Genomic DNA, 126,898 nt, shown 5'->3' with positions numbered 1-126,898 from the left:
TTATTCCATTAAATGCACTTTAATTTGCATCAGCGGGGGAGCCACAGTCACACATTCAGCCATTCCTCTGATAATAATGATGGAGTTCCTCCTTCCTGACTGTGCACGCTCTCATGATTATTTACTGCAGGAAAATTGCTCTCGTTTCTGCTGCTGTTATCACACGATGGTTTAAAGCTTTAATTAGGATTAATTCAGCCTGAATAAGAGAATTAAATGGAGGGGAGGGGGTGTCGCTTTATTCTGGGTCAGAATGACTAATAATGAACACGTCTGTCCAAGCTGCTGATACGTGACCCTTCAGCCTGTCAACCACTAAACTGCTACAGTCACCCTGCTGCTCGCCTCAGTGGCACCGGGGGGGTTCTTGGATAGATGACAAAGATCTGCACACATGAAGCTGTTATCAGATACGTGTATATTTATACAAGAGTACAAACATCTAATGTCCTCTCAGTGTTTGCACTCAGCAAACAAACAGGACGTTACCCTGAACCAGGACGCCGCTCGCCGTGCAGGCCGCTTTTATTACGGAGCTGTAAACAGCTGGAATGAATGAATTGTATGTAATTGTCATTGTGATTGTAATTATTCAGTCAACATGTTTGTACCAAGTTAGTGTAATTAAATTCATTTAAATTCAGGTTATATTGTTCTTTGGCTCATCAAACGTCAGTCTTACATGAACTAGTCAAATATTTGTCCAATGATAATCTTGTTGAATGAACAAATGTAACTTATGTGTGTAGTACATGTTGTGTTCATATTACATAACGTTCAACAAAAACAGATTTACAACAACCTCCAATACATCCAATCCTGGGGGGCGTAACCCAGAAGTGACACTCAAAAAAAGGAAATCGGTGGTTGTTACATTTACAAAAGTCTGACTTGTCATTTGAGCAAAATCGTTTCATGTTTCTGTGGTGAATCCAATTAAATCCTGATGAGATTCAACACCTTAGTTTGTTCTTCTTCAGATGACCTGATACAGTCTAGGAAGAGCAGTTAGTTGCCTACACTCACGAAATTCACAAGATCACGCGAGATTTCAAACCACAGGACAATCACTGTGGTTATAAGAGGCAGACAACCACACACACCACGTGTGCTGCGGCTGCTGTTGTGGTTTAACCTGAACATGAAGAAAATTCTGCATCAAGCATAGCTTTCCTGCTCGTGTTAGGTTTGGCAGCTCAGTGGCGTGGTGGTGGTCAGCACTGCTCCCTCAGAGAAGAAGGGTTCAAATCCACAATCTGGCCAAGTTTGCAAGGGCTTCTCTCTGGTTCCTCCTCAGTTAAAGGCGTGCAGTTATTAGAGCAACAGCTGACTTTTACCCAAAGGTGTTAATGTGAGTGCAAATAATTGTTCGTCTCTATGACCTGTCCAGGATGCACCCAGCACTCACATTTCCACCATGTAAAGCACGTGACACACATCAGTCGTAGGAGCAGCACCTTTTACTGAACCACATGTGTCTGTGTGATGAAGAGTGTGAGCTAACTTTGAAAACCCCCCCTGAAGACCCTGATGGACTCGGACTCTGAAGACCCTGATGGACCTGCAGCTCCACGTGAGGTTTTTAAAGCGTCCGTCCACAGCACCACAAAGAGAAGAAGGAATCTGAGAGCCGACACCATGAGACCAAAAACCAAGCCGGCCTTCATCCTCGAGCCTCTGCTCGTCTTCACATGTAAGTTCTGTTCTTCACGGGTTCAGTAGAGTGGAAGCTGAACGGGTTTGTGTCATGGCTCACTAAGCACAGTCACACACAGTCACACAGTCACACAGTTACACACAGTACGATATGCAGTGAAACGCTTAGACAGCTGCTCGTGACCTAAAATAAGAGACTAAGAATAGGATAGAAAATAAATATGACAATTAAAATAAAGGGTGAATTTAACGAGGAAAGAATAAAATAAAATATAAAAATTAAAGTTAAAAATAAAATAACTGTACAACAAAATACACAATATAGAAACTATATGAAGAACATATGAAGAAATGCAGAAGAGCAGCTGTACGAGTAACACACGTTCAGCTTTAGTTCAGTGGGTTCCTCCCTGTGCAGTAGCGCTGCAGCTTTAGATAAATGCACCACAGCTGATGAACAGACTTTGTCCCTGTTAGACCTTTAAGAGACAACCTGCCCACACATATCAGGACACTGTGACCAACACAGGGACACACGGATATTTGACCTGCCGGTCGATAGCTGATGTTCTTCTTTCCTCTTGTAGAGGATGGAATCAGCCAGGACAGCTCAGGAGACATCCGCTCACATCTGGATGAATCCAGGTGTGTGCATGCACAGAGAGCAGCAGGTCAGCTGATCGCAGCCTGCACACTAACAACATCTACTGGTCTAGCTGTACCTGAACTGGGACACACCCTTTTGGTGGCTGGATTTACGTACTGCAGGGACACAAACGTGTCCTTAAAATGTCTTTTTGAGCTCAGACTCCACTTTATAATATTCTGTGTGCAGCTGGAAAACTCCACTTGCACTGTGCCCCACAATCTTTATTTGTCACTGGTATTCAGCTAATGAGTAATCCCAAGGTTGCAACATAGCTGGCATCAGTGCTGCCAGACTGCCAACCCCCGCCCGCTCCCTCTGACACGTAGGGTCTTGGGTGGGGGCCACATAGGCCACAGTTGGAGGCCTTTGGCTTTGCTGGCTGTGCAGCCACCCGTCCCTCCTTTTTAATTATTAAAGTAGTACTTACCACATACAGCAGCCTGGGGGACAGGTGCGTTACCCAGAGGTTGGTGGCTGGGGCTCAATTTTACATGCACCTTATACATTTGGGGGGGGGGCACTGTTGACAAGCTGTCAAGTGCTTATGTTGCAACTGTCCCCTAATTTGTAATAGCACTCCAGGTTTCATGCAATCATACTTAATTTAAAAAAAAAATTCTAGATAACATCTTATTTATAGCGTGATCTTGACGTGCATCATTCAAAGCCCTACTTCTGTTGATTCTATTCACTTTATTCACTCACTGTCTTTACTGTTTCGCTAGCTTAGCTTAGCTCGTAGCCGACTCGATAGCACCACGGCTACTTCACCTGTCCCTCCTGCACTTTCCTGCTCATCGTGTCAGATGTTTAGCTACTCCTCGGCCTCCTTTAGCAGTAATGATACTTGTAATAATAGATTAATAAATCAGATTATAGAATAATAATAGATTAGATCATAGAATTGAATCATATCTGTTATTAATCTCTGTCTCTCTTCCACAGCATGTCTTTATCCTGTCTTCCTTATCTCACCCCAACCAATCACAGCAGATGGCCCCACCCCTCCCTGAGCCTGGTTCTGCTGGAGGTTTCTTCCTGTTAAAAGGGAGTTTTTCCTTCCCACTGTCGCCAAAGTGCTTGCTCATAGGGGGTCATATGATTGTTGGGTTTTTCTCTGTATCTATTACTGTACGATCTACTGTACAATATAAAGCGCCTTGAGGCGACTGTTGTTGTGATTTGGCGCTGTATGAATAAAATTGAATTGAATTAATAATGTAGCCCATTTGCAGCTCTGGAGGCCAGGAGACTCGGCTTCGCACCCTTGAAAAGCCCGCAGCTAGCCAGACCCCTGCAGTCGATGCAGCCAAAGGTAGTTCGCTCTTGTTAAAATGTATTTTTATTTCTATCTTTATGTTTTACCCTGAGGAATTTGGGGGGGGGGGGGGGGGGGGGGGGGGGGTCTGCCAATAGACATTATCATGATAATGTACTGGATCTGAAGCTCTCTACAAAAAACATCTCTAAAAATCTTAGTGTTAGGGAAAGTTGTCTCTCTCCTCTGTCTTACTCTCGCTACCTCTAAAGGGCAGACACCACCCTAGGGTGGTTGCCATGGTGATGTGAGAAGTGACGTCTGCACATGGGGGATGTCTGAAACGTGAGCCACATGTCCGACCTAAATGCTTCCCCCCAACTTTTTGACATTGTTTTACCACACACAATAAAAATGATTACTGTTGGGTGTGGCTGAGCCAGAGAGATGGAGCTCCTAATTTGCAATTCCAGGCATTTTGATAATACGTTTTGAAAACGTACAGTTTTAGCAGACCTAAAACAAACTAAAACACAGCAAAGAAACAACTTAAACATAAAAAATCACAAAGAACAACACAGCATCCTCAATGGCACCAGAGAGTAAAACCGTGAAATGTTGAAATAAATTGAATGTAAAACATTACTGGTCGTGTTGTTCACACGTAGCATACATGCTGCTCATAACTGCAAATGCACTTTACACGTTCTTCAGTTTTATTGATACAGCACCAAATCACAACAACAGTCGCCTGAACGCGCTTATATTGTGAGGTAGACCCTGCAATAATACAACAACTAAAAACCCAACAATCATAAGACCCCCTGTTGTGAGGGTATCTGGGTCGAGTGACCCAGTGGGTTTGATTTTGTTTAATTCTGAGACTTTTCTATTATTTAGTTTCTGTATCTCTTGCTCCCTTTAGTATCTCCTGACTTCCAGTCTTAGGTTTTGTTTATATGCCTTCTCTGTGTTCAGTGTTATGTCTTTTTCATGTGTCTGTCTCAGTGTCAGGTTCATGTTGCTGTGTTATGTTTCCTGTTTTATTTTGATAGTTCCTGTCCTGTGTGCAGTGTGTCTTTGCTTGCCTTGTCTCGTTAGGTCTGATTTGTCCCAGCTGTGTTTCCCTCCTGTCTCTCCTCTGTGTATTTAAGCCCTGTGTTTTCCTTGGTCTGTGTTGTAATCTCCTCCAATCTCCTGCATAGTTTATTTGTCTTTTCAGGTTAGTTATTTTGGTGTTAAGCTGCTCTGAGTCCACTTTTCACCTCCTGGAGTCTGCTCTTTGGCTCCACCATTCCTGCCTACTGCACACAGACATGACTGCCTATGAGCAGCACTTTGGCGACAGTGGGAAGGAAAAACTCCCTTTTAACAGGGAGAAACCTCCAGCAGGACCAGGCTCAGGGAGGGGCGGGGCCATCTGCTGTGACTGACTGAGGCTAGAGAAGCCAGGATGAAGACATGCTGTGGAAGAGAGACAGAGGTTAATAACAGATATGATTCAGTGCAGAGAGGTCTGTGAACACATAGGGAGTGAAGAAGAAACACCCAGTGCATCATGGGAGTCCCCCTGGTTTATCCTGGTCAAAAATGACTCCAAGGTTCCTCACAGTGTTACTGGAGGCCAAGGTAATGCCATCCAGAGTAAGAATCTGGTTAGATACCATATTTCTAAGCTTTTCAGGGCCGAGTACAATAACCTCAGTTTGATCTGAATTAAGAAGCAGAAAGTTAGCGGCCATCCAAGTCTTTATGTCTTTAAGACATTCCTGCAGTTTAACTCGTTGGTGTGTGTTATCTGGCTTCATGGACACAGAGCATTTAATGGGATCTAAAGCTGTTCATTTGTTATGCATTAGGTAAAACCCGGACCATAAGTCACCTGGAGCAGTTTTACAAAATTCTGTGAATGTGATGCAGTCCTTCCTCATCATCATCATCATCACGGTCTCTGCTGTAGTCGCTGTGACTGACGATGGCAGCACCAGAGTGTCCTTGATGGCAGCTTAAACAAACCTGAGCGAGATCGATACACAAACAGAGGTTATGAAATCAGACAAAGCCCAGAAACATCTGAACTGTGCGCAGAAAAACCTTTGTGTCCAAACAGTGCAAACAGGCAGGTTTGCCTCTCCTGCAGCTCGTATAAAAGCTGAGTGGGTCAGACTTGGTGTCTGCAGACCATCAGCATTATGAATCTGTGGCTCAGCTTCCATTTCCTGTTTGCAGCGCTGGTTCTCAGCAGCTCGGCTTTGACACCTGAGGAATGCAAACCGCTGGTGACACCGCTGTCTATGGAGGACCCCTCTGTGGTAAGACTCCTCTGGTTGCTGCCTCGGTCTGTGGGGTGGCCTGTAGAGTTCACAGGTGAACGTGGTGCTGAAGTCAGACTGGTTCAGACTGATTTACAGCTTCATCATTAAATAACTGCACCTTAGTGTCCACTACAGGATGGATCAAATACTTTTATTTGCACTTTGACGTAGCTGAGTGAAGCTGGTGGAGAATATTTGGTTTTCACTAACAATGTTTTTTTTCACCTGTCCCATTTGGTTCTTTTGGCATCAGAATTATTGTCTAAAGGCAAAGAAAGATGCCCAACAGATTTACTTTACCAAATGGACCATGCTGTATTGGTCTATTTGATTCACCTTTGCTTTTACTGTTTGTTTTATTTTATTTTCACTTGCTACACACGGGACAGACATGACTGGGGAAAGAAGAGGGAAAGAAAAAGAGCGGGGAAGAGGGACGGGGATAAAAAAAACTAAAACCAACAAAATAAGCAGACAAATAATACAAATATCAATCACCTGGATCACCTGTTGAGAAAGAAAAAAGAGAAAACAAGCAAAGAAAAAGAGAGCAACATAATAAACAACATCATCGCAATGATCTATGTGAATATAACAGTAAATGTGTCTGTGAAGGTTCTCAGTCATCCAGGTCATCGTAGCCAAAGGAGCTTGGAAAGAAAAGCGTCTGGACTTCTTTAAGTTGCTTGAAGACGTTTCACCTTCATCCAAGAAGCTTCTTCAGTTCTAAGGTCAAATGGTGGAGAGTCCCAGATATAAACCCAGTGGGAGTTTCCCCCCACAGAGGGACAAAAGGACCCCTGATGATCCTCTAATCAGGTGATTATCTGGGACTCTCCACCATTTGACCTTAGAACTGAAGAAGCTTCTCGGATGAAGGTAAAACGTCTTCAAGCAACTTAAAGAAGTGCTGAGAACCTTCACAGACACATTTACTGTTATATTCACATAGATCATTGCGATGTTGTTTATTATGTTGCTCTTTTTCTTTGCTTGTTTTCTCTTTTTTCTTTGTCAACAGGTGAGGAATTTTATCCCACAAAAGTTGTGGGATAAAATTGAGGCTCCACAAAAATGGAGCTCAGCATTGTTAATTTCCTGTTTGATCATCCTGAGTGACTGAAGCACATTTGAAACAACAGAAGTCGAGCCTTAAAGCCCCAAAATGTGACGAGTATCAAAAGGCTAAAAGTAAAATCACATAAAATCTCTTCCACTTCCATTATAAGTCAGGGTCGCAGGGAGACTGACGTCTATCTCCATTATAAAGCAAAGCAGGCACACCTGGACAGGTGTCCAGCCTGTGGCTAACACACAGAGAAGTGTGGACGGAGAAAACATGCGAACAGGAAGAACCAGCCAGATCTCCTCTCTGTGAGGACACAGCGCTAACCCCTGTGCAGACAGCGCCCCCTCCTGTGTCTTATTCAGTTATTGTCAGTAATAGTGATCGATTATTATTATTGTTGATTATTGTAGTGGCAATTCCTTTTGTTTGACAAGTCAAACATACCAAAATCAAAAGTCCACAAGCCACTGCTGCACTGAGATATTGTTTTGTACGCAGGCAAAAGAAGTCCATTGTCCAAACTTGAAAACTGCGTTTTGATGGTTTATTTATCCAGTTTGGCAAGCAATAACAAGATCCAATGTTTTTGTTACCTCCTGCTGCTTCTCCTGCGCTGTTAAAAAAAAACCATTGGCCCACCCCAGTGCATGCTGGTCCTATACCAGTTGCTTTATTTATAGAAAACAAAATGGCCCTACAGCTCTTCCTGACCAATTTAACAAATTAACATCAAACAAACTTTGAAACAAAATATTAACCAACAAATAACTTATAAATAAACCCCAAAATATAAATAAACTAACAACAAACTTTAACTAATTTCAAAATAATAAAAAATAAGAACAAATAGCTCCAACACTCCGGCCCCTAATTGTGCATACAATCACAATTACTTTAAAGTCCCAAAAGGAGGAGCTATTCCCTTAAGCAGGTCCTTAATCTTTGCGAATGATCTTCTTCACGATGAGGCTTCCAGTAGCAAAAGAAGTTTTGTCACTGGCCTTTCCAAAACACTGGTCTTTGTTTGTAGTCTCACAGAACGCACCAAGCCTTTTGCATCCTGGTTTACACTTAAGACTTTCGCCATCATCCACGATCCTCTTGGAGCTGTAGCGTCTGCAATTAAAACTACATCTCCAGGTATAAGACATCTTTTAGTCCTCATCCATTTTTGTCTTTCTTGCATCAGAGGTAGGTACTCAGAAAGCCATCTCTTCAAGAACAACTCTGCCATGTACTGTACCTGTTTCCACCTTTTCCTGGCATGCAGATCACTTGGATCAAACAGTCCTGGTGGTAAAACTGGTTTATTTTTCAGCAACAACAAGTGATTGGGTGTCAGTGCTTCAAGATCATTTGAGTCATCTGAAACTCTAGTAATGGGTCTGTCGTTCAATATAGCTTCAACCTCACAGAAGACTGTTTGGAGTCCTTCATCATCCAAAACTTGCTCTTTGAGAACTGAGGCTAAAATACTCTTTATTGAACGAATGAGGCGCTCCCACACACCGCCTTGGTGAGAAGCTGCTGGGATGTTAAAGTTCCATTTCATGCCATCTTGAACAAAAGCCTTTTGAATTTTAGCATGGTCCAGCTCAGTCAAACTTTCTTTCAACTCTCGATTCGCCCCAACAAAATTTGTAGCATTATCAGATCTAATGGTCGAAACTGGGCCTCGTCTACAGATGAACCTCCGCACAGCATTTATACAGGAGTCTGTATCAAGTGTACATGCAATCTCCAGATGTACTGCACGACTGGTGAAACAAGTAAAAAGAACTCCATACCTTTTAAGGAGACTTCGTCCTCTTTTAACACTTATAGGTCCAAAATAGTCCACTCCAACGTTTGTGAATGGAGCTGTGTCTGGCAGGACTCTCTCTTCAGGCAGATCCGCCATCTTTTGTTCAACAAACTTTCCTCTGTTGCGTCTACACGTGATACAACGAGAGATGATTTTCCTGGCAGCAGAATTTGCATTCAATATCCAGTATTTTTGTCTTAGTTTTGACAGCATGTGTGCTCTTCCTGCATGTCCCAACCTTTGATGGATATGGCATAAAATCAGTGTTGACACATGCATATCTTTTGTCAAAATTGCAGGATGCTTTACTTCCATAGGCATGGCTGCTTTATTCAATCGGCCACCCACTCTGAGGATTCCTGCATCCAACACTGGATCAAGTTTGTAAAGACAACTTCCTTTGGAGACTCCTTTGAGGCCATTGCTGATTAAAGCCATTTCCGTTTTAAATTTCTGTTGTTGCGCATATTGAATAATAGCTTGTTCTGCCTTTGCCAAATCTTCTGAAGTCAGATTTCCTTTCTTCAAAGTGGTCTTAAATCTTTCCATTCTTATCTCCACTTCTTTCTGACTTTCCAGATCATTCTTATTCAAACCTGCAGCAAGCAACTCTATCCTCTTCTGCGCCAGCAACACCAAGGCCTCTTTCAGCTTTAAAAGCCAGGCTACAGAGATTTTAAGTTTTGCCCAAGACGAGAAGTAATGGATAAGATAGTTGGTAGGATTTTGCAATTCCTTCACAATGACATTCATTGTCAGGTCCCTTTTGACCTCTGGGTCATCTGCAGAAATTACACTGTACTCCACATCCAGTTTAGGCCATTCCCTTTCTGACTTGTAGAGAAATTCTGGCCCTTTTATCCATCTTCTACATTTGAGAAAATCCCCAGCACTCATGCCTCTGGATGCATCATCTGCAGGATTCTCCTTGGAAGAAACACATCTCCACTGATTCACATCGGTTGCTTCTCGAATGACAGCAATTCTGTTTGCAACAAAAGTATTAAATCTTCTGGTTTCATTGGAGATGTATTTCAGTACTGTTGTACTATCAGTCCAAAAAACTGATTTTTCCAACCTTATCTGCAGCTCTTTTTGCAGAAGCATATTCACTCGAACTGCAAGAACTGCAGCCGTCAATTCCAGCCTGGGAATTGTAGTTTGCTTGAGAGGAGCAACTCTCTAAAGCAACATGCGTGATGTTATTCTTTTCCAACTTTAAATATGACACTGTTCCATAACCATCTTGACTTGCATCGGAAAATGATGAAGTTGTGCCTTATCTGGTCTTCCAAAGCAACTTGGTTTAATGCAACGTTCCACTTTGAACTTTGAAATCAGCTGGAGATCCTCCAGCCAATCACGCCACCGCTGGGAAAGTGAGTGGGGAATAACTTCATCCCACTTCAAATTTTGTCGGCAAAGCTCTTGTAGCAACAGTTTAGCTGGCAGACTGAAGGGAGACAAGATTCCCAAAGGATCATACAGTGAGCTGACCACAGACAAAATGCCCCTTCTGGTTGTTGGACGGTCCTGCAGGGAGGTTCTGAACCGGAACTTGTCTGTTTCTATGCACCACTGTAAACCCAGTGCTCTCTCAACTGGAAGTTGATCTGTGTCCAAATCCAGAGCCTTAATTTCCTTTGCTCTCCTTTCCTCTGGGATTGACATGAGCACTGCGCGACTGTTGCGGATCCATTTTGAAAGCTTAAATCCTCCTTTAGCGCATATATCTGTCAGCCTTTTCACCATGTGCACTGCCTCCTCTTCTGAAGCAACAGATTTCAAACAATCATCCACATAAAAGTTTCTTTTGACTGTATCAACCACTTCAGCTGGAAACTGTTGTGCATTGTCATCTGCAGTTCTCTGTAGAGCATAATTTGCACAGCTTGGTGAAGATACTGCTCCAAACAAATGCACCTTCATCCGGTATTCCTGTGCCGACCTTGTAGTGTCGCCATGTTGCCACCACAGGAAACGGAGAAAGTTGACGTGTTTTTCTGAGACGTGAACTTGGTGAAACATGGAATCAATGTCTGCCATTAATGCAACAACCTCTTGTCTAAATCTGATCAGAACTCCAACCAGTGAGCTTGTGAGATCAGGTCCCTGTAGAAGCTGGCTGTTCAATGATGCTCCTTTATAAGTTGTTCCACAGTCAAATGCAACTCTTAACTTGCCCTTTGTGGGATGATACACTCCGTGATGAGGGATGTACCACACCTTTCCATCGTCTTTGTGCAACTCATCTGCAGACACAAGCTCGGCATATCCTTGTTCAAGCATGTTGTTTACACATTCAGTGTATTCATCCTTATAATGAGCATCCTTTTCAAATCTCCGTCTGAGACTCTGGAGACGCTGCTCCGCGACACAGAGGTTATTTGGCAAGCTGGGACCTTCTCTCCTGAAAGGCAAATCAATGTGATAATGATTTCCAATACGTTTTATTGAACTACTAACAATATCCATGAAACACATATCCTCTCTGGACATTTCAGTCTGCTCCTCTGAGGATCTTTCATTAAAATCATGATTGTACTGTTTAATCAACATTTCTTCAAGACGCTCAACAGAAATCCTATTGGCTGTTACAGCAGTGCAGTTGTTTTTATTTCCACTGTTACTTCCAGTGCGCAGGGGACCATTTATGACCCAGCCAACTTTTGTTTTTACAGCATAAGGTCCACCCTCCACACTGTTTATCACCTTCCATGGCTCTAAAACATTGGAAGCATCAGTGCCTATCAGTAGCTCCACCTCTGCATCAATGTTGTGAAGTTTAACAGGTTTAAGATGAGGCCACTGATCGATGTCACCTTGCTGGGGAATATTGACTGTAGAAACTGGCATGGTCTTTTGAGTCAAAACATCTGGCAATGGCATGAAATCATTTGCTTCCAAACCAGACACTTCCAAACCAGACAGAACTTGTGCACTTACAATCCTATCTTGACTCATTGTTCTCAAAAGGATATTGGTCTTTTTACCTTTTAGATTCAGTCTTTTTGCCAGGGTTTCTGTACAGAATGTACCGGAACTTCCAGAATCCAAAAATGCATAGGTTTGCACGATTTTATTGCTCTTTTGGCTCTTGACTTGAACTGGAACTATAGGAAAAACTGCATCAACTTCATGACCGGCCCCAATATGCCCACATGTCTGAGTGGTTGCAGTTGACAAGGTGACATTAGAGCTTGTCATCTGTTGAGTTTGTTCTGAGGGTGCACCTGGATCTTTTCGCTCTATATGAAGAACCCCTGGGTGCTTTTGGTGACACACATTGCAATCCAAACGACTCCTACAGTCTTTGCTTGTGTGACCAACTTTTAAACAACCAAAACAAATTCCCCTTTCCTTGATAAAAGTCAACTTATCCTGATGCATTTTTGCTTTAAACTGCTTACAATTCTCTAGTAAATGATTGCTGTGTGAACAAAACAAACAACTGTGCAGAACAGTGGGATTTGTTCTGCTTCCAGTTGATTGAGCTTTGACTCCTGGAACTGTACTGACATTAGTGGCAAAACTACTTCCCTTTTTTCTTTGCTTGGTGGAACTTGAAACTTTAAAGCTGCTTCCAGATTGCGAGTCTTGGATGTTGCCAAACACTGGATCTGATGCTACTTTCACCTGTTTTATTATGAAGGCAACCAGATCAGTGAACACTGCTCTGTGACCATTTTGTTCCTGCAGTTCATAGGCAACCACTCTCCATTTTTCCCTCAATTTGTATGGAAGTTTCATAACAATCATTCTCATATTTGAGGGCAAATCCAACTCCTTCATATAAACAACTTGCTGTGTTAGATTCGAACATCCTTGAAGAAAAAGAGAGAATGACTGTAGACCTTTCACATCCTCACTTTTAATAGGTGCCCAAGTCACGATCCTCTCCATATATGCAGAGGCAATTTTATTTTCGTTCCCAAAATGTTCTTCAAGAAGATATTTGGCTGTGGAATAGCCCTGCTCAGGAGGTAAATGCTGACAACTATGCACCAAGTCTTTAGGCTGCCCCCTAGTGAACTGCTCTAAAAAATGCAAACAGTCGCTCCAGTTGTCAGTTTTAGCTTCCACTCCATTTTCAAAGGCATTCATAAATGATCTATACTGCAAAGGGTCTCCATCAAACATAGGGATGTTTCTGGCTGGGAGGACAGAAGATAAATTTTGTTTTACAAGCAAATTAGTGATGTCATTTTGTTTTTGCATAATATTGACAATCTCCTTCGTGCAATTCTCAGTCAAAGTAGGAGACTGAGGCTGTGTTTGCTGCGTCACTTGAGCTGAATCATCCACCTGATGTTGGTTTTGACTTTGTCTAGGTATGATTACTTGTGATTCAGATGCAGAATTTGTACCAGAGTAATCTCTTTTTGCCGGAACAAATGTATCAGCACAAGGATTTAAACTAGGCGCTTCTTGTACGTGCCCTCTTTCAAAATAAGAGTTCATTCCATCAGAACGCTGAGAGCTACAAACTGAGTTTATTTTTAAGACACGGAGCTTTGCATTGGTTGCTGCCAGCTCTGTTTCCAAGGATAATTTCTCCTTTTCTTTTCTCAATTTTTCCTCTTGCGCTTCAATAGAATGTTTTTTCTTTAATGCAGCGAGTCGCTCCATGAGCGCTGCTTTGTCAGCCGCAGCTTTAATGCGTGCGGAAGATGTTGATGACATTCGACTTTGCTGTGACAAGGTTTTTGAAGGTGGCTTTACACTTGAGATATTAGAGACACTGTCTTCAGGATTTATTTCATCCACACTTTCAACAGCTTGATCATTAAGAGCAGTATTATTTTGTTCAGTATACGGCTCGCCTGCTTCCTGCAACCAAACCTTTACTTTGTCCATAAAAACAGAGAATGCTGTCACCTTAGACTGAAAATGTGCGCTTTGCCTTTTCACTTCATCTTCTGGCAGTGGCAAACTTAAAAAGGATTCTTGCAAAGCGTTTGCATCTTGATAGCATTTAATAAACTTCCCGAATTCAGAAGACACTTCCTTAACGTTCTCATGTGAAGTCATTAAAGCGGAAATTTTCCCCATGTACTTAGATGCTTGCTTACACATTGAACTCCGCTTTTCTTGGCATGTCTTTATATACAAATCCAAACCTTTTGGTGTAAATTTGATGCTTCTTTTCTCTGCTTGCATCTGAGTGTCATCCTCTTGTTTACTCTTAATATCCGACATTTTATTGTCCTCTTGGATTATTTCAAACATTATAAAGATGCACAGCACACTGAGAATCCATAGCATAGGAAACAAACATGACATCCATTTACCTGCTGATTGCAGCGTACAAACATTTCCACAGAGGGCGTTGGCATGTTTCAATTAGCGATCCAATTATGCACCAATTAAGTACATCAAAACTCAGTTCATCAGTCTTTGTAGTGAAATAATGTCTTTAAACTCCAATAGCTTCACCGTTTTCCTTTACGGCTTAAAACAATATTATCACTCACCAGTTTTGATGAACGAGTGACATGTTGATCCAGGCCTCAACATCAAATCTGTCGGGAGTACTCACAGATGATCCAGTAAGGCTTTTATTCGAGTTCGACGGTGATCCTTGAAATCCATATATCCAACATATCCATTAATGAAGGATTATTCCTTTGTCCACGGGCAGGTTTTTTACTTTATGTAGTGGCAATTCCTTTTGTTTGACAAGTCAAACATACCAAAATCAAAAGTCCACAAGCCACTGCTGCACTGAGATATTGTTTTGTACGCAGGCAAAAGAAGTCCATTGTCCAAACTTGAAAACTGCGTTTTGATGGTTTATTTATCCAGTTTGGCAAGCAATAACAAGATCCAATGTTTTTGTTACCTCCTGCTGCTTCTCCTGCGCTGGTAAAAAAAAACCATTGGCCCACCCCAGTGCATGCTGGTCCTATACCAGTTGCTTTATTTATAGAAAACAAAATGGCCCTACAGCTCTTCCTGACCAATTTAACAAATTAACATCAAACAAACTTTGAAACAAAATATTAACCAACAAATAACTTATAAATAAACCCCAAAATATAAGTAAACTAACAACAAACTTTAACTAATTTCAAAATAATAAAAAATAAGAACAAATAGCTCCAACAATTATGATTAGTGACTTTTTGACTGGTCAGTGAGATTCAAACAGGGATCTGTCTTCTTCAGGTGTGACAGCTTCCTGTTGGGTCAGGAAGAACAGGATACGAAGCGCTGTCATGTTTTTGGTTTCTTTAATAAAACTCGTAGCAGGCAGCGTGTCAGCTGACTAGGCCACTTCCTTGTCTGTGCAGATGTATGGCAGGGTGAACTTCCTGGTGGGCTACACCAGTAACGACTTCTACAAAGCTATCCTGAACCTGACCGACAGCTCCTGGGTGAACATCAGCGCCTCGCCAGAGCGCTCTGGGGAGGTCGTCATGTTGCAGGAAAACAGGATGTGAGCTCATCACATGCATCAACATCTGTTACCATTAAGCCCATCCATCCTGCACCAGAGGGTAGCAGAGGGCAACTGGGGAGACAGGGCAGCAGACGGTAACAACACAACAGGGGGCAGCAGGGGGCAGCAGGGGGCAGCAGAGGTCAGCAGGGGGCAGCAGGGGGCAGCAGAGGGTAATAAGAGGCAACAGAAGACAACAGAGGGAAGCAAATGGTAACGGGGCATAACAGAGGTCAGCAGGGGGCAGCAGAGGGCAGCAGGGGGCAGCAGAGGGAAGCAAATGGTAACGGGGCATAACAGAGGTCAGCAGGGGGCAGCAGGGGGCAGCAGAGGTCAGCAGGGGGCAGCAGGGGGCAGCAGAGGGTAATAAGAGGCAACAGAAGACAACAGAGGGAAGCAAATGGTAACGGGGCATAACAGGGGTCAGCAGGGGGCAGCAGAGGGCAGCAGGGGGCAGCAGAGGGAAGCAAATGGTAACGGGGCATAACAGAGGTCAGCAGGGGGCAGCAGAGGTCAGCAGGGGGCAGCAGGGGGTAATAAGAGGCAACAGAGGGAAGCAAATGGTAACGGGGCATAACAGAGGGCAGCAGGGGGCAGCAGGGGGCAGCAGAGGTCAGCAGGGGGCAGCAGAGGTCAGCAGGGGGCAGCAGGCAACAGACAGTAACTGAGGGCAGGAGAGTCTCTGAAGTGGGCGTGAGTTTATTCTTTCTCTCTGATGTTCTCAGGAACGGAACCTGCATGATTTCAACGACGAACGTAACCTTTGAAGGAAACACTGCCACGGTGGAAAGTACGCAACCCACTCGGACCTGACACACTACAGAGAAGCTGCAAAGCTTTGATGATTCTTTTTCCTGTTCTGTCTCATTTTAGATTAACTTTTTCATTTGTTTCCAGTAATATTGTTTCTTCCATTATTATATTTTCTGTTCGGTTTATTCAAACAGCTTGATCTTTTTCTGTTCTTTCTTCTATTTAAGGTCATTTTAGGGGATTTTTAGCTGCTTTTTTTTAGATGATTGTACATTTATCCCCAGGTTTTTGTGTCATTTTCAGTTAAACTGTTTGTGTCTGATTTAATTGTGTCTTTAATATTAGATTGTGTATTTGTCTCTTTTGTAAATTGATCTCTGGCATTTTCCTACGTGAGGTTTTCAGTCCTCGAGGTGAAGTTGGACTTCCTGTTTCAGATGAAGATCATGTTGTTATTACATGAAATGTTTCTGTTCCCAGTGGCCAACTCCACGTCTTCGTTCTACTTGCTGCCGAGCTGTGACGGCTGCCTCGTCTTCATGATAAACAGCACGGCTAGAAACACCAAACATCTGCTTAAATTACTGAAGATCGATTTAGATGCCAGCGATGAGATCGCTGCTCATTCCCTTTATCTTCTGGGTAGGATGGAAATTAGCCACAGAAGTTAAAATTCTCATTTCAAATCCAAAGTGTTCATCCGTTTGAGTGTTTTTGTTTGCAGGCAAAGGGTCGACCCTGAAGGAGCCAGAGCTGGAACACTTCAAGCAGCAGGCAACGTGCATGGGCTTCTCCGGAGAGCCACATTACATCTACAACCCAGAGAAAAGTGCTTCACTTTAACTGTTTGCACCAGAATCGGAGAAATCAGTCTGAGGTGAATCAGGTGATGTGACTGTCTGTTTCTCTCTGCAGGTTTCTGTGCTGAAGGTGAAGGTATCAAGGTTCCCCTTTAGAGAAACCACCTACCATCAGAAACCAAGACTTCACCTGAGAAATTAAAGAGGTCAAAAACATAAAAGTGTGTCTGCATCTTTTATTCTGGGCTTTTCAATGTAACATGGTTTAAAACCAAAGGTCTGCAGACTGCGATTACAAACACTGGTTTCTGCAGACGAGCAAACAGAAGCAATCACTGAGGAGCTGTAATCATGGCCTCGGTCTTTCACGGAAGCTATTTTTGGTGAAGCAGCCTTTCCAGGGCTGAGTGACACGTGGTGGGATTACAGTAATGACTCTAATATCGCTAAAAAGCGCAGAATCGCTGCCTTCACAAACCGTTCAAAAGTTATAGTAATTTTAAAAAGTGTTGTAAAACCCTTTGACCAGCAGCGTGTTGGGGGTTAAAGTGTTAAGTAAGGGAATTGCCTGGTTACACCACCATGGTTAAACACAGAGGAAGGTACGAACTCTAACGAGGGTGATGAGATTCATCTTAAACATTAGACCAACGAAGTCATTAAGTGTAATTGGATAATGAGGAAATGACTCAAGGACCATCTTCATGAGGGAGGGACCTAAGGAGGATATCAACCAATCACCTTGCAGTGATGGGAAGGTTACTTTTAAAATGTATTCCACTACAGATTACAGATTACAGATTACATGCCCCAAAATATATTTTGTAATGTATTCCGTTACATTACTCAGTGAGAGTAATGTATCCTGCTCCAACACGTTCTCACTCCCAAAGCGTAACATTTTACGCTAGGTGACAAATCGTCAACATATTTCGTTTTCGGCTACCCACCACGTTCCTAAATGACGACCTCGGAAAAATGAGGAAATATGAGAACCGTATGGACTCAATCTACACATGTTCGCTCTTTTTCTTCAAATTGCTTAGAAACACGCTATTTAACATCATTACAGTCATGGTTAAGGTCAGGAAAAAGGTTATGGTTAGGGCTAGGGATAAGGTTAGGTTTAGGGCTGGAATACAGGGCTGGAACGTCTATTACCGCGGGAGCGTCATTGCACTGGATTTCGCCCAGAACCCTCCACGTACCATAAGAACGCCGAAGGTCTCCTCTCGCGTTCCTCAGGAACGCCCCGGGACGTGACAAAACGTCGGCATGTTACGCCTCAGGAGTGAGAACGGGCGCTATCCTGATTACTTTGGATTACTTAATATATTATCATGCTTTTTACAACTACATGAATGTGATTTATTACTGAAGGTTACTCTCCACACCAACACCAGCTAGATTTAAATCTTAATATAAATGAGTAACAGGTGGACATTAGGTAAGGCTGCACTTTTTGCAGCGATCTCGTGTAGAAAACTATTCCACACCTGTAAAACAGGTCAGCGGCCTGTTGCTAATACGTCGGGTTCGTGTCGGCTCGTAGCTGAAAACTAGCTTTACTTTGTTGTCTGGTTCGACTCGCTCACAGACACATCACGTGTATGTCAGTCCATCCTCCCTGCAGCACGGACTACACTGCCCATCAGGCTGCATGCTTTAAGGCGATGCCTGTAACACTCTGCCTGTTGCCTTCATATTAAATCATTTAAAAAAATATTTCTTCACGTCATTATGAGACACGAGATTGAAACACGGGCATTTGAGCCTCTTAATGCGTGTTTTGTTTGGGTTTCCAACGGCGTGGAATTACCAAACATAGAGAGGGCGTAGCCGAACATATGAAACAGGAAGTACCGCCGTGTAATCCCTTTATTTCAACAAAGTAACTGTATTCTGAATACCACCTTTTTAAACGGTAACTGTAACCGATACAGTTACTCACATTTTGTATTTTAAATACATAACGGCGGCACATGTACTCCGACATTAACACGACTTTACAGTCAGAGGCCGTCAGTGTACGCGGAGGTGGAGGAAATGGTTTCAAATAACACCCGAGACTGTTTTTATTATCAGACTGTTAAAATAAATGAATCTTTCACTGCCTCATTGTTAGAAAGTCGTTCTTTATTCTTTATGGAGACTCAGACTCGTGTCCCTCCACAGCTGTTCTGCAACAGGAATGTAGATTTGAAGTTGAGAAGAATCGAGTTTACACAGACGTGATCATCCTCTTATTCGACCAAATGTCCTGCAAGATTGCAGAGGGATCAGAAGTCTTGTAAACAGCTCCTTAAAACAAGATCCTGACGAGGTCTAACTTGAACCTAACTCACATGAAACTATGATGGAGGACGATAGCATTGCCAAAGCAGCAGCATTCAACTCTGCCAAAATTAAAGAAAGGAAAAAGAATTAGAAGAAGAAGTGAAAGAGCAAAAAACACAGCTCGAAAGAAAAGCCATACAATTGGAAATGAAAGTGGCAGAACAAGAACGATATAAAATGGAAGTTACGACAGAACGGGCTAAGAGGAGGAAACACACGTCCCACACTGGAAGGAGAAAATGGACTGCACTCTGTACATCATCTGGGTCCCGCACCGTTAATCATCCCGACAGACCATCATGCAGTTTACCGGGAGGCGAGCTCTGGCGTTCCATCGAAACAGCATTTGTTAGATGTTAACTAACCTCAGTACTTGTAATTAATCAGGATTTTGTTGTTACACAAACTTCAGGTGTTTAACGCACTTATAAAAGTGTTCGGTGCATTCCTTAAAAACATTACATGTCTTTTCTTCTTAATTTAAGGGATGTAAAGAAAATGAAAGGTTTGTCCTTCAGAAACTATCAGGCAATGAAATATTCATTGTAATAAATCTGACCCCACTCACAATAACAGACACCAACCTTTACAGCCATCGGTAAAGCTCGAGATTCTCTGCACAGGACTGCAGTTCGTTCATGACGTGGCCAATCATATTCCTAAAATAGACAAGAACTTCAAACACATCTGTGAAGATCAAATAACAGTTGCAACACTTTTTAATGTGAGTTGTTTTCAGTGGGTGAGACGAGGAGGCAGAAACAGCAGCGCGGCCACACTGGCCCACCCTGAATAAACACAGTCATCAGCAGCCCTACGAGGCCGCCGTCTCACAGGAAGCAGCGTTCACACAACCTGTCTGCTGCTTTGAGTGAGGGAGGTAAAGATGTGAGGTCCATGTGTGCCAGCACGCTTCTCCCACACTCTGCTGAGGCCACAGGCGCCATGGTGACATCACTAAACACTAGCTTGTCTTAAAGAGACACCGCACTATTGTGACTGTTACATATTGATGCAGTGATTGGACAACTTTGTCCTAACAAAGCCCCGGGTTGGACGGTCCCACGGAAAATTTCTACAAACATTTCTGGGAACACATCGACTTTTACATCGAGTGGTTTTAGAAACCTTTCAGACTTGCACTCTGCCGCCCACAATGAGACGAGGAGTTACCGTCTCTTTGCAGATTTTAACAAAGATTCAGTGGAGCATTGAACACGGTGGTTTTGGAGTTCAATTCAGAAACTTAACTTGTGGCTCGTATCAGAATATCAGCAGTTGTGACAGTGCCTTCAATCAAATAAGCTTCAACTTTATTTGGAGAAATAAACCTCATTGCATGAAAAAAGCCAGTTTAATCAAAGATACAAAGATGGAGGTTTGAAACTGACAGGACCTTAAAAATAAACTGGCTAAAATCCAAACACAGTGATTCATCCTGGTAATTATTTATTCAGTAAAATCAGTGGCCTAAACTTTCTTCTTATCACACACTTTGATGTTAACAAGCTTCCCGTCTATCTGTCAGAATCCCACCAACAAATACTGTCACAGGTCCGTAACACAATATTATGGAATAACAGATATGTTTTATATATCACAGAAAACCCTTGTTTTACAAAGACGTGTTTAAGAGAAATATACACTTTCTAACTGATCTAACGGAGATTAATGCTGACTTATTGGATTATAATCAATTCTGTACTAAACACAATTTAATCTCTCAAAATCAGATTTCACCAAATTACACACAGCACTACCCAAAGACTTACAACCCATAGTGCCACAATTCAAGAGCGTCTCATTCAGACAAGAACTGTAACAACAGCTTGATAAGAAGTTGTCTTACAGGTAAATTATTCCCCAGAAGAAAAAGGAGGAACCACATCCGACACAAATTTGATAAAAAACTAACTCTGAACAGTGTCTCTAAAACTCTCTGTAAAACAAAAGACACACATTTGATGACATTTATAAAGAATTACTCAGACTACGATTTTATACTGATGATACACACCACAGTGAAAGCACAGAGCATCCATGTGTCGCTTGTTGTTTTATAAAAACATTCTTGGTGTTAAGATAACCTTTAGAAGATCATCTTTATTAGTCCCACACGTGAGAAATTTGTTGTGTCACAGCAGAAAGTGGACAGTACAAAGTTACAGTAGCAAAAATTAATAAAAACACTGGAATAGGATAAGAGTAGAATAAAATACTATATAATACGAATAAGATACTATATAAAATAATAAAATATAACGTTGTCAGAAAAAATGGATGAAACCAATGATGTCTTCGGTCCCTCTTACTTTCTCCAGAGATAACATAACATTTGGCCAACTTTTACAAAATAAGAAGGAAGAACTAAGTTAGAATCATCATCATCATCAACTTTATTTATAAAGCACTTTAAAACAACCACAGCTGACACAAAGTGCTGTACATTGGAACTGTAAAATAAAATTACACAAGATATAAGTAAAAACCAAATAAAAGAAGAGTGATATCATTAAATAACTAATTCAATTAAAAGAGAAACTAAGTCTCGCTGAGGTTAAAAGCCAAGGAATAAAAGTGGGTTTTAAGACGTGATTTAAAAGTGGACAGTGAAGGGGCCTCTCTAACGTGCATGGGCAAATTATTCCATAATTTTGGAGCCACAATAGAGAAGGCCCTGTCCCCTCTGAGCTTCCTCCTGGATCTCGGTACCTCCAGGAGCAGCTGGTCAGCTGACCTGAGAGACCGACAGGGTATGTGGGGATGAAGAAACTCAGAGAGGTAAGGCGGGGCAAGACTGTGCAAGAATGTTATTTTAATGTACAAATGTAATGTACAAATGCAGATTTACAAAAACGTCCCTGAGGTTTGTTACTTTCTTAAACAAATTCAAACTATGTAATAATAATAATGGCTTGCATTTATAAAGCGCTTTACAATGCCACTATTCATTCACTCTCACATTCACACACTGGTGGAGGCAGCTACAGTTGTAGCCACAGCTGCCCTGGGGCAGACTGACAGAAGCCAGGCTGCCATACGGCGCCATCGGCCCCTCTGGCCATCACCAGTAAGCGGTAGGTGAAGTGTCTTGCCCAAGGACACAACGACCAAGAGACGGACAGAGCCGGGGATCGAACCGGCAACCTTCAGGTTACAAAATGAGCTTCCCAACACCCTGAATCGTGGATAATTGAAACATAATATATTTACCCTTTGTTGTTTGTTTTTATTTATCTAAAAGGCAGCATTTCACTCAACTTTGCATCTTAGACATGTGCACACATCTATGTCACTGTCAACATTCATTATCTCTGTTTTATGTGGTTATATTGTTACTGTAATCACTCCTTCTGGCAATTCATTGTATCCATTGAATTTATGCAGCTCTAGCTGCCATTTTTGTATATGTACTTGAAATAATAAAAAAATTCTAATAAAACAAAACAGAACACTTCACGTCTGGTTGGTTGGATTGGAGGCGGAGTCAACTGGATAGACTCTCCCTGCCCAGTTTTCGGTCCACCTCGGCTCGATTCGTGAAGCCTGGGTAATGGAGGCGGGGTTTGTACGAAAACAGTCAAAGGTGAGCGCACCGCCCGCCCATGTTACCGTGGTCCACAGATGTAACGCACTCTGTGGAATAAGGTGAGGGAGTGAAGGTGAGACCGGACGTGACGTAACCGAGTAGAAGTTGCTCTGTCAGGAGGGTACGAGGCGAGTTGAAGCTGTGAAAACGTCACATTTTGTTTGTAACGTTTTATTTTCTTCATGTTTCTGATTGGCCGAACCCGACAGCGCGTGCCCGCGGGCTGAGAGGTGAGTGCGCCGCTGTGGCTGTGAATGCTGCCCCGCTCAGAGACCAAAACGGACATAAAGTTAAAAAAGTCTTATCGCGTTTGGCTGTCAGTGCCAGCTAGCTCATGCTAAGCTAACGGGGTGTGTAACATCTGTACGGTTCGTGTTGAAGCGGCTTCCCGCTCCGCTCGGAGTTCCGCTTGTTTGGTTTCTCTGCGTTTCTTTCCGGGCCCTCACGAGCTGCTGCGCGTGAACATTAATGACAATTTTACGACAGAAAAAGTTCACAGCTAGCCAGTTGGCTAACAGGCAGGGTAGGCTGGTGAAGCGGATGTGGACGGACGGTGGGCGGGACTTATGAACCTGGCGGAGAGGAATGTAAACAGGTAGCACGCGCGTTCACCTGTCAGCGTTCTCCGCGGATCCGCGCCGGACCCGGTAAGCTGACCGTTTTTCGGGAGGGGGAAGAGGGCACGGGCCCGGATGTCGGGGTTAACCGGAAGAGCGGGGTTAACCGGCCGCTCCGCAGGACCGGGGTCAGCTGAGGCTGCCACCCGTGTGTGTGCGAGCGTAGGTCACCGCCGGTCACATGGGAAACAACTTTCCTTCACGTCGGTCTTGGGAGTGAAGCAGTCGCCCCCCGAGTACAGGTCACCTGTAAGGCTCGGAGGTGTACAGCAGCGGTCCAGGTGTCGGTCTGCGTTCTCAGCCACACCCCTGCTTCTCTCACGGTCACAGCTGTACCCCACAGCTCGGGTGGAGCTGCTTCCGTTCAAACAGCTGAGGGTGGATGTGCAGGTGTTTATCCGAGTTTACACCTGTGAGGCGCACACAATGTTTCTGTGATGTCACAGATCTGAGAAAAGGAGAAATTAGTGGATGGAGGTGACGCTGCACCGTCACTCGGAATCCATCTTTAAATCAGCGTCATGGCTGCACACAGCTGTGAGCTAACTCCACCACACACACACACACACACACACACACACACACACACACACACACACACACACACACGTGTGTTTGCTGACTTCTTCTTCTGTGTTTCCTCCTCAGGTGTGACTGATGTCAGAGGGCCGTGCTGCGTCTCTTCTCTGCTCACATTTTCTGCAGCCATGGTTGCTCTCAGGTAGACCGGTGTGTCTGTTTTCCAACACCCTTGGCAGGCGGCGGGCAGGTGATCGTTCTCTCGTGACGGTCTCCTGGCGGCCATGTTGGAGCGCCTCCTGCTGTCTTAAAGCCACCCGATGCTGAGGTCGAGTTTCTCTCGTGACCACGTCCGTCTAAGTCATCTCTCTCCACGTGTTGTCATACGGAGTCGTGCCTGTGAAGCCGTCAGCTGATCATGGAGGAGTCCAGGGAGCAGCCTGCCGCCATCGCTGACCTGGAGATGAAATGCGGATCAGAGGAGCCCACTGTCAGCTCACAGACTTTCTCCAAAGAATGCACCTTAAGCGTGACACCAGCGCACCTCAGAGCTGACATCCCCAACACAAGTGGCGGCGCCGCTGACAGTCCTGCGCTCGCCAAGGTCCCAATGGAGGAGGAGGAAGAGGCGACCCCCACGCCGCCAGAATCATCGCCAAGTCCATCATCTGAAAACATGACTCTAACAATCGCCACCACCACAGAGGAACCCACGGAGGCTGGGGCAGGACCAGGTAGAGGAGGAGACATGGGTGAAGGGCGGGGCCTAAGATGCCCAGAGGATCCCTCATGGTGCTTCTATTGTCCGCAGGTCTGGACGTGGAGGAAAGCTCCTCGGTGGCGACAGCGGGTGGCTCAGACGACCAGCTGGAGTCCACGGACTCGGCGTCATTCTCCATCCCCAGCTTGGAGCTGTCGGATGGGGTCGTGACAACAGGAAACTCCCTGGACGTGGAGGACGGCCTGTCGTCGTCGTACTCGGCGCTGGGTGCGGAGGGCTGCTCGCCATCCATCGAGGTCCCAAGTCTGCAGGACGAGGCGGCGCTGGAAGCTGCCGGTGAGGCGTCCATGTTACTGAAACGTCCTCAGCCTGGTGCCTGACTGCACTTCTTCTTCTCTGGGTTTATTTTGGGATGACACCGTTAGTACTCCAGATAAATGTAACTTTGTTGTGTGACTGCAGTTCTCCCCCTCTCCACAGGGGGTGCTGCTGCTCCTCCTGCTGCGGCACCGGAGCCTGGGCCCTCCATGCCAGCGTATTACCTGGTGAAGTGGATCACCTGGAAGGAGAAGAAGACACCCATCATCACCCAGAGTGAGAACGGACCCTGCCCCCTGCTGGCCATCATGAACACGCTGTTCCTGCGCTGGAAGGTGAGAATCACCATCATTTACAGGGCGGAGCGGCAGGTGGATGTTCATCTCCACCCAGCTGCAGCACACAAATCTAAAGACAAGTTGCACTACGCAGGTACACAAACACCTGCCTCAGAACCTTCAGGAAGTCAGAGCAGGTACTTCCTGTTTGCGTCGTCATGGTAACATAAGAACCTGGAGGTGCACATTACGTGTTCCAGCTGTTTGGAAGGGCGGAGCTCAGAGCTTCCAGGTTCCAGTCGGTCTGAGCTCGTTGTTGTCATCGCAGTTTGTCCTCCATTTCTACGCAAACGCTCAGACTTGCGCCGAAGACCGGGAAAGGTTCAAGTCCGATTTCCAGCAGCTGAAAGGCGGCTTTGGTTCCCGGGGAAGCTGGCCTCGTTGGAAGGCATGGGAGAAGCATTTCCTAGTAGTTCAGGTCCTTGAAATTGTTTTTACTGCACAAAAGGACGTGAACGCGATGCTAAAGTTCAAGCACAAGTTCAGCTCTGTGCCCACATCTGCACAGAGAGCATGCTAACGCTAAGCTAGTCAGACCATATGCTAACGCTAAGCCAGCCAAGAACAAGAGTGATGCTAAAGCTCAGTGTATGCAGACCAGAGCCTAGCAGCTAGCGCCTGAACTTCAACAGGTAACTGTCACATCATCCTGGTGCAACATCTGCGAGGAGCTTGTCCTGGTACTGTGACAGCAGGACGTAATAAGAATTTAGCAATTCTGATTCCATTATCAATAGACTCTATACTTATTGATCAGATTCGTTATCGAGTCTCAACAAACAAACATGTGGCCCACAGCATGAAATGAATCTGCATGAAGGTCTTCGATGTGATGATGGTCACTCTCAAAGCGGAGAATTGATAACGAGTCTGATCAGTAAGTATAGATTCTACCGATAATGGATAGTTCCCATGCGCGCTGTCACAGTACCAGGATGAGCTCCTCGAAGATGTTGGGCCGGGCTGTTGTGACAGGTCGCCCCGAAGACGGCGGTGGCGGCATTAAATCACAAAGCCTTTGACTTTTCGTTGGAAGGGTGTGTCTGCGGCGCTGCAGTGCGTGAAGCTCTTGTAAGTGTTCTCCCGTGCTTGGTGGGGTCTACACCTGGACGCATCTAGAATAGTCAATAACACTCACAGCGCCCCCTAGTGGCAACAGGAAGTTAACTGTTAGAACCATGTGGTGCACGTGAATCCGGTGCTGTGGGTTCACCTGTGCTTCGCCCGTGGCGGCCGCTGGCCTCAGGTGGATGTGCAGCTAATGAGACACTTTGGATGAACCGTTATGTGACCGTGGTTTCAGATGTTCCTCTGAGAACCAATCAGAGCACTCTAAAATGATGTAACTGTGTCGTAAACAGCTTTGATCTTTTCTAGTGAGGGACAGAGGAGGAGACACCGGCGCTCACACTTGATAAAGTTTATAAACTGACCTGTAAGTGTGTGTGTGTGTGTGTGCGCGCCGTAGGCCAAGCTTCCGGCCCAGACGGAGGTGGTCACCACCGAGGACCTGATGGCTCACCTGGGTAAGAGCGACTGTGGGTAATGTATCAAACGTATGAAATGAAACGTGCCGGGTAGCATGAGCAGGAGGCGGGGCGCTCGCTCGTAAGCGTGGAGGGTCCACGTTAAGTAGACGATGAGTTCGCTCCTGGCACAGCTGTCGAGAATGAAACTGTCCGCGCAGGTCACATGGTACGCGGTCTGCAACACGCCAGGTTAAACCTGGATTCTCACCTGTGAGTGTTTGAGCTGGTCGGGTCGTGGCTGTCCTACTGACGATGTTCCTGTGTGTGCGTTGTTCAGGAGAGTGCGTGCTGTCCGTCACTCCCAGACAGAAGGCCGACGGCATGGAGCTCAACTTCCAGCAGGTACCAAGGAAGCACACGCACATGCTGGTTCTGGATCTCAGCGTCCCATACGCGCTTTCAATTAGCACGCCGTTTTGGGGAGGAGACCATAACATGGGCGTGTGTGTTTGCAGAACATGAGCGACGCCATGGCGGTCCTCCCGAAGCTGTCTACGGGGCTGGACGTCAACGTGCGTTTCACCGGCGTCACGGACTTTGAATACACGCCCGAGTGCATCGTGTTCGACCTGCTGGACATCCCGCTGTACCACGGCTGGCTGGTCGACCCTCAGGTGAGTGTGTGCGAGCGTAAACGCAGGACCGTCCAGGTCCTTAACGAGGTTTTAACAATGCAGCGGTTTGACCCCCAACTCCTCCGGTCTGCTTGTTGAAGTACTCTTGAGCTCAAACCCCGGAGCTTCTCCCGAACCTGTGAGCTCTGGATAAAATGCTCTGTATGATGAAGCATGTGATTGGCTCGTTCAGCCAATCCCCACGGGTACCGTCAGCTGATTGGCTGCAGATGAAGCAGGAACATTAATAAAATGTTCTGACATTAAATGATCAACACAATAGACAGAAAGATATTAGGATGTTTAGAAAACAGAATATTTATTGAAGGAAAGAAAATATGAACAAATGAAGGAAAGTATTAATAAACATGAATATTAATAAACTGTGTTACGGCCTCAGCTGGGCCTCCTCCTGGAGGTGCCTGTGTGGGCGTGTCCTCGCGTCTTCATGCCTTAGGTGACAGCTGCTTCTATTAGTAACTGAACTAAAAGAGACGGACAGGCCGCTGTCAACATTTAAAGATCAGAACAAAACTCAAGCGTGGGTCAGGAAACTGAAAAGTAAGTCAAAAAGGATTAGTGACCAAACACGGTCCTCTCCACCAAGCAGGAGCAAACAATCACAGAACACAGCTCTCTACCTGCAACCACTAACATGGCTCTCTGGCACCAGAGCTCACCTTCAATACTTTTAATTGCTGAAAGGAGTGAGCTGTTCAAAGGTGGCAGCTGAGGCAGGAGAGACGATAGGACACGCCCACACAGGCAACGCTTGGGCCCCAACAAAAGTGAAGTTATCCAGTAAGAATGAAGGATGTGCGTGACTAATAGTCAGTGTTGTCGGTGCCAGACTTACTAGTTGTTTAAATGTTAATTATTCCCTGATGCTGGTAAAATATCATCTTAAATGTTATGCAGCTACCTGCCACCAGACGGCGCATCGTTGATGACACACCTGTTAATCTCTTTGTTAGAATAAGATCATAGTTACAAACAGCGGTTCTCCGTCAGGTCTGCCGTAGGAGAGTTCAGTCGTTATGAGGGGTTCAGAGCAGAGCCACTAGTCCTCCACAAGGAGGCAGCTAAGGCTGTCGCCTCCTGGGCGTTCCTGCCAGGCATGTCGCACCAGGAAGAGGCCCGGGCTTGGACCAGGGACATGTTGGAGAGATCTCGGCTGGCCTGGGAACGTCTCACGTGTCCCCGGATAAGCTGGGGGTGGCGTGGAGAGGGAGGGCCCTGCTTCCCTGCTGCTGCCCCGACGACCCAACTTCAGATGAGCGGAAAAAAACGGATGTGTAATTTATTGTTTTCTTATTTTTAGACTTGAACTAGGGCTGGGCGATGTGGCCTAAAATTCATATCGCGATATAATTTGAAGCACGTGCGGTAACGATATATATCACGATATATTCTTTTCTTCTGTATAACGTATTTTCCACACTATAAGGACTTAAAATCCTTTAATTTTCTCAAAAATCGAGAGTGTGCCTTATGTATGAATTCTGGTTGTGCTTACTGACCTCGAACCGATTTGGGCAGAAATCTGTTAAAAATGTTTTAATACAACTTTGGTAAGCTGCACTGCTTAATGGATTGTCAGAGCATTACGGCTGCTGTAGTGAGGAGCTTCACGGAGTAATCTGGGTCCTAAACTCCGTCCGTTTCAGGCCCCAAAGTCAAACGAACACTGAGAGTTAAAAACGGTCTAAATTCTTTCATCTTTAATAAAATCATCAGCGTTGCTGCTTTACCAGGTGTAACAATTAAGTTTAACATCCATGAAAACAGAAGTTATTAAATTTAACGGAGTTAGAAGTTAACAGGAAGTTAGCTCGCTAGTTTCCACCTAAACATTTCATACCATGTTCTGACAGAGATTTCTGAAACTAATCCAAACGTACAGCTCTGCTGTCACTTCCAACATAAATGAAGACAGAAACTAAACAGCAGTGACGTTTGCAGGGTTACTGAAGTTGGACTACCTGGTATATAATGTTGTGCTACGTGATTGCTAGCGACACAGCTATGTTAGCATAACATTAGCACAGTGAAGCTGGAGGATGAACGCTAACTTTTTTTCACTGGATAAAAGTTAACGTGAGGGATTCTGGTGGTCAGGGACAAATGCAATCATAGCAGGATGCTGTACACGGACCAAACTTCAGTCAGGAGAACAACTGAGATCATTCATCCACAATACGAGGTTAGTTATTAATATACTGCAACAACATGGGAACAGAGCAGCTGCAGAGAATTCAACATTAATGAATCAATGTTACGGAAGTGGAGGAAGCGCAGTTTTTGGCTTTCCCCATATTTCAAAAGTGCTTCATCTCTTTGCTGTGACTGTCAGCATAATCTGCAGATGATAATGGTTGTAGCCACTGCGATGCTTTCGACCAAAACAGGCGCCGCTTGATGACATCATCAACATGCGCTATCGCGATAGAGCGATATAGTCAAAATCTCTGTCGTTGGCCAAATTTATATCGTTTCTATCGTATATGGTTTATATCACCCACCACCAGTTTGAACTGAAGTGGTTGTCAAGCGTGCGTCATTCATATTGCACAGAACAGTGCGACACTTTTAGTTCAGCGGACGATAATCTGTCATATTTGAGTAACACGTGAACATCTGTTGTAGTAACATGTTTTCATATCATAGTTAACATCAGTGTTTCTCTCCTTCGTTGTCTGGAGTGTAACGTGTAATGTTGATGATGCACAGTGAAGTGGCATGATTGCAGGTTTTTAATGTCCATGTGGGATTTGTATTTTTTGTCACATGGCGTGATCAGACTCTCTGTGGGAGCTGTAGCTCTGTGGCCGCCCACAGGACAGAATGATGTAAAATTCCTGATTGTGTGTTCAGAGTCCAGAGATGGTGGCTGCTGTGGGCAAACTGAGCTACAACCAACTGGTGGAGAAAATCATCGACTACAAACACTCTGCAGAAAGCAGCCGAGTCAGTGAAGGTAACGTGTTTGTGCACAGTACCCAATATGTACACGATGGCCCGAACATAATAATTCTGCACGTCTGTGCCGGGCAGGCCTGGTGGCGGAGCAGTTTCTGGAGTCGACGGCGACTCAGCTGTCGTATCACGGCCTGTGTGAGCTCAACGCGACGGCCAGAGAGGGCGAGATCTCCGTGTTCTTCAGGAACAACCACTTCAGTACCATGATCAAACACAAGGTGGGCTTACACACTGCAGTACCATGACCAGACACAAGGTGGGGCTGTACACACTGCAGTACCATGACCAGACACAAGGTGGGGTTACACACACTGCAGTACCATGATCAGACACAAGGTGGGGTTACACACACTGCAGTACCGTGACCAGACACAAGGTGGGGTTACACACACTGCAGTACCACGATCAGACAAGGTGGGGTTACACACACTGCAGTACCGTGACCAGACACAAGGTGGGGTTGCACACACTGCAGTACCGTGACCAGACACAAGGTGGGGTTACACACACTGCAGTACCGTGACCAGACACAAGGTGGGGTTACACACACTGCAGTACCATGATCAGACACAAGGTGGGGTTACACACACTGCAGTACCATGATCAAACACAAGGTGGGGTTACACACACTGCAGTACCGTGACCAGACACAAGGTGGGGTTACACACACTGCAGTACCGTGACCAGACACAAGGTGGGGTTACACACACTGCAGTACCATGATCAGACACAAGGTGGGGTTACACACACTGCAGTACCGTGATCAAACACAAGGTGGGGTTACACACACTGCAGTACCGTGATCAAACACAAGGTGGGGTTACACACACTGCAGTACCGTGACCAGACACAAGGTGGGGTTACACACACTGCAGTACCGTGACCAGACACAAGGTGGGGTTACACACACTGCAGTACCGTGATCAGACAAGGTGGGGTTACACACACTGCAGTACCATGATCAAACACAAGGTGGGGTTACACACACTGCAGTACCATGATCAGACAAGGTGGGGTTACACACACTGCAGTACCGTGACCAGACACAAGGTGGGGCTGTACACACTGCAGTACCGTGATCAAACACAAGGTGGGGTTACACACACTGCAGTACCATGACCAGACACAAGGTGGGGTTACACACACTGCAGTACCGTGATCAAACACAAGGTGGGGTTACACACACTGCAGTACCGTGACCAGACACAAGGTGGGGTTACACACACTGCAGTACCGTGATCAAACACAAGGTGGGGTTACACACACTGCAGTACCATGACCAGACACAAGGTGGGGCTGTACACACTGCAGTACCGTGATCAAACACAAGGTGGGGTTACACACACTGCAGTACCACGACCAGACACAAGGTGGGGTTACACACACTGCAGTACCATGACCAGACACAAGGTGGGGCTGGTAATGCACTTGTCTCCCTAACCCTTTTTTTTATAACTTTATTTAACAAACAATGTGTACGACATATGAACAGATGAAGTATACAAAACAACAGAACATGAACACAAAAAGCCAGATGTAAAAGAAAAAGGTAACAATTATAAGAATACACGCAAAAATATATTGTTTTGAGAGCCTTTGTGTTGGTGGAGTCTGATATTGATTGTACGTACATTTCCACATCCTTAAAAAAATGACAGAAATATGGTGTTTTGTTAGTAAACTTACATTTGTGGATAAAAAATTTAGCTAAAAGTATTAACAAATTTATCATAAAAAACATTTATCATACTTCTTGGGGAACTTAAAGAAACAGAATAAAACATTTTCCCATCGTAAAGAAAACTCCCTTAAAATATGGACAATAACAAACCTGCTAAATTCCTTCCAGAATCTCTGTGTAAGAGAACAGCACCAAAAAAGATGTGTCACAGTTTCTGGATGATCCCCACAGAAAGTACAATTAATATTTATGTCCCTTTTAAATTTGACCATGTGGTGACTGGCTGGATAACATTTATGTAGAGTTTTAAATGAGACTTCTTTTACCTTATTTACAATCAAATATTTATGGGGGATCATCCAGACTGTCTTCCACTTGATATCTGGAACATATCGGTTCCAATAAGATATTATATATGGGAGAGAGACGATATCTTCTTGGAATAAACTACATATTCTCTTATTGCTGTTACCAAGTTCCTGTGAAAAGCAGATGTTTCCTATTGGTGACTCAGCTGGATCAGGGAGAGTGACTGAGGTAGATATTGAGCTGTCAGTGTTTTTATATAACATTAAAGTCCCTGAGGGTATGGCACCAAGCACCACTGAGAATTCCTGAACACTGATTGGAAAATTATATAGTGCAATAAAGTTGTTGTAAGTAAGTAGTCGTCCCACTTTATTGACCAGCTGAGCCACCAATAGGCTCCCATGTTGGACCCAAGTTTCCAGGAAAAGTGATTTATTTTTAAATAAAATATCTCTGTTGTTCCAGATAAGGTATTTGTGAGGTGAGAAGTTGTGTTTATGAGGGTCCACGCTAAGAGGACCTGCTCATGGAAGGATGAAAGTTTTACAGGGAGTTTCTCAACATTGTAATTACAATTTAAAATAAAATTAAAGCCACCAAAATGAGAGAAAATATGATAAGGTATAAAGTTCCAGATAGAGGTAGGGTTTTTAAGAAAATGTTTAGCCCAATTAATTTTGAAAGTGTTATTTAAAGTAGAGAAGTCTAAGACGTTAAGCCCACCTGATTCGTACTTATTCATCACAACACTTTTCACTTGCCTCCTCTCTCAGGGGCACCTGTACCTGCTGGTCACGGATCAAGGCTTCCTGCAGGAGGAGTCTGTGGTCTGGGAGTCGCTTCATAACGTCGAGGGTGATGGAAACTTCTGCGACTCTGATTTCCGGCTGTGTCATCCTCCTCAGAGAGCTCCACCCACCCCCCACCTGCCACCCAGCGCCCAGGAGCAGCAGCGGCAAATTGACCAGGTGAGCTCACCAGGTAATATCGTTGCCACCGAGCACTTTGGCCCATTAGCACGTCTCTGATGGGTGTTGTTGTGGGTGTCAGGACTACCTTGTGGCAGTGTCCCTGCAGCAGCAGCAGGGCGGGGCCCCGGGGCCCCTCAGTGACCTGGAGTTGGCCCGGCAGCTCCAGCAGGAGGAATATCAGCAACAGCAGCAACTCCAGCAACAGGGTTCAGTGCAGCAGGTAAGCTCACCTGGAGACAAGCCGGCAGACTGTGGGCAGCACTTGTAGGCCACTGCTATCACAGCTTAATCCAAAGTCAGGACAGAACACACTGAATCACTGGTGTGGAGCCTTAAAGGGGGCGTGAAGCTCTGCGCGTGAAGGCTTGTTTACATCACGGAGCCCAGCTCGTCGCTCTGGTAACCACCTGACTCAGGCTCTCCTCCACATTTATAAAGTGTTGTACAAACACAACATCTCAGCGAACAGCCACTTCCTGCTGCAGACACACAGTAAAGTGACAGTAGATCCTGTTTAACATGAACTGACTGCTGCAGTGATCCCTCACACTGATGGTCAGCTGTCCTTTCCTCTGAGGTATCGATCCTGTCACCTGTTAGCTCAGTGTGTTAGCCAACCACGTGATGTCACGCTGCGTACTGACAGGAGAGGGCGCTGTTTTTAAAACTTTCAGCACCCGGCTGAGTTACGTCAGTGTCTGAGAGCAGGTGTCAGTGAGCCTTCATGCACATAGTTTCATGTCCACTTTAAAACACCTGAGTCAGCGTTCAGAAGACGAGTGTGAAATATTACGTGGTTCTCTGACTGCCACGTAAACGTTAGTCATCATGAAAAGGCAAATAAAGATTTTTTATTGATCTCAATAATGTGATAATAACAACCGTGATACGAGGTGGTTACACTGTTACTGTTACGGTGTTCCAGGTCAGAGGTCAGGGGGCACAGCAATCCAGGAGAAGAGACAAGGACTCAGACTGCGTCCTCCTGTAGACTCTTCAGCAACGCCGCCATCATTGTCGTCTGTCACGCCGTCGGACTCCTCTGTGTGTCTGCGGCGGGCGGGTGAGGGGTCACGTTCGATGCCAAACCTCCCAGCTTCCCCTTTGTTTCACAGGTCAAAGGTCTTTAGGACGCGCTCTTCGCCAACGTCTTTATTAACCATTAATATCGGACAGCGATGAAGTGATCAGACGGAGCTGTGGCTGAAACACGACCTGTGACTCTGCAGCTGTTATTTCGCAGCTCCTACTCCTCTGAAGGCTTCCTGAAGTAGAAAGTCTTAAAGGGGAGGAGCTAAAACAAAATGTTTTAGCTCCTCCCCCTTTAACCCAGTGCTTGCTAACCCCGCCTCCTCCTGTGGCTGCGGTTGAAGTTCCTGAAACGAATGGAAACACGATTCCTGCCTCTTTCAAACTCGGACAAATTTCACTTCGTACAAACCAAACGACTGAAAGCTGCTGGCTCTGTGAGGATATGCCCTCTGTGACATCACAAAGATCCCAGACTAGGACAAAATGTTAAGAATGGATGTTCCCTCCAAATCATTGAAAGTAAGATGTAATTAAAGATAAACATCTGAGCGCTGTTGTGCTGTTTGTGTTACTGTACGCTGAAGCTGACGAGCACCTTCAGGCGACTGTTGTTGTAATTTGGCGCCGTGAAAGTTAAACCATGACATCGTGTTCCCACGACGAGGACGGAAAAATGAGGGTGTGTCTGTTTGGCCTGACTGAAGGAGCCGATGTGACGCGGCAGGCCATTATTAACCTCGAATGTGACGCAGCGCTGCTTTAGCTAAAAACGGGTCTTTCACTGGTGTTTCCTGGGACCAGTTTGACCAGAACCTCCTAAATATTCAGTCTGAAGTTGTGAAAGAAAAATAAGATCCTGCGATTCTCCGACTGGTTGTTTGTTTCCCTGCAGATTAAAACGAGGTCATTTGACCAAATTATGACATCAAAGTTTGGATTAAACACGTAAAAAAACATTTTAATATCACTGAGTTCTTTCTTTAAACATTAACCACGACTGATTTAATCACCAATAAATTTGGCTTAAAGGAACAAATGTAAACACGCGTTGAGTTTCATGTCCCACAGATCCATGATTGAGTCACTGGTTTATTTTGTGTGACTCAGTTTTTAAACTTGAACTAAAGTCTTGATATAAAACGTTTACCTGTAAATGATTTCGTGGCCGTCGTTCACAGTGAGTGGACAGACTGGACTGTGCGTCTCCGAGTTCAGACTTGGTGCAGTTTCTTCTTCAGATCAAAGAATTAGGAACTTGTTTAACGCCACAGCAGCGTTCCCGTCATGCCTGTCAGGGTTTTAGGCAAAAAGATGGACGTACCTACTCTGACGCCACCTGCTGGTTAGTGAGATCGTCACTGCAGAACAGCAGTTCACCTCTTTGAAACCAGGCGGGTCCACGTCTCACAGATTTGTTCGTGTCATTAACCACCCATGCAGAGCCTACTCACCTCTACAGGGCCTGAAGTCTTTGCAGCTACAGTTATCGCCATCTGGTGGCCTTCAGATAGAACGCAGGCACTTTCTCTCTGGCTTATTTTTTTCACCTCCATGTTTTTATCGTCTGTGGTATTTTATTTATTAGTTTAGTTTTCTTTGTGACTGATGGCCCGCCGCTCTGTTCAGGCTTTGTTTAATCTGCTGTCCTGTCAGATCGTCAATAAAAACTCTGAATTTGACTTCAGTTTCATGGATTTGTTCACAAACATTAACATGCACATTTTGTTTTTGTTATTGTGGATCACCACAGACAATTTCAAACATTTGAACACCATCGCCTTTACAAATGATTAGTTGGCAAACTGGCTGGTGTTGTACTGTATCTGAGTGCTGCGTTGAGCTAATGCTAATGGACGCCTGTGATCACAGAAAAATCTGAATTGTGACTTTATTTTATTTTCTTACTTTAAAGAGTCTTTCAGATCAGAGGCGTCCAACTCCAGGCCTCGAGGGCCGGTGTCCTGCAGGGTTTCGAGCTCACCCTGGGTCAGCACACCTGGATCACATGATTAGCTCATTGCCACGCTGCTGGAGAACTGCAGGACATGTTGAGGTCATTTAGCCGTTTAAATCATCCATGTTGGATCAAGGACACATCTCCTGCAGGACACCGGCCCTCGAGGCCTGGAGTTGGACGCCTCTGGTGTAGATGTTCGTAAACATAAAATATGAGATGCGAAATTTCAGATTTGACTTTGTTTAAAGTTAATTATGCACCAGTTAGAAAAGTGATTAAAACCAGTATCTTACAGACTGAGAAAGCACACAGTGCAGGTCAGAAGCAGGTTTCAGGTTTATTGAATAAGTTGCCATGCAGTTAGTCAGGACGTGACAGATGGACTCTACATGATGAGAAACAGGGACACGCCTCCAGTCGTCAGCTGGATCTTAACGATTCAACACATTAATGCTCGTCGCTGCAGAGGTGCAGACTTGGGCTACGTTCACACTGCAGGCGAAAGCAAATCCGACTTCTTTGACCCTGTGCGACCCGTATCCGATCATGGTGCGACAGTGGGAACGGCACAAATCCACCTGGGTCACTTTCGTATGTGGTCCTGAATCTGATGCATATCTGATGTTTCAGAAAGCTGCTGTTTGATGGTCAGGTCGCATTAAATCCGTCTTTTAAGTCACTGACACAAGACAGACGCCGATTATCAGCGCTGGAGAAGACATCGCGAACACTTCCATCCAGTGAAACTGTTGGGAACAACATTGGAGAAACGGGAACATTTTATTTGTTCTGTATAATCTGCAGATTCTGCAACTATCCTTTGAAGCACCGCTCCTCTAAAACAGCAACAAGGATCATTATTAGGCCAAATGTAAATAACACAATAACTTTATAACTTGAAGCAAAATCGGGAAACGTAAAGTCTGAAACAGTCAAACAACACTGTTGGTCTGGGTTAGGGTTCACACTAGAGCGCGTTTGCTGTCACATTTTATTTGTAGTGTGAACGAGCAGACAAAAAAACTGATTTGAGCTTTAAGACCCGCAGAGTGAACGTAGCCTGACATTCTGTCGGAGGCGAGGAGCGGCTGCAGGAGAGGGTCAATAACGTTTAAGTGCCCAATCAGTGCACATAAAGTCAACCTCGTGATTCAGTGGCTTCATGGACCCACTGCTCTCATTATTTACACTCATCTTCATATAAAAGTGCTTTTCCACATAATGCGACTTTATATGATTTGGGGTAAATGAATTGTTGATCTCACCCCTCCTCACCCCGTTTCCTCCCGTCTCCTGAGATGATGCTGTTTGTGAATTACCTCAGAAATCACTCAAAGTGTTTTCATATAATGTTTCTTCACACAGTGAAAAGTATCGTTGACCGTGACGTTAGCGTCGCATTTCCCATAGAAACTCCTCAAAAACCAAACACTAACATGGCTGCTGTATGACTCCGTGTTTTAGTAAAACATTAACAACAAAGGATCCTTACAAACGACAGAAACGTTTCATAAATGCACTTCTCACACTGACCGTGTTCAGAGCTGATGACAAAGGCAATGAGGATGTTCAGCGGCAGGGACGAGTCTCAACAATCCGTTCTCCCCACTAGCCTCCGAACTGCAGCTAACGCCATCGTTTGGCTTGACCTTACAGGCGTCTCCACCTTTTCAAACAGCAGTATCACTTCCCAATGACTTTACTTTAAATTTTAAAGAGCTCCTCTGCAGCGCTTACAGACGGGACTTGAAATGTAAATAAATGCAGATGAGCGAGGAGTACTGGAGTGTTGAAGCTTGTCCCTGGAGCGTCAAACCGAGGATATAAAAAGCACTTCTGAGGTCCCAACGTCCCTCCTGTTGCATTGATAAGTTTGTACCTTCTGTACGTCTCAAGGCATCGATTTTCTCACGGGAAACAAACTCGGTTCGTGTACAGATTCACAAATAACGAACGACAAAGAAAGCAAAGAGCGTTTGCTAATCTGGTAAACTTTAGACACAGCTGCACGTAAAACAGTGAGCTAGTTAGCGGACGGTGGCGCTGCGTTCACGACAGAGCTGTGGTTGTCCTTTTACAGTGGTCAGAAACTACAAACACTGGCTTTATTCCAGCAAGACCCAGTTCACTGTCCGCCGGCTCAGCTTCCCCTTTTCACAGTTAAACATTCATTAATAAACAAGAATAAAAACAAAAAAACTGTCATAATGTCCGAGCGTCAGGTGACTATTTTAGCCCCGACCTGATGTTAGCTGATTACCATTCCTGTAGAATAATAATCAAACTGGAAAGATTTTGTGTCTTGCTACCTGCTAATAATCAAGTGCATCTGAGAGTAAACTTACATTTTAATCGTTTTAGAGGAAACTGCCATGACACGTTGTTTCACTGAAATTAGCTCCAGCTATGTAATCAGTTAACTGCTGTATTAGCTTACCGTTTAGCTAGCTGTAAAAATGCTTCATGTTTGATTTCAGTCATACTGGAACTGCAGCTCAAAGCCTCCAGTGAACTGCTGCTGCCCTTAAACAGCGGGGAAAGTTGCTATTTACAGAAATGACAACTGTTAGCTTGCAAACGCTAGAGGCGCGTACTGTAGAAACACACAGGAAGCCGTTTCTATGTGTAAGACGCTGAAATAAAGCCAGTGTTCCAGCATTAGAGCGACAGCAGCAGCGCTAAAGCTAAAACTGCTAGCTTTCGCTCAACAATGAGAACACGTCTGCGTGTAAAAACATTCACGTGTTCAACTGATCGTCACGCTCAGCGTGCACAGAACCGCCTCTTCTGACTGGCCAGCATTAACCAAGGGAATGTATATTGGGGCCAATCAGAGAGGAACACTGCTGAGCTCTTAGTACGTAAATACAGACTCGCATAACAATAACGCGTTTAGTCCAAAGTGATAATAATGAGTATAATTCTCCTGATAAGAACCTTTTGGCTCAGAACGGCCACTTACTGTGCACTGATATTATCACTGTATAATCTCTAGCATGTGCACCGAGCTGACAGAAACACATGAACAACAAAACTTCAGTAACTTGTTTTCAGAAATTGAAATTGGACCTAAAAAGATGTAACAAACATTAAAATAAAAAAACGAAAGTAAATATTTTTTTCACCAGACACTCGTCACATTGATAAAGGTTTAGTATTTTCTTACACTAACAAGACAAAACTATTTTATAAAAGCTCTCAAAGGCAACTTACTGTGTTTTTGTGCTGATGCTAGTTGGTCAAAGGTTTAAACGGAAAGTGCAGTTCATAAGAAAGTGCTGCCCCTCTACAGACTACTGCAAGTCAGCCAATCAGACGAAAGTAGGCTTATAGAGAGACAGCAACCAAAATGGCGAGTTTGTTATCTTGTTACAAAACGTACTTATTTTAGAGAGGAATAAATAAAAAAAGCAAAAAGTTTTAGCCAAGACACTGTCAGGTTAATTGCTAACAAACTGCAATGAGGGAAAAATCAACTTAAGTGTATAATAAACGTATACTCTCTGCTGCTAGTAGTTTAGTGGTTATTAGCTAGTGAGAGAGCATAAACTGCAAAGTATACTACAGCAGTGAAAGAGTAATGTTATTAGGAAATGAGGACAGGACTCATTTATTTCTTTGATTAGCCTTAGCTAGGTATTAATTTTGTTAGCTAGTACAGGAACATTAGCTTAAAAACACATCTCCCCTAGTAATTAAAAAATAATAATGTAGTTTATTATAGTAATGGCCATATTTCTAATAAATATTCTGGACTTTGCTCCTCCACAGTCTGTGAGTAATTCTCCATTAGCATAGCTAGCATGACAGTGACTGTTAAAAACCAAACAGCTGAATAGATATTTGGGAAAGTGGTAAAATAACAGTTTAGGAAAAAGTGAAATACAATGAAATAAAACAGAGGAAAATGGGCAGCAGTGGTCACTGGCTCAGGCTAATGGACGTTCAGGACAAAAGAATTTGAGCTTCCCCAAACCTCGACGCGCTTACAGTTGCTAAAATGTCGGGAAAAGGCTGACGATGAACTGTGAGAAATGTCTGGTGAAAACAGGAATGCTGCTGGAAGATAAAGCGATAATGTGTAAAGGAGCGTGGATACGTCAGCCTTTCTGTGAGCGTGCCGAACGCCGAGTTCACGTTGTGCTTTTTCCTCGTAGCCGTTCTGATTCGGAGAGCAAACTCCTTCCACCTCTGCTGGTGTTCGCGTCCACTCGGACTTCATTTAAACAAGAGAAGGTTCGTGCCGAGCCAGTCAGACGCGTCCTCGGGCTCACCCTCGAGTTTCTGAGGAGTTCTCCTCTGAGTCCATTTTAAACTACGACGTTGGGAGGAAAAAGAGGGCGCCTTCTGGAATCTCAGGCTTACGATTACGAGACTTTTATCTTTGGAAAAGGAGCTTCTGTAATTACAGGATGTTTGCTGGAAAGAACCAAACGCCTTTCTCAGACGTTTTCCTGTCAACAGACGTGGAAACATTGAGCTGTTTTTAGCTGAAGGATGGGTGAAGTAGTGGTGGTTGTGTCTGTAAACGCTCTGCTGCTGGGCAGTTTAGTAGTGATTATGGGCTGGTTAATAAAGTCGACAGCAGTGATGAGTTCACGCGTGTGACGAGCGGCAGGAAGTCGAATCTGCCGTGCCGTCGCTTCGATTAGCTGCAGATTTAAATCCATAAACGATGTGATGAAGTGGTTTCCATCTCTATCGAGTCTTCCAGCAGCCGCCTCGACCCCGATGACGGTGACGAGGCGGCTCCATCGAATCCAATCAGGCGGCGGCGCAGCGAAACATCTGCCGGCTCCGGCCACCGCCGTCGCTCAGTCCAGACGGGTCACATGATGCCGTTGGTGACATACTGGAAGGAGTCGTAGAGTTTGGTGGTGATGGAGCGCACGGACCCGTCCACGAGCTGCTCCACCAGCAGCTGCAGCTGCTCCTCCGTCAGAGACATGTGGAAACGGTCCTTCAGGCCACGGATGGTGCTCGAGCCGTGGAAGCACGGCAGGTGGGAACCTGTGGGGTTAAAACAACTTTGTTAGCAGCTGACTGGCAAACACGTCCTTAAACCCACACCGGTCAATTCGTGCACTCTGGACCTCCGCCCGAGTCGCCGACAGCGCTACGATGTGACGCAGGAATGAGTTTGTTGTTGCAGCTTCACTGCGAGGGTTATAGGGACCAATAAGAGAACTCCTTAACCTTTGTTAGCCGGGCTGCTGTGACGCAGTGCTGGCAGTAATGACTCTGGATAGTATATAATCTCACTGAATAGTGAAATTTGCAAAACCGGCTGTAGGCTGCAGCTGCTAGCTGTCTGCTAGCTTGGCCTCTGCTGCCTGCAGTTAGGTGGAGCGTGACTCAAACTCAAACATGAGTTTTGTTCTGGATAATAAAAAGTTTGGAGTTTTCAGCAGGGACGAACTTTGTGGCCGGACCTGCTCCCCGATGGTGTGAACGTGGATGTGGAACAGAAAGTTTCCCCTACAGACTGAGACTGACTGGACTCGTACTGACAGCTGTAGATACGGGGTTAGGCTTAGACCGCGCGTGTGTGCCGTTCTCAGCTGTAAGAAAGGCGCAATGCTGTTACCTTGCTGCATGATCTCCACGATCTGCAGCACCTTCTCCATGTGCTTCCTGGCTGCGATCAGACCCTGAAGCATCAGCATCTTGTAGTAGTTGAACATATCTCCGTTCAGCCCGCCCATCACCTGAAACAGCAAACACCGGGCATCAGGACAGCCACCATGTTAAACTCCACAGGAAGCTTTTCTTCCACCAAAATAAAAGCTTCTGTCATCAGGAGCCACGAAACCCCAATTCCTAGAGTCCTTCAGCGATCCACGCGTGAATCAAACAGAAATTCATCCAAATCAAAACTAAACCTCTGCAGCGCCCGGCTGAGAAACCACAACCGAGCCGGCTGTGACCGGCGGTGCTGAGGGCTCAATGCTGAACAGGACATGTGGGATCTCCTGCTGCTGACAGCTGTCGGACACCAGAAAGGATCCTCAGCAACTCTGAAGCTCCAAAAACAAAATGAACGATTCATCTACAGGTCAGCAGAGAGCCGGCTTCGAGTGGCTAAAAATCCCATCCAGACGCGCAGCGCAGCCCTCCGTCTGTTCTGGTCTGTTCTCAGTGACAGGTAAATATCAGGAGACTGCACCTGAGCCCAAAATTGTGATCAACCTCTGCCCGGGATCATCCCCCTCCAACACATCCTTAGGCTGTTTCTACTCACGTCCACGAACTCCGAGGTCAGCTTGAAGGCAGACGTCTCGAAGCCGAGGTTGCGAGGAGAGCTGGAGAGGATGAAGCCAAAGTCAATGTGGATGATGTGGCCCTCGGAGTCCAGCAGGATGTTCCCGTTGTGCCTGCGGGGATCAGAGCAGGTGTTACCGAGCGATTCGCATGTAGGATTCTCTACATGCTGCAGAGCTAAGCAAGGAAATTCTTACCTTCTCTACACACAAATAAATCAAATATATACATAAAGTCACACTTTTTAAAAAAGCATAGACAAATAGAGCAAGCACTGTATAGGAAAGGGCTGAGAGTGGTCAGAAAGTAGAGTCTGCAGGATGTCAATGTAGATGTACATGTAGTGTGTGCTGTGGGGGGAGGGGGTGCCTCTTCAGGACCCCGTTGTTATAAGGCGTCCCCTCCGGTGATGGGAAAGCAATCCCACACATGGACCGTGACGCTGTAATGACAGCCTGTAGAGCCTGCTGTCCCGCCCTGGGTGGTGCAGTTCCCATAACACATGATGGAGTTGTCAGAATCTCTCCACCATCATCAAGAGGTGCACGACTGGCAACGCATGACATGTGACGTGATGTATGTATAGGTGGATGTACAGGTGTATAGGTGGATGTATAGGTGGATGTACAGGTGTATAGGTGTATAGATGTATGTATAGGTGGATGTATAGCTCTATAGATGGATGTATAGGTGGATGTATAGGTGTATAGATGGATGTATAGGTGTATAGGTGGATGTATAGGTGTATAAATGGATGTATAACTGTATGGGTGTATAGGTGGATATATAGGTGTATAGATGGATGTATAGGTGGATGTATAGGTGTATAGGTGGATGTATAGGTGTATAGGTGGATGTATAGCTGTATAGGTGGATGTATAGGTGTATAAATGGATGTAGAACTGTATGGGTGTATAGGTGGATGTATAGGTGTATAGATGGATGTATAGGTGTATAAATGGATGTAGAACTGTATGGGTGTATAGGTGGATGTATAGGTGTATAAATGGATGTATAACTGTATGGGTGTATAGGTGGATATATAGGTGTATAGATGGATGTATAGGTGGATGTATAGCTGTATAGGTGGATGTATAGGTGTATAGGTGGATGTATAGCTGTATAGGTGGATGTATAGGTGTATAGATGGATGTATAGGTGCATAGGTGGATGTATAGGTGTATAGGTGTATAAATGGATGTATAACTGTATGGGTGTATAGGTGGATATATAGGTGTATAGATGGATGTATAGGTGGATGTATAGCTGTATAGGTGGATGTATAGGTGTATAGGTGGATGTATAGGTGTATAGGTGGATGTATAGGTGGATGTATAGGTGTATAGGTGGATGTATAGCTGTATAGGTGGATGTATAGGTGTATAAATGGATGTAGAACTGTATGGGTGTATAGGTGGATGTATAGGTGTATAAATGGATGTATAACTGTATGGGTGTATAGGTGGATATATAGGTGTATAGATGGATGTATAGGTGGATGTATAGGTGTATAGGTGGATGTATAGGTGTATAGGTGGATGTATAGCTGTATAGGTGGATGTATAGGTGTATAGATGGATGTATAGGTGTATAAATGGATGTAGAACTGTATGGGTGTATAGGTGGATGCATAGGTGTATAGATGTATTTATAGGTGGATGTATAGGTGTATAGGTGGATGTATAGGTGTATAAATGGATGTATAACTGTATGGGTGTATAGGTGGATGTATAGGTGTATAGATGGATGTATAGGTGGATGTATAGGTGTATAGGTGGATGTATAGGTGTATAAATAGATGTATAACTGTATGGGTGTATAGGTGGATGTATAGGTGTATAGGTGGATGTATAGGTGTATAGATGGATGTATAGGTGTATAGGTGGATGTATAGGTGATGTATAGGTGTATAGGTGATGTATAGGTGTATAGATGGATGTATAGGTGTATAAATGGATATATAACTGTATAGATGGATGTATAGGTGTATAGATGGGTGTATAGGTGGATGTATAGGTGTATAGGTGGATGTATAGGTGTATAGATGGATGTATAACTGTATAGGTGGATAGGTGGATGTATAGGTGTATAGATGGATGTATAGGTGGATGTATAGGTAGATGTATAACCGTATAGGTGGATGTACAGGTGTATAGGTGGATGTACAGGTGGATGTATAGGTGGATGTACAGGTGGATGTACAGGCGTATAGATGGATGTATAGGTGGATGTACAGGTGTATAGATGGATGTATAGGTGGATGTATAGGTGTATAGATGTATAGATGGATGTATAGGTGGATGTACAGGTGTATAGGTGGATGTATAGATGGATGTATAGGTGGATGTACAGGTGTATAGGTGGATGTATAGGTGGATGTATAACTGTATAGGTGTATAGGTGGATGTACAGGTGGATGTACAGGTGTATAGATGGATGTATAGGTGGATGTACAGGTGTATAGATGGATGTATAGGTGGATGTACAGGTGTATAGATGGATGTATAGGTGGATGTACAGGTGTATAGGTGGATGTATAGATGGATGTATAGGTGGATGTACAGGTGTATAGGTGGATGTATAACTGTATAGGTGTATAGGTGGATGTACAGGTGGATGTAGAGAGGGCTGCATTGACAGTCTTCAGTAGAACGGTTCTGATGATATGCAAGCTGCAGGGATGTAAAGGACCTGGAAGGTTTCTTCATGTTTCTTCATTAGATGTTCGGGACTTTCGGGGCTTAGTCCTCGTCAGGACCTTGCCTCTGCTGGTAGAATTGCTCAATGTTGGTTGGTGTTAAGGGTGTTAAAGCAAGCGTGGAGCTCTTTCAGCTCATCTGGTAGTGCACTGTCGCTGGCTGTCACCCTTTTTTGCAGCATTTAATGGGGCAATATTCTCAATGCATGTGCTGAGGTTGCTAGTAATCACTGATGTAAAGTCCTCTGAATCCACAGACCCGTCCTCACTCAAGGCAGCAGTCTCAACCTCATCAGCAGGGATAACGGTCACTGTTTAACTTTTATGAATGTCTCACCTGTCTTTGACCTGCAGCAGGTAGCAGATGAGGCTGTAGCCGGCGCAGCTCTGCACAAAGTTCCTCTGAGCGGTGAGGAAGGCCTCTGTGGTGAAGCTGCCGTGTTCCTGCAGGAAGTAGTCGAGCAGCGACAGCTGACTCTGCTTCCTCACCTGGAGGACACACACACGAAAACTGCGTTTCAGTCTCACAGACAAAGAAAACTAACTTTCCCAGAATCCCCTGCGTACCTGGTGCAGGGAGACGGCGTTGAGGACGGGCTCGATCATCCCGCTGTCTGAAGACATGACGAGGATCTTGTAGGGTTTGATCCACAGAGGAACGCGCTCCTGCTGCCAGATGGACTGACCAAGGAAACAGACTCGGCTTCAACATGGAAGCAGTTTAACCACGTACCGTTGTGTGCATGTGTCTGTACTGCGTCTGTACCTGCAGCTGTCTGAGGACCTGATAGGCCAGCAGCTCCTGCCTCAGATCGTCCCCACACTTCACGATGACCGACAGCAGCCTCCAGGTGTGCAGGTGGCCGTACGGAGACGCCTCTCGGATCCGCCTGAACACAAACGGCGTTAGCGCGAGGAAGACGTTGTGGAGCGTTCGCCTGCTCGGCTTCACAAACCCACCTGACTTTCTCCTCCCAGGGCTCTTTGAGGGCGACGGCCGACGGGTCCTCGGGGTCCCTCCTGAATGCGGTGGGAGTGTGAGCAAGGTTCTCCGATAGCCGCCGTCTGAAAAACAAACGAGGTCGGAGCGTCACGGCAGAACGCACAGCTGAAGATCGAAGCTTCACAGGACTGCTGAGGCCATTTCATCCTCAGAAAGAAGAGTTCCTGAACGTGCTGCTCTTCAGATCTACACTCCTGGACAACAACTCATCATAATTACATCTGCACACCAGGTGGTGTTGGTGTCCTATCAATATGGCAACTACAAAGAAAGCTTCTATGGGAAACTAATAACTAAGAAAAAGGTCGAGTCTCTGTGGGCAGCGAGGAGAACAAACTCCTCCAGATCACTGGCGGGGTCCCTTTATTGCTTTAATTACTTTAAAGACAACTTCAGATCACATTTTGTTGCTGGTAGTTATTTTTGAAGCTTCCTGTGGAGCTCCTTCATAGCTTGAATTTACTGAAACTACAAACACACAATTGTAGTGTGGCGGGTGTGGTCTGTGGCTCAGCTTCTAGGGAGGGGTGGTGCACTGGGTTCAGTGGGCTGCTCCAGAGGCTCCTGTTTGAGCAGCACAAAGGCCTAAAGGGGGAGGAGCTGAGAGCAGAAAGCTGCAAGTGAGCGGGCATCAACAGCAGTGAGACCGCGGCCGCCAACAGCCTGGAAACGCTAAATTGTAAACACGAAGTGCGAGCCATGAAGCGCCGACATGCACGTTGGCGTCGTGCTGGGCAGAACCAACGCTAGCTTGTGTTACACGTAGCTTACCACGGGTAACACGGCGTAATATTTCGTTTGAACTGCCCGCGTTTCTGCTTCTAAGCTCCGCCTGTGGAGGGCAACCCGCTGTTTACCTGATGTCTCCGGCGGCGATGAACACCGGCTCTTTGCTCTCCAGACTCGTGATGCTGTCGACTGAAAACTGACTGATGTTGTCGCTGCTGCTGGTCTGAGCCTCCATCTGCAAACACATGCTTGTTACTGTGCAGACTGACAGAGTACTCAGGGTTTACTGCAGGCCGTACGGCGACGCGTTCACATACCTCCACCTGCAGCTGCCCGATGTCATCGGTGGCCCACGCCTCGTCGTCGTTGTCGTAGTTCGGGACGGTGGAGAAACTTCCCGCTCTGTGCTCCGATGTCATACCGCTGCTGCCGTTAGCTGCGGTGCTGCAGTCCAGGTTCTCTGCGGAGCGGGCCGAGCGTATCCGCGTCTCCGGGATGCGAACGGGAACGGGAGACGTCTCGAAGCTGTCGCAGTCCAACACCTCCACGTAGATGATGTACGGAGCCTAAAGGAGGAGAAGGAGCAGCGGTCAGAGGACATTGGACAGATGTTCTCTGGCACATGTGGTGGCTACAGCGGAGGTCACCTTGTCCTTGGAGTTTAGGACCACGGCCTGCGTGTGCGGGACCCTGCAGACGTGGTGCTGGTGCTCGGCGGTGGGCAGCCACACTCGGGCCGGCAGCTTGTGGTTGAGCAGCGACAGCTCGGAGATCAGACGCTGCGTCTTCTGCTCTTTGGTGGGCAGCGTGGCGAGACGCTTCCCGATGCACAGCAGAGACTTGATGAACTCCCTCTGAGGACGGAGACGCTCGGGCTGCAGACGCACGAAACACGAGTCATCGTTTCTAACCACACACACACACGTTCCCTGATGCTCCGCCCACAGAGGCGTGTGAGCGACTCATCAGTAGCTCGAATGGGCCGTTTAAATCATTTCGTGGTTTTATCTTTATGATGATTGTGGCTCAGCTGCAGGGGAGGGGCGGTGCCAGGGAGGCTGGAGGGACACGATTGGACTGATGAGGTTTCCCTTTATCAGTGATGTCAGAGAGAAGCGTGCAGCTGGCGTGGGCGCAGAGCCAGAAAAGCGAACGCCATGTGTCGGGTTACAGTCCTTACAACGACGGTCAGCTGACTGTAGGTCAGTGAGACCGTTAAAACCAGGATGTCAAAGGTCAGAGAAGACAAACTGCCATCGAACCGTCACAGAGAGAAGCGTGTACTCATTAACACTGAGCATGACACACGTTCAAACGTCAATGCCACCGATGATACCCGCCCCTCCACGCCGTTTCATTACTGATGACACGTCGGTGTGGGAGCTGAATCCTCAGCCCTGAACCACGCAGACTGGGACCATTATGTGAAAGGAGGAAGGGGTGTAAGCGTTGGGAGACGGCGAGTGTGGTGGTACCGCCCAGCTGCACCGAGGCGCGGGGAGTCGGGGAAAAGTGAAGAAACGAGTGAAGTGATTTTATTTTCAGCCATTTTTCACAGCGTGTTTCCTCCCGTGTAGCAGTGAAGCCATAAAAACACTAAATGCTTCCCTGGAAAAGGCTGAAGTTCAGTATCCAAAGTGTGTTTGAATGGCAGAGACGTGTGCATGCAGCTCAGCGTCTGAGCTCAGCGTCTGAGCTCAGCGTGCTGACAGAGTGGCTCAACGTGTGACGACGCTGCATTAAAGGTGAATATTTAAAAGCAGCTGGTGCTCGTTTTCTCTCTGACTGTCAACACTCCTCATCCTCTGCACCCGTGAGGAGGAGGAGGGAGGTTTCTCCGCCTCACTTTGAGTTTCCATCAGACTGATGAAGAGCTCTGCTGCTCTTCCTCTCTCAGTGAAAGGGGTCAACCCCCCAGACTGAAACGTACAGGTGACATCACTCACAAAGGATCAGCTGGGAACTCTGACCTGTAGATGAAGGCTGGGACTTTCTCACTACAGCTTAAATCAGAGCGATGAAGGGCTGCAGCTATCAGTTATTAATCGATCGATTATCCCATTCATTAATAATCAATATTCTCTCTAAAATGCAAACCAATGTTTTAAAGTTTACCTGCAAACAACATCTGTAAAAACAACTAAACATGTTCTTAAATGCAAAACTATAAACTCCCATAAACTGAGGCATGTGTGCTTTCACTGCGTGAGTTTGGGTCGTGGTCACTGCAGAGGCTGTCGGGGGCGTGGCCACTCTGCGCTCATACGCTGCTGCCTAATGCATTTCTATTGTAGCTCTGTTTGCAGGCGAAACGTGGGTAAAACGTTTCCATGGTGACACAAAGCCTCGCATTGAACGGATCATCGGAGCAAAGGACAGATTAGTCGATGAATTGTCGCAACTCTAATGGACACGTCCGCCTCGAGGTCTGCTCGCTCCCATTGGCACCGAAAACGTGAACGTGGGTCAAATCTGTGAAGGGAGGGCCTCCGCAGAGGAGCTGCATGGGTTCAAATGTGACGCTGATTCAGTTCAAGTCAGCGTCACATTGAACAGGTTTAAGTTTATTAGATTGGTCAGTGTTGCTGGTCTAATATAGTACTTTTTGCAAACAGATATAACTTTAGTTTTGTTTCTTTAAACTTGAGTATGAACTTATACAAAATGCAGCAAGATATTTAAAAAAACATTTTATTGATTATAAAATTCGCTATATCGGATTTATATCGGTATCAGCAGATATCCAAATTTATGACATCGGTATCAGATATAAAAAAGTGATATTGTGCATCTCTAGTACCTGTAATACCTACAGCTGCTCTAATCGCTCTAATAGGATATTATGGTCGACAGTATCGAACGCTCCACTGAGGTCTAGCAGGACGAGCACAGAGATGAGTCCACTGTCAGAGGACGAAGATCATTTGTAAGCTTCACTAAAGCTGTTTCTGTGATGAGCTCTGTTGATGATGTAGCTGTTTGGATCTTTGATATGAAAGCATTTGTTTGTGTTTAAGTTGTTTGTTGCTGGTTTTTAGTTTGTTTTTTGTCTGTTTGGAAGCAGACACAGTCTCTATGGAGATGGTTTTGGGGGGTAGCAGGAGGAGAGAAGCTGCAGAGAGGCGTGTAAGACTGCAACTCTGCTTCCTGGTCCCAACTCTGGATACTCATATTTTGGGGGTTTAATAAATTTGTCCATATTTGTAGAAATGAGAGCTGCTCCATCCAAAGTGGGATGGATGCCGTCTCTCCTAACAAGACCAGGTTTCCTCCAGAAGGTTTGCTATTATGTACGACGCCCACGCAGCAGCAGATCTCAGGGCTTATTTGTTGATTATAGTACTGACGTCAGTAACCTTTGACTCTAGAGCAGCGGTGTCCAACTCCAGGGCTCGAGGGCCGGTGTCCTGCAGGTTTTAGATGTGTCCTTGATCCAACACTGCTGTTGACCTCAACATGACGTTCTCCAGAAGCTGGTAATGAACTAATCATGTGATTCAGGTGTGCTGACCCAGGGTGAGATCTGAAACCTGCACCGGCCCTCGAGCCCTGGAGCTGCCCACCCCTGCTCTAGAGGAACAGCTGAGAGAATCTCTGGCTCACCTCTTCGTGGACCGCCTCCACTTTTGGGTTACTGCCAGTCCGTCGGAGACCAGCGCCAGGTCCATTGCTCGCCATGGCGGCATCCGACTTGGATCTCTGGTGGGTCCTCCTGGACGGGGAAACAAACACCTCGGCTTGTCCCTGTCCAGGGCCGAACACGGAAGAGGCCTCGGCGTTGCTGCCATCGTGTCTGTGATGGCGATGGCGGCGGTGAGACGGCGAGGACGCGGGGCTGTCAGATGGAGCAGGGTTGAGCTCGTCGGACAAGATGAGCTTTCGCAGTTTGGTTCCTCTGGAGTGGCGCTGGGTGGAGATGTGCATGTCGGAGGAGTAGGCACCGAGCAGCCAGGCAGAGAGCAGCGAGAAGGTGATGCTGGCGCTGCAGCGGTGGATCTACCGGACACAAACACCTGCGTGAGAACCCCACCGACGCAGCGGGTCGCCGACCCGTTCTCTAGCTAACGTTAGCTGAGCTAGCTTAAACTTAGGGACTCACCAGGTACGGCCGGATGGCGTCGCCCACCTCTGTGTCCATGTGCACGTACATGTTGAGCAGCTGCGGCAGGTAGAAATCGACCTCGCTGTCCGGGAAGCTGAAGAGGCGGTTCCCGATGTACGCCTGCACACCCGGCTCCTTCGACTTGTACAGGTAGGAAATCGCCATGGAGACGTCGAACAGCTTGGACTCGAACAGGCGCAGCAGCCACGACTGCTTTGATGACGACGGTGGCGAGAAAGGTTCTGGCCGAGCCGAAGGACGCGGGTCGGGCTGGGACGGCGTGTCGGTGTCTTCCTCATCTTCCTCTTTGATGGAGCCGGCGTCTGGGCTGATGAGCTGGGTCATGGCGCCGCGCTCTGCCACATCTGCCGGGTGCTGCCGCTGATCGTCCTGCAGCTTGACTTTAAGGAGCACTTCCTGGCACGCCTTCAGCGCCACCTCCGGGTCGATGACTGGAACAGCAGAACAGAGAAATCGATATGGATTAAAACTAGCGGAGGATTACCGCGATGGCGTTACTGTGGCCCCACCCACACCTCGCTCCAGATTCATCCTAAGCAGTGAATATTTTGGACAGTTCATTGGAAAACCGTTTCCTCTCCTTGTTACCTTGCTCGACACCTAGGTCCATCTCCATGGCGTCCTCTGAGATGACGTCCAGCGGAGGACTTGGTCCTCGCTGGTCGCCGCCACCACTCGACGTGCCTCCGCTGCCGATGCCCTCGCTGGCGCTGCTGCTACCGAGGCTGCAGGTGCTGCCGATGCTCCCACTAGGGGAGGAGCTGCGGGGGCTGGCGCTGGGGGAGGAGGCCTGATCCCCGTGGGTGGGCGGAGGCAGCTGCAGCTGAGGGCGAGCGGGACGGTGATGATGATGGTGATGGTGAGTGAGGAAGTCTGAGGAACTCTCAGAGCAGGAGGATGAGGAAGAGGAGGCGCTGGAGGGGGAGGAGGGGCAGGAGAACGTGGTAGGAGAGGAGGACGAGGCGGGGGGAGGGGGTTGTGCAGAGTGGGAAAGGCGGAGCGAGCGCACAGCCGGGGACCCTTCGGCGTCGGCCATTTTGGAAGAGGAGTCCTACAGAGAGACAGAGAGCACGAGTCACATGACACACCTGAGAGGATTCAAGGTCCCCCTACCTGTTCACCCCCCAACACAGATCAGCGAGGACGAGGTCACATGACTCCTCCTGGCTTCAGCTCGTCATACTTCCTGTTTTACAGGAATTCAATTTTATTTATATGGTGTCAAAAAAAAGTCGCCTCAAGGTGAAAAGTTTATATAATTATTTACGCTTGTTGTGCAAACAGCCTGCAGAACGTCATTAATGCAGTCTGAGAAGTAACAAAGTAACAAAGTAACAAACAAACACTGAGAACGACTCAGTGTTTGTTTGTTACTTTGTTACTTGTTACAAACACGAGTCCTGAGATACAGAGATGCTTTCTGTAAACAACCATGTGACTGACAGGTGTCACCTGCTCCTCCCTCTCTCTCTCTCTCTCTCTGGCCCTCCCTCTCTCTCTCTTCCTCTCCCTCTCTCTCCCTCTCTCCCTCCCTCTCTCTCTCTTCCTCTCCCTCTCTCTCCCTCTCTCCCCCCCTCTCTCTCCCTCTCTCCCCCTCTCTCTCCCTCCCTCTCTCCCTCTCCCTCTCTCGCCCTCTCTCTCTCTCTCCCCCCTCTCTCTTCCTCCCCCCCTCTCCCTCTCTCTCGCCCTCTCTCTCCCCCTCTCTCTCACCCCTCTCTCTCCCACTCTCCCCCCCTCTCTCTCTCGCCCTCTCCCTCTCTCTCTCTCTCTCTCTTTCCCCCCCTCTCTTCTTCCCCCCCTCTCTCTCTCCCACTCTCTCTCTCTCCCACTCTCTCCCTCTCTCCCTCGCCCGCTCTCCCTATCTCTCTCTCTCTCTCTCTCTCTCCCTCTCCCCTCTCTCTCCCTCTCTCCCCGGCCCTCCCTCTCTCTCCCTCTCTCCCCCTCTCTCTCCCTCTCTCCCCCCCTCTCTCTCCCTCTCTCCCCCTCTCTCTCTCTCGCCCTCTCTCTCTCTCTCCCCCCTCTCTCTTCCTCCCCCCCTCTCCCTCTCTCTCGCCCTCTCTCTCCCCCCTCTCTCACCTCTCTCTCTCCCTCTCTCGCCCTCTCTCTCTCGCCCTCTCCCTCTCTCTCTCTCTTCCCCCCCTCTCTTCTTCCCCCCCTCTCTCTCTCTCTCTCTCGCCCTCTCTCCCCCTCTCTCTCTCTCTCCCACTCTCTCTCTCTACCTCTCTCCCTATCTCTCTCTCCCTCTCTCTCCCCCACTCTCTCCTTATCTCTCTCTCTCTTCCCCCCTGTCTCTCTCTCCCTCTCTCCCTCTCTCTTGCCCTCTCTCCCCCTCTCTCTCCCTCTCTCTCTCTCTCACGCCCTCTCTCTCTCTCCTACTCTGTTCCTCTCTCTCTCTCTCCCTCTCCCTCTCTCTCTCTCCCTCTCTCTTGCCCTCTCTCTCTCTCTCTCTCTCTCTCACGCCCTCTCTCTCTCTCTCCCGCCCTCCCTCTCTCTCTCACGCCCTCTCTCTCTCCCACTCTGTTCCTCTCTCTCGCCCTCTCCCTCTCTCTCACCCTCTCTCCCTCTCCCTCCTACTCTGTTCCTCTCTCTCTCTCTCTCTCCCTCTCCCTCCCTCTCTCCCCCTCTCTCTCTCTCTCTCCCTCTCCCTCCCTCTCTCCCCCTCTCTCTCCCTCTCCGTGCTGACAATCAAGCCAAACACCAACATCATCAAATATTCAGTTGAAACCAGATATTTACTCTTCAGATAAAAACACTTTTTTAATTGTAACATCAAATCAGACTAAATGTTTATTTTTAGATAAATATAAAAACATATTTGTTAACTTTCAGAGTAAAGAGAGAAACTGTCTGTATTTCTTAATTGTAAATGGCACCAAACTGTATTCAAACTGAGCCACACTGATGGAGCTCCACAGCTCTGTTCCTGGTGTTTTGTTGACATCTCCTGATGTTCCCATGTCACAGAAACAGCCTCTGTGTTTTGCCTTATATGCATCCACAGCTGTGCCACCAGTTTACTCACATGGACTCTACTAACCAATCAGAAGCTTCTTCAGCTCAGAATCGTCTGGAGTTTCTTATTAATGAACAATAAACTTAGTGTATATGTGCTCCTACATTTGATGAAAGTGATAAAAATAGAAGCTCTGTCTCTCTTTATTCTGACATTTAACTCATTCAAAAGATATTTCAATATTTATTTATCCAAAACAAAACAAGTTTAAACTGATGTTTAACAGTAAAAAAGTGTGTGTACTACACAACTATGAATATACTGCTGTGTATTAAAAATGCTCTTCGTTTGCATAGAAATATATTGAAGAACACACAAAGCATAATGTATAAGAAAGAAGCCTCTAATGTCCATCTACACCAGTACATAACTGAAGCCGGTGTCGTGCTTCATTTAGCCGTGTAGGGAAACAACTGAATAGAAGATATGAGACACATGTAAGCTGAGACTCTAAAGAAACAGCGTTGTTGTTGTTCGGCTTTTCATTTCGCCATTTGTTGATTCACTCAAAGACCAAGTAACGTAATATGGGTCAAGTGATCAGTTTGACACCAATCTTTCGTGATTCACCGTCATGTTTACATTATTTGTACAGTACGAATGATTTGCTTTGGTACCTGCTCAAACTTCAGCTCTCCTCTGTCTGCAGAGGCAGGCAGCAGCTTCCCCCCCCTCGCTCACAGGCGTCAGTGCTGTGCTCAGTTGCTTAGTGCCTGAGCTCGGATCATACCAAAATTAGGGGCCATTTATGCTCAGTCCTAAATTCCCACAGTGTGCGCTATGTGCTTTGAATATTGTGTGTAATTTTTGTTGTATACAGTTGTCAGTCAGGCATCTAACTATGAAAAAATTACACTCCTAAAGACCCCGGGCTTCTGAAAAAACAACCACCACCACCCTCGCTCGCCAATGGGCAGATCAACCCTTCAAATATCCTGTAACACTGTTCAATATTGGAGGGTGGCCAGCGCCCCCCTTGGGGACGCACCTGTACAGGGTACTTCAGGTAGACCAAAGATGCTTTAAATCATTAATTACAGACGGGGTCTGTTCACCCTGTCATGTCACATGCCCCGCCCCTTTCTTTGTATTAATGCAGGGCTTCTGTTGTGATTTAAACTGAATTGAAAACAGATGTGATTCTGGGCGGAGCCAGGAGTGACCGAACGCGTGGCCCACTGTGTGGGTTGCTGGCTGTGCGGAGCAGCGTGGGACTGAACAGAGTGGAGACTAAACGTGAAGAGTGAAAGCAGAGCTGAGGAGGTGAAGCTGCAGGAATCAGATGTGTTTGTCAGCTGTCAGGTTCATTTTCACATGATCAGCTGTTCAGTCTGTGCTGCACTCACGCACATTACTTTGTTCTTCTGTGATGTGTTCGCTCTTCTTATGTGCATTTTTTCATTTCCCTGCATTGGTGTGATCTCAGTCACTGAAGAAAGCCCTGAGGGCACTGCTGCTCGGTACTGTGGCCTGTACTCACAGTACTGCAGGTCACGGGTACTTAAATAACACCCTGTTACTGCGGACACGTCACGCACGCTCTCGGCGCACATTAAAGACTCGGTTTGGTTCGGATCGATTAATCGGGCCTCTGATGCAGAACTCGAACTGTGAAGGAGGAGGAGGAGAGCCGCTCCCTCCTGATGAAAACAAACCGGAGGAGGCAGCTTAAGCCCGGAGTCTAACCCGGGCCTGCCGAACCTGCTAACAGCTAACAGCTAACCCGAACAATAACAGAGGCCGAGGCGGAAAAACGAACCGAGGTCAGCAGCACCTACCCGGGTACCGAGGCGCTTTCAGCCCCCTTCAAAGCTCCGACAATCGAACTTCAGTCCGCCCCGGGCTGTCCCGGTACGGTCCGGTTCTTTGATCCGGGTCCCGGTGCCGCGCTTAGTCCAGGATTTTAGGGTCGGTCCATCTGCTCTGGGTTTGTGGCCTGGCTCGGCTCGGCTTGCTTTAAAACTGCGGTGACGCAACATCCGTAAAGACAGAGGCCGTACATAACTATCGGAGCTTCCGGTGGTCTTTACACAATAAAAGCACGTAGGGGAAAAAATAAAAACCAGCTGAAGACATCCGGGCCACTGAGAGGAGGACAACATGGGGGACGGTGTGCTGGGGGATGGCGAGCGGGGAGGGGCGCGTGGATGGTTTGTTTTGGGGGGATGGCGAGTGGGGAGGGGCGCGTGGATGGTTTGTTTTGGGGGGATGGCGAGCAGGGAGGGGCGCGTGGATGGTTTGTTTTGGGGGGATGGCGAGCAGGGAGGGGCGCGTGGATGGTTTGAAACTCGTCGCTTTGCCAACATTAGATGAATTAAGTTATACTTTTATACTTTTCCACTGGATTTTTATCTTTGAGGGGACGACTCGAATGAGGTGGTCGTCTTTGTGTACGGAGCACATGCAGTCGGTCACACCTTCGAGCTGTGGGCCGTCACCAAGCAGTCCTCACGGTGTGGAGCTAACGGACACTTCTCTCACTTTAATGAGAGAAACTACGGTTATTACCTGTGTCTGTGTTAGAAATACTCCGTGACAGAGTAACATGAAACACTCAAACACATGTTCTTGTTTCAGTCCAGGGGTCGATGTGGAGGAAATACCTCCGAGTACACACTGATAACAAACTGGACTGGGTTAAAAACACCACTGCTCTCTACAGGAAGGGCTCTGAGCTCCTTCATGAGTCTGTTGTGGTCAGTGCTGTTCTTTATGCTGTTGCATGCTGGGACAGCAGGCTGAGGCCGCAGATGCCAGCAGACTCAATAAACTGATCGGTAAGGTCAGAGATGCTGTGGGGTTGGAGCTGGACTCCCTTGGGGTGCTGTCGGAAAGGCGGATGTTGTCCAAGATAAGGACGATGCTGGAACCCATCCGCTCCATGACGGCCTGGCCAGTGAGATTACCCATAGTGCACCACCCGACACAGGAACTCATCCCTGCCTGTAGATATTTGTGTACGACTCCTCCATCTAATGCAGAGCACACAGAGCAGCAGTGACAGCCTGTAGTTTGTCCTTTACAGAGAAAATAACAAAGTTTTACAGCTTAGAGTATCATATATATTTGTCTGTAATATTCTGGACATTTATAGTTGAGCTATTTGTATATATGGGAGTTACTTCTAATATTTTGTAACTTTGTAATATTGTCTTATTTAATTTTTTATCATTTATTTCAATTCAATTTTATTTATATAGCGCCAAATCACAACAAAAGTCGCCTCAAGGTGCTTCATAGATACAGAGAAAAACCCAACAATCATATGACCCCCTATGAGCAAGCACTTTGGCGACAGTGGGAAGGAAAAACTCCCTTTTAACAGGAAGAAACCTCCAGCAGAACCAGGCTCAGGGAGGGGCGGGGCCATCTGCTGTGATTGGTTGGGGTGAGAGAAGGAAAACAGGATAAAGACATGCTGTGGAAGAGAGACAGAGGTTAATAACAGATATGATTCAATGCAGAGAGGTCTGTTAATACATAGTGAGCGAGAAGATTTATGCAGTAAAGGATTTCAAAAATAAAATGAATAATTTTGAAGACAGATCAGTGACTACAAATGGGGTCAGAATTCATCATATAAAAATGTCCATTTTGTTTACATGACCTTTATATGATGACTTCTGACCCGATTTGTAGTCACTGATCTGTCTTTCAAAATGATTCATTTTATTTTTGAAATTTGCATTTTGTTAACTTTTTGTCTGTTTTTATTTTATACCTGGTTATCTCTGTGTGAAGCACTTTGTGATCTTTTGTCTAGAAAGGTGCTATATAAATCTAATTTTACTTATTTTAAAGGGGTTATTAAATGTGCGAGCTTGCATTCAGCTGCGTTTCTGACTCACTTCTTTCAACATTCGTTTGTATTCAAGCTTATTTCTCTCTCTCACGTCAAACAGTTTTGAAACAAGTTTCACTTCTGATTTTACAAAAGCTAAAATTCAGCTCTCGTCCTGTCACCACTTTCCTCTGTACTCATGTTTATTAACCACATGTTATGCTCTGTGATAAATAGTAATAAATCACATGTTTTTGAGATTATTCTGAGCCTTCACAGCGGTGATATTTATCAGGATCTGTAAAGACAGCAGCTATACGTGACAATAGCAGCTCCTGCCCCTTAGGTGGGTTCAGGCTCATGAAGCTTTTATTTTGAAGTTAGACCAGCGTCATTTCTGCAAGTAGGTGCTCTGTTTTGGTTCTGTTTCCGGTTGGTCCAAAACTATTTTCTTCCTGTCCTCCCACACAAAAGCCCTTTCATAGTAAAAGCCTCAGGTACTCAGATTGTAAACACACCCCCTGAATGCGCGCTCAGAGCGCCCCCAGCAGGCTGGCAGCGGAACAGCACGGAGCAGAAAGTGGGTCAAAGGTTAAATCAAGAAAATAAAGTCTGCGGGTGAACTTGATGGAACATCTGCAGACCCTAAACATCTGTCGCGGCTGCTTGATTATGAGAGACCATCAGTGAATTATAATCATTATAATATTAATATTATTATAGCATTAACTATATGAGACCACATTGATCAGTTTATCCACCTGCGTGAGATGAATTATTACACGGATGTCACTGTGGTTCAGTCCAGCTGTTAGCGGTAACGGAGCAGGTGGTCACCGGACCGACACGAACTGGTTTACCGAGCGCGCAATCAGCGGATGCGATCAGCGCTTTTTAATGACGCGCTCCCAAAGACGTCCAGACAGTTCACAGCACAGACACAGCCATCAGCACGACTCCAGGGGAAACAGCTTCCTCACGTCACCTGACTGACTGCATTACTTCATGTAGCAGTGAGGAAAAGTGAAGCCCCCGTGTAAGTGAAGGACGTGGAGATTTGTTTCCTGTGGACGTGACGTTCACTGCGTGGCTCGGGACACCCGGTGTTCTGCCAAAAAGCGACCGTCCGTATTTAAAGCGCTAAAAGAATTTGTTGGCCTGTAATATGTGAGATATGTGTCAGGTGTGTCCCTCGTGAACGAGGTCACTTCACCTTGAGCCACAAACAACATTCCTGTCACAACAAGTGTTTTTTGCACTGCGTAAAGAATTCCGTTTTCTGTTTTTCTGACAGAAACAGAAACATTGTGTCGATTTTCAGTCCACTCTGTTTACGGACATTTCCTTCAGTTATGACACGGAAATCCGTTTATTCACTGTTTATTTTTCCGTTAAGAGAAAAACTGAAAGTTCTGTTTATGTGACCATTTACTTTCACTGTAACTTCTTTATAATCTTACATTTCTATACGATTACAACCATTTTCTCAAAATTTGGTAGAAGAAAACTTTTTAAATGAAGCTTTGCTTAGTGCACAACATCCTTACATTTAATGTTAAATGTTCTTTTATCCTCCTCAACTCAGAAACTATATTGAAATATAACGACAGCATCCATCGTGTCATAAAATGACCAAACAGCCAATAAACGAACAAAATAATTCACAATCTTTCAAGTCTGAGGATTTCTATTTGCTTGTGTTCGTGTACACACATGCACACAGTGTTTCCTTCAAACAGGACACCTGACAAACACAAAATGTAACATTTAACAATCTTTGCACATTTGATGATATCCAGAGTACCTTTACGTTAGAATCAGTGCCTTACTTCACCTCAGTGTGGTTTACATCCATGTCTGTCCAATCAGGACACAGTATACACATGTAGTCAGTTATCGCCGCTCACCTTTGATCACTAAATTGTATTTCACTCGCAGGTAACTTCCTTGGTAACGATGAGGAAGTGTGATAGTGCTGCGGTTTGGGCCGTGAAGGGGCCTGGCGACGGCTCTTGGGCCGGGCAGAACCCCCTGTACTAACGAGAAATAAAGGAGCTCTGTGTGGGATTAATCTGAGCTGCTGTTAATTTGTGATTTCTGAGGCTGGTAACTCAGATGACTGTATCCTCAGCAGCAGAGGGGACTCTTGGTCGTCCTTTCCTGGGGCGTCCTCGTGTGAGACAGTTTCATCGTAGTGCTTGATGTTTTGTGCGACTGCACTTTTGGGACACGTTCAAAGGGGCGATCGTGGCCCAAGAGTTGGGAGGTCGCCTTGTAATCGGAAGGTTGCCGGCCTGGCGTCTGTCAGTGCGCCCCAGGGTGGGTGTGGCTACAATGTAGCTGCCATCACCAGTGTGTGGATGTGTGTGTGGATGGGTGGATGACAGGGTGTGTAAAGAGCTTTGGGGTCCTTAGGGACGAGTAAAGCGCTACACAAATACAGAGCATTTTTAGCATTGTTACGGACTGACTGACCTTCAGTTCTTAAAGTAATGATGGACTGTTGTTTCTCTTAGTTGATTGGTTCTAAGTCTAACTGTTGTCAAATAGGGCTGTCAGCTGTGCACCAACCAAGAAATTCGACATACAAACCCTGACAGGCACACCTGTGAAGTGAAACCCTCTCAGGTGATCATCATGAAGCTCACTGAGAGAAGGCCGAGGGTCTACAGTGTGTCAACAAAGCAAAGGATACTTACAGGAGTCTAAAATACAACATATCTGGAGTTATTTATCATGTTTCTTTGTCACATAATTCCACGTATCCTTGTGTCATATATTTAACTTCTTCAGTTTGTATCTACAATGTAGAAAGTAATAAAAACAAGATGTGTCCAAACTTTTGGCTGGCAGTGTAAGTAAAGACGTCATCATCCCTCACAGAATAATCTTTTCAATAACTTCTGTCCTCTGACAGTCAGACTGAAACACAAACCACTGAACAATGTGCAACAATAACCTCTCACCACCTACGCAGCTCAACTCTGAGCCCCTCCCGACTGTCTTACTATTTATATTTCATTCCTGCACAGTTGGTGTGGACCACCCACAACTTCACTGTGAACAATGGCAATTAAGGCTTTTTGATTCTTATGTCTGCGATTGTCACATAGGCAGAAATCAAGCTCTTCTTTTGTGTTTTCACTGATTGTTTTTGATCAGCAACTTTACAAATAACATGAAATAAGTGAGAAGAGAAAGAACACATTTAAAGAAATCATCTTTTAAACCCATTTTAAATACTTCAGGTCTGTTTTAGACTAAATTATAAAATTTTAACAAAAAAAATCTGATTTCAGACTCAAACTAGAAACAATCAGCTGATCATTCAGCGTATCAAGGTTTGTCCCAGAGGATTCAGTTTTTGTGACCCCCTCTTTGACCCTCAGATCCCGTGAGCAGCGAGGGACCCTCGGGAATGCTGAGGGCATTTTCCAAAGATCCGATTAGTCATCAGGAAGTGATTGAATACCTGCTGAAATGAAAGGCGGAGACCGGAGAGTAAGTTAACGTCACGTCTTTATTGCGTCACGTAGGAAAATAGATTCACATTAAAGTTCTGGCTTCTGTCCTCATCACGCTTCACTTTCTCGTCACAACAAACACAAGCGAAGCTGCGTCACGCCGCCTGCTGAGCAGCAGGTTCATCCTCCACCGCTCCCGAAGTAAAGTGCAAAACAAAAAAGCAACAGAAAGGAGAGGGGGCGGAGTTACGGAGAAACAAACATCCAAAAGAGAGACCAGCAGCCACGGGAACACATGCAGAAAACTGATGGCGTTTCTCACGGCAACACCAGGAAGAAGAAAATCTGCACATCAACAAGCTCAACAACCGACAAAGCACGAGGCAGGAAAACAACAGGAAACGCCAACGCCGCTGGTCACAGCTACAGACAAAAACCCGGCCCCCACGCCAGGGTCGCTCCCAACAGTGCCTCGTCATCTCGTCACGTTTTGTCAGTGAAGGTCTCTGACCCGGCGAGGGTCAGTGGTAATCAGCTGTTCACATCTCAGAGGGCTGTGCCTCGCTCTACACATGTACAGCACATACAAACAAGACAGGAAGTGACATCAGAAGGCGCCGTCAGTCTGGCCCCTCGGAGTTGACGCCCTGCTACCCGGATCCCGATCGTTTAATCTTTGATTATCTGACCCGTTTCTGGTTTAGTTTAGAGCACTGCGGCTCCACAGTGAACACCCCCCACAGACAGCTGCAAACCCGGGCTCCCAGTGCAGACTGGGCCAAACTGGGCCATAGCTGCTTTTAACTGGGCCACCCTGCAGTTCTTCTGGGTGTCAGCCCTTCAGGGATCATCAAAGATGAAGCAGGTCCACTTATTCAGATGAACCAAAGCTTCTGGGGTTCGTGGCTTCGTCGTGCTGCTTCACACCTGGTCGTTTGGAGAGCAGGTGTGAAGCAGCTCAGGTCCGCCTCTTTACCCCTCGACTTTCTCTCCCCCTGATTGGCTCTCTCACAATCACCGTTTATCTGAACGCCTTTGGAAACCGACTCTTAGACTCGCGTTCTGAATCACACGTCAGCTCTGCTCAGTTACTCGCGCTGTTAGTCCCAACTTCAGCTCTTTTTGCATCTTTGTCAGGTTTCCCAGTTTGCCCAGTTAACCCAGCAGCTCCTGCACAGGGAACAATCTCTTTGGGTTTCAGTCAGAACTTTTTGATTCCCAAAAGCAACATTTAACATCAGGTCTGCAATAAAGTGATGAGGACAGAGTCAACGGTGACTGGCAGCAGAGCGACTCGTGGGTCAACTCAGCAGCAACTTTGCCCACAGAGGGTTTTTTGTTTTTCTTTCTGGAAGCATCTCGGCCTCAGTCCACCTCAAAGGAAGCAACAGGGACCAGTTCAGGACCAGCAAGCCTTCTCAGTCCTGATAAAATCCCCATTGAGGTCCCAGATCAGCATAAACAGGTCCCGAGAGGTCCAACGTTTCGTCAGACGCTCCCGGAGTAACTCAGCATCAGTTCTCTCTGACAAACGTGATGCGACTGGAAGGACTGCTGTAACCACAGTCCAGGTCAGGTGACTCGCCTGTGGCGGCCGTCAGTTTATCGTACAAACTTCGTCTGAAGTAAACTGAGGCCTTTAGAGAGACTTCTACAAACCGTGAGATGTAACGACTCTGTGCGATTACTTCAGCTCTCACTCGTATTTTCCTCTTTATACTGTTCAACACTTAAACTGAAGCGGCCGTAGTGCGGTCGGCCTCTCGTCAGGTGCAACCACAGACGTTAGTCATAAATAGCTGTGACGTAGTCTCTGAATAACAACAAACTGGTAACACACACGGACTCTGTACACAGTGCAGGAGTCAGTCGGGGCCGCGGCAGTTAACAGGACGCCGAGACGTGCCAGTCGGCCGAGTTTACACCATGCAGTCATATTTACATGCTGGCGCTTAGTGCAGTGCTGCCGTGTGCACCTTCCCATCATGCAACACGTGTGAATTAACAGTCAGGATTTTCGACGTCCCGTTAACTGACCCACAGCTCTCAGAGGACAGAGGGAAGTGAGGACACACGCTTGAACACGCCACATTCACACCTCCAGACGCGAGTACTGACAAACGGGGTTTTTACAAGTCTGAGATCACAGGATGAAGATGGCGAGGACGGCGGCAGTGCCGAGCCTTGCGGGTTTGTAGCACCAATGATGAAGACGACGCCCGCGGGGAGCGAGACGCCGTCTGACAGAAGTGAAGAACAACACTCAGCAATGTGACACTTCCAGAGTCCTCCTGAAGGAACCACAGAAGAAGAGCAGGAACCACTTCCTGCTACAAGTTTAGGGCACTTCCTGTGGCCGAAACCTTTGTTTTGGGTTATTTATTTATTATTAACATCAGCGTCTCGACGTGGTCGTGTCACACTGCTGATCAGGACAGAGCTGCGGTGGCGCTCGCAGGGAGCTGGTTAGTGCAAAGGGTGCGTGGCGTCCTACGGGCTCTAAGTGGGTAAATTCGTCGTACTGCACGTGAGCGTTGGTGGAGGGCGACTTGTGCTTTGCTCCTTGTGCCTGAGCTCAAGCTTCAAACCAACCGTTCGATCCGTAAGGGCCAGATATCGTGCCGCTGCTGCGCTCTGCAGCAGGGGGGTCTACAGCCACGTCGTTAGCATGAAAACAACCACGTGGCTGCCGGAGGAGGGGCATCTTCACCATGAATAACCTGCTGAAGTCGGCAGGTGGTGAAGGTTTCACAGTTCACAAAAAGCACTTTCTAGTTAAACAAACGTGCTAATTGACAGAGAACACATGGAAGCAGGTTTGCTGTGAGTCGTGTGGCCCTGACGAGCACTTTTAGAGTCGGTGACGGACGATTAATAATTTAAATGTAATCAAACAAGCTGAACGAATAAATAAAGTCGCATTCAAACGTTTGGATCAAACGGCTTCTTTTTGGGGGGAACTTGTTTTTCTCTCAAGCACATTTAAAAAAATCACAAACCAACACGATAAAAACACAAGGCTGTTCAGAACAGGGGGGCGGAGCCTGTGCTTCCCCAACGGCGCCTCCTGGAGGCCTACAGGGGAGCAGAGGCTGAGCGCATTAGGAGGTGGTTTCTCAGGTTTAACACACAGAACCTTTACAAGGCTCTGACCCGTAAGTACCAAACCCCGCCTCCTCCTCTGCACGTTTAAGGTGAAGCGAAGCAGCAGACCAACAAATGTTCGGAGGAAGTGCGGCCGCGAGATGTGAGTGTTCATGTGTGCCCCTGACTGGCTGTGACGATCTGGGATCTCCACCAATGAGAAGACGTCAGACGGCGAGGCTTTGTAGCGAGTGAGGTAACAGGGTTAGTGCCCCTCCCTCTGTGAGGATGTGCTGCCCTCGGCTTCCTCTTCCACATTCTTCATCACTGTGGCGGGAGAGGCGGAGCCAGCAGAGGAGGTGGAGGGAGGAGGTGGTGGCGGCAGGCTGACGTGCGGCTGCACCGGCGTCAGCGTGATCTCCACCTCGCCTTGCTCCTCGTGCAGCGTGGGCAGTGGGAGGGCAGGCGGCAGGTGTGCGGTGGGCGGCGTGGTGGCGCTGTTGTTGTTGCTCGGTCGTGGAGCTTTCTGGATGACTTCCACCATCTGGGTGCGCCCTGACGGCGCCAACTCCCAGCCCTGGTTTCCCGGGCTCTGCAGCAGCAGCAGCGGCTTGCTGTGGCGGTCCACCTCCGGAGGGCACTGCACCACCACGCCACGGTGCTCCACTGCCGGCAGCGCTCCCAGAACCATGCCGGGCGGCTCCTGGATCACCAGCTCCAGCACGGGCTGCGAGGAGGCCGACGAAGACGAGGCTTTCTGGATGACGCCACCCGTCACAGAGCTGATGATGGAAGGAGGAGGGGGTGGCGCAGGTGGTAGGGGTGGAGGAGGAAGAGTAGTGGGCGGGGCTGGCAGGGAGTCCTCGGGGCGAGGTTTTCTCGGTCGTCCTCGTTTCCGTTTCACGGGCGTCGTGTTGGTGGGGGTGCTACTACCGACGGCGCTGCCACTGGACACCACCACCTCCAGGGGACGCTTGGCTGCTCCACCTCGAACCTTCTGGACCACAGAGGTGGGGGCTGAGGGGGCATGCTGCTGAGGAGGCGGGGCAACCTTCTCCCTTTCGTAGGACAGACAGCTCTGAGGCAGAATCATCACAGGAATGGGGCCGCCCTGCTGCTGTGGCAGCGTTGCCATCGCGATCACCTTCACCCCGCCACCACTCGTGGCGGCGGTGGCGGTGGGGCCTCCATGTCCAGACACCTCCCCTACACCAGAGGCGTCTTTGGGAGCCAGTGAGGGTGGAGAGGAGCGGACGGTGAGCGTCTTGTCTGGGATGGAGCTGCGAGGGAGGATTCTGGGTAACTGCTTGATGAATGCTTCAACCTGCGGACAGAGAGATGGACGGAGGTCACCGATTGGTCTGACTGAAACAAACACGCCATCCTGACTGTATCTGTGATGTCTGTCTTTTGTTCACCTCACTTACCGCAGGACGTAGAGACGAGGAAGAGCTGGAGGGCGGCGAAGCATCCAGGGAGGAAGGTTTTCCAGACGAAGCCGATTTGTCTCCTGATTGCGATTTCAGCGAGGAAGAGGAGAAAGAGTCTCCGAGATCCTTCTGTGGAAGGAGAGGCAGACAGGAGGAAATTAGCAATGTGATGCGTGGATCGGTGACATCACTACCTGCTGTGAAATTAACCTTCTGATCAGGAGCGCCATCACCATCAGCTCTGGACGCCAAAGGAGTCTTCTTGATGACTTTGTGGGTTTTAGCTGGACCGCCTGCACAGAAAACAGCGCAGTCAGTGACGTGCTGACATCATCATCATCATCATTATGTGAAGGTTTCTCTGTGTGTCAGAGAGTGTTGGTGGGGGGGGTAACACACACACACACAGAAACACACACAGACCTGCCAGCGCGGCGGAGGACACGAGCTCAGCCTGACTACAGCGAGGGTTGACGATGTGCTCCTGGATCAGGTAGCGAGCGATCTCCACCACCGTGTCGAACGAGCGCTTCAGGATCTTTTGCGCCCAGTCACAAATCAGCTCGCACGCCGCCTCTGTCACTTCCTGTTTGTAGGTCTGGACCAGCTCGGTGAGCTCCGCCTGGAGACGAAGAGGAACAAACAGTATTCATCACCAACAAATTGCAAATAAATATGACTGATACTGCAGTACACAGGAGTACTGCAGTACTCAGGAGGACTGCAGTACTCAGGAGGACTGCAGTACACAGGAGTACTGCAGTACTCCTGAGTACTGCAGTACTCAGGAGGACTGCAGTACTCAGGAGGACTGCAGTACACAGGAGGACTGCAGTACACAGGAGGACTGCAGTACTCCTGTGTACTGCAGTACACAGGAGTACTGCAGTACACAGGAGTACTGCAGTACACAGGAGGACTGCACTTTGAGTACCGGGTCATTCTTCAGGTCCAGGTTGGGCAGCAGAGGCATGTTGAGGACCGTCTTCCTCCTGATGCCGCTGTAACAGTACGTTTCGGCGGGTTAAGGAAGCTAAATGTTACTCCTGGCATTCCTGACCTGAGACTGGGTTCAGGTTTTCTTTTATTCTGAAAGGATATTTGGACTGTCCTCGGCCGCCGAGCCGTCTCGCTTTGATGTTGGGAAAAATGTCTCTGATGATCTTCCCAAAGTTGGCGGCGCTCAGAGGACGCTGCTGCAGGTTCTCACAGTACCTCCTGCAGGACAGACGCACAGTCAGGGAAGCATCGGAGCGCCATGGCAACCAGATCTATGTCAAACCACCCTTGTTACAGGGTCACTGTGTGTGTGTGTGTGATTTCTGACTTGTAGGTCTCGTAGACGTCCTGTTTGGGCAGGCAGGTGTCCGAATGCTCCTCCAGGTGACTGCGGATCCAGTTACAGGTGTGGAGCTGGTCGGCCGTGTTAAATGAACTTGAATCGCTGCCGCTGAGAACACAAGATTTACAGAGGTTCACCCTTTCTGACAGGAAAACAGCGAATCACAAACTATCAGGATAAATTTCATTTCTAGAAATATCGACAAATTTATTAAACCCCTCAAAACATGACTATCCAGAGTTGGGACCAGGAAGCAGAGTTGCAGTCTTACACGCCTCTCTGCAGCTTCTCTCCTCCTGCTACCCCCCCAAAAACCCATCTCCATAGAGACTGTCTGCTTCCAAAAAGACAAAAAACAAACTAAAAACCAGCAACAAACAACTTAAACATTTACAAAGAAAGAACAATACAGTATCCACATCTGAACCAAAGAGTAAAACAGTGAAATGTGGATTATTAAATATTAGGTCTCTCTCCTCCAAGTCTCTGTTAGTACATGACTTAATAATTGATCAACAAATTGATTTACTCTGCCTTACAGAAACCTGGTTGCAGCAGGATGATTATGTTAGTTTAAATGAATCAACACCCCCGAGTCATTCTAACTACCAGAAATCTCGAAGCACAGGTCGAGGGGGCGGTGTGGCAGCAATTTTTCACACCAGTCTATTAATTAATGAAAGACCAAGACAGACTTTTAATTCATTTGAAAGCCTGATGCTTAACATTGTCCACCCCAGCTGTGAAACTCAGAAACCAGTCTTACTTGTTATCATCTATCGTCCACCTGGGCCTTACACAGAGTTTCTGTCTGATTTCTCAGACTTTATATCTGATTTAGTTCTGAGCTCAGATAAAATAATTATTGTGGGTGATTTTAACATCCATGTTGATGCTAAAAATGACAGCCTCAACATGGCATTTAATCTGTTGTTAGACTCAATTGGTTTCTCTCAAAATGTAAAAGAACCCACCCACCACTTTAATCACACTCTAGATCTTGTTTTAACATATGGCATAGGAACTGAACATTTAACAGTGTTTCCTGAAAACCCTCTCCTGTCTGATCATTTCTTGATAACATTTACATTTACAATAATTGATTACGCAGCAGTGGAGAGTAGACTTTATCAAAGTAGATGTCTTTCTGAAAGCGCTGTAACTAAGTTTAAGAATATAATCCAGCCACTGTTATCATCGTCAATGCCCTGTACCAACACAGAGCAGAGCAGCTATCTGAACGCTACCCCAACAGAGGTCGATTATCTTGTTAATAATTTCACCTCCTCACTACGTACGACTCTGGATACTGTAGCTCCAGTGAAAACTAAGGTCTCTAATCAGAAGTACCTGACCCCGTGGTATAATTCTCAAACACGTACCCTAAAGCAGATGACTCGTAATCTGGAGAGGAAATGGCGTGTCACAAATTTAGAGGATCATCATTTAGCCTGGAGAAATAGTTTGTTGCTTTATAAGAAAGCCCTCCGCAAAGCCAGAACAGCTTACTACTCATCACTGATTGAAGAAAATAAGAAAAACCCCAGGTTTCTCTTCAGCACTGTAGCCAGGCTGACAAAAAGTCACAGCTCTTTTGAGCCAACCATCCCTTTAACGTTAACTAGTGATGACTTCATGAACTTCTTCACAAATAAAATTTTTATCATTAGAGAAAAAATTACCAATAATCATCCCACAGATGTAATATTATCTACAGCTACTCTTAGTACCATTGATGTTAAGTTAGACTCTTTTTCTCCAATCGATCTTTCTGAGTTAACTTCAATAATTACTTCCTCCAAACCATCAACGTGTCTTTTAGACCCCATTCCTACAAAACTGCTCAAAGAAGTCCTGCCATTGATTAATTCTTCGATCTTATATATGATCAACCTATCTCTAATAATCGGCTATGTACCACAGGCCTTCAAGGTGGCTGTAGTTAAACCTTTACTCAAAAAGCCATCTCTAGACCCAGCAGTCTTAGCTAATTATAGGCCAATCTCCAACCTTCCTTTCATATCAAAAATCCTTGAAAGAGTAGTTGTCACACAGCTAACAGATCATCTGCAGAGGAATGGTTTATTTGAAGAGTTTCAGTCAGGTTTCAGAGCTCATCACAGCACAGAAACAGCTTTAGTGAAGGTTACAAATGATCTTCTTATGGCCTCTGACAGTGGACTCATCTCTGTGCTTGTCCTTCTTGACCTTAGTGCAGCATTCGATACTGTTGACCATAATATCCTGTTAGAGCGATTAGAACATGCTGTAGGTATTACAGGTATTGCACTGCAGTGGTTTGTATCATATCTATCTAATAGACTCCAATTTGTGCATGTAAATGGAGAGTCCTCTTCACACACTGAGGTTAATTATGGAGTTCCACAGGGTTCAGTGCTAGGACCAATTCTGTTTACATTATACATGCTTCCCCTAGGCAGCATCATTAGAAGACATAGCATACATTTTCACTGCTATGCAGATGACACCCAGCTCTATCTGTCCATAAAGCCAGATAACACACACCAATTAGTTAAACTGCAGGAATGTCTTAAAGACATAAAGACTTGGATGGCCACTAACTTTCTGCTTCTTAACTCAGATAAAACTGAGGTCATTGTACTCGGCGCTGAAAAGCTTAGAAATATGGTATCTAACCAGATTCTTACTCTGGATGGCATTACCTTGGCCTCCAGTAACACTGTGAGGAACCTTGGAGTCATTTTTGACCAGGATATGTCCTTCAACGCACATATTAAACAAATATGTAAGACTGCGTTCTTCCATTTGCGCAACCTCTCTAAAATTAGAAATATCCTGTCTCAGAGTGACGCTGAAAAACTAGTTCATGCATTTATTACTTCCAGGCTGGACTACTGCAATTCATTATTATCAGGATGTCCAAAAAACTCACTGAAAAGCCTTCAGTTAATCCAAAATGCTGCAGCAAGAGTACTGACAGGGACTAGAAAGAGAGAGCATATTTCTCCTGTTTTGGCTTCCCTTCATTGGCTTCCTGTTAAATCCAGAATTGAATTCAAAATCCTTCTCCTCACATACAAGGTCTTAAATAATCAGGCCCCATCTTATCTTAATGACCTTGTAGTACCATATCACCCTATTAGAGCACTTCGCTCCCACTCTGCAGGCCTACTTGTTGTTCCTAGAGTATTTAAAAGTAGAATGGGAGGCAGAGCCTTCAGTTTTCAGGCCCCTCTTCTGTGGAACCAGCTTCCAGTTTGGATTCGGGAGACAGACACTATCTCTACTTTTAAGATTAGGCTTAAAACTTTCCTTTTTGCTAAAGCATATAGTTAGGGCTGGACCAGGTGACCCTGAATCCTCCCTTAGTTATGCTGCAATAGATGTAGGCTGCCGGGGGATTCCCATGATGCATTGAGTTTTTCCTTTCCAGTCACCTTTCTCGCTCACTATGTATTAACAGACCTCTCTGTATTGAATCATATCTGTTATTAACCTCTGTCTCTCTTCCACAGCATGTCTTTTATCCTGTCTTCCTTCTCTCACCCCAACCGGTCGCAGCAGATGGCCGCCCCTCCCTGAGCCTGGTTCTGCCGGAGGTTTCTTCCTGTTAAAAGGGAGTTTTTCCTTCCCACTGTCGCCAAAGTGCTTGCTCATAGGGGGTCATATGATTGTTGGGCTTTTCTCTGTATCTATGAAGCGCCTTGAGGCGACATTTGTTGTGATTTGGCGCTATATAAATAAAATTGAATTGAAGTGAATTGAATAAAAACAAAGGAGCCAAACGGAGAAGCAACGTCACCTTTTGTCTCCAGAACTCGGTCCAGAGGGCAGCTGGAGGTACAGGTACAGCTTGTCATTGTCAGAGAAACGCTGAACATCTTGCTGTTGAAAAAAGCCCACAGTGAATGAATCAGACCTAAGGTGAGCACCAAACCAGACTTTAACCTCACATCAAGTTTCTTACCAGGATCTGCTCTACTTTGGTCTGAACGTGTTTCCTGTAAGAGGACAGAGGACACGCTGATCAGATCCATCACCAACACCACACAGGGACGTCAGAGCTGCAGAAATTCTAATCCCCATTTTCACACACAAACACTTCCTGCTTCATTGCCCTCGCTCAGACTTACGAGATGTTGCTCTTCAGTTTCTGCAGCAGCATGCTGGGCTCAGTGTCACCCTCCCCTGTCTCCAGACCGCCCTGGCCCCGCCGGGAGGCCTCGGCCCGTTGGTGACACTGGTCCTCGGACATCAGGACCAACTAACCAATGCTGTGAAACACCATCTGAGAGAGACACACAGGAAAACGCACACTGTAAGGACAAAAGCAGCAACTGAAGCCAGCTTTGTGGATGCTGTCCAGTCTGCCGTCTGCCTGCAGCGAGCTCTTTATTCATTTTTTTAATCTTTGCAGGGTTTGTCTGCAGTTCTCTTCTCAACGAACTCTGCTGTGTGTATTCCAGCCCACTTGTCAACCGATCGAATTATGTCATCCACGCTCAACAATGTGCAGTCGGGATCTTAGAAGACTGACCGCCCCCCCCCAATAATGTACATGGACAGACACATTTAAAACCAGCCTGCCCACCTGCAGTTCCTCTGAAGTTCAGCAGAGGGGCCAGCATAGGGTCAGTCCCCACAGACTCCCATAGCTTTCCAGCAGAACTAACCATGTTTAATAAAATATGATGAGACACTAACTGTGTTCAGGAAACAGTTTAAGAACTAATGTGATCAGCTTTGGCCTAAAAATCAACAATTAGTTACTAGGACATCTCAGGATTCTTTACAGCTGACTGCACGATGATAAACATCTGGAGGCAGCTGTGGCTCTCAATGCAGTTCACAGTCCTGCTGCAGTGTTGGGGTCCAGCGGGCCCTGAGGTATCACTGCTGCCCAGCTTTACTGTACAGGCCTGCGGGGTCCAGAAACCGCCAAACACACCCCTACTCGGACCCCTCTGGGGACTCAGGTTTCACGTCCCATCCATGCAGGCCCTCGATGCTGATCCAGCTAGAACGGTTTAATTTTACCGTCCAGGTTAAAAAAATCTGGATGTAAACAGCTGCAATCAACCCACGTTCCGGGTCATAGCTCTGCGGCGGCTGCGCGGCTGGCAGCCCGACCGCGGGCGGTAACGGAGAGACCAGCGCCGGCTGTGTTACGGCAATCCCCGGAGCGGGGGAGGAGCAGCACGGAGCCCGCTACCGTTATCAGGAGTCGCCGGTGTGGCCGCAGTGTTTACAGCGCCGGTGGTCATGTGCTGCCATTTACAGCGCGCGCGCGCACATACACACACACGAGCCCAGCTGAACATATTACTCCGAAGCTAGCGGGCTAATGCCATCCGCCGCGTTAGCTACCGGAGGCGGCCCAGACTCAGTGGCTGAGTTGTTCTGAACAGATGTCAGAACCGTTTCACGACTGTCACGCGTGCGTGAATCGGCTCCCGGTTAGGATGCCGGTGATGTTCCGGATAACAGACATATACGGGCTACCTGCATGCTAATCATCATAGGGTGGCTCACAAGCTAAGCTAGTAGCTAACTGATAAGCATTAGCTAGTAAGCGCTGAAACAGTCCGTTAAATCGTTTCAGCGCGATCTTTTTCATTTCCAAATAATTCTTGATAATGATACATAAATTCTGTTATTACTGTATGATCCAACAAGCGAAGCCCGCTTCACTATTTATTTTAAAAAAGAAAAAGAAAGTACCTGAGCCAAGATACAGCAAAATTCCCCTTTTCAGATTTTTTTGTGATTGGACGAGTTTGTTATGTCTGCCTGACTACAAACCCAGCGTCTATTCCCATTGGTCAGTTCTCAAAAATCTACCCAGACACCAAAAGCGGGTTTAATCCTATTCGTCGAGTAGAAATGTTTTTAGAACAGGAATTAATTTGATTGGACGCCTTTTCCTGATCTGCCCAGTTACAAAATAGATGAATTCTTCTGTCGAATTCTGCATAGCAACAGCGAAAGCGAAACCAGCTCACACAAAACGTAAAATTGACATGCATGTAGAAATGTTAGGAAGAAGCAGAGAGCTCAGGTTCTCCAGTCTGAAATGATCATTTAATATTAATAAACTGAATTCTCATTAACCACATAAAGGATATGGTTAAATATTATCTCAAATTTCTTAGGGTAAAAAAATCTGTTTTTTGCCTACAAACCCCAAGAATTTTATTGTGGATAAAAGATTAATAAAAAAAAAACACATTAGAATAAAGTCAACCATTCAAATGCCATGCTATGGTAAAACTATGTTGAACAGCTGATGCAAATCAGTGATTCTACTTTTACTGAGGACATATTTAGCTGTTTAATCTTCAAGAAATCAAGGAAAACAGCTCTCTTTATTTTGTCACATGAATTTTCCATCATACAAAAGAGAAAGTACACAGAGTAAACAGGAGCAGACAGGAAGAGAAAGGTTTGTTAGTGATGCTGAAACCCCTGCCTCTCGTCTTCATTCAAACGCGCTGCAGAGAAACATGAACACAAACATTAGTCACATCTACAGATTGCAAATAAAGCTTTGTTCACGCTGCTTACATATGACTGCTCACCCAACCATCCAGGCTGTCATGTTGTAAAGTTTGCAGATGACACAGCTGTGGTTGGTTGCTTCACAAACGATGAGACCGGCTACAGGAAGTAGGTGGAACACTTGGACTGGTGCAGGAAAAACAATCTCTGCTTAAATGACAAGAAGGCGAAGGAGAAGATTGTGGACTTGAGGAGGGGAAGACACACACACACACACACCCCTGCACGTTGGAGGATCTGCAGTCTAAGTAGTACCCAGCTACAAGTACCTGGGTACGTACCTAGATAGCAACCTTACCTGGAAAAACACTTCCAGCCTGATCAGGAAGGCTCACCGGAGGCTCTACTTCCCGAGGCAGATGAGATGTGTGGGAATGGAGAGCTCAGTCCTCATCTCCCTCTACAGATGTGCGGTGGAGAGTGTTCTGTGCTCTGGCATCAACGTGTGGCACAGAAACTGCACTGAGGCAGAGAGGAAAGCTCTACAGAGGGTGGTCGGAGGCAGCCCCCCAACTGTCACAGACATATACACCTCCAGATGCAGGACGAGGGCCACCTGTATAGTGAAGGACCCCACTCACCCAGCACACTCACTTCTTGTCCCCTCAGGCAGGAGGCTGAGGAGCATTAAATGCAAAACCACCAGACTGAGAAACAGCTTCATTCCAGAAGCTGTGAGACTTTCTCAATACATAAATGGACAAGAACTGATATTGTAGCACCTTAACCACTGCTGACACCGTCACTTTATCAGTGCTGGACATCATGGTCATTTGCTGCTGTATCTATACTCCATACTGGTACTCAGGTTGTTTCACTCTATTTATTTGTACAACTTATTATTTGTTATTGTTTCTTTCGCTCCGGGACCGTGTGCACATCATTTCATTCCACCTCATGTAAACGTGATGCGAATGACAATAAAGCATCCTTGAATTCTGCTCATCTGGACGCAACGTTTTCAGTGGGAGAAACGTTTCGTCGCTCATCCAGGTGACTTCTTCGGTCTCAGCTGACTGCAGGTTTCCCCAATCTTATAAACAGGACATTTGCATAATATTGGGGAAACCTGCAGTCAGCTCAGACTAGCTAGCAAGCGCTGAAACAGCCCGTTAAATCGTTTCAGCGCGATCTTTCTCATTTCCAAATAATTCTTGATAATGATACATAAACCCAGCGTCTAGTCCCATTGGTCAGTTCTCAAAAATCTACCCAGACACCAAAAGCAGGTTTAATCCTATTCGTTGAGTAGAAATGTTTTTAGAACAGAAATTAATTTGATTGGACGCCTTTTCCTGGTCTGCCCAGTTACAAAACAGACAAATTTTTCTGTCAAATTCTGCATAGCAACAGCAAAAGTGAAACCAACTCAAACAAAACAAAGTTGACATGCATGTAGAAATGTTAGGAAGAAGCAGGGAGCTCAGGTCCTCCAGTCTGAGCGTTTTATAATAACTGAATTCTCATTAACCACATAGAGGATGTGGTTAAAATATTTACACGATCTCAAATTTCTTAGAGTAAATAATGCTTTTTCCCTACAAACCACAAGAATTTTAATGTGGATAAAAGACTAATTCCAAAAAGTAAAAAAACAAAACCCCCATTAACCTCCTAGGACCTGCGTCCACATATGTGCACATCACATTTTGGGTTATTTAGACCAAAATACTCAATTTTGCTCTACATATCCACTTCCAAGGACATTATACTGCTTGTGTTCTATCAAAACTAAACAAATATCTTCACGTGTGGCTCTCATTTTTCTTAGAAACAAAAATTAGGTTAAAAAAAATCTGGTAATTCTTTGTGTTTACATTCATCGGGTCCCAATCAGCCCAAATTTCAAAGAGAAATTAAAAATGCTGCTGTGGAAGAGTTCGGGTCTGAGGAGGTTAAAATAAATGAAACTCTTTAAATCTGTGGAACAGTTGATATAAATCAGTGATTCTACTTTTACTGAGGACAAATTTAACTGTTTCATCTGAAGATCATCTTCAATAATCTGCAGATGACAAATAAACCAAGGAAAACAGCTCTCTTTATTTCTTACATTTATTTTCCGTCATACAAAAGAGAAAGTACAGAGTAAACTGGAGCAAACAGGAGGAGAAGGTTTGTTAGTGATGCTGAGACCGCTGCCTCTTCTCTTCATTCAAACCCGCTGCAGAGAAACATGAAGAAAAATGTCACATCTACAGATTGTAAATAAAGCTTTGTTTATATCTGATCAACATTTTCATCACAGTGAAGTCAGGTGTTCTGCTATCGACATATCAGTGGTGGTTACTCTCAGAAACAGTTTTTAAACTTGGAGGAAAAATCCCTAACTCTTCCTCGTCTTCTGACCTTTGACCCTACCTGACCATGTGGGCTATGTCCCAGTTGGTTTCAGAAGACAGGGGTCCGAGGATCTCCACGCCCTCTTCAGTGACGATAGCGATCTCGTGCTGAAATGAAACAGAAATGAAATTGTTACTTTCTCTGGACGGCGTCCGGTACACCTGAGTGTGGGCGGCGGTGCGACTTACTCTGTTGTAGGAGCGAGCATCTCTGTAGTACAACACCTTGAGGCACCGCTCCACCAGCTCCCGTGCCTCCTGTTTGGTGATCTCCACCTTGTTCTCCACCACCTCCCTCATCAGAGGCTGCACACAGATTCAACACAGCTTTATTGGCACATGTCCAGCACAAACACTCCATCACTGGTCTCCTGGGTAACGCTTTAATGCCTCGGCCGTTAGTCAGCTGTATGACCACACCTTAAAAACCTTCAGACATGATTAATCTTCTAAAGCCAGCTGAGCGTTACAGCTGAAACTCACCTGAGCCAAGTATGCACCAAAGCCTGTAGCCACTGTAGGAGCCTCATAAGCCACGCCCAGTTTGTCCACATAACCTAGGAAACTGGAGAGAAGGAAGGCGGCAACCTGGTGAGAGAAGAGCTACTTCCCATTTCAGGTTCACCTCTAACAGGTAAACATGCTGAAATGCATCCTGGGAGTTATATACTTCTGTTTTTTAAATAAACCGCCGTTTCCATGAGCACCAAAAACATAAAACAAAGAAACAAAACTGACGTAGAACTAAAAAACAGGCAGTAACAAATACGAATGCAGCGTGACTGGTCTGCCCCCAACCACACCCCCGCCCCAATGAAGTAGGCGGGAAGTCTCACCTCTCCCCGTTGTAGAAGCCGCCGATGACTACGGTATTCCACAGTGGGTTCATGCGGCTGCGGCGGTTGTACATGACGCGGGTGAGCCACGAGTGCACGGCCTTTGGGCTGTAGCTGTGCCCGTCACCTAGCAACTCCTCATCGATACTGACGGGAAACGACACCAGTGAGATGGGAAGGGGGATGTACAAGTGTGTGTATGTGAGTGTGTGCGCGCTTACACCATCTGCTCGATGACCTGTTTCAGGTGTTGGTAGTCGGCGTAGTCACCCGAGGCTCCCAGGATGGTGCTGTTGTTCACCTGTGGAGGAAACGCCAATATTAAAGTTGCTGAAACAAGCAGTCGCTCAACTGACCTCTGCTGGTGGCGGCATCACCTTCATGAGGCGGGAGATGTTCCTGAAGCGAGCCAGAGAGCCATACGAGCCCAGCATGTCTGCGGCGATCACCACCCCGCCAGTGAATTTCACACCAAGTACCGACGTTCCTGTAACCATCGGGTTCCTGTGGAAGGACGGGGCACGGTTACTTTAAACGAGTCCGATGGTGGTGTAATTAGCCTGCGCGATGGAACGTGAAAACCCAGAGGGCAGAGAGCATGTCCCTGACAGGACATCTCAGCTGGCCCTGGAACGCCTCGATGTTCCCCCCAGATGAGCTGGGGCCATTGCCCCGTGGCTCGACTTCAACTAAGCAGAAGAAAATACCTAGATGCTTTACTGCCTCGACATCTTAGATGTAGAACTCTTATTGAAGTGGTTGTCATGAATTTTCGAACAGTGTGCATCGCTACTAATGCACGGCACAACACACAAACAACACGCATGTTTCTTCGTTGTCTGGACTGTGTGTGTGTATAGATATATATATTCTAACACACATGCATTGTGAACTTATATACTTCACATTGCACGATGAAAGGTGTCACACAGTTGAGCAGCATGATTCTGCCTTTGTCCAGTTAATGTTCGTCAATTTTAACTTGCTATCGAAGTGATTCTTATTTTAGACTAGCCTAATCTCTTTCCTCTTTTACTCAGCTAAGAAACTAGTTGCCAGGAACACGCCTACATGCAGCAGAAAATAACTATGCTACCCACAATCCTCTGCTTAAACGTCTGATTGGTGGAGGGCACAGTTACCTTGGAAGTGATAATACACAAACACAGTATGATCTGAACAGAAAGGACTCAGCTAAAGGAGGTCAGAGGTCATTCTCATGGGAGCAGTAGTTCATTCGCCTATAGCCACTCTGATTGGTTAGTTTCTAAAGCATCACTCTGTTGATAAACAGAGCAAATTGCGCCCTGTGGATAACGTGTCTGCTCTCAGTCACCCACCCGTTACCATGGTGACGTAAGCAGACGCACCCCCAGGATGCTGAAAGCTCTGAACGGACAAGCCTGGCTGCGTTTCCCGTAAACCTCCACACTGCAGTGACAGATCACTGACGCCTATCCTCGAGTATTGCTGCCTGGGTCACAATTTTAACCCTGTTAACTCTGAGTGCCCGTCCCAAGATGGCGCTAGTGCCAGCAAACAGCAATAAAGCTGCTCGAGGAACGGGTCCACGGAACTCAACTAAACCTGTTGTTGAAACACGAGAGCTCAGGCGTGACCCGTGGGTCTCCCGTCGGCGCTGACGTTACTCAGCGGAAAGGACGGAGAATACCCAGCCTTTAAATCAGTGTAAGTTAGCTTAGCATTAGCTAGCCTCCTCCATGATGATGCAGCACTCAAACCGAAACCCCGAAACCGGCACCGGGACCGGCCCCGGAGCAGGACCGCGGCTCACTCACAGTGTGTGTCGGACCGGTCCACAAGCTGTGCCCGGCCCGCTACTGCTGCTCCCGGGGAAGGAGTAAAAGTGTCCCGGCTTCGGACCGTCCTCCCACAGACTCAACTTCACTCCACCAGACTCCATGTTAGATACTGCCGGAAGTGACGACAACACCCCTTCTTTTAGGCGATTAGCCGGTTTGATGTCACAGGATGGCGTTTTACCGCCGCCTACTGACGGGAGGAAACAATACAGCGCGTCACTAGTGAACCTGAACTAAAGTCTTAAAATATTCTAAAACCATAAATTTTAACTGGAATAATTTCTTAAAATTATAATAAAAGAAAAAACAATTAAAAAAACAGCCGTTTACTGGTGTTTCCTGTGTTGCTGCCTCATTCTGATTGTGCTGTTGCTGATTTACCTTTAATTTGAAGATAATGAAAAAGAATATCTTTAGCTTATCTCTGCTCTGATTTAATAGCACACAGTGGCAGAAATAAATACTTCAACATCTGTCTTTACCCAAGTCTGAAAAAATGTGAAGTAGATTCAGATTCTAAATGTGAAAAGGAAAATAATTGTGGACGGAGCCAACTTTTGAGATGAAATTCAGAATAATTTAGAAATACTAAACTACAACAAATACAGACTCAAGAGAAAGCTATTTCTGAAGCGCAAAACCTTACTGAGTATAGGAGACGGTGACGAGCCCAGGTTCCAGAGAGGGAGGTTTGCCAGGTTGGTGAGCTGAAGGAGGTGAGATACCTGACCTTTTTTTAAAACTGTAAACATACAAACACGAACATAAAAGGAAAGGAAGGAACAAGAGGTCATGGGATGATTATTAACAAAATCAAGTACAATAGTTACTTTTGCAGTAAAAGTAAAAAATTGTATGATCCAACTGTACAATCTCACCGAGTCTGCTTCAAGAGCCAAACAACAACACCATCATTTTCTTCCTGGGTCCTTTGGAGCCTTATAGCACATGTCATTTGCTCTAATGTATGTAACTGTTTCATAACAAAAATAAATAAAATGCCTGTTAAGGGGCATTTCTGAAGCCAGCACTTTGTGTTGGTGGCTGACATAACTTTCAGAAGGTATTTATCTGTACTGTTCAAGTGATCTGAGACAAGTTTTACCATGTTGTGGAAAAAGAATGACCAGTAGGACAAGCGAGAAAATGCCCTGAGCGGTGCAGTAAAACAATGGGCTCAAACGCCTTCTCCTTCAGGGTCAACCGCAGACTCTGCATGGGCTCCACTGGTGGCTGAAGAGAAGAGTGGGCGGTGTGGGGACGGACAACAGAGGTGAACTAGCAGGTGCCTTATGGGCCTTGTAGTTCTTTTCAGCTTCCCTTTGCCTCAGGCAGTTGTCAATCGTGAAAGTGAGGGAGGTTAATTCCTCAAAAGAAGCAGGTTCACCGGTCTTTCATCTGGTCATTTAGTGCAAAAATACAGCCCACTGTGATGGTACTCATAACCATTCAATGGTCACTGATCAATGATCATGGCAATTTGCATAGAATAATCCTTTAATTGTCCCACAAGGGGAAATTTGGTTGTAACAGTAGCAAAAACACACAAAAAGAACCAGACACAGGTGAGAAACACAACTTTTACATATTTGCATCATGGACAATAGTTACCAAAGCAGAGTCCTGTACAGTTATTAAAATTAAAGTACAGATAAGTGGCAAACAGAGCAGGATACTGAAAGATGTTTAAATAGTTAAGAATATTTATTAGAAAAGTGCAGATTGTGTGATTGTACCTGTGCATTAAAAAGTAAACGTGTAACTTGTAACAGTTAGCGTATATAAACTGAGATAGGTAATGTGCAGCTATAACAGTAGTAGTTGTTCGGTTGATTAGTGCAAGTTACAGCATTGATGTAAACATCTGTGTTTGTTGGGAGCAGCTTTGATTGTACAGTCTGACAGCTGCAGGGAGGAAGGACCTGCAGCTCCTTCATGCATCGAGGATGCAGCAGTCTGTCACTGCAGCAGCTCTGCAGCAACATCTACATGCATGGGGTGGGAGACTCTGTCCATCAGAGATGTTATTTTGGCCAGAGTCCTTCTGTCTCCCACCACCTGAACTGGATCCAGGGTGCATCCCAGAACAGAGCTGGCCTTCCTGATGAGTTTATCCAACCTCTTCCTCTCAGCTGCCGATAAACTGCTGCTCCAACATACAACACTGTAAAAAATGACAGATGCCACCACAGAGTCATAGAAGGTCTTTAAAAGCGCTCCCTGGACTCCAAATGACCTCAGCCGCCTCAGCAGGTAGAGTCTGCTCTGACCCTTCCTGTAAACAGCATCAGTGTTGTGGCTCCAGTTTATTATTCAGGTGAACACCCAGGTACCTATAAGAGTCCACTATCTCAATGTCCACTCCCTGGATGTTCACCGGTGTCAGTTTTTTCTCGGTGCACAGAACTCCTGCACAGAATCTCTCACTTTGTGCCCACTTGGTTTTACGGGTCGGCCAGTGTGACACAGGCTGCTCATTCTGACTGCTTTTATGTCTGAAAGCTGATGAAACCTGATCACATGATAAAGTTGATGTATAATTGTTGAGGTTTTTGTGCTCATGTTTAGTCCTGTGATGACTTCAAGGAATCCTGAACATCTCAAACACGAGTCTGACTGAGAATAAGTCAATGAGCTCAACAAAAATGTTCTCTGTGTCGTTTGTGGATCCTCCACTGGAGCTCCTGCTGAGACCTCCTTCCACATGGAGCTCTGAGGCTGATTCTGGTCACAGGATGGAGGACACACCTCAGAAGTGCTGATGGCTTTATATGGCCTAACGCTTTAACCTGCAGCAGAGCTGTGAGTAAGGTTGCAGGTGTCTCTTTATATTAATAAAATAATGTGTGTGTTAGTCACTGTTGGAGAAATTACTCCTCTGCATTTTCCCATTCACCCAGTGAAGCAGTGTGCAGGGACTTTGCTCAGGGGTTCCTCGGGGGAGTCGTTGAGTGGAGTCGAACCCCCAACCTTCCAACCATGGGGCAACCACTCTACCTACTGAACTAGCCTTGCCCTAAGAGAGAGCGCTGCAGAGATGAATCAACATCAACCATCTTTCAGTGGTGTCAGTCTGAGGCCGGACTCACAGTCTGAAATAACTTTTATCACCTCTGTCAGGGCGGTACGTTACATCGAAAGGATGTTAAGTTCTAGTATCTGTAAGGACAAGAGAGGCATGATAATAATAATAATAATAATAATAATAATAATGGATTGCATTTAGATAGCGCTTTACAATGCCACTATTCATTCACTCTCACATTCACACACTGGTGGAGGCAGCTACAGTGGTAACCACAGCTGCCCTGCAGACTGACAGAAGCCAGGCTGCCATATCGCGCCATCGGCCCCTCTGGCCAACACCAGTATGGACAAAAACAAGACACCCCCCATAAGCTTTAGTTACAATATTATATTTGGTTAACATGTTGTGATTGTTCAAATATGTTACTTTCTTTGGTTGTTGTAAAATAATGTGTGCCCCAATCTCCAATGAGACAGTGCTGTAAGGGCAGTTATTCCTCTGTTACACCGTGTTTTCATTCAGTCAGTCAGGTCGTCAGTTTTCCTCCCTCCACGTTACCTCAGGTTTAAAGTCATGATTCTGTTCAGGGCGTGTTCATGTTCAGAATCATGTTCATGTCACTTTGTCGTCACAGTTGAGCTTTTAGTTGTAGTCCTCTCCCCCTGCTTCATGTTTTTGCAGCCTAATAAACGCTTCGCCTTTTAAACTCAGCGCCGTCTCCTGGCGTGTCTGCACCTGGGTGCTCCTCTCACGCCCACATTTAGACGTTAGGGAGATTGTCACAGTCTGTGGAAGCAGACGATCTCCCTAACTGGTCCGATGTCCTACAGTTGTTTGTGGCGGTAAGCACAGCCCCAACACATATTTCACACTCGACACACTTTATTTCCCGGTTGCTGCTACAACACCCTGGGCTGCAGCTTTTAGCAACACGTACAGAACAACAACAACTCAGGACCCAGTTCATTCTTCGTATACATGATGGAGCGGCGGTGCGTCGGTCTCCCCCGCAGACGTGCCACAAACCAACGCCTGCTTCATGACAGCTAAACACTTTTTATCATGTGGGTCCTGAGAAACAAACATGTTCTGTCGTCTGAAATACTTTAAAAATGGATGACGTTTAAAAACCTTTGAATCCCGTCGTCTCATTTCCTCCTTTCCTTTGTTTGGACTTTTAAAATCTTTCTTTGCTGATTGATACTGAGCGCAGTTCACCGAGAGCACCTGAGGGGGAGCCAGAGATCAGACAGACCGGGGCCCACGATATCTGATCAAAGGAGTCTTTTCTCCATGTTCTTCATCATCAGAGACATGATTGAAATCTGAGGAAGGAGCAGACAGATGGTCAGACAGCAGGAAGAGACGAAAACAACAGAAACAGGAAACCTTCCTCTGACCTCTGACGTGGAGCCTCAGACTCTTCGTCCTCACGACTCGTTCTTCCTCTTTGATGGTGCACGTATACTCGCCACTGTCGAGCACCGTGGGCTCGTGCAGGACCAGACTGAGGTTTCTGTTCTTACGAGGATCTTCGTCCTCCATCTTTGTGCGGCCACGGTACAACCAGGTCTGCTTCTCCAGACAGTTCGAGCCGCTTTGATAGACATGGACAATCATGGGCCACGGCTCATGACGGCTCCACTCCACAGTGGCGTTTTCTGGAGGAGGGATCCAGGTTTTCCAGGGCAGCACAGCATCGACCCCCTCTGACACCTTCACCTGAGGGACTGAAAGGACAGCCAATCAAAGACCAGATCACAGACTGTATATAAAAACATACATATCCACCGTGATGTCACCCAGATGTTTGTTGACTCCATGTTTTGTCATTTTGGAGCCAAAAATGAGCAGAAGTGTTGATAAGAGAACCCGAGGAGTAAAGCCTCGGGGACGTCCTCCACTTTCTATTTTTCTGTGTCCTCCTAAAGCTGCAGGCTACCTGCAGTATCTCTATATGACGCTGACATCATGTCAAATATTCAAGTGTACACACAGATGTACAGGACGTCCAAAGGGGGAAATTATCTGAATTGTTTCTGTGTCAGGCTGTAAACATGTTTCAACATGGGAGTCTAAAGGGACTGCAGGCACAGAGCTTCAGCCCTGGAGGTTCTGACCTTTGACTTCCAGCCTCAGTCGTTTCTCATCCAGCACGACTTTGCCCCTGCAGAGGGTGCAGACGTAGATCCCGCTGTCTCGCCTTCGCGGTCGCCTCAGGGTCAGGCTGAGATCTCCTGATGTCAGCGGGTCCTCCACCATCTCTGTACGCTCCATGTATGTCGCGCCTGGTTTGCTTTCGCCGTTTGAGTACTCATGAACTGTGACCAGTTTGAAGCCAAGCCTGGAGCGCCTCCACACCACTGTAGCACCGACTGGCAGGTTAGGTGTGGTTTTAAATTGCAGGTGAACAGACTCCGCCCCTTCATCCACCTCTGTGGTGGAGACTGAGAAGAACCAAAACATTAAATATGGAAGCTGAACCTAAACCACAACATACACAGAACGTGAAACAAATGGAAAGCTTACCCATCTTAAAATAATACCAGAAATATGCCACAAAACCTCCGCCAGCAACCAGACCGATGGCCATGATGCTCAGGAAAGCCGTGGCCCAGGTGGGAAACGGTCCTGTTGGTCAAAGAGGCACGAATGTGAGCGCGTGAACCGCCTCCCTCCCTCTCACCCGCGTCCCCTTCACTCACTTTTGACGTGCTGCAGGGCTACTTTCTGCCTCAGCATGTCCGTGCCCGTGTTGACGGTGCAGACGTAGTGGCCGTTGTCTCGCTCTGACGGGTACTTCAGGGTCAGACTCAGGTCTCCCGTTTTCAGCGAGTCCTCGTGCATGCGCGTGCGTCCACAGAAGAATTCGTCCTGTTTCTTCGGCAGCTCTGCGCTGCTGTTCGGGAACACGTGGACAATCATGGGGATGGGCTGGGAGCGGCTCCACTCCACGGCGGTGTCGGCAGGCAGCGGAGATGTCGTTTGGCAGGGCAGTCGGATGAACTCGGACCCTTCTGTCACCTCCACCTCCAACATGCCAACTGAGAGGGTAAAAGAAAAGGTTAGTGTGAGGGGACGTCGGCCTTTTTCAAACGACTTCATCACAAACTATCATTACGTCCATGAGTTAGTTCAACATTTAGTTTAGTTTTGTCAGCACAGATTTAACCAGCTGCTCCACGTTGTTATTCTTGGAGCCTAGAGCAGCTTTGCTTGAGAGCATCAAGATCATCCTTCTTTATCTGATCCCAGCTGAGAAAAACGTGGCTCCTGATCTGCAGCGTCCTGCTGAGCTGTATTCGTACAAATCACACCAACAGCTGCCTGAAGCAGCTTTACATCGTGAGGCCCTACAACGACACAACTCTTCATACTTGTTCTCGAGGACCGAACAATTAAAAGTTTGTGTCATCCTGGTGGGCGGGGCTTCTGTGTGCTACAGTGACCATATGTTAAATGGACAGGTTGTCATGTGCTTTCTGTCTAACGTTCACACTGTGATGATGCTGGGTCACTGTCATCAACTCTTTGATTGGTCCTGTTGACCTGCTCCTCTGAGGTAAAGCAGAGGTCTGTGGTGTGTTAAAGCTTACGTGCCTGAGCTACTTTGACTTCAAAGAGAGTGCTGACCTTTGACCTGGAGCTCTACGTCGGTCAGCTTCAGCACGTCTTTCTGCTTGCTGATGACGCAGTCGTAACTTCCGGTGTCAGACAGCTCGGGTTTGCTCAGAGCGAGGCTCAGGTCTTTGGGGTCCGCCTCGTTCGCCCTCATTGCCGTGCGCCCACGGTAACGCGTGTTCTGACCGTCCGGCTCGTCTCGGTCTTCGTGCCGCCTGTGGACGGTGCTGGGATCGAGGTCAGGGCGGGTCCATGTCACTGTGGTGTCCTCTAGTAAAAAACCTACCCGGCAGGGCAGAAGCACAGACTCCGCCCCCTCGTACACTTCCACTTTTGCAGCCAAGGCATGCTGGGAAACTGGGACACACGCACAACAGTGTTTTGAACTTTGCTGTCACTGTTTGGGAGAGACAGAATCTACCAAAATAAAACAGGAAGTGCACTTAAGACTTAAAACTCAGGAGTGAAGTGAGAATAACCCCATGAGGGGGAAATAAGTGAGAAAACTGAAAGTAAACTGAACAAAAATAGAGCTGAACAGTGCAGGTCAGGAGCTTTACCGCCACAAACCGTGCGTTGATTCCTGATAAAAGTCTGTCTGATCCGCTGTGACCCAAAGCTGCTGCTGAGACAAGAGTCAGAGATGACCCACAGCTGCCCACACCAGCTTACCGAACACGAGGATCAGAAAGCCCCTCATCTTCCTCGAGTAAGCGTCGTTTTAAGGCTGGCTTTGTCCAGAGTGGATCTGTAATGGTGACGGGCGGCTCGTCGCTTCCCCAGGAAACAGAAAGAAAAACAAGCTCCAGAGAAGAGGCACCGGGAATGTGAAGCTTCCAGTCGAGCAGCTTTCTGCAGCAGGGAGAGATCGGAGCGTCCCATCCACAAAGTGCTTTTGTTGTTTGCGATGGATCAGTGAAGGACGCATAAATTACTGCAATGATAAATTGTTGTAAAGAGACAGGGAGCTGATGGGAGGACGGTGCTGCAGCTGCACAGGCTGGGACGAGCCTGGATGATGAACTCAGAGGAAGAAAAATCTTCACTTATTTATTCATATTTTACATTTATAAGATTCATTTTCAGTTATCAGATGCAATACATTCATTTCAGTTCAGCTCTGAGCTTTAATGACTGTTTGCATTTATAACCAATCAGCTTGCTCCATGATTCTTATGGAAAAATCTGCAAAGTGATGAAATCTTCCTGAGACGGTGAAAATGTTCGAGTGGCACTAAAGAAAGAAATGATAAAAGTCCTGGAAATACTGAAGTACTGAAGTTGTTATTTAGAAACGTTCCACTTGTATATTATTGAAACTATCGATGCACAAAATGCACTGCAGGATAGAGACATAACTATTACTGCAGCACACCACCATACAAACATTCACTCGTGCATTCATCACTCGGTCCGTTCAGCGGGCTCAGCGCTCTGATGGCCTCGCCGTCCTGCCTTTCACACACCTGCACCTGAGCCCAGAGGGCACGAGGTCACGCAGGGGCAACGAGACACCTGACCATGTCCTCCAGAGACAGCTGAAGATCTTCTGTGCTGCGTTAATGACCCTCTGCAGGTTTTCAGTGTCTGACACTGAGCAACTGGCATATCAGGCCACGCTGCAGAAGGTGAGCACGTTCTCTTAGATCCCCAGAAAACCAAGGAGGACGCTCGCTGAGCACAGTCAGGGGAATGTGTGACGTCAGTTACAGTCTCCTCAGTTTTGATGGTGTTGAGCAGAAGGTTGTAGTCAGCATCTCCACAGTGTTTAACCTCGTATGCAATCTCTTCTCCTCCGCTGATCAGGCCAACGGCTGTCGTCACCACGTTTACTGACGGTGTTAGAGGGGAAGGTGTGCGATCATGAGTGTGCAGGGCGTAGACACTTAGCCTCGGGTCAGGGTGGAGGAGCAGGCGGTGCCCATGTTAACCACAGTGTTACTGTAAATATTTAAAGCCTTCAGTCTGAGCCAGCAGTCCTAACAGACTCACACAGACTCACACATCCTTCCCTGGGATCTTTAATGTTCTCATGAAGCAGTAACACCTGAACCACGATGACACACATGCAGCAGGTAGCGACCTGCATGCTGCAGTTTCCACACCTGCATGTCTGCTTGTACAGTCATGGTTGCTGTGGTAACGGGGCGGGCCTCCTGTTGCACCAACAAATCAAAGCGGCCACACCTCTGTTGTCCTGTTGGCTAAAAGTACAGCGAGAGACGGGCGAGGGAGGGGCTGAGGTATCAGAGTTCACTCATAAACTCACTGTAGGCAGGTGTGATGTCATCAGGTGAGCCTTCAGTCACACACACGGACTCTCAGGTGATCTATTTACCCTGAACCTGTCTCACCTGTCTGACTTCACCTGGCCGTCGTCGTTCTGAGGACTCGCTGTAAGTCTTTTGACTCTTAAACTTTACCACAGGAAGTCTTTTTCTGCTCAGACTTTTATTTTGTAAAGTGTTCTTTGTCTTTGTTTTTGTTAGATAACAGCTGTGTCAATAAAGATTACTGACCTGAGCCCAGATCTCAGATCTGAATGCAGCAACGTTTCAGCTGTTTTACAAAGTGCTGATGTTATAATGTTTCCATGCTAAACAGCAGAAACGTTAGCTAGCTTAGTCAAACCTGATCTAGCAGCACGCTCTGCACTAACGCGCTCTCACTGATCCTCAGCAGCAGCAACAACATGGAGTCACGAGAGGAGGAGCCTGATGAGGAAACACAGAGGTCAGAGTTCATTTCAGCCTTTTGATTTCCTTCAGTTTGAAATGTAATCAAACATTTAACAAACAGATACGTCCAGCTGTAGTGTTTGTAGCATCGTTATGACCGGGGCTCCTGCTCCTCTGCAGCCAATCAGAACAAGGGCTTTTAGCGAGGGGAGGGGCCCTGAAGAGACAGGATAGCCTCAGTCACAGTCTGAGTCGCCTTTAAAAACTGTGATGTACATATAAAATAATCAAGCACAAAACTACAATTTAAGAAAATCAGAAAAGCCTCGTGAGAAACCGAAGCAGTCAGAGGTCATGCTGATGTAAAGAGAACAACAGTGTTTCAGACGCGTGTGATGTTAGCGAGGTGGAGGTGTGAAGGGCACCACAGTTTAGGAGCAGACTGAAGACTGCTGTTGATCACAGGCAGCACCCTCTGGGCTGGTTGCTGCTGTCGGCTGTAAAGCTGCAGCGTTAGAGAAACAGGAAAGTGTGTCAGTGTGTGACTCTGTGGTCACGCCACAGTGTGAAATTTAGGCAGCGTTACTGGACGAGAGAGAAAAGGATAAACAGAAGTATCGCTCAGTGTGCTTCTGTGTGCAGATCATTTCTGAAAGCCAAAGCTGCTGAGAGCATCCGAGCAGCCAACAGCACGACAGATGATACGACCTCTGCGACCACGGCGACAGCTGTGAGCGCCACGTCTGCTGCAGACGGTCGATCAGGTACTGACAGAGCCGTCAGTGTCACACACTATTCAGATACACTCATTCATGCTGACCCGCTGAGAGCCAACATGTAGATTCATTCAAACAAATGAACATCATCGGTGAAATGAATCATATCTCACTGCTGTCTGTGACTGAAGGAGCTTTAGAAACTCGCCCTGAGTTTGTGTCGAACTGTTTCAGTCGTCTTTATTGTGCATGTTTGGTTTGGTGCACAAACCTCTGCTGGAGTGAGCGGGCGAGGTCTGAGGTCTGAATCTGCATTTCTCTGCAGACGACGAGGAAACGGGGGACAAACCGCTCATCTCCACGCCACGTACAGAGCGGTCAGCAGGTATGGAGAACAAACGGTACGTCCTGGTCTCGGGCCAGTCCCTGTCATGAACTCTGTGGTGTTTTTGGTCTTAAAGATGAGGAGGAGGAAGAATGTGGGGGGCCAATATCTGTTGGAAATGAGGAGGCTGAACAAGGCGATGCGTGTAAGGAGGAAGACGAGGAGGGTAAGGAAGACTCATCCAGTCGTTTTTCCTTCAGATGACATTTTCTCTTCTCAACATATTCACGATTTTCCAGCAGATGAACTGCAGCAGGTGTCCGAGCCAGGTAACTCTGACAGCTGCTCCTTTTTCTTCTTCTTCTTCGGTTCCTCTCTGATCGTTTCCTGTGTTCTGTCAGGCGGTGACGGCTCGGAGGATAAATCACTGACAGCCACGAGACAGAGACCGGGTACGCAGACCATTTGTTGTTTCTCAGGATGAACTTTTCTCTGCTCTTTTGATGCCACGAGAAAGAAAAATATATGAAAGCAAATACAGGGATTCAAAATAAATGCATGTTATTACAAAGTCATAGCTTAACGCTGCGCACAGGAGGAGAGCAATGATACAATATTAATAATGAAAAAACATCAAACTCATTAAGGAATCCATCAAAAAGACTGAAATCTAAAATGAACCATAAATAGCAGTATGTCACTATAAATACATACAGGAAGTGAAAAATAAAACAATATAATAAAATAAAAAATAACAAAACTTTTAAAACAATAATATTTTTGAAATGGCTTCATACATTTTCAGCTGTAATTAAATTAAAATAAACATTTTCATCTCAAACCTTTACAATAATTTTGTGATTCAAATACAAATCTGCAAATAATTCCACTTCCCAGCGACCGGCGGGCCAGAGGCGGCGTGCACGCGGACACTGTGTCACCCGGACACGCGGACCAACAACCGTTCACACCTGTGGCCAAGTTGGCCGTCCACAGACTGAAATCTAGAGCAGAGACACCAACGACAGCTGTGCTGGACAGAGCTGCGCCCATCTACTCCACCACATGGGTGGAGGGAGCGGGGCAAACACCAACAACAGGATATGATATTGTTCATAAACCAAACAATGCCCCGACGTGCCCAGTAAAAAGATCAGAACCAGAGCTGGACTGGAATCTGCTCCCTGTGCACCACCATCACTGTTAGCGAGCTCCAAAGATGGAGCCGCATAACTTCTTCTTTGTGTTTGTTGGTGGTGCATTACTGCCACCAGCTGGCCTGGAGTGTGGAGAGGACGCCGCTGACTCGCGTATTCTATGTTTTATATCCGTGTCATTTGACTCGATAGCAGAGTGTGAAGAAAAGCTGCAGAGGTCACTGCGATGGCAGACTGTGGAGTAGCAGTAAGAGTAGGAAAAACACAGCTTGGCGATTCTCTGAATCCCACACAGTGCACAAGTCCATGCAAGGTGAGGAAAGGGGCAACCCCCAAAACTCCCGTTCCCGCACCATGACTGCAAAAACACACCCGATTCCTGGTAACACACAAACACACGCAGGTTAGTGTTATCTACAGTCGTGACGGTTTTCTCATACAAAAGTCCACGGCTGTACTAATGAGTGTTGACTCAAGGATCCAGAGCTCAGCCACACTCTTAAATACAGCTCCCTCGATGAACTGCTGCAGCTGCTGTGGCTGCCTCTAGCACACAAACACCTCCGTGAGCACACACGGAGAGAGGAGGGGAAAAGCAGAGGAAACAAAACACCACACACAGAAAAATATACATGTATACAAAGATACACGAGCCCTGGGCGCCTAGACCCAGGCCCCGACACTTTGGTCTTGTTGCTGCCTGGTACCTGGTTGCTCTGTTTGGAGCTCTCTCCCTCCTCAAACACCATCCTCTAACCACAGAACAAAGAAAGGCTGCCCACATCACCCATCAAGCTGTCAGCAGGACTCATCCTCCCTTAGGTAGTCCAACTAAGCATGACAGGAAAGAGCAATAAGGAGATAAGGGATGCAAGGAAGAGAGCAAGGCACAAAAATAGGAGAAGGAAGCAAACATGAGGCTCAAGGCAGTGAAACGTAGCCAGCTACAGCTCATGTTTGAGCTATGCTGAGCTGTGCAAACATGGCCAAGCAGCTGTTGTGGCAGCGATAATGACAGACATTTACAGTAGCTTATCACTACTGTGGCTGAGTACTAGCAGCAGTTACTACCAAAGGACGGGTCCTGCTCAATCGCTGCCTCGAGGAAAGAAAGACAAATCAAGATCGATTTATATTTGAAAAGTAATCCTTTAAAAAGAGGAATGAAAATTTAAAATACATGTTAAATTATATACAAAATAATAATAATTAATAATAAAGACATCATTTTGTTATCTATGTATATGTTCACAGATGTGAACCTGAGTGAAACTCGTCCATGGGCTGTAACACGACGTCGGCCCCTTTGCAGCTGTAACAGCTCCAGAGTGTTTCTGGAAGTTTTAGGCTACGTTCACTCTGCAGGTCTTACAGCTCAACTCCGATTATTGATCACATCCGATTTTTCTGTCTGCTCGTTCACACTACAAATAAAATGCGACAGCAAACGCGCTCTAGTGTGAACGCTCAAAGCAGCCGCATGCGCAGAAGAAGATGTCACACACAACGTGCTCTGTTCAGACCCAGAGCAAACTTATTGCTGTTTCAGAGGAGCGCTGCTTCTAGCTGCAGATTTCTGTCAGAATCTGCAGATTATACAAATAAAATGTTCACGTTTCTCCAACGTTGTTCCCAACAGTTTCACTGGATGGACAGGAAGCGTTCGCGATGTCTTCTCCGGCGCTGATAATCGGCGTCTGTCTTGTGTCAGTGACGTAAAAGACAGTCAGATTCAGTCAGATTCATGCATCACAGTCCCAGATAGAGAAACGTGATTGGTCACTCCAGAGAGCACGTCTCCACTGCTTTACAGTCCAGTGGCAGCATCCTTTACACCGCTGCATCCGAGGCTTTAGATGGTGCTTGCTGATGTAAGACTTGGATGCAGCTGTTCATCCTTGGAAACCCTTTTTGATGAAGCTCTCTACGTGCTGTTCTCGAGCTAATCCGAAGCCCACGTGAACTTTGGAGGTCTGTTGGGCTTGACTCTGCACACACACCTCAGCATGTGCTGCTCTGTGATCTCATGTGGCTGAGTCGAGGCAGAACCTGCAGCTTTTAGGCTTTTTTCCTTCAAAAACTAATGTTTGCGCTTACTTGCTTTAAAAAAATGAAAATAAAAATCCAAACAGGCCCTCATTGTCAGGTGGCTGTCATTGGTAAACAGAAACATGTCCCTGTTGAGCTGTTCTCTCTTTCTGCAGCTCCTCCCAGCACTCTAGCTTTGACCAGCCCACCACAAGCGAAGAAGAAAGTCCTGGTGGCTCCGACTCTCAGTCTGTCATTAGGTAACGAAACAATGGGAATTCTCTTTGAAACTCCACAGTTCTCGTTTCGTGGCGTTTCAGCTCTTTGGTGTTGGGTTGCAGGTCGCAGCGGCTCCATGGTCTCTGATGACCTGCCTTCTGTCTTCCTTTCCCCCTCCCCTGAAGATGAAGACGACCAAGCACTCGACTTTGATCTAGATGCTCTAGAGACGCCCTCAGACAGCGAATCGCTGCCCTTCCCAATGTATGACCTGGACCTGGAAGGTGAGCGGTCATAGAGAGGTCATACAGGCTGAGGTTTGCGAACAGCTGTTTATCTTCTTACCTGATCGTTTCTCAGATGACCTGCGGCGTCTTGGTGTTGCCTCAGGCCACCACAGAGGTCACAGGTCTGACCCACAGACTGGTTGCCTGATGGAAACAGACCAGAGCGGACTGGGTTTTCTGGAAAGGGAGGATGTGGTGGACAGCCATGGCACCAGGTGGCGCTGTTTCACTACAGGTGACCCTCCACAGGAGAGCCGGGTCAACATGAGCGTCCTGGAGCCGTTCCTCAGGGTGCTGTCTCATGGAGGTACTGCTAGCTACCTGTGCACTGATTTACCTGTTTGTCTCATGCCCCTCACACGTTTAACACCTGTTGGCAATTTAGGTTACTATGGAGATGGCATGAATGACATCATCGTGTTTTCCTCCTGTTACCTGCCAGAAAACTGTCTGGAGAACTACCAGTATGTGATGGATAATCTGTTCAGGTAATGGACACACATTGGCCTCTGACCCCTGACCTTCACCTCTGAGTCACTGCTCTTGCCTATCCCACAGTGAGAATCAGACTCAAAGTCGTGGCGAAGAAAAACACGGATCAAAAGGCTGAATTTGTCTTAGTGCACAGACCCACTACGGGTTCCAGTATAAAACCAGTAAGAGTCTTTGTGGATGTGATGGTGCTGAAGGGGAACTGGTTCAGCTGTCAGATAATTGACCAGTAGCAATGCAGCAGACCAGTTCAGAGCTTTTCGATCGACCACCTCACCTCTCTGCATGTATCAGGTTCGTAGTGGGCACTCTGGAGCTGATGGTGACGGAGAACTACGTGATTGTGTATCTCTGTGCTGGAGGTCAGAAGGACAAACTGCCAGGAATCAGCTGGCTCAGAGAATGCTACACCACCATCGACCGCAGGTAAGACAGGGCCGAACATCCACCTGTCCGTCTGTTATCGTCTGCTTATCCAAAGTCACGGTGGTGGCAGGGCGCTATTCATCCGTTACACTTCCCAGATTCTGTTGCGTGTTTTGTGTTACTCCCGTTTCTTCTTGTTGCATGTTGAAGCTCTACTTGGAACCTTGTTAAGATCCAACCATGCACAATACGAGTTTTTGCCATTTCTTAAACTTTTGATCAGGACTTTTTCAATGGGCAATATTTAAGCTTTCACTGATGTGTCCAAAGCTCAGGGATCTTTTTCATTGCTAAGAATGCTTACTCAGCCTAATAAATAATAAAACACAGTTTCAGATCCAGCTTTTTCACTCGTGGCTGAAGGAGAGGGGTTTATTATTATTATGAATATCTGGAGGACATCGTCTTCATGTCATGAACTGATTTTCAGGTGTGCCAGGCATAATGTTTAATCTATTTCCTCCTTCATTCACCTGTTTTCAGTCTTTTAACTTCTGTCTTTTATTTCACAAATTGTATTTCATTGTTTGACCCTTAACCCTGACATAGGCCCTAACATCCATGACCCAGAAATGGATAAATGGGAGACCATGGCTGGATTGATGATTGGATGTTGGTTGGATGGTTGGTTTATTGCAGCGGTCCCCAACCCCCGGGCCTCGGACCGGTCCGTGAGTCGTTTAGTACCGGGCCCCGAGAGTTGAGGCTCAGGTGTGAAATGTATAGTTTTCAGGGTTTTTATCGGTTTTCAGCGTTATTTTGTTATTGTTTTTATCGTTTACTCGGTTTTCCTTTTCACGTGTGTTATGAATAAATCTTCTTTTTTTCGGTACCAGTACTGGTTTTATTTTGTTGTATTTATCCGCGACACCTTAAAGGCCGGTCCATGAAAATATTGTCGGGCATAAACCGGTCCGTGGCGCAAAAAAGGCTGGAGACCGCTGGTTCTTTCCACGTCCCTAATTCGGTGTTTCTTTATGATTCTTTTGGTGATTTTCTGCCTGCAGGTTGAGGAAGAACTTGAAGGGTTTCTATGTGGTTCATCCCACCTGGTACATTAAAGCTCTCATCACCATCATCAAGCCCTTCATCAGGTGCACATCTTTTCTTCATCACCACCCGTCTGACACAGATCATTGTTTTGCTAGTGAAAGCTTATGAGCATAAACCCCATCATGCTGTTTTCTTGGACAGGAAGTGGTCATATCTGAATGACTCAAACTGTCTTTTTATTTCATCCTCAGCACCAAGTTCAGCAGGAAACTTCAGTTCATCAGCAGCTTAAAGGAACTTTCTAACGTCATCCCCACTGAGCATGTTCAGATCCCAGACTGTGTCAAGCAGTGAGTGACATCATTATTTATTCAAAGCTGACAGATTAGACGTTTTAAACATATTTCCTCATAAATGAATTAAAAACAGGAACAAACTCAGCTGAACACAAGAAATATTGACCCCGCAGGTATGATGACAGCCTGTCCAGGTGAGACTCCAGGTGGCGCTGCAGAGTCACGTACGACATCCAGCAGGATCGTATGCACCGTGTCAGCATTTGGGCTTCCTGAGTGAATCGCCGTCACTTCAAGACTTCTAACTTTATTGACAGTCTGTGTGGTGAACAGTGTTAATGGGTCCAACATCTTTATGCTGTTGCAGTATGAGCCAGGAAAGAACAAGTGTCCCCTCAGATACATGACTTCATTTTAACTGAAACATTTCCCACAGTTACAACCTGGTTTGGAGAACTTAAGAGTATTAGGACAAAAGCACAATGATGTAAAATGAACAGCAGGTTCAGTGCGTCCTCAGAACAACACGCCAACATTCATACAAAAAAGCTTTTTTGAGCCAGAACTGTCAGAGATTTCAACGTTGGATATTCTGAATCAAAGGGTTTTATTTTATAAATGTGTTTTTAAGGTTTGTAACACATTTCCTCCAACTTTCAGTGTTTTCTGTCAGAGTTGAACCTTCAACCATGTCTGCAGTCAGGGTTTGCCTTACAGTGCTGCTAAATAAACTCACAATAGCTCCACAATCTGGGCTTTGTGTCTGAGCCTCCCGCTTCCTACTTCATGAGCGTAACTTTACAAGATTCACACTTCAAAATGATGCTATTATAAATAATGTTATTATAGACACGGTGCTGACTCTCAGCTGCTGTGATCCTGAAAACAGAGAATAGTGTGCACAGTCACTGAGTCTGACTCACTGCTGGTCAGAATCCTCTTCTGCTTCTCACTCTGTCACATCCTCTTTATGGAGGATAAGTGGAATACAGATATAATTATAATGATAAACAACTGGATATAACTGGCTCATTTTCTGTGTGTTCATCACGTTAGTCACCTGAATGTGTATGACATGAGGGATAATCTGCAACCCATCTGTTAGCAGAGCCTGATGTATGTTTGCTGCTGAAGTAAACGTCTTTTGTAGTGTGTCACCACCCCACGCGTGATCCCGACTCCCAGGGAAAAGAAAATCCCGAGAGCCGCGCTGGTTTGTCTCAAACAGCTTGTGTGGACGCTTGAACACAGAGACCATTTATAAAGAAAAGGAAAACATGTCTGTGGGTGTGTGACTGTTCCTGTTTCACTGCTTTATGGGGACACAGTCACCTTGTGGCCCAGAACCTTTAGGTAACGTAAATCTGACAGTTACAGTCAGTCCTTCACTGAGGTTTGCTCTGAAGTGATGGAAACATTGCTGTGTGTAAGTGGTCTGTATGAAACCAGCCGCTGGTCAGGAAATGAAGGCTGACAGGAAGGAAGTGAGGTCACCGCTGAGGAAACTCCATAAACAGGAACACAGAGCCGACTGTGTGCGAGTCTCGAGCCAACCGAAATGTTTTTTTCTCCATCTGTCAAAGACTAAACACAAAGACTGTCAGCTGGGAGGACTCAGTCAGCTTTAACTCCTTATACTTGCTGTATGTTGTGCTTCTGCACATAAATGAGACCATGCAGCCCTGAGCAGCGGCGACGCAGCGGCGCATGCAGCGTACGATCCATTACACTTCACAGGTTAGTGCAATATTTAACACAAAGACAGAAGATAATTGGCTGCATTTTACAAATTAATCAGAAATCGATCTTTTCACCGTCCTCAGTGACGTCAGGGCAGCCAGTAGTTGATCTGTCTCCACACATACAGATACACACTGAGCCGGGTGAGCTGACGAAGTCAACGCCAGGTGCTGATAATCGATTATCAGATAATCACGGAGCTGCTGAGGGTGACGGAGCACAGATATGACAGACATGTCTCTGTTTAGATATCTCTAACGATTTAACACAATTCAGCCAAGCTTTGACAGCAGAACGGTGGCTAAGCTGTCGTCCCTGTTGGACAACATCTCCCACCATGCAGGAGACTCTGACAGCACTGAGCAGCTCCTTCAGTGGCTGCTGCACCCACGGTGTGGGAGAGATTTCACAGGCCTCCCCACGGCTGTCAGACTCCACAACAAAGACTCCAGCTGATCAAACACATCCACACATGTGCAATAACACTAAGTGCAATAACTAAGTGCAACACTCTTTTCTGGCAGAGTTGTATTATACTCATATTATATATAGCATTTGTATTCTATTTTATTTTATTGTCTATAGTATTTTATTCTATTCTATTGTGTACAGTCTTATTGACATCTTATTCCAGTGTTTTTCTCTACTTTGTCTATGCAACTGTCCACTGCTTTAACAATAATTCCCCACGTGTGGGACTAATAAACGTTATCTTATCTTAAGATCGCAGAGCTCTTCAACAGAGTGTCTTCTAAATGAGCAATGAACTGCGAGGACACAGTCCTGATCAAAAGTGAGACAAAACAGCTGTTCTTGGAAACAACAAACTGAAACAGGCTGTTTTACAGCTGATCAAAAAAGACCACACCTCCAAAAACCCCAAAACAGAAAGTTGCAAACATGAACTCAGGAAAGAGCAGCTCCAGCTTATTGTTGATCAGATGTTCGCTTCAGCATGCTCGATGCAGCGTTTCCATGAGGTGAGGGGTTTGTCCATGAAGCTCCGGGAGCTTTTCCTACGAACTCTTACTGAGCCTCAGGAATAATAAAAACACATTTTTGGCTGAATGGGGGGGTTATTATTACTATAATTGAAGAAGAACATGTCAAGAACTGATTTTCAACATAAAGGTAAAATTATTGCCTGAAGCATTTCTGTGATCCTACAAAATAAAAGCCTCTGTCTGTATAAACATGTTGTGCTGCTCGTGAGTGCAGATGGACACCATTTTCCTTCAAAGCCACAAACGCCGTGCTGTGGACGTTTGCTGCTGAGTTCAGATATAAAACAAACACAAAAGCGTTTCTGCGGCTCGGGGCGGGAACGTGAAGCCGGAGCTTTTCTGCGCCGTTGCTCTTTGCAAGCGTGGAACATTTATGACATCACACGTGTTTCCCACACAGCCTGTAACAAACCAGCTCCGACCGCCTCCATGTTTCCACTCGTCCTGCTTCCTCCTCAGTGCTCGGCTGGCGTTTCCATAGAAACACCTAGTTTAACCATCATCATTACAGCCCTGCGGTCTGTGCACAGCTGCATGTAATAAAATGTGAACGCAGCCTGTGAACGGGGTCATACGTGTAGAAGCACACGTGCTGCCCTGACTCTCGGTGTTTCTCATTGGCCTGTGCACAGACTCACGCTTCACGAGAAAGCGATGCTGCGGCCGCCATTAGACCTGTTTGAGCTCATTCATAGTTTCTGTCAGCACCTCAGGTCCCGTCAGTCCTGCTGCTCCTGTGCTGACACTCGCCAGGTGAGTCTGATTCGGTGAGCTCGGAGGAACGGCCCAGTCTTTTACAAACGCCTCTCACGTGTCTGCGCGAGTGAGTTTACACACCTGTGCCTGAAAACACCTGCATTTAAAGATTAAATGGTTTGGCCCAATGCTTTTAAGTGCATTTAAGACCTCAGTGCTGCTGGCTAACAGCGTGCTGGTGGCTAACAGCGTGCTGCTGGCTAACAGCGTGCTGCTGGCTAACAGCGTGCTGCTGGCTAACAGCGTGCTGGTGGCTAACAGCGTGCTGCTGGCTAACAGCGTGCTGCTGGCTAACAGCGTGCTGCTGGCTAACAGCGTGCTGGTGGCTAACAGCGTGCTGCTGGCTAACAGCGTGCTGGTGGCTAACAGCGTGCTGGTGGCTAACAGCGTGCTGGTGGCGACTGTGCTTGAAGAGAGGAGGAACATTAGTAATCTAAATGTAGGCGCTGCGACCAGGAGCTGCGATGATGGAGAGCAGTTGGAAAGGAAGCAGGGCCAGCAGCAGTGGAGTTCAAGCTGTGGGGCATCCTGACGTGAACAGTGTTGTGAAGAGAGCGTCATGCATTTGAAAGTGGACATTAAATCGGTGATGTTGTCAAAGTGTTTGCCCCACAGCTCAGAGGTCAGTTAGAGGAGTGTCCCAGGGGGAGAGGGTGCTGGGTGGGCGTGGTGCTGAGGAGAGGACTGCAGACAGGTGAGAGGGAGAAACACAGGGTCATGTACCCGAGTGAGACATGCACAGGTGGACTACAGCCACCGGAGTCTGTATGTATGGACTAAGGTGCTGTTAGCTAGAATGTGGCTACTCTGCAGGATGGTGCTGCGCAGAAAGACAACCACACATGTGACGGCTGCTCTGAGAGGGCTGACGGAGGACAAAAGCAGCGTCGGTGTCTTTTGTCAGAGAAAGCAGACAATTGGCTGCCAGAGAGGAAGTCAGGAATGGCAGGGAGACAGTGGTGAGGCGTGAGTGACAGGTGGGTGGAGGTGGGGGTGGAGCCCCGTCCTGTCTGCAGTGGCGATGTGGACTGACCGACCCCTGACCTGAATTTAAACATCTGTAAGACATCCAGGCCTACGAGATGAAACCTCGTCTCCATGACGACAGCTGAACATGTTTGCTGTGATTTACTGGGAACAAAATGAAACCGTCGACCCTCAGAGGTGTTCCCACGTTTCAGTACTTTAGGATCAAAGTGTCATCTCCAAATTGTTGTTTTGTACTACTCTTAGAATAAACTTTCGTCACACGAAGCCACAAATAGGTTTATTCAGCCATCATGAGACACGCGTTACATTAGAAGAATAAAGGTGTTTTTGTGCCTCTGCAGGAGGAGCAGCTTACACAACAGACGACGCCACACAAACCTCTCATTCATATCACTTTAATGTTTCCTTAATAACCTGTGATCTCGGTTTTTACAGCGGTGGAGATGATGTGACAAAGTCAGGTTTCATAAACACGAGGAGCTGCTGGAGATTTCATTAACGTGACTTTTCCTGCATGCAAAGTTAAAACCTTCCAGATCTTTGAACAAATATCCTCGTAAACCGAGCCAGGCTCACGAGTCTAATGATCCAGTTTATCACTCAGTGCACAGAAGAGTTTCACATCAGGCATCTGCACATAACGGAAGCAGCTTCAGCTTCGACTTCAGCTCGTTCCTCAGATCTCGCCGGGTGGGCAGACCGTCATTGGACCAGCAGGAAGTGTCATGTTTCACGCTCGCAGCTTTAAAACCCCCACAGCTCGCTGACTGACAGTTCCCTCAGCCAATCAAACGTGAACACAGCTCAGAAGAAATCCATTAAAACTCTTCTGCCCAATCATTTGCATTCACTTTAATCCCAGCGCAGCTGCAGGGGGCTGCTGATTGGCTGACATCAGTTTATCAGTGCCCGACCACAAACAGCTGCAAAAGTAAAAGTTGTTCTGATGAAGACTGGTTTTGGACAGCGTTCCCATCGAGGCTCTTCCAGAGAAGCTCTGATCAGTACTCTCTATGCACCAATAGAATCAGCGTCTATCACAAAATAAAAGCACAGCGTGACACTCGGTGGTTTCCACCTGAAGGGAAGGGACTGTCGACAGGAAGAGGCTTCATTTCCCAGAATCCAAGAGCGAGAATGAGCCACGACGTCGACTCCAGCCTGGAGACGCTTTGTAAACCGCAGTCGGGACGGTTTCTGACGCGGTCAGATTTTTGTAAGCAAATCATTATCTGTGCACAACTCCCAGATCCCAACAATCCCTCGTATGCTCCCGTCTCTTTAAGACAGCCCTCCCTAAATCCCGCTGTCTTCTCATTGGTCAGTGTCTGGAAACCTGCAGAGTTATAAAAGTAGAACGATGGAAGCTGAGCGTTCAGAGCGGCCTGAACATTTTCTCTCAGGAGGATCAAACACGTCTGATATGACACAAAAAAGGAAGAAGATGTGAGTTTCAACTAGTCTGGGAAAAAATTCACAATGAAACATCTCAGGCTGAACATCTTGATCTTAAGAAAACATCCTGATCTTCTTCAGGCCTTGGTGGAGGAGACGTTCAGGTTCCCAGCATGAGTCTAAATGAGAGCAACAGTTTCTGGAGCTACAATGATCCAAAACAACGACGCTCCACAGGAAAACAGTTTGTCCCGGGTGAACGTGTTGGAATCAGAGACCCATCCTTCCTTTGTTTGAAACAGTCCCTGTCTTTGAACCAAAGTGCAACACGTTCAGGTTTCAAGTCGAGTGTTGACACGGGTCAGAGGCGTTCCTGGCGCTGGTTGAATGGCAGCGTTGACGCCGCATGTTTGTGAACACAAACGTTTTCGGCGGGAAGCTGGAACGAGCCGAGTCAAATACTTTTACAAGGATCAGCAATAACTCCTCCCACGCTCTGCACAGTTCATGAATGCACCAGAAGCTCGGGCACTTACGCTCCTGTCGTCGCCATTGTCGCTCTGTGGTTTCCGCGGTAACCAGTCAGTTTCCCCTGACGAGTCAGCGCTGCTGTTAGAGCATCCGGGCACAGGATGGCGTTCATGAACGGCGCGACTCGAATAAATCGAGCAATAAGACGTGGCTCACTGTCATCGTGATGCGTTTGTGTGCGAGCAGAAACAATCAGCGCCGGCTCTCACTGGCAAACACATTTAATAACTGGACGTGAAACAGGATTGGCTGGTGCACACAGAGCTGGGACACAGCTGGACCAACCTGCACGTTGGTGTGATTTACAAAAATAAATACGGACGAATCTTCAGCTCTGACAGAAGAGCTGGAACGAAACATCAACATCAACGTTTTCATCAGCAGATGTTTCAAAAACTACAAAATGATCTTTTTCAAGACCACGTTAAACAAATTTGGTTTGTGAGCTGAGATCAACCTGAACATCTGGATAACAGCTGAGCAGATGTGAGACAGCCAATCAGGAGCAGCAGAAGAGTACACACGTTTAAAGCAGTAATAACTGTGACAGCTTACAACAGACCTTTCAAGCAGTGCTAAAAACAGGGAGCTAAAATATGTTATCTGAAGCCCCGTCTGGGGTCCCTGAACCACAGTTTGAGTAACACAGTAATTGGATGAAGAATTTAAAAAGTGTTAAAAATAAAAACAGAGAACTTTTTGAATAATAATGATAATTTTTGGTGTTTTTCTAGTGGAGGTTTAGGACTGTGGGTCCAGTCCTGCATGTCTGCATTTCTATCGTTGTGAGGACCCTCCATGACACAATCTGCAGGTCCTCACATGATCTAACAATCACACAGGTCCCCACAAACACAGACATGTAAGAGCACCAGCACACACAGCAGTCCAGTGTAGCAGGCATTCATGGGACTTTCCCGTCTCCTAAAACAAGAGTCCTTTAAAAGCACCAGCAGCGTCCTGGGAGACGACATCAGGTGATGTAATCGCTTTGGACACGTGATCCCTGAACATACGCACGGTTCAGGATCTGCTGACGAAGCCCCAGAAGGTGTAGTGATCCTTCAGGAGCTGAATACTAAACAACGGGCCATCCTCGAAATGGAGTCCAGAAAAAACACTCCACAAAAAAACGTGAAATCTTAAATCGAACAGTTTGGAGCCAGAAAACGTTTTCTTTCATAAATACAGACATCCTGTCATTTGTTTGAAAACATTGAAATGGATGCTGGGAAATGGAGTCTAATGAGGTTAATACTGACAGGGAAACCTGTAGTGACCAAAAATATTAGTTTTATTCTGGGAACTGATTATCAGTCTTTGTGAGTAAAAACCCCACAGTTATATCAGGCTAGTGCCTCCTGTAGGTGTTCGGGGTTCAGCGCTTTGCACAAGGGCACTTCAGTAGGGTGGAGGAGGGAGTCAAAGCACCTGGCTGGCAGTCACGTGCTAGAGGCGAGGCTCAGTGTGGAGAAGAAAGAGGTCGGTCAGCTGGTCTGGGTCGATATCATCACTCCTAGAAGATGAAAGACACAGGAAACGTCAAACGGTGCTGACCATTGTAAAATGTGGCAGTCAGCGCCCCCTACAGGCAGAACATCCTTCAATACAAAGGGTCCATCCTCTGGGGATCAGGATAAACATCTGTACACTTCCACAAACACGTGGAGGAACAGTGAACTGACCGATGCTGGAGGTGTGCTGCAGCATTAGAAATTATGTAATAGTTACAGTTTAAGGGCGATGCCCTCTACTGGTCAAATGAATGATGACAAAGGACAAAGTGCGGGGAGGTGGTGACAGGGTCAGAGTGTGCAGGAGGGGTGTCGGGGGGGTGGATGGTCGGGACACCGTCGGACCGGCTCAGCACCACAGCTGGATTTTGTTTTTCTAAGGACAAACAACTGTAGTTCTGCTTCATCAGGTTGTGTCTGCAGTGACCCTGGAGATCAAACAGGTGCACACTCAGGTTTAACGCAGGGTTCATCGCTGCTTCATCGCTAACAGGAAGCTCGGGCTCAACCACACTAAGGCTGCCCGCTGTCTTTCTGTTTTAACCTACTCAGGGTCACTTTCTGTTTCGTTATAGGTGGAGGAGATCTGCTTACCACGGTACAGGAAACCCTACAGTCCTGGACTAAATAATAATAATAAATAATCAGTCCTTACTTTACTCATCTTTTCTAAAATGTGGTTTTTAACAGCTGCTGCTGGAACATCTTGTGATGCTAAATGAGCTCAAATGAAGAGAGAAGCTGGTTTACCGGCTATAACAGGCTGTTCCTGCCGTTCATGTTCGGGCCTTTAGACCTCATCTGCTCCTGGACCGACCCCGACTGTAAAACACAACAACAGCACACATGTATCAAACACAGAAGACAACATGATGAATTAAAATGAGTCACACCTTCTTTATAGCCAATAAATCCTGTAAATGTAAGTGTAACACTGAACTGTATTTGGGTGTTCTCATCTATAACAGAGTGAATATTAAAATGCTGTTGCTCTGTAGGGGTTTACACCAATACAGGCTGCTGGTTCCAGTAGAGGCACAATCCCAGTCTGGGGTCGACGGGCGACCCGCGGTAAAACTCAAACACGCTACGGTTCAGACTGAAGTGTGACAGCTTCCATCATACCTGTAACTGGTTTCTGTTCAGAGTTTCACACACGTCATCGTTCTGCTCAGTGTTTTACTTTGTTCTCAAACGTCCCTGTTAATGTTTTACTTATCCATTTTAATGCACCGATTTGTGACGTGTACACACACACACACACACACACACGGTGAGTAAACAGGTAGACAGGATTGTTACTGACCGGCTGCAGGCCCTCTGCCATCTCTCCAGAGCCGATGTGTGTGAGGTGGATGAAGTTAGTCGGTTCTCCGATCATGCTGCGATCAATCTTCCTCCTCTTCTTCTTCTATGATCACATAGACACACATTATTACAGAGTCTCTGATGTGTGTTTGTCCAAATTTGAGCCAGATGAAAAAACACCTTCATAAACAGATCATGGAGTTCCACAGGAAACATTTACACTGCTATGCAGATGACACCCAGCTCTATCTGTCCATGAAGCCAGATAACACACACCAATAAGTTAAACTGCAGGAATGTCTTAAAGACATAAAGACTTGGATGGCCGCTAACTTTCTGCTTCTTAATTCAGATCAAACTGAGGTTATTGTACTCGGCGCTGAAAAGCTTAGAAATATGGTATCTAACCAGATTCTTACTCTGGATGGCATTACCTTGGCCTCCAGTAACACTGTGAGGAACCTTGGAGTCATTTTTGACCAGGACATGTCCTTCAACGCACATATTAAACAAATATGTAAGACTGCGTTCTTCCATTTGTGCAACATCTCTAAAATTAGAAATATCCTGTCTCAGAGTGACGCTGAAAAACTAGTTCATGCATTTATTACTTCCAGGCTGGACTACTGTAATTCATTATTATCAGGATGTCCTAAAAACTCCCTGAAAAGCCTTCAGTTAATCCAAAATGCTGCAGCAAGAGTCCTGACAGGGACTAGAGAGCGATATGCTTCAGTCTGTAAACAGTGTCTGTCGGCTCTCTGTGCTGCGTTCACAGACAGTCGGACTCTTTCCCCTCTGTAGTGTTGTAGGTCTACCTTACAATATGAAGCATCTTGAGGCGACTGCAGTGGACATTTGACTCTATGTAAATAACACTGAAGTGAATCTGTTCCCAATAATCCAGCTGTGTTTAAAGACATCTTAAGACTTAAGAGGCTTATGCTCCTCAGAACTCTCCAGAGCTCTTATCTAATGACAGCAATGGGAACCCAGGTCAAAGTTCAGAGGTCAAAGGAAATCCAGAATTTGAGGAAAATTAGAGAAGAAGGAACAAGTTCAGAAATGTAAAAGTGTCAAACACAAATCAGACTCAAAGGCCTTTTCTAAGTACGCGAGTCCGTACTCGTGTACTCGGCGAGCACGGACTCGCGATTTGTACAATTGCAACACCAGTGTACTTGATGATGTCACAGGTCTGGAGCCTCTTAATTTAACTGTAAGTAATATGTTATGAAGCTTAACCGATTTACTCAGGAACAAATAAAACACTGAAATAAACCCGGAAAAACCGTGCCCGGGAATAACCACACACAAACACACACACACACGCAGGTGTGCACACACACACACGCACACACACACACACACACACACACACACACACACACACACACACAGGTGTGCACACACACACACACACACACACACACACACACAGGTGTGCACACACACACACACACACACACACACACAGGTGTGCACACACACACGTACACACACACACACACACACACACCTGTTTCATGTAAGTTGGCAGTTTGTTGTGAATTATAGCAGACGTGTGTGTGTGCTGTATCTGTTTAGAATAAATAATAAATGAGGCAAACAAAGACGTTGGTTCTGATTGGACAGAGAAACTTTTCCTTTAAAAGTCATAAATGTGTCTCGACTGCTCGTCTGGTCAGCTGAAGAATCCGTCGTCGGAACGTCGCAGCGTCTCTGCAGATCGGTGCTTCGTAAACAGACACGGGTCCCGCTCGGCCACGCTCCCCCCTCTGAACGTGAATCATCGCCGCTCGGCTGGCGCGCCGCCTCCTCCGCGGGGGTGGCGGTCGTCATGGCAACGTCAGGAATAAAACAACTGCTCGGTCGACAAACTGGACGAGTCACGCTTGACTCAGCGGGAGGTTAAAATAACACCCGTCAATCATCCAATCAGTGCGAGGCGCACCGGGGTCCCTCCTACATCCTGCTCCACCTGAACCAGGGGACCCACATTTAAAAAACCCCAACCCCCCAACCCCCCAACCCTTACTGCAGCACATGCTGCTGTCATCAGAACAGAACAGCCCTTTACTGTCATTAAATTGTTCGTTTTACAGGATTCTTGTGTCTCCGTTGTTCAGGTTTCCTTTTGGTTTATAAAATAAAATAAATGACACACAGCAGTTTGTGGGATTTGTCTTTTCGTGTGTTTGTTACGTGGGCCTTCTGTCCGTGAGCAGCGAACAGCCATGTTAGCAGTGGTGTGTTTGGCACTCTGCGTCTCCCACAGACTTAAACACACGTCTGTGTCGTGTTTTCTGTGTCTGTGCTCCTTCTGCAGGCTTGTAGGTACGTTGCATTTGTTTACAGGGTCACACATGTTTTTAATAAGATCCAAAGTCTGTGACAGACATGTGAGTTTGTCTGTTTTAACTCGTGTCACATGACCTGACCTTCAAACAGCAGTGCAGACACGCTCACTTCAGTCCCAGACACCAGTGTGTGTCTCTGTGACAGTGTTGTGGTCTTTCCCTTGTGTGGATGCTCTCCTGCACACACCCTTCCTCTCTGCCTCAGGTTGTTTCCATGACTCTAAAAACTTGTAATCAAAGCTTTTTCTTGATGTTTCTGAAACGTCAGAGATCAAAGTGCAGAAACTGATGTAAGGTTTACAAACTGAGCACGCTCAGTGGCTTCACAGCTTCATTACGTAACCCTGAGACGCTGCAGAGCAAACAGCAGAAGAAGAAAACAAATCTCCTGGCAACGTCTGTGTTGAACAGCTAAACACTACCCCCACCCTCGTCATCATCATCGTGTAATCAGTGAGTCAGAGCAGTCTGGAAGGATCATAGCCAGGATCAGCTCACACACCTCCAACATGGCCGACATCATTAGTCCTAAACAGGCCAGATGTAAAAGCTCCGCCCCAAAAAGACGAAAGTATAAAAACCTTAAAACAGGCGACGTGTTTGCTCGTTCGAGTGGCTGTGGAACTTACACAGGACCTGATTTGATGCTGTCACGTGTTTTTGGAACATGGGTGAAATATGTGCAGTCAGCCTCACGTTACACAACATCTTTAGTGCTGACGACAAACTGAGCATGTGCAGAAACAACTTCTCTTTGATTTAATGACGTCTACATCACTCGCACCGTCACAACTTTATCACAAACAGCTGCACAAAGAGGCGGGGGATGTGAGAATACGCACAATAACGATGAAGTCAAAACGTCCACCAAAACCTTCTGTGATAAACTTTGTGCGGCTGGAGTTCAAACCGGCCCACTTTAACCTACAGACTTCCTGAGTGAAGTCAGCGCTGGCATCGGTGCGTCTCGCTGTGTTTATTAAAGGTGTATTGTTGCAGAGCCACAATGGAACAAACACAGAGCTAAAAATAGAGCCAGAGGAAGGAGGGAGGAGGAAGAGGAGGAGGCTCTCTGGAGAGAAAGGCCACAGCAGCACTTCCTCCCGTCACGGCAGCGTCGCTACCATCAGGAACCTTTTATTGGGTGTAGCGTGGAGATCTGTGTTTGCGTTCTGTTTATGTCACGTGAAGCAAAAACAGAATCGACGGCTGCAGAGGTCAGAGGTCACAGAGAAAAGGGAAGCTGTGCATGTGTGTGTGTGTGTGTGTGGAGGCCACAGTAACTCTGAGGCCTCATGGGGACATTTGTGGAATAGCACACAAGCCCCGCCTTTACCTGTGCAGCGTCACGTTCACATAAACAACACCGATCACATACCTGCTCAGCATCAGCCATCCTTTAGCTGATGGTCCAAGTTACCAGTTAACTTCAGCTTTGAAACATTTTATCCGCTAACGTTAGCTAACGTTAGCTAACATGATTAATTCGAATATTTGCACAAACACTGGACTTAGAATCACATGCAGCATTTAAAGTTATCAAAAGACAGCACGTCTCACCGGCGGTGGTTTAGCTACCACGCAGCAGCCCATCTTGTGCCAGAAGTCGCTCATGCCGAGGCTCGGTCTGTCCGACGGCCGGACGCTGCTCTCTGCTGCTGCCCTGCAGGCCAGAGGAGGAACTACAGCCTGAGGGTAATCCTGGGGCATTCAGGCCAAAAACTTGACTGACGACAAAGCTCAGATGCCTAAACTCCCAAAATGCCGGCGCAGGCTGGAGTCGGGATGTCCCCGATTAATTCAACGGCTCTTTAGCAGCTGAAGAAAAAAAACGTGTTTATTCTACAAATCTGGTGAAAAAAAAAAAAAAAGGTCAAATCCAAAGTGTGGAGAGTTCAAAGCTGCACGTTCACGCACGATCTGTGGAGAGAGAAACGTTCATCTGATTAAATGACTACTATCATCATCACAGCTTTAACAGCAGGAAGTTCACAGGCTCCACCTTCACTTTACACCTAGCTACACATTTATATCCAGCCTGCTTTATTTTGAAAATCCTGTATGGATAGATTAAGTTAATAGAAACACCTGGACCATGCTGGCTGTCAGAGACCATCTGATTTATTTGTAGTTTTTAAAAAAAAATTTCACAAATATTGTCAGTTTGATTAAAACACTAGAAACAGTAACTAATCATGCTGAAAATACTTCAGTTATTACTGCTTACATAAAGGCTCTCTGAGCTCTGCAGGTTCAAACATGAACGGCTGAAACTCTCACAGCACAGCCTTCACATCTCTCCTGCTGTGATTTCCTGTGAACGCTCACATGTCCTTACAGCAGCACCAATGCAGAGAAGGAACAGCAGATTTACACACAGCGATGAAATGACTGCGAGCCCAACATCTGAGACCCAAAACCCACAGAAAATTCCCCCAAACGTCCCCACATGGCAGGAAAACAGGAACGCAGTGAGACACCCAGCTACGCGGGAACCCTCAGAGACGTCAACAAGGCAAACACACCGAGCATGACTAAACACTGGGTGTGTCCAAACACACAGTCCTGCTGTCTGTGTGTGTGTGTGTCTGTGTGTGTGTGTGTGTGTGTGTGTCTCTGTGTGTGTGTCTCTGTGTGTGTGTGTGTGTGTCTCTGTGTGTGTGTCTCTGTGTGTGTGTGTGTGTGTGTGTGTCTCTGTGTGTGTGTGTGTGTGTGTCTCTGTGTGTGTGTGTGTGTGTGTGTGTGTGTCTCTTTCTGTGTGTGTGTGTTCTTCTCAAGCTGATCCTGAAACTTGACTCCAGCTGTTGATTAAATCACAGTTCTGACCTTTGACCCCTCAGGTGGGACATTTACTGAGCGCTCGTGCACTTTTATTATATATATTCTAACTTCTTACACACAGAACGTGAAACAAATTATTTCTACTTCATTTTTAGAGAATCTAGAAAAGTGTGGAAGCACTGCCAACACATCTTCGTGTCATGGTGCAGCGAGCTCTGCGTGCTGGTTTTTCAGATTAATAAGACGTGTAAACTCCTCCCACACCTTTGTGTGAGCTCACGAGCAGCACAGGTGTGAGACGCTGTTTTTACGTGGGCATGCGGCCCGATTCCACGCAGGACTGAGCGTCTCTGGACTCAGTCCAGCACATTTCAGCAGACGATAAGGAAAGAATGTGGAGGCCAGGAACATGTAGCTTCACGCTCCACATCCACCCTGATCAGCAGCCAGGAATGCAGCCTGCGGCTCCGACTCCTGACGGAGGCCCAGAGAGGATGTCCTGCGCTCTGTCACTCGAATCATCCTCTGTCACCTGACCTGCAGGATCAGAGCAATCACCTGAAGTTCAGCCTTCAGGTTGAACTCACGGTAATGCAGCTGTGAGCCGATGACCTGACGCACTACATTTCCCTGTTAGGAGCTGCACTCAGACCTCTAATAGGGCTGCCACGATTATGTCGACTATTAAAATCGTCGTCGACTAATTTTAGTCGTTTGAAGCTTTGTAAGATCCCAAAACACGCAGGAATAAGTAGTAGGATTTAAGAGTGTAATAACGGACTGAAACAGAAGATGGCAGCACTGCATGTACAAGGATGCCAGCTGCCGTTAAACCCCGAAGAAGAAGAAGCTGTGTCCAAATTCAGGGGCTGCGTCCTTTGAAGGCCGATTAAGTTACAGCGACACGGCAAAGACCAACCCTAACCCAAATTCGAAGACTCCCCCAGTCGCGGCCAAAAAATGCGCCCTTCATTTCCCCGGATTTGAAGGATGGGTCGGGTGTATACTTCGTGACCTGACCTATCCCAGAATTCATAGCGCGGCCCAGCTCAGTTTCCAACAATGGCGGCAGCTAGTTAGTTTTAATATTACTCTTATTATTCTTTCTGGGTCACAAAATAAACGTTTAACATATTTTCAGGCGAGAATGTAGCTGTGTAAACCTCAAATATCTGCTCAGTTTATCAAGACACCACATATTTTCAAAAGCGCTCCCACGTTTTCGGAGACGTCTGTTACCCACTAGCTCGATAGCTAGCCGGGGGCTAGGCTAACTAGAGCCGTGAGAACACCGGACTCCTGGCTAATCGTTTTCAAACCCACCGCTGTCTTTCGCTACTCAGGTTAAACATGATATATAAGTCACTTAGATAACTTAAAAATGTTATTGTTTGGCTTTTTTTAGTATTTTATTTGTTCCTGAGTAAATCGGTTTGGCTGAGATTAAAGTTATAGTTTTTACACAGCTGAATAAACGTCAAGCAGACAGCTGATTATCAGAAGTGTGAGATGCTCGAGAATTTACTCCGGTGTCCTGTTATATTTTAGATAGCAAGGAGTTTATTAAACTTCACCGAAACAATCTGCAAATTTCATTAAAATTTAATAAACTATCATCTTGTCTTTATTTTTAGTTAGCACATACCTGAAACACTTAAAGCTGTAAGCTAATGATAGTTATATAGGAGCAGATGCTGCTGGTGCAATAAGCTGTACGTTTTACGTCCAATGATGATGATCTGATTAGTCGACTATCAGAATGATCGTTTGTGGCAGCCCTAACTCTGGATTGTTGTGAATGTGAGCTGGGAGAAAAACACAACTACAGCTGCTTTTTTGTCATGTGTGAAGTCTAAACACGTCTCGAGGTGAACGTTTGGGTTTCTGTCGGTGATGTGAAATCGACAGCTTCATCCTGGAAAGTCTTATTCTTGTGCCTGAAATCAGAAGTCAGGCCTTTTCCTGCAGGAGTGATGTGAGCGGCGGAAAATGTGTAAACTGTGCGTTTGTGTTTGCTAGCAGGAGATCTGTCACGTGATGCCAACGCGAGGAGGAGGAACAGACTCTTCCTCCCTCGTCTGGCTGCAGGTGGTACGGACCAGTCTGATTAGAGGAAGTGAAACGAGTCTGTTTAACGAATGTGCGAGGAAGTTTAAGGTGGAAGTGAACCAGAGGTTTCATCTTTATCTGACATCAGGACAGTTTCATCTGTGAAAATAACAGAAACTAACCCGCAGACATCATGTGATCACCATCGTCGTCACAGCTGACCACCTGATCTGACCACCTGATGTGACATCAGCTGAGCGTTCATCAGCCTGGAGGCCGAATCAGCTGAAACAACAACAACAACGGCCCGTTTGTCTGTGTGGGACGACGGCCTGCAGGTCACATGACAGAGGAAGGCCTTTATTTAAACACATCTGCTGAATGACCTCTGACCTTCATCAGCTTCTGCTTTTTCATCAGTGGAAGATTTTTTTAGACTTGTGTTTAGTTACTGTGACATTTTGACTGAACGAGCTCATCCAGCTCCTGTCTCTTTAAGACCTCCCTAGAGGCCCATCTGATTGGCCATCTCCTGGAAGCTTGCTGAAGGGCAGCATCTGTGTGGCTGGAGCACATGCTCACCGTTTTCTGATAAGGTACGATGACACAGAAAGGTGTGACATGCTGACATCACAACAGCGTTCAGTCTGAAGCCTAACGGGTTGTTGTCACACAGTGGACTCAGCGTTGGACACAAACACCCCACAGATAAACACGCTCGTCCTGAGCGAGTGTGGCCGACCCTGCCTGCAGTCTAACACATATTGGTCTTCTTTCATTTCAGTCGTGCTTCTCCAACACGCTGGCGACACACGACTCCATACTTCAGGTAAATTCTTAGATAACAGGCAGACTGAAGTGCATTATTTTCTGCTTTCACTTCCTCCTTTCTAAACTGAGACTCTGGCTTCCTGCTGATGCTTATCTCAGCTGATAAGAAGAAAAAACACGGTGCAGAGGAAGGTGACCGTTTACACCGCTACGACGAAAACAGGGAAATAAATCAACGAGTCTGTTTGGAAACTAAAGTGATTCAGCACCACAAACACACCTGTGACACACCTGTGATCACGACAACATCACTCACACGCTTCAGTCCATGAAGAGCATGAAGGTGTCTGTAAGGTCAGAAACACACACACACACACACACACACACACACACAGACACACACACACACACACACACACACACACTGACACACACACACACACACTGACACACACACACTGACACACACACACGCACAGACACACACACACACACACACACACACACACACACACGCACAGACACACACACACGCACACACTGACACACACACGCACACACTGACACACACACACACACACACTGACAGACACACACACACATACACTGACACACACACAGACACACACACACACACACACACACACACGCACAGACACACACACACACACACACACACACACACACACACACACACACAGACACACACACACTGACACACACACACGCACACACTGACACACACACACTGACACACACACACGCACAGACACACACACACACACACACACACACACACACACACACACGCACAGACACACACACACGCACACACTGACACACACACGCACACACTGACACACACACACACACACACACACACACACACACACACACACACACGCACAGACACACACACACGCACACACTGACACACACACGCACACACAGACACACACACACACACACACTGACACACACACACTGACACACACACACGCACAGACACACACACACACACACACACACACACACACACACACACACACACGCACAGACACACACACACGCACACACTGACACACACACGCACACACTGACACACACACACACACACACTGACAGACACACACACACATACACTGACACACACACAGACACACACACACACACACACACACACACGCACAGACACACACACACACACACACACACACACACACACACACACACGCACAGACACACACACACACACACACACACACACACACACACACGCACAGACACACACACACACACACACACACTGACACACACACGCACACACTGACACACACACACACACACACACACTGACAGACACACACACACATACACTGACACACACACAGACACACACACACACACACACACACACACGCACAGACACACACACACACACACACACTGACACACACACGCACACACTGACACCTTTATGAAGTAATTGAGGGATTTTAAAGACACCTCTGTGCAGTAATATGGTCACATGTCCATGTACCATCTACTCCTAATGAGCTGCTGATGGTTTGGAGACTCCTGCAAACTGAGCAACAGTCTAACCTAGTTAATGTAAAAGGCCGACTTCTCAGTTTCTGGTATTGACTCTGCAATAGTCGGCCTCATCACTGATGGGGACGACATGGAGTACAGAGAACTGATCCATGACTGGTGCCAGCTGAACTACCTCCAGATCAACACCAGTAAAACCAAGGAGCTGGTGGTAGACTTCCACAGGCACAAACATCCTCCACTGTAACCACTGAACATCCAAGGTATGGACATCGAGGCTGTGGACAGCTACAGGTACCTTGGTGTTCACCTGAACAACAACCTGGACTCATAACTCAGACGCCCTCTACAGGAAAGGGCAGAGCAGGCTGTACCTAGACTCAGGTCTTTTGGAGTGGAGGGCCCACTCCTGAAGACCTTCTATGACTCTGTGGTGGCCTCAGCCATCTTCTATGGTGTGGTCTGCTGGGGACAGGAAGAGACTGAACAGGCTGATCAGGGCCAGCTCTGTTCTGCCCTCTGGACCCAGTGGAGGTGGTGAGTGACAGGAGAACGGTGGCTAAGCTGTCACCCCTGTTGGACAACATCTCCCACCATGCAGGAGACTCTGACAGCACTGAGCTCCTTCAGTGGTTGCAGCACCCACGGTGTGGGACGGAGAGATTTCACAGGTGTTTCCTCCCCACTGCTGTCAGACTCCACAACAAAGACTTTAACTGATCAAACACATCCACACATGTGCAATAACACTAATGTGCAATACTCTTTCTGGCATCGTTGTATTTTTACTCAGTTGTATACAGCATTTGTCTTCTATTGTTATCCTATTGTATATTTTATTCTATTTTATTCTACTGTATATAGTATTTTATTTTATTCTACTCTGTACAGTTGTGTACTGTATTTATTCTTATTATATTCTAATTTTTGCTTCATAACTTTTGCACTGTCCACTTCCTGCTGTGACAAAACAAATTTCCCACGTGTGGGACTAATAAAGGTGATCTTATCTTTATCGTCTTTATCAACGGCTGAGCTCAGCGACGATGCTGAGCGTCCTGACTCGTGCGCTGGAGTTCAGACAAACTGTTCAATGCTAATCCCACAGGTCATGTGAACAGATGCTCGCTCATCAGAGGAAAATGATGAGTGTAAGTGTGTGTCATCGACATACGAACGGTGGGATGATTCTTTCTGTACTAATGCGAGCGTGTAAAGCTGTCACAGTAATGGGACAAACCTGAGAAACCACAGAACCTTTTGTTAGTGCACATCTATGACTGCTGCATGAAACATGAACACTTTGTCCCTTTAGATATGATAAGAGGCAATCAGTCCTTATTACGAGGAGCTCAAAGGTTCATTCATCTGTTTGTAGTTAGGGTTATGAGTATGAATGGATCCAGCTGATCCCAGCACGTTTCAGACAAACAGACTAATAAAGCGTCTGCACTGATTTCATCACATAACCATGTTTTAATGAAACGCTGCTCGTTACTCCACATTCACGCTGACGACGTGTTGTTGTGTAGATGATGAGATCTTCACAGTGACGAACTTTATTCTGAAATTGTTCCACAGTTTGTGTCACGTTAATCAATGAACCTGATTGGCTGCAGTTCTACTTTTCCAGCTTTTTGGTTTCCTGTCTTCAACACGAGCTCCTTTGCCTCTTGAAATAGTAAAAAACAAAATCAAACCTTACACATTAAACACGAGTTTTCTGAGTTGTGAAGAAAACATTTACGCAGCCAGCTCTGGTGGGGTGGCCTTACTTTGGACAAATAACACGTGTAAAAGTTTGGATTACATCCACAGTAATACTTTCACTCAAACCAAGAGCATTGATGGATCAGAGAGTTGAGGTGCAGCGGCATGAAAGCCTCCACCTGAGCAGCAACATGAACGCGTGTGAACTTTACATCGACTCTTCTTAGACAGCACGCGTGCTCGAGGCGGCAACATGTTGTTTCAACAATGCAACTTTCACACCGTTTATACCACGGCAGCAGCTTCAGGTCTGAATCACAGCAACACCGCTCGACCGGCGCCTTCGTCCTCCACCTTCACACCGGCGCCTTCGTCCTCCACCTCCACACCGGCGCCTTCGTCCTCCACCTCCACACCGGCGCCTTCGTCCTCCACCTTCACACCGGCGCCTTCGTCCTCCACCTCCACACCGGCGTCTTCGTCCTCCACCTTCCCACACCGGCGCCTTCGTCCTCCACCTTCACACCGGCGCCTTCGTCCTCCACCTCCACACCGGCGTCTTCGTCCTCCACCTCCACACCGGCGTCTTCGTCCTCCACCTTCCCACACCGGCGTCTTCGTCCTCCACCTTCACACCGGCGTCTTCGTCCTCCACCTTCACACCGGCGCCTTCGTCCTCCACCTCCACACCGGCGCCTTCGTCCTACACCTCCACACCGGCGCCTTCGTCCTCCACCTTCCCAGACCGGCGTCTTCGTCCTCCACCTTCAGACCGGCGCCTTCGTCCTCCACCTTCACACCGGCGCCTTCGTCCTCCACCTCCACACCGGCGCCTTCGTCCTCCACCTCCACACCGGCGCCTTCGTCCTCCACCTTCCCAGACCGGCGTCTTCGTCCTCCACCTTCACACCGGCGCCTTCGTCCTCCACCTTCACACCGGCGCCTTCGTCCTCCACCTCCACACCGGCGTCTTCGTCCTCCACCTTCACACCGGCGCCTTTGTGTCGACCTTTGTCGGGGGGCGTTCACACCAGCGTCTTCGTCCTCCACCTCCACACCGGCGTCTTCGTCCTCCACCTTCACACTGGCGTCTTCGTCCTCCACCTTCACACCGGCGTCTTCGTCCTCCACCTTCACACCGGCGTCTTCGCATCGACCTTTGTCGGGGGGCGTTCACACCATGTCTTCGTCCTCCACCTCCACACCGGCGCCTTCGTCCTCCACCTCCACACCGGCGCCTTCGTCCTCCACCTTCACACCGGCGCCTTCGTCCTCCACCTCCACACCGGCGTCTTCGTCCTCCACCTTCCCACACCGGCGCCTTCGTCCTCCACCTTCACACCGGCGCCTTCGTCCTCCACCTCCACACCGGCGTCTTCGTCCTCCACCTTCCCACACCGGCGTCTTCGTCCTCCACCTTCACACCGGCGTCTTCGTCCTCCACCTTCACACCGGCGTCTTCGTCCTCCACCTTCACACCGGCGCCTTCGTCCTCCACCTCCACACCGGCGCCTTCGTCCTACATCTCCACACCGGCGCCTTCGTCCTCCACCTTCCCAGACCGGCGTCTTCGTCCTCCACCTTCACACCGGCGCCTTCGTCCTCCACCTCCACACCGGCGCCTTCGTCCTCCACCTCCACACCGGCGCCTTCGTCCTCCACCTTCCCAGACCGGCGTCTTCGTCCTCCACCTTCACACCGGCGCCTTCGTCCTCCACCTTCACACCGGCGCCTTCGTCCTCCACCTCCACACCGGCGTCTTCGTCCTCCACCTTCACACCGGCGCCTTTGTGTCGACCTTTGTCGGGGGGCGTTCACACCAGCGTCTTCGTCCTCCACCTCCACACCGGCGTCTTCGTCCTCCACCTTCACACTGGCGTCTTCGTCCTCCACCTTCACACCGGCGTCTTCGTCCTCCACCTTCACACCGGCGTCTTCGCATCGACCTTTGTCGGGGGGCGTTCACACCATGTCTTCGTCCTCCACCTTCACACCGGCGTCTTCGTCCTCCACCTTCACACCGACGTCTTCGCGTCGACCTTTGTCGGGGGGCGTTCACACCAGCGTCTTCGTCCTCCACCTTCACACCGGCGTCTTCGTCCTCCACCTTCACACCGGCGTCTTCGCGTCGACCTTTGTCGGGGGGCGTTCACACCGGCGTCTTCGTCCTCCACCTTCACACCGGCGTCTTCGTCCTCCACCTTCACACCGGCGTCTTCGTCCTCCACCTTCACACCGGCGTCTTCGTCCTCCACCTTCACACCGGCGTCTTCGTCCTCCACCTTCACACCGGCGTCTTCGTCCTCCACCTTCACACCGGCGTCTTGTCCTCCACCTTCACACCGACGCCTTCGTCCTCCACCTTCACACCGACGCCTTCGTCCTCCACCTCCACACCGGCGTCTTCGTCGTCAACCTTCACACCGGCGTCTTCGTCCTCCACCTTCACACCGGCGTCTTCGTCCTCCACCTCCACACCGGCGTCTTCGTCCTCCACCTTCACACCGGCGTCTTCGTCCTCCACCTCCACACCGGCGTCTTCGTCCTCCACCTCCACACCGGCGTCTTCGTCCTCCACCTTCCCACACCGGCGTCTTCGTCCTCCACCTCCACACCGGCGTCTTCGTCCTCCACCTTCACACCGGCGTCTTCGTCCTCCACCTCCACACCGGCGTCTTCGTCCTCCACCTTCACACCGGCATCTTCGTCCTCCACCTTCACACCGGCGTCTTCGCGTCGACCTTTGTCGGGGGGCGTTCACACCGGCGCCTTCGTCCTCCACCTTCACACCGACGCCTTCGTCCTCCACCTTCACACCGACGCCTTCGTCCTCCACCTTCACACCGACGCCTTCGTCCTCCACCTCCACACCGGCGTCTTCGTCGTCAACCTTCACACCGGCGTCTTCGTCCTCCACCTTCACACCGGCGTCTTCGTCCTCCACCTTCACACCGGCGTCTTCGTCCTCCACCTTCACACCGGCGTCTTCGTCCTCCACCTCCACACCGGCGTCTTCGTCCTCCACCTTCACACCGGCGTCTTCGTCCTCCACCTTCCCACACCGGCGTCTTCGTCCTCCACCTCCACACCGGCGTCTTCGTCCTCCACCTTCACACCGGCATCTTCGTCCTCCACCTCCACACCGGCGTCTTCGTCCTCCACCTTCACACCGGCGTCTTCGTCGTCCGGAGAGCAAAACGTGAGCCACTGCTGTGTCTACTTTAAATCATTCAATGAAAAATAAAAGTGTCCAGATTCACGTCCCTCAGCCACGTCTGTGGTGAGCCGTCGCTTCACATCAAACCAGATGTTTCTTACAGATGTTCCTCCCACCGAGGTTTCAGCAGCTACAAAGAGTCGTCATTAGAAGCTAAAGTTGGGTTGATTTGAAATCTCAGACATCAAACATGCTCTGTGTGCGATTATCGAGTGAAAGTGATAAATGATGCTAATCGCCAGCCTGACAAGGCTGCATTCCTCTCCCTGTAAGCAGCTGATGCTTATCAGCCAGTTCCACCTTTAATGTGACGAAGAGTTCAAACACAACAAGAAGAGCTAGTAAAAAACACTCGGTCTCGTATCGACCGGCCGTCAGTTACACAACCTCTGAGCAGGATGTCGGTGTCCCAACACGTCCAGAGGAACAAGTCAGGTCAGCGTGCAGTCACGGTAATGTCAGAGGAGTGTTACGGGAACATTAACCTCTTCAGCCCCGAGTGTGAAACACAAACAGCTCCAGATTTGATCACTGCACATTCCTGAGCCCACAAACCAACTGTGACGACCGGGATAGCGCTCTGAGCCGTTCACCCATTCCTGTCCTCGCAAACAGAGACGGAGGTCAGAGTCCAGCCACCACACGCTGCCCCGCGCCTCTGAATCACTTCCTGTTCCTCTGCAGGAAACACCCTACATTTACTGAGCCCGTTTTAAACAGACCTTCAGGCGTACAAAGTGTTCACACGTCAGCACGATTCAGTCCCCAAACATCTGCAGCAGAACGACCTCAGCGCTGGGAGCTGCCGTCACCTGATGATGCATCCTTGCCGCTCGATCCGACCCGTCTGCATTCAACGGGCCGCAGCCTAAGGTCGGCCTCGGGGTCAGGGTTAACCCCAGAACCATCACAGCCTGTTTGGATCAGAGATGATGCTTTACCTGAGCTGTGTGACACGCCGAAACATCCCGATGCACGTGAAGGCAGCGGCAGGAGGACAGAGCCAAACCACAAACTCCATCATGGAGATGGTGGAGGGGAGCTATATTTTTGGATCAAAGTTTCCGTCCCCTGAACCCTGTGACCTCTGACCTTTAACCTCCATACTCAGCTGAAGAGTTCTCCCATAGATGTGCATTTTGTGCAGCTGTCTATATTTGAGAAATGTGTGAAACATGTCACTGCTGCAAAGAGCAGAATCAATCTGAAACCTGCAGATTTGACCCTTTGCACCAAAGTCCAGTCAGAAATCAGCCGATTTCATGCCTGCTGTCCAAAACACGCACGTCGTGTTGATTCATGTTCCTCCGTAAAAACTGAACTCTTTAGGTCGTCGTGTTATTCCTGTCCTTCACACTTCTTCATCAACTTCCTTGTTCCTCAGATAAAACTCCACTTAAAACCTTTTGTTTTCTCCAGTCTGAAATGTGCACTTTCTCCTTTCTTCAGACCAAACTCCACTCAGAAACAACCGGATCACACACGCCAATGTTTGCTGAAAGCATTCACGGGGAAAATAAGTGAGAGAGAAGCTCAGAGCGAAGTTTGGACTAAAGAAGGAAAACTGGCAGGTTTATGAGTCTGCGCGCACACACCGACACATCAGAGTCCCTGTACAAACCTGCAGATCTGACTTCATCCTTCTCTTCATGAAGCTAGGCTCCCTGATTCCAGCCATTGTGTTAAGCTAAAGAACTTACACTTAATATGTCAGGTCAGAAAAAGAGCGAAGACAGACCTCCCAAACCTGAACTTTGACCCTGAACACAGTCAAACATGAAGGTCAAAGAAATGAGCAAAGGTCAGTCAGTCCTGCGTGTCAAACACAAGTGTGCAGAGCGAGAAGCCTTCAGCTCACATTCAGCTGTTAATCATTCACAGACGAACCTTTGTTCACATCGACCCGGTAACTCCAGCTGAACGTCTCCCGTTTTAACCCGCGTCAGACTGAACCATCCCGACTCTGCTTCAGTCTGATAGGAAGAAAGAGGAGCAAAGAGGAGCAAAGAGGAGTAAAAAGGAGTAAAGAGGAGTAAAAAGGAGGCCCGGACTCACCGCAGAGCAGCGACAGCAGAGGTTGGAATAAAAGCGCCGCAGCTCTCAGGAGCTCTCTCAGTCTGAGGTGTGGCTCCAACCAGGAAATCCATCCTCTGCTCCTCCAAAGCCCCCAGCTCCGTGCGTCTCCTCCCCCCGCGTTCAAGCTCAGGGCCACAGCGCCCCCTGCTGGAGGACTGCGGTAAGGGCACCGTGAACTTCTCTGCGCCAGACTCCAGTGTTTCAGGTTTTTGTTGTCATGTACAGATAAACAGAGCAGCCACATTTACCTATAATGAAACTCTTTGGCTCGGGCTCCTCAGCTTTACGTGAGCATATAGAGAGCGTGCAGTTACGTAAAGTAACAGAAATGAGCAGAAATGGTAACAATGATAATAACAACGAAAAGGAGAAAAGGAAAACTATTAAATATCAGAGAATTGAAGACGAATTGCTCTTTACACGTTTGTGCAAGAGTGTTTACAGGCTGTAAAAGCGTGTGTGTGTGTGTGTGTGTGTGTGTGAGTGTGTATGTGTGAGAGAGAGAGACTGTGTGTGTGTGTGTGTGTGTGTGTGTGTGTGTGTGTGTGTGTGTGTGTGTGTGAGAGAGAGAGAGAGACTGTGTGTGTGTGTGTGTGTGTGTGTGTGTGAGAGAGAGAGAGAGAGAGAGAGACTCTGTGTGTGTGTGTGTGTGTGAGAGAGAGAGAGAGAGAGAGAGAAAGAGAGAGAGAGACTCTGTGTGTATGTGTGTGTGTGTGTGTGTGAGAGAGAGAGAGAGAGATAAAGGCAGAGAAAGTCTTCACCGGAAACTGCTTTGCTCTTCCTTTCAAAATAAATAAATGAATGGATGAATAGTCTAAGGAGCTTGCAAAGAAAAGCGTCTGGACTTCTTTAAGTTGCTTGAAGACGTTTCACCTTCATCCGAGAAGCTTCTTCAGTTCTAAGGTCAAATGGTGGAGAGTCCCAGATTAAATCTAGTGGGAGTTTCCCCCCACAGAGGGACAAAAGGACCCCCTGATGATCCTCTAATCGCCTGAGCCAAGGTGTGGAACTGGGTGTGGGTCCCAATCAGCCAGAGTTTCGGGATGATGATTGGGACCCACAGCTTTATTTTATAGTTTATAGTCCCAGATAGTTTATATCTGGGACTCTCCACCATTTGACCTTAGAACTGAAGAAGCTTCTCGGATGAAGGTGAAACGTCTTCAAGCAACTTAAAGAAGTCCAGACGCTTCTCTTTGCAAGCTCCTTTGACTACAATGACCTGGATGACTGAGAACCTTCACAGACAGAATGGCTGAATAGTTTCAGCTGCTGTAGATGTATATACACATAGACTCCTGTGCGTGTGAGGTCGATGCTTTTCTTACTTCCCATCTGGACCACTGTAACTCAGTCTGTGTGTCTATGTGGGGTCAGTCTCTGACTCTGGTAAAACAGAGCGTGTAACCCTGTGCTGGCCTCACTAGCTGCCTGTCTCTTTCAGAGTTCATTTTAAAATTCTTATGTTTGTTTTTAAATGCTTTCACATTTAAAAACAAACCCCGCCGCACCACTCTGAGCTTCTTCATCCCCACACACCCTCCTGACTGTGTCTCAGGTCAAATGATGGAATAACTCACCCGTGCACGATAGAGAGGCCCCTTCACGGTCCACTGTTAAAACACGTCTTAAAACGTGTTTTTCTTGTATTTAAATTAGTTATTAGTTATTATTATTATTATTATTATTATTATTATTATTATTATTATTATTAGTTTAGTTATTAGCTAACTAAACAAAATCATTTTACTTTTGTTTGTTTTTATTTATATCTTATGTAATTTTATTACTTAGTTCCAATGTCCAGCACTTGGCTTCAGATGTGGTTGTTTTAAAGTGCTTTATAAATAAAGATGACGATGATGATGATGTTATACAAGCAGTAAAGGTCAAACCATTGTTAGACTTTTATTGTGAAATCGGGGACAGGAAGTTCTGGTGTACATTCAGGTAAGTTTGACGCAGTCGCAGAGCTCATTTCAACCTGCAGCGGCGCAGCGGCTGATCACCAAAACCCGCAGAACAAAAGAGGAGAAAGCGGAGCGGAGTGGCCGTCCTCACACCGGAAACACGCGCAGCTATATACACGCAGGTAAACACGCGCAGGTGAGCTTAGTTTAAATCTGTGTCTCTTCTCAGAATTTCATCTCTTCGTCAGAAAGATGGAGCTGATGGTAAAATGACGTCAGCTGGTGTAAAAACGGCAGCGTGAAGATTACACGTGTTTAAATCTTCGATTATTAAATTAGATCAATGTTTTATTTTTGTTTTTATTCCTAGTCTTTAGATTTAAGGGACATCTGTCGCTCTGTTCTGCGCCTGCGCACCGGCCAACGCCTCAAACAGCGGCCGCTCCAATAATCAATAAGTTATTACGTTATTGGTGATTCATCTCATCGCTGGCTGTGGGTTACCCGGTTATCGGGACCAGGTCCAGGACCAGGACCATTACAAGGACCAAGACCAGGTCTATGATTAAGGCCCAGGAATGAAAAGAGCAGGAATAACATGGAGGATATTTTTGGGTTGCTTAGATCAGATGTTCCACTTCCTGTTTTAGAACCTCAGCTGACCACATAAATATCCTCCCCCACTCGGGGGGGCTTATTGGATGCACCATCTGTGGGGGCTGGACTCTGTAGGGTCACGGGTTTGACCTCCTGGTTTAATCGATGTTTAAATGATATTGAGGGTGAAAATCTGCTCTGAGATCAGTGATGTTGTGTGTTTTGTCTCAGACGTGATGGAGAAATCGAGCAGCCAGTATGACTCCTTCCTGTTCTGGAGGCAGCCAATCCCGGCTCTCGACCTATCTGAGCTGGAGGACCTGGGTTTGATAGACGGTGAGGCGGCCAACAGCGGGAAGGGAAGGGAGAAGAAGACGCTGGAGGTGTGGAGCTGTGATGAAGAGGTGAGGCTAAAACAGGTGACACATGAAAATGTCCCACTGAGCAGTGTCCGACGAGCCGAGTTTTCCCAAATCATTATTTGGGAAAAATCTGTGATAAAACACTCAAATCTCTGACAGCAGTTATCAAAGTACTGCAGGCCTGATCATGTGATCAGTTCCAGGTGTATTTACCTCACAGCAGGTGAACACACTCCTGCTGACAAAGTGCGAACACAAACAAAGGAAATATTGCTTCTTATGAAGACGCTTCCCCGCCGACCAGCTCCAGCTGCAGCTCCAGCTCCGGCTGCAGCTCCAGCTCAGGCTCCAGCTCCAGCTCCAGCTGCGGCTGCGGCTGCGGCTGCGGCTCCGGCTGCGGCTCCAGCTCCGGCTCCGGCTCCGGCTCCAGCTGCAGCTCCGGCTCCAACTCCAGCTGCGGCTCCGGCTCCAGCTCCAGCTCCAGCTCCAGCTCCAGCTCCGGCTCCAGCTCCGGCTCCGGCTCCGGCTCCGGCTCCGGCTCCAGCTCCAGCTTCGGCTCCAGCTCCAGCTCCGGCTCCAGCTCCAGCTCCAGCTCCAGCTTCAGCTCCAGCTCCAGCTCCAGCTCCAGCTCCAGCTCCAGCTTCAGCTCCAGCTCCGGTTCCAGCTCCAGCTCCAGCTCCGGCTCCGGCTCCAGCTCCAACTCCAACTCCAACTCCAGCTGCAGCTGCAGCTCCAGCTCCAGCTCCAGCCCCAGCTTCAGCTTCAGCTGCAGCTGCTTTATCTGCACCTGCATGTAGATTTAGTGTACAGTTCCTGTGGGTGGTGCCGTGAGTGCTTCCATTGGCTGTTTCCAGAGGACATGAGACACTACACATATCAGGTGACTCGGGGTTCACCAGACCGACAGCTCGAGTCCACACTCCAGACTTTCCTCTCCAGGCCGGGTGAACCGAGCCAACAATAAATTGTTCTCCCTTTGCCCCACACAGCCACAGTTTCCAACGTCACAGGTTACTGCACGCGTCACACCACAGACACAAGCAGAGTGGAAACCTGACATCATGTCCACAGGAAACAAATCTCCACGTCCTTCACTTACACGGGGGCTTCACTTTTCCTCACTGCTACATGAAGTAATGCAGTCAGTCAGGTGACGTGAGGAAGCTGTTTTCCCTGCAGACGTGCTGATGGTACGAAAGTGGTGTGATGTAGTTATGTATGTAGTAAACTCTTTGGATAAAGAGTGTTTGGGTAAAAACAGATGATTTTATTTATTTTATTGCACAAAATAGCTCTGATTGCAGAGTTTCTGACTCCACGTGACTCAGGCTCTCCTCCACAAATCCCAACATCACAGCTAACAGCTGGATTTTAGCCCAGCAGCCACTTCCTGCTGCAGACAGACAGTAAAGTGGACAGTAGATCCTGGTTTAACATGAACTGACTGCTGCAGCACTACAGTGATCCCCTCACACTGATGTTTAGCTTCACTGTCCTAATTTTCCTCTGAGGCAGGGGTGGCCGACTCCAGGCCTCGAGAACCGGTGTCCTTTAGGTTTTAGATGTGTCCTTGATCCAACACAGCTGATTCAAATGGCTAAATGACCTCCTCAGCATGTCTCGAAGTTCTCCAGAGGCCTGGTAATGAACTAATCATTTGATTCAGGTGTGTTGACCCAGGGTGAGGTCTAAAACCTGCAGGATGCCGGCTCTCGAGGCCTGGAGTTGGCCACCCCTGCTCTGAGGTATCGATCCTGTCACTAGTTAATGGCAGGCTCTGTACTGACTGGAGGGGGCGCTGTTTTTAAAACTTCACACATGAAGTTACACCATTGAGCCCTGCTCTCAGGATCTGACATAGATGTAAGTTAGCCTTTCTGTATGTAGAGTTTACTCCCCTCTTGGATGTTGCCCTTGGGCTGCGCTGACCTGTTGTTAACTGAAATGTGTCATTCCCTGTGTCTCCTGCAGAGGGAGCTGTCAGAGTTCTCCTCCTTTAATTACTGGAGAGCTCCGATTGCCGCTGTGGACGCCCTGCTCGCTGACCTGCTGCTGTGAAGCCAGCTAACCTCTGACCTCAGACCACACTGAAGCAAAGATGCAGGGTCTGCAGGACAGCACGTTAGGTGCACCACACTTCCAGTTTTCTTCCTGGGTGGAAACAGGAAGTGTGGTGCACTTTGAACCCTTTGATTATAGTTTGGTAAAATAAATTTGACTTGTGATGGAGCAGCTGATGTTTGAAGAACTGCGTCACCCTCACAGGTGAGGTTCACCTGCAGAACTGAAGGAGATGATGTGACATGTGTGACAAGGCCTTTTAATTTTCCAGTTTTTGAACAGACGCCTGTGAAGATCACTTTGTTCTGTTTTGTCTGTGCCTTTTTTCTTTTGTTACAGCTGTTCAGGTTAACCTCACAGTCTGCCCTGTTTATTATTTATTTATTTATTTATTTGTGTAGCTGTAATCAAACCTCGCACTCCTGCCAACAACAATAAAAAAGTCTCAGTTACTCGTAAGTTTGGCTTTTATTACAGTAAAAGTACAAACTAATAAAGTCACATGATCATTAACTGGCCATGTCTGTGAATTACAGTGACTATGGAGTCAACCTCGTCATACACGACGAATAAATTCGTGTTCAGCTTCAGCAACACCTCTGTGACATCACTGAGTAACGTTCACAGCACACACCCGAGTGATTACCTCATCACCTGCTGATGATAACAGAATGACTCGGATAATCAATACATTTGATCAGCAGCTCCTGAAAAATGATCCTCTGAACAGAACCTCTTTCCTCCTCTGCCCGGCACCTGGTGGTGGATTATGGTTAACGGAGTCGAATATCACAGAAGAAGAAACTTGATTTCTATCATGTGCCTCAGAGCTTCAAACCTCCCTGCACCTGTTAAACAGCGTTTGATTGGTCCGGAGGCACTACAGGTGCAACTGACAGGAAACCCAGGTGTGCTTCTCTGTGATCTCTGCTGCAGGATTTAGCAGAGCTGCCCACGCACCTGAGCCATCAGCAGGTCTGTGCTGTTACCTGATTAGAAGAAGTACTTTCTTATGTTTCACACCTGAACATCAAAAGTGGATGTTTAAGCTCTTTCAGATCAAAACCCGGCTGACACACATTTATTTGACCAATCACGTCTCCAAACATCAGTCTCTTATTGGTCTGATTCCTCTCAGGTTAATGCATTAAGATAATTTTCTTCTTCTATGATCACCTGGGGTCATAGATCATCTCAGAAAAAAAGGTACACATCTGTCCTGT

General features: G+C 46.9%; 9 protein-coding genes across 18 annotated transcripts; 4 read left to right on the top strand and 5 right to left on the bottom strand.

Annotated features, from left to right (window-relative positions):
- Positions 1–5,710: 5,710 nt before the first annotated feature.
- On the top strand, positions 5,711–16,967 carry LOC118455659 (uncharacterized). Its single transcript, XM_087835066.1, has 6 exons — positions 5,711–5,875; positions 15,045–15,190; positions 15,919–15,983; positions 16,427–16,588; positions 16,671–16,775; positions 16,862–16,967. The coding sequence occupies exons 1-6, from the start codon at positions 5,756–5,758 to the stop codon at positions 16,900–16,902; spliced, it is 639 nt and encodes a 212-aa protein (XP_087691192.1). The 5' UTR covers positions 5,711–5,755; the 3' UTR covers positions 16,903–16,967.
- Positions 16,968–22,596: 5,629 nt separating this feature from the next.
- On the top strand, positions 22,597–35,979 carry mindy1 (MINDY lysine 48 deubiquitinase 1). Of its 4 annotated transcripts, none has more exons than XM_006807753.3 (12): positions 22,597–22,669; positions 23,938–24,542; positions 24,620–24,865; positions 25,010–25,182; positions 26,654–26,711; positions 26,992–27,056; positions 27,170–27,328; positions 30,203–30,305; positions 30,383–30,525; positions 33,071–33,265; positions 33,348–33,488; positions 34,194–35,979. In XM_006807753.3, exons 2-12 carry the CDS (start codon positions 24,227–24,229, stop codon positions 34,257–34,259), a joined length of 1,665 nt encoding a protein of 554 aa, XP_006807816.1. In that variant the 5' UTR covers positions 22,597–22,669; positions 23,938–24,226; the 3' UTR covers positions 34,260–35,979. The 4 variants fall into 4 exon arrangements, with proteins under 4 accessions (XP_006807816.1, XP_006807814.1, XP_006807813.1 ...); XM_006807751.2 differs by having other exon boundaries at positions 22,655–22,731; XM_006807750.2 differs by lacking the exon at positions 22,597–22,669 and adding an exon at positions 22,752–22,902.
- Positions 35,980–36,577: 598 nt separating this feature from the next.
- On the bottom strand, positions 36,578–56,105 carry LOC102791291 (phosphatidylinositol 4-kinase beta-like). The gene is made up of 14 exons (XM_006807748.3): positions 55,863–56,105; positions 51,660–52,122; positions 51,048–51,502; positions 50,552–50,944; positions 47,596–47,823; positions 47,266–47,514; positions 47,077–47,183; positions 46,177–46,281; positions 45,983–46,106; positions 45,784–45,897; positions 45,554–45,705; positions 42,499–42,631; positions 41,845–41,965; positions 36,578–41,267 (listed from the first exon to the last, which is right to left on the bottom strand). Exons 2-14 carry the CDS (start codon positions 52,105–52,107, stop codon positions 41,086–41,088), a joined length of 2,811 nt encoding a protein of 936 aa, XP_006807811.2. The 5' UTR covers positions 52,108–52,122; positions 55,863–56,105; the 3' UTR covers positions 36,578–41,085.
- A 5,009-nt stretch (positions 56,106–61,114) lies between these two features.
- Positions 61,115–72,928, bottom strand: rfx5 (regulatory factor X, 5). 2 transcript variants are annotated; one of them, XM_087835044.1, is made up of 11 exons: positions 72,889–72,928; positions 71,301–71,455; positions 71,135–71,168; positions 70,970–71,052; positions 67,171–67,293; positions 66,945–67,061; positions 66,778–66,856; positions 66,267–66,465; positions 66,054–66,136; positions 65,841–65,972; positions 61,115–65,737 (listed from the first exon to the last, which is right to left on the bottom strand). In XM_087835044.1, exons 2-11 carry the CDS (start codon positions 71,420–71,422, stop codon positions 64,679–64,681), a joined length of 2,031 nt encoding a protein of 676 aa, XP_087691170.1. In that variant the 5' UTR covers positions 71,423–71,455; positions 72,889–72,928; the 3' UTR covers positions 61,115–64,678. The 2 variants fall into 2 exon arrangements, with proteins under 2 accessions (XP_087691170.1, XP_087691171.1); XM_087835045.1 differs by lacking the exon at positions 72,889–72,928 and adding an exon at positions 71,759–72,465.
- A 2,838-nt stretch (positions 72,929–75,766) lies between these two features.
- Positions 75,767–78,861, bottom strand: psmb4 (proteasome 20S subunit beta 4). The gene is made up of 8 exons (XM_087835186.1): positions 78,703–78,861; positions 77,281–77,407; positions 77,125–77,204; positions 76,904–77,050; positions 76,551–76,632; positions 76,257–76,373; positions 76,087–76,175; positions 75,767–75,889 (listed from the first exon to the last, which is right to left on the bottom strand). Exons 1-8 carry the CDS (start codon positions 78,825–78,827, stop codon positions 75,877–75,879), a joined length of 780 nt encoding a protein of 259 aa, XP_087691312.1. The 5' UTR covers positions 78,828–78,861; the 3' UTR covers positions 75,767–75,876.
- A 3,806-nt stretch (positions 78,862–82,667) lies between these two features.
- Positions 82,668–86,157, bottom strand: LOC102795934 (uncharacterized). 2 transcript variants are annotated; one of them, XM_035915282.2, is made up of 7 exons: positions 86,048–86,157; positions 85,388–85,732; positions 84,460–84,798; positions 84,284–84,385; positions 83,875–84,201; positions 83,155–83,484; positions 82,668–83,079 (listed from the first exon to the last, which is right to left on the bottom strand). In XM_035915282.2, the coding sequence occupies exons 1-7, from the start codon at positions 86,073–86,075 to the stop codon at positions 83,000–83,002; spliced, it is 1,551 nt and encodes a 516-aa protein (XP_035771175.2). In that variant the 5' UTR covers positions 86,076–86,157; the 3' UTR covers positions 82,668–82,999. The 2 variants fall into 2 exon arrangements, with proteins under 2 accessions (XP_035771175.2, XP_035771176.2); XM_035915283.2 differs by lacking the exon at positions 85,388–85,732 and having other exon boundaries at positions 86,048–86,152.
- Positions 86,158–87,683: 1,526 nt separating this feature from the next.
- LOC102790730 (BCL2/adenovirus E1B 19 kDa protein-interacting protein 2-like) lies at positions 87,684–95,735 on the top strand. Its single transcript, XM_087834900.1, has 14 exons — positions 87,684–87,771; positions 88,055–88,108; positions 88,696–88,817; positions 89,095–89,154; positions 89,231–89,320; positions 89,394–89,546; positions 92,456–92,539; positions 92,621–92,782; positions 92,859–93,092; positions 93,171–93,273; positions 93,572–93,703; positions 94,711–94,797; positions 94,948–95,046; positions 95,166–95,735. The coding sequence occupies exons 2-14, from the start codon at positions 88,068–88,070 to the stop codon at positions 95,188–95,190; spliced, it is 1,392 nt and encodes a 463-aa protein (XP_087691026.1). The 5' UTR covers positions 87,684–87,771; positions 88,055–88,067; the 3' UTR covers positions 95,191–95,735.
- A 5,876-nt stretch (positions 95,736–101,611) lies between these two features.
- cdc42se1 (CDC42 small effector 1) lies at positions 101,612–120,838 on the bottom strand. 4 transcript variants are annotated; one of them, XM_006807745.3, is made up of 5 exons: positions 120,725–120,838; positions 108,151–108,510; positions 104,229–104,333; positions 103,673–103,744; positions 101,612–102,924 (listed from the first exon to the last, which is right to left on the bottom strand). In XM_006807745.3, the coding sequence occupies exons 2-4, from the start codon at positions 108,298–108,300 to the stop codon at positions 103,676–103,678; spliced, it is 324 nt and encodes a 107-aa protein (XP_006807808.2). In that variant the 5' UTR covers positions 108,301–108,510; positions 120,725–120,838; the 3' UTR covers positions 101,612–102,924; positions 103,673–103,675. The 4 variants fall into 4 exon arrangements, with proteins under 4 accessions (XP_006807808.2, XP_035771187.2, XP_035771188.2 ...); XM_035915294.2 differs by lacking the exon at positions 120,725–120,838 and adding an exon at positions 120,557–120,678; XM_035915295.2 differs by lacking the exon at positions 120,725–120,838 and adding an exon at positions 120,291–120,429.
- A 1,863-nt stretch (positions 120,839–122,701) lies between these two features.
- mllt11 (MLLT11 transcription factor 7 cofactor) lies at positions 122,702–126,134 on the top strand. 2 transcript variants are annotated; one of them, XM_006807743.3, is made up of 3 exons: positions 122,702–122,837; positions 123,484–123,656; positions 125,586–126,134. In XM_006807743.3, the coding sequence occupies exons 2-3, from the start codon at positions 123,489–123,491 to the stop codon at positions 125,670–125,672; spliced, it is 255 nt and encodes an 84-aa protein (XP_006807806.1). In that variant the 5' UTR covers positions 122,702–122,837; positions 123,484–123,488; the 3' UTR covers positions 125,673–126,134. The 2 variants fall into 2 exon arrangements, with proteins under 2 accessions (XP_006807806.1, XP_006807807.1); XM_006807744.3 differs by having other exon boundaries at positions 122,704–122,851.
- The last annotated feature ends 764 nt before the right edge of the window (positions 126,135–126,898 follow it).

This window comes from Neolamprologus brichardi, chromosome 22 (assembly GCF_056152115.1).
Source record: "Neolamprologus brichardi isolate AB-2024 chromosome 22, ASM5615211v1, whole genome shotgun sequence".
In the NCBI taxonomy this organism is placed as follows: Eukaryota; Metazoa; Chordata; class Actinopteri; order Cichliformes; family Cichlidae; genus Neolamprologus; species Neolamprologus brichardi.
This window is presented reverse-complemented; position numbering and strand designations above follow the sequence as displayed.

Bases quoted from the DNA above. Each gene is read 5' to 3' on its own strand.
- LOC118455659 (XM_087835066.1), top strand. From the start codon at position 5,756: ATGAATCTGTGGCTCAGCTTCCATTTCCTGTTTGCAGCGCTGGTTCTC. The intron at 15,191-15,918 runs GTGAGCTCATCA...TGATGTTCTCAG, and splicing joins ATGTTGCAGGAAAACAGGAT to GAACGGAACCTGCATGATTT. The intron at 15,984-16,426 runs GTACGCAACCCA...TTCTGTTCCCAG, and splicing joins AAACACTGCCACGGTGGAAA to TGGCCAACTCCACGTCTTCG.
- mindy1 (XM_006807753.3), top strand. From the start codon at position 24,227: ATGGAGGAGTCCAGGGAGCAGCCTGCCGCCATCGCTGACCTGGAGATG. The intron at 30,526-33,070 runs GTGGGCTTACAC...CTCCTCTCTCAG, and splicing joins GTACCATGATCAAACACAAG to GGGCACCTGTACCTGCTGGT. The intron at 33,266-33,347 runs GTGAGCTCACCA...TGTGGGTGTCAG, and splicing joins AGCAGCGGCAAATTGACCAG to GACTACCTTGTGGCAGTGTC.
- LOC102791291 (XM_006807748.3), bottom strand. From the start codon at position 52,107: ATGGCCGACGCCGAAGGGTCCCCGGCTGTGCGCTCGCTCCGCCTTTCC. The intron at 51,503-51,659 runs GTAACAAGGAGA...CTGCTGTTCCAG, and splicing joins GGACCTAGGTGTCGAGCAAG to TCATCGACCCGGAGGTGGCG. The intron at 47,515-47,595 runs GTGACCTCCGCT...CTCCTCCTTTAG, and splicing joins TCCTAAACTCCAAGGACAAG to GCTCCGTACATCATCTACGT.
- rfx5 (XM_087835044.1), bottom strand. From the start codon at position 71,422: ATGTCCGAGGACCAGTGTCACCAACGGGCCGAGGCCTCCCGGCGGGGC. The intron at 67,294-70,969 runs GTGACGTTGCTT...TTGTGTTCTCAG, and splicing joins CCGAGTTCTGGAGACAAAAG to CGGCAGCGATTCAAGTTCAT. The intron at 65,738-65,840 runs GTAAGTGAGGTG...CTCTGTCCGCAG, and splicing joins CCTCGTCTCTACGTCCTGCG to GTTGAAGCATTCATCAAGCA.
- psmb4 (XM_087835186.1), bottom strand. From the start codon at position 78,827: ATGGAGTCTGGTGGAGTGAAGTTGAGTCTGTGGGAGGACGGTCCGAAG. The intron at 77,408-78,702 runs GTGAGTGAGCCG...GTCCTTCCACAG, and splicing joins GGACCGGTCCGACACACACT to GAACCCGATGGTTACAGGAA. The intron at 76,374-76,550 runs GTGAGTTTCAGC...ATCTGTGTGCAG, and splicing joins TTGGTGCATACTTGGCTCAG to CCTCTGATGAGGGAGGTGGT.
- LOC102795934 (XM_035915282.2), bottom strand. From the start codon at position 86,075: ATGAGGGGCTTTCTGATCCTCGTGTTCG. The intron at 85,733-86,047 runs GTAAGCTGGTGT...CGTGTGTCCCAG, and splicing joins CTTTCTGATCCTCGTGTTCG to TTTCCCAGCATGCCTTGGCT. The intron at 84,386-84,459 runs GTGAGTGAAGGG...TTTGACCAACAG, and splicing joins AGCCCTGCAGCACGTCAAAA to GACCGTTTCCCACCTGGGCC.
- LOC102790730 (XM_087834900.1), top strand. From the start codon at position 88,068: ATGGAGTCACGAGAGGAGGAGCCTGATGAGGAAACACAGAG. The intron at 93,093-93,170 runs GTACTGCTAGCT...TTGGCAATTTAG, and splicing joins CAGGGTGCTGTCTCATGGAG to GTTACTATGGAGATGGCATG. The intron at 93,274-93,571 runs GTAATGGACACA...TGCATGTATCAG, and splicing joins GTGATGGATAATCTGTTCAG to GTTCGTAGTGGGCACTCTGG.
- cdc42se1 (XM_006807745.3), bottom strand. From the start codon at position 108,300: ATGCCCCAGGATTACCCTCAGGCTGTAGTTCCTCCTCTGGCCTGCAGG. The intron at 104,334-108,150 runs GTGAGACGTGCT...ATGTGATCATAG, and splicing joins TGGTAGCTAAACCACCGCCG to AAGAAGAAGAGGAGGAAGAT. The intron at 103,745-104,228 runs GTCAGTAACAAT...TGTGTTTTACAG, and splicing joins TGGCAGAGGGCCTGCAGCCG to TCGGGGTCGGTCCAGGAGCA.
- mllt11 (XM_006807743.3), top strand. From the start codon at position 123,489: ATGGAGAAATCGAGCAGCCAGTATGACTCCTTCCTGTTCTGGAGGCAG. The intron at 123,657-125,585 runs GTGAGGCTAAAA...TGTCTCCTGCAG, and splicing joins TGTGGAGCTGTGATGAAGAG to AGGGAGCTGTCAGAGTTCTC.